At 46.5% G+C, this 142,898-nt stretch overlaps 10 protein-coding genes, 1 long non-coding RNA gene and 5 pseudogenes across 15 annotated transcripts; 12 read left to right on the forward strand and 4 right to left on the reverse strand.

Moving 5' to 3' along the window:
* Nucleotides 1-14,175: 14,175 nt before the first annotated feature.
* Nucleotides 14,176-18,996, reverse strand: LOC147989841 (uncharacterized; annotated as a pseudogene).
* Nucleotides 18,997-44,523: 25,527 nt separating this feature from the next.
* Nucleotides 44,524-45,836, forward strand: LOC125549743 (uncharacterized). Its single transcript, XM_048712985.2, has 2 exons — nucleotides 44,524-45,290; nucleotides 45,399-45,836. Exons 1-2 carry the CDS (start codon nucleotides 44,541-44,543, stop codon nucleotides 45,465-45,467), a joined length of 819 nt encoding a protein of 272 aa, XP_048568942.2. The 5' UTR covers nucleotides 44,524-44,540; the 3' UTR covers nucleotides 45,468-45,836.
* Nucleotides 45,837-49,684: 3,848 nt separating this feature from the next.
* LOC147989842 (uncharacterized) lies at nucleotides 49,685-50,661 on the forward strand. The gene has a single exon (XM_087536314.1). It carries the CDS (start codon nucleotides 49,726-49,728, stop codon nucleotides 50,659-50,661), a length of 936 nt encoding a protein of 311 aa, XP_087392440.1. The 5' UTR covers nucleotides 49,685-49,725.
* A 2,412-nt stretch (nucleotides 50,662-53,073) lies between these two features.
* Nucleotides 53,074-56,420, forward strand: LOC147989843 (uncharacterized). Its single transcript, XM_087536316.1, has 5 exons — nucleotides 53,074-53,827; nucleotides 53,948-54,189; nucleotides 54,314-55,558; nucleotides 55,698-55,790; nucleotides 55,893-56,420. Exons 1-5 carry the CDS (start codon nucleotides 53,074-53,076, stop codon nucleotides 56,418-56,420), a joined length of 2,862 nt encoding a protein of 953 aa, XP_087392442.1.
* A 3,862-nt stretch (nucleotides 56,421-60,282) lies between these two features.
* On the forward strand, nucleotides 60,283-67,914 carry LOC125549903 (ubiquitin-activating enzyme E1 3-like; annotated as a pseudogene).
* Nucleotides 67,915-73,215: 5,301 nt separating this feature from the next.
* On the forward strand, nucleotides 73,216-74,805 carry LOC147989844 (putative F-box protein At4g17565). Its single transcript, XM_087546089.1, has one exon. The coding sequence runs from the start codon at nucleotides 73,319-73,321 to the stop codon at nucleotides 74,636-74,638; it is 1,320 nt and encodes a 439-aa protein (XP_087402215.1). The 5' UTR covers nucleotides 73,216-73,318; the 3' UTR covers nucleotides 74,639-74,805.
* LOC147989845 (ubiquitin-activating enzyme E1 3-like) lies at nucleotides 74,385-79,750 on the forward strand. Of its 2 annotated transcripts, none has more exons than XM_087546105.1 (3): nucleotides 74,385-74,637; nucleotides 76,851-77,688; nucleotides 79,113-79,750. In XM_087546105.1, exons 2-3 carry the CDS (start codon nucleotides 76,938-76,940, stop codon nucleotides 79,289-79,291), a joined length of 930 nt encoding a protein of 309 aa, XP_087402231.1. In that variant the 5' UTR covers nucleotides 74,385-74,637; nucleotides 76,851-76,937; the 3' UTR covers nucleotides 79,292-79,750. The 2 variants fall into 2 exon arrangements, with proteins under 2 accessions (XP_087402231.1, XP_087402223.1); XM_087546097.1 differs by having other exon boundaries at nucleotides 77,907-79,256.
* A 303-nt stretch (nucleotides 79,751-80,053) lies between these two features.
* LOC147989846 (uncharacterized) lies at nucleotides 80,054-81,359 on the forward strand. 2 transcript variants are annotated; one of them, XM_087516406.1, is made up of 2 exons: nucleotides 80,054-80,832; nucleotides 80,942-81,359. In XM_087516406.1, exons 1-2 carry the CDS (start codon nucleotides 80,083-80,085, stop codon nucleotides 81,008-81,010), a joined length of 819 nt encoding a protein of 272 aa, XP_087372532.1. In that variant the 5' UTR covers nucleotides 80,054-80,082; the 3' UTR covers nucleotides 81,011-81,359. The 2 variants fall into 2 exon arrangements, with proteins under 2 accessions (XP_087372532.1, XP_087372559.1); XM_087516433.1 differs by having other exon boundaries at nucleotides 80,972-81,359.
* Nucleotides 81,360-82,958: 1,599 nt separating this feature from the next.
* Nucleotides 82,959-94,956, forward strand: LOC147989847 (putative F-box protein At4g17565). Of its 3 annotated transcripts, none has more exons than XM_087546123.1 (2): nucleotides 82,959-84,381; nucleotides 94,417-94,956. In XM_087546123.1, coding segments are annotated over exons 1-2 (1,320 nt in total). In that variant the 5' UTR covers nucleotides 82,959-83,062; the 3' UTR covers nucleotides 94,418-94,956. The 3 variants fall into 3 exon arrangements, with proteins under 3 accessions (XP_087402249.1, XP_087402241.1, XP_087402236.1); XM_087546115.1 differs by lacking the exon at nucleotides 94,417-94,956 and adding an exon at nucleotides 86,595-86,888; XM_087546110.1 differs by lacking the exon at nucleotides 94,417-94,956 and having other exon boundaries at nucleotides 82,959-84,549.
* LOC147989848 (uncharacterized) lies at nucleotides 87,850-89,304 on the forward strand. The gene is made up of 2 exons (XM_087546128.1): nucleotides 87,850-88,822; nucleotides 89,149-89,304. The coding sequence occupies exons 1-2, from the start codon at nucleotides 87,865-87,867 to the stop codon at nucleotides 89,190-89,192; spliced, it is 1,002 nt and encodes a 333-aa protein (XP_087402254.1). The 5' UTR covers nucleotides 87,850-87,864; the 3' UTR covers nucleotides 89,193-89,304.
* Nucleotides 92,884-93,964, forward strand: LOC147989849 (ubiquitin-activating enzyme E1 3-like; annotated as a pseudogene).
* A 462-nt stretch (nucleotides 94,957-95,418) lies between the features above and the next one.
* Nucleotides 95,419-96,727, forward strand: LOC147989850 (uncharacterized). The gene is made up of 2 exons (XM_087516480.1): nucleotides 95,419-96,195; nucleotides 96,305-96,727. Exons 1-2 carry the CDS (start codon nucleotides 95,581-95,583, stop codon nucleotides 96,371-96,373), a joined length of 684 nt encoding a protein of 227 aa, XP_087372606.1. The 5' UTR covers nucleotides 95,419-95,580; the 3' UTR covers nucleotides 96,374-96,727.
* A 5,213-nt stretch (nucleotides 96,728-101,940) lies between these two features.
* Nucleotides 101,941-103,095, reverse strand: LOC147989851 (protein SENSITIVITY TO RED LIGHT REDUCED 1-like). Its single transcript, XM_087546137.1, has one exon. It carries the CDS (start codon nucleotides 103,022-103,024, stop codon nucleotides 102,143-102,145), a length of 882 nt encoding a protein of 293 aa, XP_087402263.1. The 5' UTR covers nucleotides 103,025-103,095; the 3' UTR covers nucleotides 101,941-102,142.
* Nucleotides 103,096-104,117: 1,022 nt separating this feature from the next.
* LOC147989852 (uncharacterized) lies at nucleotides 104,118-104,712 on the forward strand (annotated as a pseudogene).
* A 12,781-nt stretch (nucleotides 104,713-117,493) lies between these two features.
* Nucleotides 117,494-122,314, reverse strand: LOC147989853 (uncharacterized; annotated as a pseudogene).
* Nucleotides 122,315-135,998: 13,684 nt separating this feature from the next.
* Nucleotides 135,999-137,281, reverse strand: LOC147989854 (uncharacterized). Its single transcript, XR_015599590.1, has 2 exons — nucleotides 136,531-137,281; nucleotides 135,999-136,421 (listed from the first exon to the last, which is right to left on the reverse strand). It is a non-coding gene; the product is annotated as an uncharacterized LOC147989854 (long non-coding RNA).
* Nucleotides 137,282-142,898: the final 5,617 nt, after the last annotated feature.

The raw sequence follows: 142,898 nt of genomic DNA on the forward strand, positions 1-142,898 counted from the left end.
GTAACCCAATAATTGGCAATATCAAAAGTTGTCAAAAATTGATAATTTCTTGCATGGTTGGCAAGTAAATAAGGGTCAGTTTTTTTGGGCGGCTTAAAGCATAAGCTGCCTCTTCCCAGTTTAAAAAATAAGTCGCTTCTTAAATTTGTTGAGACTTCTAAATTAGTTATCTCATAACTAGTTTAGAAGCCCCAACGAATAAGAGAGGCGGCTTATGAGATAAGCTGGAGAGGAGATGGCTTATTTTTTAAGCCACCAAAATAACTGGCGCTAACTAACCAAGAGTTAACCAATATTTAACATTTGCCAAATGTTGACATACCAATTTCTGATATCAAACCAATCAACCTTCTTTAACCCATCAGGGTTCAAGTCTTAAACCTGACATTGGCTTGCCTCACTCGGAGCGAGCAAGCCCACCCACGTTCGAGTCCCGGAGGTGACGTGTGGTGCTTAAAGATTTCCTTTTATAAAAATATACCTCCAAAGGCTGGTCCTGAATGGTCTTGTTTTTTTACATTGGTTCTCATATTATTCCTGAATTTATTTCAGGCTTCCGGCAATGTTCGTTCAGTGGGAGAGACGCTCATGTCGACTGCGAGGCGTCTGTGATGACTTCATAAAATGTTAAGATAATATGTCGGCTAAGTCTATCAGAGGTGCTCATAGGAATATGATGTGCGTGTGTGCATTCATAGGGATGAGTCTATGCTTGTGTATGTGAGCGACTTCGATTGTAATGTTCATAGATGACCAATCTCAAACGTGCATGAAGAACCTCGTGCCGGAGATTGGCACCATGCCAATGAGGATTTTGCCGTCAGCACGCCCGAGCCGTGTTCCGTGGTTCCTCGCGACACTCTTGTTGGTGGCGGCGGTTGGCTCGCTGCTGCTGGAAGGGGGCGCGCCGGGATCCTCGGAAATAAGCTCGATGTTTCCCCTAGTATGCAAGAATCCCCTTCGCTTGCTTTCGCCGACGGCAGTCACCATGGTGGCGGTCAATTTGATAGGGACTGGTATGAAGACGGTTCTTGCGACCGGTTCCCAGAGCAAATCATCGATGGTGCTTGAGCTTGGGCGCTCTAGGCGGTCAGCCGGCTTGCAGCGCGGCCGTGCCACCGAATCCTCTGGCTGAAGGGCGGCCAAACCTCTTCCTCCTAGCCTTGAAGCTACATGGGAGGCAGTGCTACTCTAGCTCGATGTTTATGAATTGCTACGGTGAAGAACTCATCGGACCAAGTGGTGATGTCCCCAGCGCCGGTGAGTTTGAAGTCGATCAGGAGTGGCTTGGACCTGACTGCGTTCCTCTTTAGATCTTTGGGGTCCTTTCTGCATATTTTAGGGGCTGCTTTGGAATTTTTAGTTTGTTGTGTATCCTATTGCTCTGGCTTTAAATAAAGTTTGGGGTCCTTTTGGACTCTGCCCTTGTTCAAATTTTTTTAAATGAAGAGCATTGCTCATTCTTCTTAACCAATTTGACCTAGTCTTCTTGTCCATTCTTCTTGCGCTCCATCAAGTGGGCACAGTGGCCCAGGTCAAATGATTCAGGCATTATTCATGCTCTGTTCTACCCCAAACCCCCTCTATTTTTTTCTTCGAAAAAGCATTTCCCCCCGCTTTTTGTATACAAAGCAACCAACCGAACCATACAGAAATAGGTGCTGGGTCGGAAGCAGCACGGTCACTCCCAAAAAAATGATAGAGAAAAAGCAAAAGAAACAAATGCCGACAACAGCGGATCAACAAAAACGAAGAAGCCTCGCGATTCCTGCGCCCACCGGGATCTTCCACTAGGCTCCAAGACTCCGAAGCGCCGGCACCTATCAACACCTCCAAGAAGGATCGCGACGATGACGACGCTGCTGCCAAGGGTTTCCCCCGGTACACGACGAGGCGAGAGGAAGGGTAGCCCCTGACACCCTCCCGGAAGGTCAGGTGGCACCCACAGGCGCCATCGCACTGGAGTCGGCCATGCCGACAGGGGTTTCCCCCGATCCCAATCCGCACCTCGGGCGCGCCGGAGCCTGCCACCAAACCAACCACCACCCTGCGTCAACGCGGTCTTGAGGCCCCCACGCCGTCTCACCACGGCACCACGAAGTGAGGACAACACGTCGAAGAATCAAAGCCGGGACTAGGGCAACAACACCGTCGGCACGCGGGAGGGGCCCCACCTCCACTGTCAGCGACGGTAGCCATCCGGATGCAATAGCAGGAGCACACCAGGCCCGACCGAGCCCTCGTAGGCCAGTAAAGCTCCCGCCCTCGCGCTGCTGCCGGCACGCTGTCGGTGCCGCCGCCCCACATCCGAGCCGCACCTCCTCCTCACCACGCCGCAAACAACAAGGCCACACGCTACCTCTTGAGAACTTGCGTTGGTTTTCCCTTGAAGAGGAAAGGGTGATGCAGCAAAGTAGCGTAAGTATTTCCCTCAGTTTTTGAGAACCAAGGTATCAATCTAGTAGGAGACCACGCACGAGTCCCTCGCACCTACACAAACAAATAAATCCTCGCAACCAACGCGCTAAGGGGTTGTCAATCCCTACACGGTCACTTACGAGAGTGAGATCTGATAGATATGATAAGATAATATTTTTGGTATTTTTATGATAAAGATGCAAAGTAAAATAAAAGGCAAAGGAAATAAATAACTATTGGAAGATTAATATGATAGAAGATAGACCCGGGGGCCATAGGTTTCACTAGTGGCTTCTCTCCAGAGCATAAGTATTCACGGTGGGTAGACAAATTACTGTTGAGCAATTGACAGAATTGAGCATAGTTGTGAGAATATCTAGGTATTATCATGTATATAGGCATCACGTCCAACACAAGTAGACCGACTCCTGCCTGCATCTACTACTATTACTCCACACATCGACCGCTATCCAGCATGCATCTAGAGTATTAACTTCAAGAGAACAGAGTAACGCTTTAAGCAAGATGACATGATGTAGAGGGATAAACTCATGCAATATGATGAAAACCCCATAGCCTCTCCAATCACCATACACCAACACCAACCCACAATTGATCATAAACACCATAGCCTCATCATAAACCCCATCTTGTTATAGGAGCCCTCCGTGATCGATGCCCCCTCCGTGATAAACTCATGCAATTGTGGATTTATGATCAAGGGATAAACTCATGTAAACTACTCACACTTCATCGGAGAGGCTATGGTGTTGGTGTAGGAGCCCTCCGTGATCGATGCCCCCTCCGGCGGAGCTCCGAAAAAGGCCCCAAGATGGGATCTCACAGGTACAGAAAGTTACGGCGGTGGAATTAGGGTTTTGGCTCCGCATCTAGTAGTTTGGGGGTACGTAGGTATATATAGGAGGAAGAAGTACGTCGGTGGAGCAACGTGGGCCCCACGAGAGTGGAGGGTGCTTGGGGGGGGGGAGGCGCGCCCCCTACCTCGTGCCCTCCTGGTTGATGTCTTGACGTAGGGTCCAAGTCCTCTGGATCATGTTCGTTCCGAAAATCACGTTCCCAAAGGTTTCATTCCATTTGGACTCCGTTTGATATTCTTTTTTTGCGAAACCCTAAAATAGGCAAAAAAACAGCAATTCTGGGCTGGGCCTCCGGTTAGTAGGTTAGTCCACAAAATAATATAAAAGTGTATAATAAAGCCCAATAATGTCCAAAACAGAATATAATATAGCATGGAACAATAAAAAATTATAGATACGTTGGAGACGTATCAAGCATCCCCAAGCTTAATTCCTGCTCGTCCTCGAGTAGGTAAATGATAAAAACAGAATTTTTGATGTGGAATGCTACTTGGCATATTTTCAATGCAATTCTTCTTAATTGTGGTATGAATATTCAGATCTGAAAGATTCAAGATAAAAGTTCAATATTGACATAAAAATAATAATACTTCAAGCATACTAACTAAGCAATTATGTCCTCTTAAAATAACATGGCCAAAGAAAGTTCATCCCTACAAAATCATATAGTTTAGTCATGCTTCATTTCCGTCACACAAGAATGCTCTCATCATGCACAACCCCGATGACAAGCCAAGCAATTGTTTCATACTTTAGTAATCTCAAACTTTTTCAACCTTCACGCAATATATGAGCGTGAGCCATGGATATAGCACTATGGGTGGAATAGAATAATGATGGGGGTTATGTGGAGAAGATAAAAAGGGAGAAAGTCTCACATCAACGAGGCTAATCAATGAGCTATGGAGATGCCCATCAATTGATGTTAATGCGAGGAGTAGGGATTGCCATGCAACGGATGCACTAGAGCTATAAATATATGAAAGCTCAGCAAAAGAAACTAAGTGGGTGTGCATCTGACTTGCTTGCTCACGAAGACCTAGGGCATTTGAGGAAGCCCATTGTTGGAATATACAAGCCAAGTTCTATAATGAAAAGTTCCCACTAGTATATGAAAGTGACAAAACAAAAGACTCTCTATCATGAAGATTATGGTGCTACTTTGAAGCACAAGTGTGGTAAAAACGATAGTAACATTGTTCCTTCTCTCTTTTTCTCTCATTTTTTGGGCCTTCTCTTTTTTATGGCCTTTCTCTTTTTTCCTCATTTGGGACAATGCTCTAGAAAATGATGATCATCACACTTCTATTAATTTACAACTCAATGATTACAACTCGATACTAGAACAAAGTATGACTCTATATGAATGCCTCCGGCGGTGTACCGGGATATGCAATGAACCAAGAGTGACATGTATGAAAGGATTGTGAATGGTGGATTTGCCACAAATACTATGTCAACTACATGATCATGCAAAGCAATATGACAATGATGAACGTGTCATGATAAACAGAACGGTGGAAAGTTACATGGCAATATATCTCGGAATGGCTATGGAAATGCCATAATAGGTAGGTATGGTGGCTGTTTTGAGGAAGATATAAGGAGGTTTATGTGTGAAAGAGTGTATCATATCACGGGGTTTGGATGCATCGGCGAAGTTTGCACCAACTCTAAATGTGAGAAAGGGCAATGCACGGTACCAAAGAGGCTAACAATGATGGAAGGGTGAGAGTGCGTATAATCCATGGACTCAACATTAGTGATAAAGAACTCACATACTTATTGCAAAAATCTACAAGTCATCAAAAACCAAGCACTACACGCATGCTCCTAGAGGGATAGATTGGTAGGAAAAGACCATCGCTCGTCCCCGACCGCCACTCATAAGGAGGACACTCAAAGAACACCTCATGTTTCAAATTTGTTACATAACGTTTACCATACGTGCATGCTACGAGACTTGCAAAATTCAACACAAGTATTTTTCAAGTTCACAACTACTCAACTAGCACAACTTTGATATCACTACCTCCATGTCTCAAAACAATCATCAAGCATCAAACTTCTCTTAGTATTCAATACACTCATAAGAAAGTTTTTACTAGTCTTGAATACCTAGCATATTAGAATTATTTAAGTAAATTACCATGCTATTTAAGACTCTCAAAATAATCTAATTGAAGCATGAGAGAATAATAGTTTCTATAAAACAAAACCACCACTGTGCTCTAAAAGATATAAGTGAAGTACTAGAGCAAAACTATATAACTCAAAAGATATAAGTGAAGCAAATAGAGTATTCTAATAATTTCCGAATCATGTGTGTTTCTCTCAAAATGTGTGTACAGCAAGTATGATTGTGGTAAACTAAAAAGCAAAGACTCAAATCATACAAGATGCTCCAAGCAAAACACATATCATGTGTCGAATAAAAATATAGCTCCAAGTAAAGTTACCGATGGAAGTAGACGAAAGAGGGGATGCCTTCCGGGGCATCCCCAAGCTTTGGCTTTTAGGTGTCCTTAGATTATCTTTGGGGTGCCATGGTCATACCCAATCTTAGGCTCTTGCCACTCCTTGTTCCATAATCCATCAAATCTTTCACCCAAAAACTTGAAAACTTCACAACACAAAACTTAAAGTAGAAAATCTCGTGAGCTCCGTTAGCGAAAGAAAACAAAACACCACCTCAAAGTACTGTAATGAACTAATTCTTTATTTATATTGGTGTTAAACCTACTGTATTCCAACTTCTCTATGGTTTATAAACTATTTTACTATCCATAGATTCATCAAAATAAGCAAACAACACACGAAAAACAGAATCTGTCAAAAACAGAACAGTCTGTAGTAATCTGTAGCTAATGCAAGATATGGAACCCCAAAAATTCTAAAATAAATTGCTGGACGTGAGGAATTTATCTATTAATCATATTCAAAAAGACTTAACTAAATATCACCTTCCAAATAAAAATAGCAGCAATTCTCGTGAGCGCTAAAGTTTCTATTTTTTACAGCAAGATTAAAAAGACTTTCCCCAAGTCTTCTCAACGGTTCTACTTGGCACAAACACTAATTAAACAGAAAAAAACACAACCAAAACAGAGGCTAGATAAATTATTTATTACTAAACAGGAGTAAAAAGCAAGGAATAAAATAAAATTGGGTTGCCTCCCAGCAAGCGCTATCGTTTAACGCCCCTAGCTAGGCATAAAAGCAAGGATAGATCTAGGTATTGCCATCTTTGGTAGGAAATCCATAAGTGGCTCTCATAATAGATTCATAAGGTAACTTAATTTTCTTTCTAGGGAAGTGTTCCATGCCTTTCCTTAACGGAAATTGGAATCTAATATTTCCTTCCTTCATATCAATAATTGCACCAATTGTTCTAAGGAAAGGTCTACCAAGAATAATAGGACATGAAGGATTGCAATCTATGTCAAGAACAATAAAATCTACAGGCACATAATTCCTATTTGCAACAATAAGAACATCATTAATTCTTCCCATAGATTTCATAATAGTGGAATCCGCAAGGTGGAAGTTTAAAGAGCAATCATCAAAATCACAGAAACCTAGCAAATCACACAAAGTCTTTGGAATCGTGAAAACACTAGCACCCAAATCACACAAAGTATAGAATTCATGATTTTTAATTTTAATTTTAATAGTAGGTTCCCACTCATCATAAAGTTTTCTAGGGATAGAAACTTCCAACTCAAGTTTTTCTTCATAAGATTGCATCAAAGCATCAACGATATGTTTAGTAAAAGCTTTATTTTGACTATAAGCATGAGGAGAATTTAGCACGGATTGCAACAAGGAAATACAATCTATCAAAGAGCAATTATCATAATTAAATTCCTTGAAATCCAAAATAGTGGGTTCATTAATATTTAAAGTTTTGACTTCTTCAATCCCACTTCTAACAATTTTACCATCAAGATCTAAAGATTCCGAATTCTTGGAACGCCGTCTAGGTAAAGGTGGATCATATTCAGTCCCATCATTATCAAGACTCATATTGCAAAACAAAGATTTAATAGGGGATACATCAATAACTTTTAGATCTTCATCTTTATTATCATGGAAACTAGAAGAACATGCTTTTATAAAGCAATCTTTCTTAGCACGCATCCTAGCGGTTCTTGCTTTGCACTGATCAATGGAAATTCTCATGGATTTGAGAGACTCATTGATATCATGCTTAGGAGGAATATATCTAAGTTTCAAAGAATCAACATCAAGAGAAATTCTATCAACGTTCCTAGCCAACTCATCAATCTTAAAGCAATTTTTCTTCAATCAAAGCATTGAAATTCTTTTGCGAAGTAATAAATTATTTAATATTAGATTCAAAATCATAGGGCATCTTATTATAATTTCCATAAGAATTGTTGTAGGAATTACCATAATTATTAGAGGAATTACTAGGATATGACCTAGGATTAAAGTTTCCTCTACACGCGTTGTTACCAAAATTATTCCTACCAACAAAATTCACATCCATAGATTCATTATTATTCTCAATCAAAGTAGACAAAGGCATATCATTAGGATCAGAAGAAACACTTTTATTAGCAAATAATTTCATAAGTTCATCCATCTTTCCACTCAAAACATTAATTTCTTCTATCACATGCACTTTATTATTAGTAGATCTATCGGTGTGCCATTGAGAATAATTAACCATAATATTATCTAGGATTTTAGTAGCTTCTCCTAAAGTGATTTCCATAAAAGTGCCTCCCGCGGCTGAATCTAAAAGATTTCTAGAAGCAAAATTCAATCCAGCATAAATTTTTTGTATAATCATCCACAAATTCAAACCATGCGTAGGGCAATTATGTATCATTAATTTCATCCTCTCCCAAGCTTGTGCAACATGTTCATGATCAGGTTGCTTAAAATTGATAATATCGTTCCTAAGAGAGATGATCTTAGTGGGAGGGAAATACTTAGAGATAAAAGCATCTTTGCACTTATTCCACGAATCAATACTATTTTTAGGCAAAGACGAAAACCAAGCTTTAGCACGATCTCTAAGCGAAAAAGGAAATAGCTTCAATTTAACAATATCATTGTCCACATCTTTGTTATTTTGCATATCACACAAATCAACGAAGCTATTTAGATGGGTAGCGGAATCTTCACTAGGAAGGCCGGAAAACGGATCTTTCATGACAAGATTCAGCAAAGCATCATTAATTTCACAAGATTCATCATCGGTAAGAGGAGCAATCGGAGTGCTAATAAAATCATTGTTGTTGGTATTGGTAAAGTCACACAATTTGGTATTATCTTGAGCCATCGTGACAAGCAAGCAATCCGACACACAAGCAAACAAGAAACGGGCAAAAAGAGGCAAATAGAGAGAGGGAGGATAGAGAGAGAGAGGGCGAATAAAACGGCAAGGGTGAAGTGGGGGAGGGGAAAATGAGAGGCAAATGGCAAATAATGTAATGCGGGAGATAAGGGTTTTGTGATGGGTACTTGGTATGTTGACTTTTGCATAGACCTCCCCGGCAACGGCGCTAGAAATCCTTCTTGCTACCTCTTGAGCACTTGCGTTGGTTTTCCCTTGAAGAGGAAAGGGTGATGCAGCAAAGTAGCGTAAGTATTTCCCTAAGTTTTTGAGAACCAAGGTATCAATCCAGTAGGAGGCCACGCACAAGTCCCTCGCACCTACACAAACAAATAAATCCTAGCAACCAACGCGATAAGGGGGTGTCAATCCCTACATGGTCACTTACGTGAGTGAGATCTGATAGATATGATAAGATAATATTTTTGGTATTTTTATGATGAAGATGCAAAGTAAAATAAAAGGCAAAGGAAATAAATAAGTATTGGAAGATTAATATGATAGAAGATAGACCCGGGGGCCATAGGTTTCACTAGTGGCTTCTCTCAAGAGCATAAGTATTCATGGTGGGTAGACAAACTACTGTTGAGCAATTGACAGAATTGAACATAGTTATGAGAATATCTAGGTATGATCATGTATATAGGCATCACGTCCAAGACAAGTAGACCAACTCCTGCCTGCATCTACTACTATTACTCCACACATCGACCACTATCTAGCATGCATCTAGAGTATTATGTTCAAGAGAACAAAGTAACTCTTTAAGCAAGATGACATGATGTAGAGGGATAAACTCATGCAATATGATGAAAACCCCATCTTGTTATCCTCGATGGCAACAATACAATACGTGCCTTGCTGCCCCTACTGTCACTGGGAAAGGACACCGCAAGATTGAACCCAAAGCTAAGCACTTCTCCCATTGCAAGAAAGATCAATATATTAGGCCAAACCAAACTGATAATTCGAAGAGACTTGCAAAGATAACCAATCATACATAAAAGAATTCAGAGAAGATTCAAATATTGTTCATAGATAAACTTGATCATAAACCCACAATTCATCGGTCTCAACAAACACACCGCAAAAGAAGATTACATCGAATAGATCTCCACAAGAGAGGGGGAGAACTTTGTATTGAGATCCAAAAAGAGAGAAGAAGCCATCTAGCTAATAACTATGGACCCGTAGGTCTGAGGTAAACTACTCACACTTCATCGGAGGGGCTATGGTGTTGATGTAGAAGCCCTCCGTGATCGATGCCCCCTCCGGTGGAGCTCCGGAACAGGCCCCAAGATGGGATCTCGTGGATACAGAAAGTTACGTAGGGTTTTGGCTCCGTATCTGGTAGTTTGGGGGTATGTAGATATATATAGGAGGAAGGAGTATGTCGGTGGAGCAACAGGGGGCCCACGAGGGTGGAGGGCGCGCCGGGGGGGGGGGGGGGGGTAGGCGCGCCTCCTACCTGGTTGATGTCTTGACGTAGGGTCCAAGTCCTCTGGATCATGTTCGTTCCGAAAATCATGTTCCCGAAGGTTTCATTACATTTGGACTCCGTTTGATATTCTTTTTCTATGAAATCCTAGAATAGGAAAAAAACAGCAATTCTGGGCTGGGCCTCCAGTTAGTAGGTTAGTCCCAAAAATAATATAAAAGTGTATAATAAAGCCCAATAATGTCCAAAACAGAATATAATATAGCATGGAACAATCAAAAATTATAGATACGTTGGAGACGTATCACCATGCTGGGGGGGGCGGCCCGCTAGGACCCAGATGGGGCCCGCCGGGCACAGATCTAGGCTGGGGGCGCGACGCCGGCCACCCAGCACCACCACGCCGCCCCGCCGCCAAGGAGCGGCGCCGACACCACGCCTGCCGCTGGACCGCAGCCAAACCGGTTTGCACCGCCGCCGCCTCCCTGCCCCAGGAAGGGAGCACGCGCGCGCGGGGACAAGAAGGCCCACCACTACCGGCACCACCCGGGCCAGTTCCGGGGGCGACCGCCAATGGCGGGGAGGGGGGACGGGGGAGGAGGGAGCCCGCAGGAGAGGAGCTCGAGCTCCGCCCCAGGCACCTCCCTGGGAGGCGGCGCGAGGCGGATCTGGACGTGGGAAGGAGGGGGCGGAGGGGGGACGATGGCGGGGGGCTAGGAAGGCGGCAGCGGGAGGGGAGGGGGGAACCCTAGTCACCTCTCAGGGAGGAGGAGCGGGCTCGGTTTTAGAAATTCCCCTCCATTTTCAAGATGGAGTAGAAAAAAACTGACGAATCAATGCAAAACAAGACCAGCAAAGAGCAGTATGCTTCAGGGTTGAACCGACCTGGATTGACGAACTCGCAAGGCCTCACAATAAATCAGTAAAAGACCCAACCCCCCTCTCTCTCAAGAATGATTTGAACTAGGAGTGTGACCCAGACCTCTCTCTCTTCCTCTCGCGAGAAAGAAAGGGAGATTTGAAGTGGGAGTGTGCCGCATGAGCCCTCGGTCCACTCCACAGATGCGAAGGTTAAACCGGTGAAGGGTGTTAGGACAACTCCAGCGCACGATCCCAAACAGACATCCGTTTGGCCTGGATTTTGTCCGTTTGGGGCGGGAAATGGGGTCGTGTCCGGCCTTTTCTGGGATGCAGTGGCCGTGTGCCCAACGCGTGGACGCATCCTTTGGCCGTATCCCGTCCGCCTCCTTTTTCAAACACAAATATTCGAATAACCAAGGCCCACAGTTCATGCCAACGGTCCTAGTTCACACCGGCAACACAGCCAGCTTACACGACCTCGCCGGCAATACAGCCAGCGGCCGACAACACAGCCAGCCTCTAAAATGAATAGTTTTGTCGCCAGCAACACATCTAGCGGCCGGCAACACAGCCAACCTCCAAAATGAATAGGTTTGTCGCCGGCACACATCCGGCGGCCGACACCCATGCCAGCCTCCAAAAAGAACGACCACGGACGAACATACCACCTAGTTCAGGCCGTCGGCGTCAAACATCTCCTTCTGCCAGGCCTCGAACCAGCTCCTCGTCTTCTCGCTCATCTTGCTCAAGTCGGCGCTCATGATCGCTAGCGCCACCTCCTTTGCTTTGGTTGCGGCATTGGCGGCGGCCTCGATGTCGAGCTGCCTCTATCGGGACGCCTCCTCCATGTCGATCTTCCTCTTCTTGGCCGCCTCCTCCAACTCAAGCTTCTTAGTTTGAAGCTCCAGGTATTGCTTCATTTTCTCCTCCTTGCCTTGTCGCCTTTTCTTGTCCCTCACTTCCTTTTGAGACATTATGTCGTGCAAAGTCTCATGCAAGGCAAAGGATGCCGCATCATGCTTGTCGTCCATCTTGGAGTTGGCCTTGCCCCTCGGCCTCTTCAACGCTTCACCATCTCCACCTCCGGCTAACGCGGCCGTCTTCTTGCCTCTATTCCTTTGAAGTTTGCAGTATTGATCTTTGAACTTAGGGAAATTGTTGATGATCGCCCAACAATGCGTAAGAGTGAATGGCTTGTCATTGTGCCGAGCCTTGAATGCTTTCAAAGATTGAAATGCCTACACGATCAACAACAATTGGACATGCAAACATATAGAAGGCCGAAGTCATGGCCGTAGCAACGAAATATAAGAGACCATACCATGTCTCCAATGCCAAGACCACTCACGGGACGTGCTTTAACGCTCTCAAGTGCGGCACAATACTTGTTGCATTCTTGTTGGATGAACAACCACCTTTTTTGAATCGAGGTGATGCCACATTCGCTCATAAATTGGTAGGGCGCAAACAACTTTCTTTCATGGAATGTGTTTGTGAACTCTTGTCCAAAAAACAAGTCCCTTTTGTTGCGCACCAATCCTCGGATCTTGGCCAACCTCCATCCAACTTTCACAAATCAACTTGTCCTCATCTTGAGAGTATGATCCCGTACGGATGCTCTTCTTCCTCTTTTGTGCTTCCGCTCTTTGGGTGAGCTCGTCGATGAACAATGGCTCGCCCACAATATCAATGCCTTCCTATTCTTCTTCACCTTCACCTTCGCAATAGATGTCATCATCTTCAAGCCACGAGTCACCATGGTCGGTGGCCTCAAAGTCTCCATTGGCAACATACTGGCCATGACCATCCTGACTCTGGGTCTCCTCGGGATCGAAGGCATCGCCATGCTCACCCATCTGGAAGGCCTCGCCATAGCCCTCGTAGATGACATTCTCCATGAACTGGTTGTAGAAGGGGTCCTCGACCGTTGGTGTTGGTGTTGGCATTTCGCCGAACAGGACGCGGGGTGCCGGCATGGTGGCCGCAGATGGCGGCTGTGCTTGCTTTCTTTGCATCTCAACGGATGGGCGGCCGCCGCTGCCGGACCCTAGCGTGACTTTGAGGTCGATGACGGCCGAGGGGCGTGGGGTGGACGACACGATCACGCCAACGTCCGATGACCCCGAGAAATGGGTCTGGCCTTTGTACCTTGGAGGAGGAAAAACCGGGCAACAATGGCGTGGTCCACGACGTCGGCGAGGGGCACTGCGGAGGCCGGGCGACCGACGAGCCTGTGCTCGCCGGGCCGACGGGAGGTGCCAAGAAACTCGTTGGACGGCACATCCCAAGCATGAGGAGGGCGTGTGCTTTGTTGACGATGGCCTCCTTCTCGTCGGCGTCAGCCTTGTGCCGCGTGGCCTCCAATGCAGCACGCTAGGCGGCGAACATGGGGGTGGCGTTCTTGCCCTTGGCCGCCGCCCGCTGGTTCCTCCTCTTGGTCGATTCCGCGTCCAGCTTTGCGAGCCCCGCCGGCGTGAGTTCCGACCGCGACTTCTTCGGACACTTGGCCGCCTTCTTCTTCACCTTTCGGGGCGGGGTCGACGGCCTGGCAGCCGAAATTCGGCGGGGCATCGGCCATGGCGGGAGGGTGGTGGGTGGAGGGGAGGTCGGGACGTGAGAGGGTTCTGGAGGGAAATGGCGCAAAACGGGGCGTCGGGCGGGTGCTTTGTGCCACTGACGGGCGGTCCAGGGGAGGACAAACGCGCGCATCCCGCCCGTCCGCACGCTGTCCGTTTCACCTTAAGGGTGTATTTGGTTGAGGAACCAACTGTCACGTAATGGAATGGTTCCATTCCAGAGGAACGGGTCGGTTCCGTTCCTGTGTTTGGTAGGTGCAAAAAAGTAGAACGGGTTGGTTCCGTTCCAGTGTTTGGTTTGGAAGAATAGAATGAAAAATAGAATAACAAAAAATTCAAAATTTCGGCAACATTTCATTTGTATTTTCAAGAAAAACAACATAACAATATATATTGACATAGAATTCAATTTTCAGCAATGAAGTAGCAAGTTCATTTGGCACATCCAGAAGCAATCAGCCAAAGCAAAGTGCACTACAGCCATACACCATTACATGTCTTTAACATAAAAATAACCATAGCAAAGTGCACTACAGCCATACAGGTTCACATACCCAATACCCAAAAGCAACCCAATGGCACTATAGCCATACATGTCAAGTTCACATACTTGAGAACCATACAACCATATCGAATTTAGAAGTTTTTCTTCACATACCTACTCACCCAAACAGATTTGTTGGTTTCAGAGAGTTTCATGAAGGCTCTTGCAGTCTTGGGGTTGTAAACAAGATGAGCATAGTATTGGGCAAGGTGCTCTTCATCAAATTCTTTCAAATTGGAGACTACATCCCAAAGATCATCGGCTATATCATCATCATCTCCACCAGATTTCACAAGAGTTTCAGCAACAAGTTTAAACCCATCTTTGAGAATGGCACCTAGTGGACCCTCTAGAACTTTCACCGCCTTGGCCTTCTTTTTTGGTGGTCCTTTGGGGTGAGCAGACTCACCAACTTGTGGTGACGTGTTGATCTTACCATTCACCTCATCATCAATATCAATAGAGAGGAGATCATTCCCAGACCTTGCATTCATCCCCTTAGCCCCGGTTGTTCCAAAAATGGTTGCCATGGCATGGTAGTGCTCAATTGGTTATTCAAGAAGGGAGCATCAGGTTTGTGGGTCTACAAAAAATTCACAAGTCATTAGCATAATTGTCGTGGATATGGGACACGGGTATCCTCATGGAGGTAGGCCGCGGCCCATCACGGGAGGTGGCCCAGCAGGCCGACTTAAACAGTTTGAATAAAACCTGGATTGCTATCTGTCTTGTAATAGAAAAGAGACTAGTCCTAATCCAACTAGGACTAGTCATGTAACCCGCCCCTCCAACATATATAAGGAGGGGCATGGCTCCCCATAAGAGGACAAGATTCACAAGTTCCACAAGTTGAACAAGTTAGGTTTAGACAATAGCTCTCGAGATAAAGCACTCTTGTAACCGTGATCATCATCATCAATATCAATGAAGCAGGATGTAGGCTTTTACCTTCACCGTGAGGGGCCGAACCTGGGTAAAACATCGCGTCTCTCGTCCCGCTCAACCCCTCTCAAGCTACCACATAGATGCGCTGGCCTCGCGACTAAGTCCTGATACTAAGGACATCTGCCGTGACAATTCCACGACAGTTGGCATCCACCGTGGGGCTAGCACACGGTGGTGTCGAGTTCTTAAAGGGATTTCACCCAGGGATCGAGGATCCCGCGATCATCCGGTGAAAAAGAGTCATCAATGCAAGTTTAAGTTTGAGAGGTTAGGGTTTCGTACGTGCAGCCGCACACGACCCGGAAGGCAGATATATTGTTTGGTGCGCCGCCGTCAAGTCATATGTTTTCAAGCCATCCGGAAAACAATAGGATTCACCACGACGGCTGCAGATGTTTGTCCGCCGAAGCCATCAAGTTGCACACATTTCTGCAGTTAGAGTTGCCGAGTTGTTGTTTCTGATTAAATCAAAGAGTGCAGACACGCGCATTGTTTACATCGCATTAAGCATCACCCTGGTGTTTTCAAGTACTAGTACGCCACTAGAAGACAAGGAGAGAGGCTACGAGGAGATTAATTCCAGAATTGAGAAAAAGTTGCCAAGTTGGACTGGTGTTTGAGGCAACCTGCAGCGTCCCTGTCAGAAACCACCGTTGACCCGTTTGGAGGCTCATGCGTCTGCAGCCCCGTCTCGCTGAATCGCCTCGCCGGGGCACCTCCACCGCCGCGAGCCGGCCTCGCTGCCGTTCTGGCCATAGCCAGCCTCATCGAGCTTCCTTCCTCACGGCCTTGCTTCCGCCTCTGAGCCGCCGTCACCGTTAGACCAAGTCCGCCTTCTGCTGTGGCTGGATTATGAGTCCGCCTCCGAGTCGCCCTCGCCGGTGTGCCGAGCTGCGGCTATGGTCGGCCCGCTTCAAGTCTGTGAGCCGCCCGGCCTTGAGGAGCCTCTGCTCCTACCCCGTGGGTTTCGCTGCTGCTGCCGGATTACCCATGATTCAACGACCTTGGCCTCGACACCGAGTCCGCTTCGGCCTTCAAGTCGCCAAGCCCCTCGCTGGCTCCGGCTCCTGTACGCCGCCGTATGTGACCTTCAACTTGGGAACCGCTGCCTATCCGAGTGTGTCTCGCCTCCTTCTACTGGATTCTGACATGGCAAACCGCCAGCGTATCGGTCCGCCGCGAGGCGTCGAGTGAGCGGCCTTGGCAACTGCTGCGAGCCACCGGGCGCTGACCCGCCGTTCGCCCCGCTTCGTCAACCCACCCACGGCAAGTCGCCGCATCCGCACTCAACCCAGTTGCTTCGCGCGTGCATCGGCTGGGTTCTGTCTCTGCCTCAAGCTGGCATCACTGAGCCACCACAAACATCAACTGGACAACGACGCTCGTCACGCTGCGGCCAACAGCGTTGGCTTATTTCTTCGTTGGTGTGAAGAACCATGCCTTGTCTGTTGTGAAAAAAAGGTTGACTTTCCAAGCTGGGCAATCGAGATGGAAAAGTTCTGCAGATCTGCTGCTGAATTGCTATTGTTTTCCTCCATAGAAAAAAGAGAAGCGGAGATGCGGCAACGTCTGGGAAGGCCAGACCGCCAGGACAGATCGAAGCACAAAGCTACAGCAATAGCAGTACATGGATGTGGCAGTGCCGCGTACGGTATTGGTGCTAGTATCAAGTACTATAACAAGGCTTCAATTAGTATAAAGTATGGATGTGACAGAGCCGCCGTTATGGCCGTTTCGTTCTGCTTCCCCGGGGCTTCCTCAAGCTGTTCCCCAGGAGAGGCTTGCTACATTCACCACGCGGCACCGTTGTGACCCGCTATCACCGGGCTAGCCTCACATCACCAACTGCGGGCCGCCGCTGCCGCCTCTGTGTCATGCAAGCTGCCCCAGCATTTGAGCAAATTGAAAAAGGGAATCATACGGAGTCAGGCCTCGAAGAAAACCTCAAAAGGACTTGACCCTTAAACAAAGGATAAGTTGCGTTCAACATGATGAGTACTGGAGATCTGAAGTTGATATTATTGAGAAGGTCCATTACCTTGACTGAAGGTGCAATTAAGAGCAGAAAGCATGAGCCCGGGAAAACTCCATTGATGTTCACGGCTTGTCGTGAATCGCCACGCCATCTAGGCCCGTCTCCATCGAGTTGCCTTCGCCAGCCTGCCATTTCCACTGCCTCGTCGACCCCAACGGTCCGCTGGCTTATGCCACATCATAAAAACAAGCTAAGTCACTTTGATATTTAAATTTCATTTTTTCCAGTCAATTATATATATCCGGCACCTTTGAGTTAATCTCGGGGGCTATAATTTCTTCTCATAAAGTTGAGTCATAAGGTTACCAAAGAGGACTATTTGCCACGATGCACAGTTCAAATATGGGTGCCTTACATATCAGCAAAATAATTTTATGTTCGTTCTTTACTAAGTCAGATGCAACTCGTAACCGACCAAGTAGTGGGTATGGTATTGTCAATCGACTCTGATGCCTATCATGGACTTTGTCGACCCTGAACATATCATATTCCATGAAAAAAGTCCACGCGAAAGCCTACTTAGTCGAGTCGAACGATTAACAACTTGAACACAAGTTGACAAATTCATCGAAATTATTATTTAATTTTGTTTTATACATCACGAACGATGTAATGCATTCATGTGTTTTATTTTAGGAACAAAGAGCCTCAAGACGACTCCTCGTGTCGCCTCGAGCCTCGGGGGCTATCAAGCCAGAATTTATGAAAAAATGGACTTTGTTCGTTACCAAAACACAAGTTCACAGACCACCGGATTGTTAAAGGCCTAAACAAACCCGGCGCTCGGGGGCTACAGATGATATACATACTATGGGAGTTGGAAAAAATTCGGAAAGACCTGGCTAGGGAAGACCCAGCTTGGAGACAGAATCCAGCCTCGGAGGACAACCCGACAATATCAACGTCAACGCTTCATGACCCGGCAATCTCTTCATCCACATTTCGGCATCCATTACGTCAACGACCCGGAAAAAAGCTCCACGTTCAAGGAAGACAAAAGCATCAACAAAATCAAGACCTTCCGCCCGACTCTTCGAGTCACCCGAAAGCTCGGGGGCTACTGTCGTGTATATGGGACACGAGTATCCTCATGGAGGTAGGCCACGGCCCATCACGGGAGGTGGCCCAGCAGGCCGACTTAAATAGTTTGAATAAGACCTGGATTGCTATCCGTCTTGTAATAGAAAAGAGACTAGTCCTAATCCAACTAGGACTAGTCATGTAACCCGCCCCTCCAACATATATAAGAAGGGGCAGGGCTCCCCAAAAGGGGACAAGATTCACAAGTTCCACAAGTTGGACAAGTTAGGTTTAGACAATAACTCTCGAGATAGAGCACTCTTGTAACCGTGATCATCATCATCAATATCAATGAAGCAGGATGTAGGCTTTTACCTTCACCATGAGGGGCCGAACCTGGGTAAAACATCGTGTCTCTCGTCCCGCTCAACCCCTCTCAAGCTACCACATAGATGTGTTGGCCTCGCGACTAAGTCCTGATACTAAGGACATCTGCCGTGACAATTCCACGACAACAATGAAGGCATAAAATGGGTTGATATTGTTCATAATATAAGAAGCTCACCATGCAATGACCTGCATAGTGTTCTTCGCTGAGCCTAATTGTACAAGTATCTTCATCCCATAGAGCTCCACTTAAATTCTTCAAATTGACAACCCTGACCCAAATCTTCCTCCACTTCTTGAGATGGTTTCTAACTTGATCAGAGGTGATAGCTAGCTTGAATTGCTCGTTCAAAACAGCAGTACATTGTTTGAGATGTGTCTCCCTGAATCCACTAGAAGTTCTCTTCCCTTTAGCAACAAGGTCAGCCAAAAAACCTAGCCTAGTGTTGGTCATGGAAGATGTCCATACAATGACCCCACTTTTTCCGGTGTTCCCACTTGCAGCGGTAACTTCAACATTGTCCATTTCTGTCCAGTCATAAAAAATTTGCAAAAAAATGGATTAAAACATCTAAATTTATAAGTTACAATCTTCCCAGCCATGAAAATGTTGCAAAAACTAGGATGAAATCAGCACAAACACATGATTTAAAACATATAAAAGTCACAATCTGCCCAGCCATCAAAATGTTGCAATAAAAAGGATGAAATCAGCACAAACACATGATTTAAACATATAGAAGATACAATCTGCCCAGCCATCAAAATGTTGCAATAAAAGGGATGAAATCATCACAAATATATGGTTTTACATAATAAATACCACAATATGTCCGGCCATCAAATAAATGCAAAGGTAGTTGCATAAACATTACAAATACATAGTGCGGCGCACTCATAAATTTGCATACATGAGTTGCCTATCTTCCCACATTTGGGCAGCAATTTGTAGCCTATGGTCTACCAAGGCCCTATTATCACTTAATTGTTGCCTTGATGTTCGAATTGGTTGGGTGGTCCATGTCACTTCCGGTATAATGAATTCATCGATCCCTTGTGATAGTGCATAATTATGAAGAACACAACACGCTATAACAATGTCGATTTGGACTGGGAAAGTGAAGAATGGTTTGGCATCATCTAAAATTTTGAAACGCCTCTTGAGAGATCCAAAATCCCTCTCTACCGTCACCCGTAGAGTTGAGTGCCTAAGGTTGAATAGCTCCTTATCATTTTGGACCGGATTGTTGCCCCACTCATTCAAATGATACCTCACGCCACGAAAAGGTGGTAGTACTTTCCTAAAAAAGTAAAAACAAATATTCGTTACAAGGGTTTCTTAAGGCAGTAACATATGGACAAATTCTATCTAGGTCAACTTCTTACCAGGTGGTACTTGTAAGCCTCTCTCACGAGTTAATGCATCAGCTAAAACGGTCGCGTCGTGGGCGGACCCTTCCCAACCAGCCAACACATATGTGAACCGGAGGTCAAAGTCTACTGCTGCCATCACATTTTGAGTGGTAAAGGCCTTCCTACCACGAAAAGAAGGTTCCACATCTTTGGTAACACGTGCTCGCACATGTGTACCATCGATAGCTCCAATACAATCCTATATAGTGACCAGTATTAAATGGCATATCATATAGCCTAGATAGATAAGAAATAGTTTTTGAAATTACCTTAAAATATGGGTCAAATTGATGATTTCATGCAATTTTTTCAGGGGTTTCCAATGATGGCGGCCTTATATAATCATTACGAAGCTTGCCTATGGCATGAAGAACCTTTCTAAAATAGATGCTGGTTGTGTCATATGATCTAGCAAAATTGGTTGAAATACCCCTATTTCGAAGGTTATGCCCAATTGTATGCAAAAACATTACCAATTGTTGCTCCACACTAAGATGTGGACTGTCTTCTAGCAATTTGCGATCCCTCAATATGCCGCACAAGCGAAAGAATGCAGCTCTTTCAAACCTTAGCATGTTTTTGCATAACACATCGCTTTGCCAAATTTTTTGGTTTAGATAATCAAATCTGATTCGATCTCTTTCATGCATTGGGCCATAGGTAATACGTGGTCTCGTCTTCCTTATTATAGCCCGAACAATGACTGCCATTGCAGCTAGTGCAACAAAAACAGCGGCTCCCCTAGCCATCCTTTTTCTTTTGTTCATCTTGCTTACCATCTACAAGTAATGCATAGTATCAAAAATATGGCTAGCAATGACTTGTAAACATGGATCTGCTTGTACGAAGCAGCACATATTGAAATAAAAATTAGGTAACCATGGAACTGCATACTACACAGAAGCACATATATATGAAACAAATTGAGGAGGAACATGGCACACAGGAAATAAAATCTGCCCAAACATGAACATATACAGAGATGTGCGAAGGGGTAGTGGAAACTGCACCTTGCCTCCGCTGCTAGGTGCTGATTCAGACCTTCTGCAGCACCTCCGGTCGCCCCTACGTGGTAGCCGCCCCTCTGCTTCATCGCTGCTCCTAGGATCTGGACCGTGGCCGATCTGCTTCGTCGTTGCTGCTTGCTAGGTCGCCGCCATGGTGCAGATGCGCGCCATCACAGAGGAGACGGCGGGGGGAAGGTGAAGCCGGGCCGGGGAGGGATGGACAAGGCAGATCGAGAGGGGGGAGAAGTGGGAGGGTGGCGGCGCTAGTCCAGGAGCAGCGACAGAGGGGGAGATGCGGGAGCAGCGAGAGGAAAGCGATAGGGCTACGGGTGCGGGGCGAGGGGCTCGTTCCCTGTCGTCCGGCCGATTTCGAGGTATGCCTCGGTTCGGCATAATGAGCGAATATTCCCTTTCCTAGGACGAGTGGGTTCTGAATCGTTCGACTAACTAAACGCGGGAATGGGCCGTAGGAATGGGTCGGACCCATGATGTTCTACCCGGTGACAACAACCAAACACACCCTAAAGGCATATTAAATTTGGGCCGGAGATGAGTCAAAAGGAGATAAAAACGAGCAAAAGTCGTTTGCGCCCGCGCGCTAGGCCGTCTGGTATCTTCATTTTGCACCAAACGGTCGCACCCGGACAGGACGGAGTCGTGTTCTGGAGTTGGCCTTAAGATTGTGATTCCTCGGTCCGCTCCTTTTCTCACGCTCGGGCACTCGGCCCCAGTGGAGGAGGAATTAGGAGCGCACCATCCGGTCCCGCTTTTCAGTGACGGGTGTGGGCGTGGGCACATGTGCTGGTACGTCAAACACTGGGTGTTTCGAACAGACGAAGCGCGGAAGGTACGGGATTTTGAAATTTTAGGGACGTGCAGATTATAGTCCTAAGCCCTATTGACATGGCTAAACGGGCTGGTGCATGTTGAATATATTGATTATTAGAAAAAGATAAGATAGATTAGAATTTGTTCTAACTTGTCTTGTATTTTAAATTGATTATTATACTTCTATATATATGCCTACGAGGCTCGAGCAATACAATAAAATATTTCACGAATTCTCTCTTTCCTTTATGACATGGTATCAGTCTAACCGATCCAATCCTAGTCGTCGCCCACTGCTTTCGCCCCGCGCCGCCCTCGGGGCGGTCGGCCTCCATGATCATCGTCGGGGGCCGCGCCGCTCGTACCTAGGGTTCGTCCGCCGGTTGTGTTGATCTGCTGCCCTAGAGAGTCTTTTTCCCGAGCCCTTGCTCCGGATTTTTTCACTCTCTCGCCGGTCGTTTTGATCGGCGTTTTTCTTTTTGGTTTTCCGATTTATGCTTGATCGGTTTGCATCGTCCGCTGCCGCCGTCGACCACCGTGCGCCTCCACTCCGACACCGGTGCAACTGGCCGGCCTCTTCACCGACCCGGCGGCCTCGCGTGTGTGACGCCCTCGATTCAATCGTACACTAATGATGCACGCAAATGTGTACGATCAAGATCAAGGACTCACGGGAAGATATCACAACACAACTCTAGACACAAATTAAAATAATACAAACTTTATATTACAAGCCAGGGGCCTCGAGGGCTCGAATACATAAGCTCGAAGACACAAGAGTCAACGGAAGCAACAATATCTGAGTACAGACATAAGTTAGACAAGATTGCCTTAAGAAGGCTAGCACACAAGTAACAATGATCGAAAAGGCAAGGCCTCCTGCCTGGGAGCCTCCTAACTACTCTTAGTCGTCTGCGGTTTTCACGTAGTAGTAGGCATCCTCCGGGTAGTAGTAGTCATCAGTGACGTCGTCTGACTCCTGGGATCCGTCATCTGGTCGTAACAAACGGGTATGGGGGAAAAAGAGGTAGCAAAGCAACCGTGAGTACTCATCCAAAGTACTCGCAAGACTTACATCAGATCTAAACTAAGTATGCATCTGTATCAAAGGAATGGGTTGTATCTGTGGACTAAACTGCAGAATGCCAGAATAGAGGAAAGGCTTAGTCCTATCGATGACTAGCATCTTCTGGAAACCACCATCTTGCAGCAACAGGAGGGAGTAGAGTAGCATAAAGTAAAGTAGCAGTAGTGTTAGCAACCTCGGCCAGAGATCCTTTCTCGACTCCCTGCGAGAAAGCAATCCCAGAGCCATACTATCCATTTCTCATCACAAACCAATTCTCATCACAAGTATCCAGTTCTAGTTGTATCGATCGGGATACAACTCCAAGTGTCCGTTACCGTAGGACATGCTATCGATAGATGTTTTCTTCCCTGCAGGGGTGCACCAACTTACCCACCACGCTCGATTAACTCCGGCCGGACACACTTTCCTGGGTCATGCCCGGCCTCGGCCAAACAATACGCCGCAACCCGATCTAGGCTTAATAGAGAGGCCAGCACACCGGACTAAACCTATGCCCCCAGGGGTCATGGGCCATCTCCCCGAGAACTCCTGCATGTTGTGTACGCGGCCGGTGAGCAGACCTAGCTACCTCCTTCAACAAGGCAGGAGCTTACGCAGTCCAACCCGGCGCGCGCCGCTCAGTCGCTGACGTCTATTAAGCTTCGGCTGATGCATACGACGCAGAACGCCCATACTATGCCCACGTGATGGTTAGTGCTATCAGGTCAGAGGTCCCTCGGATCAAATATCCAAATCATAGTGGATTAGGAACGCGCGGTAACGAGTAGAGACTCACGATCGATGTGACCCCATCGCTCCGTCTCGAGTACTTGCGGCAAGGGCTAAGAATGCCCGGCCACGCCTCGTAAGTATCTCGCGGGCACCTTCCAGGTCAACCCGACTCCACATCACTCGCTAATAAGCTCGTGCGGGTACCCCTCAGGGTCGACCCGTCTTTAGTAACATGGTTCAGTGTAAAGTTATAGTAACCATAGTAACTGTGTGTCTAACACCAAAGGGAAAACCCAAGGAATCACCCCCAGTGAATTCCACTCGCTGTTATCATCAAGGTGAACGTAAGAGGATCCACCCTCGAGGTTCACGTTTGATGGGTTGCACGACAGAGCCGTAACGGAAGTGGTTAAGGAGGAAATCACCCTCGATGACCTCGACCGTATAGCTACACTACGGAGATCTCATCAGGAGTGATGTAAGAGGTTCCACCCTCGGCACTCGATGGTAACTCTGCAGAGTCATACAACTAGGGGGGGTGATGTGCGGTGTCGGGGCCTGGACGTCGATCACGTTGATCGAGTCATCGCACATAAAGCCAGGCAACTGGGACAAGGTGGGGTCACTGATGGATCGCTAACCAACCTATACTAAGCAGTTTAGGATAAGCAGGTAAGGTATGAAAGCAGGTAACAACAACAGGCTATGCATCAGAGTAGGATCATGCAGAAAGCAGTAGCAGTTCTAATGCAAGTATGAGAGGGAAAGAAATGGGCGATATCAGAATGCTCAAGGGGGGGGGGGTTGCTTGCCTGGTTGCTCTGGCAAGGAGGGGGGTCATCGTCGACGTAGTCGATCACAAGGGCAGCATCGGTCTCGGGGTCTACCGGAGAGAAGAGGGGGAAGGAACAGTAAATATAAAGCAAATATAGCACCACAAAGCATAACATGGCAATAAGATGTGCCGGGTGTGACATAACGCGGTAGGAGGTGATACCGGCGAAGTGGAAAAACATCCAGAAAAGAATCCCCGGTGTTTCGGGTTTTCGGACAGATGAACCGGAGGGGGAAAGTGGCGTGTTCGCTATGCTAGGGATGCCTGGCGGACGAATGGGTTGCGTATTCGGATTCGTCTCGTCGTTCTGAGCAACTTTCATGTACAAAATTTTTCCATCCGATCTACGATTTATTTTATATTAATTTTAAAAGATTTAAATCATTTTTAGGATTTATTTAATTATTTAAAACCATCATTATCCAGAACAGTGCATGCTGACGTCAGCACGACGTGAGCATGACACCAGCAGTTGACCATTGACCTGGTCAACCTGACGTGTGGGCCCTGTGGGACCCACCTGTCATTCTTTGTTTAGGTTAATTAGGGTTAGGTTAATTAATTACTATTTGATTAAACTAACAGGTTAATTAGATTAATTAAATAGGATTCATTAATTTAATTAATTAATTATTTTAATTATTATTTATTTATTTTTAATTTTACTTTAAATAAACGCTCCAGGGGCTGGGCCCCACATGTCATAGGGCCTAGGGGCCAATTGGGCGCCGCTCGCGGGCGTGGGCGCCCGCCCGAACACACGGGCGAGGCCGTGGCCGGCGATGGCCACCAGGGCGCGACGGGGCGCCGGTAGCCGGCGAGGTCGGGGGGGGGGGGGGGCAGCACCGGCGAGCGGTGGGGGCCGGGCCGGCCACAGGGAAGGGGCCCGGGCGCGGCCATGGCCAGGCAAGCCTGGCGGGAAGGAGGCGAACAGGCGCGGCCTGGGCGTCGCGGGCGGAGCAGTGGGGGGGGGGGGGGGGGGGGGGCGACGGCAGTGGGGGCTACAGGTGCGGGCGCCCGTGAAGGGGCTAACCCGGGCGCGGGGGAGGCCATGGCCTCGACGAGGCAGCAGGGGCACCGGCGCGGCGCGGCCTAGTGCCTGGCGCGCGCGGCCAGCCGCGGGAGCTGCGGCAGGTGAGCGGGGCGCGTGGGCGCGCACAGCGACAGGCACAGCGAAGGCAGGGCGGCAAGCACGGGGGGGTGGCCGCGGGCGTGTGCGTGCGCGAGCAGGGCCCCAGCAGGGCACGAACGACGCGGCCAGGGGGCGAGCGCGGCAGCGGACAGGTGTAGACCGGCGCGGGCTTGTCGGGCGACGGGGAAAAGGGGAAAAGGGGAGGGGCGCTCACGAGGGGAACGTAGGGCACATGGCCGTGGGTTCGGGGAAGTTCGGGGTGACCGGCGATGGAGAGACGAGAAGGCGAGGCGACGCGGAGCGGCTCCGGCGAGCGGCGTCCGATGACGAGGTTGGGGCGGGGAGGCCCTTCCGGATCCAGGAACGGGGAGGAGGATGGGGCCGCAAGAATGACGATGACGACGGGGCAGCGCCAGGCGGCATCGGCGAGGTAGCGCCGGCGTGGTGGCGCCGGGAAGGGCAGCGGCGGGGTTGCGGGATCGAGCGATTTCCTCGATCCCGATCGGGAGGAACAGAGGAGGGGTGGGGAGTGGGGGATCGAGGGGAGTGGGGAGGGAGTTGTCCAGATATTTTAGTGCGTGGGAGGATAAGGGAGAGGGAGAGGTGGGCCTGGTGGGCCGACCAGCTGGGTGGGCCGGTAGGCTGAGGCCCAGGTGGGCAAAGGGGGGGGGGGGGTTGTGGCCCCTCTTCTTTTGCTTTTGCAATTTCTTTTATTCTTTCAGTTTTTTATTGTTAATTATTTATTTTAGGCTAACAAATGAACTTTGTTAAATGTGCCATTTATCAAATAAATACTAGACAGTATTATAAGGCAGCACACGGAGTTTTAGTTTATTTTGAAAAGGTTAGATATTTATTTAAATCGAAACGGTCGATTTAATTGTTGCTAACCAAAAATTAATTCCATGGGCATTTTGGGAATTCAGAAGAGGTTGGCTCCAACATGACAAATATCCAGGGATTATTTGCCACACCTTGAACATTTTTATTTGCATGTTTGACAAATTTAAAATTAGGCTTAAATTTGAATTTGAATTTGACTTATGCCTCGGATCATATGAGGATTAGTAACAGTAAGAGTAATGACCTGGCATCATTAGCATGATATTACTGTAGCTTAATTATCCGGACGTCATAGTGTGACAGGCGGCCCCTAACGACCGTCTCGTCCGTGCGTCTGCCAACCCGTCGCCCCGACCCGGCGGTCTCACGCGATAGGCAGCCCCTCACGGCCGTCGTCCGCGCGTCGGCCTGCTCGTCGACCTACGTCGGTCGTCACTGCCCTATCCCCGAGTTCAGCGCACCCGTACACCGATCGAGCAACGGGCTGCCGCTGTGTCGCCCCATCGGACCGCAGCGCCGCCGCCCCATGGTTCTCCCCGTGGCTGCACTGATCTACGTCGCCGCTGCGTCGCCCCTTTGGGTCGTAGCGCCGTGGCACGAGGTCCCCGCCGCCGTCCTAAGGCCATTCCCGTGGGTGCACCACCTCGCGCGCTGCCGCTGCGTCGTCCCTTCGGGCCGTAGTGTCGTGGCCCGCGGTCAACCGCCGCACCAAGGCCGTCCATTCCAGGTCATCCCTGAGGCTGCATCGACCCTTGCGTTGCCGCTGTGTCGCCCCGTCGGGCCGTATCGAGCGTGGCACGCGATCCCTGCAACCGCCCTGAGGTCTTCCCCGTCGTCGCCCCGACCTGCCCGCCGCCGTTGCGTCGCCCCGACCTGCCCGCCGCCGTTGCGTCGCCCCTTCGGGCCGTAATGCTGCGGTCCGCGGTCCACCTCCGTCCACGCGCGTTGACTTCCACGTGATATGCGCCGTGCCGCCTTCCTTGGTGCGGGAACATCACCGTCCGCGCTGGTCTTCGTCACGCTGTCAGGTTCATTATCACCTACTTCAAGCACCGCCACCGTTGCTCTTCTTCCGCGGCTCCACGACTACTACTTCGACACCGGCGACCCCCGACTCGACACCGACTTGTCGCAAAAGGTTTTCGGCAAGTTCAAGGGATTGACTACGATGAGACCTTCTCACCCGTAGCGATGCTTAAGTCTGTCCGAATCATGTTAGCAATTGCCGCATTTTATGATTATGAAATTTGGCAGATGGATGTCAAAACTGCATTCCTGAATGGATTTCTGGAAGAAGAGTTGTATATGATGCAACTAGAAGGTTTTGTCGATCCAAAGGGTGCTAACAAAGTGTGCAAGCTCCAGTGATCCATTTATGGACTGTTGCAAGCCTCTCGGAGTTGGAATAAACGTTTTGATAGTGTGATCAAAGCATTTGGTTTTTTACAGACTTTTGGAGAAGCCTGTATTTACAAGAAAGTGAGTGGGAGCTCTATGGCATTTCTGATATTATATGTGGATGACATATTACTAATTGGAAATGATGTAGAATTTCTGGATAGCATAAAGGGATACTTGAATAAGAGTTTTTCAATGAAAGACCTCGGTGAAACTGCTTACATATTAGGCATTAAAATCTATAGAGATAGATCAAGACGCTTAATTGGACTTTCACAAACCACATACCTTGACAAAATTTTGAAGAAGTTCAAAATGGATCAAGCAAAGAAAGGGTTCTTGCCTGTGTTACAAGGTGTGAAGTTGAGTAAGACTCAATGCCCGACCACTGCAGAAGATAGAGAGAATATGAAAGATGTTCCCTATGCTTCAGCCATAGGCTCTATCATCTATGCAATGCTGTGTACCAGACCTGATGTGTGCCTTGCTATAAGTCTAGCAGGGAGGTACCAAAGTAATCCAGGAGTGGATCACTGGACAGCGGTCAAGAACATCCTGCAATACCTGAAAAGGACTAAGGATATGTTTCTCATATATGGAGGTGACAAAGAGCTCATCGTAAAAGGTTACGTTGATGCAAGCTTTGACACTGATTCGGACGATTCTAAATTGCAAACCGGATACGTGTTTACATTAAATGGTGGAGCTGTCAGTTGGTGCAGTTCTAAACAAAGCGTAGTAGCGGGATCTACATGTGAAGCGGAGTACATAGCTGCTTCGGAAGCAGCAAATGAAGGAGTCTGGATGAAGGAGTTCATATCCGATCTAGGTGTCATACCTAGTGCATCGGGTCCAATGAAAATCTTTTGTGACAATACTGGTGCAATTGCCTTGGCCATTCCAATATATCAATCTTTATGCCTCGACCATTTCGAGACTCCTCGTCATGTCCGTGATCACATCTGGGACTCCGAACAAACTTCGGTACATCAAAATGCATAAACTCATAATATAACTTTCATCATAACCTTAAGCGTGCGGACCCTACGGGTTCGAGAACTATGTAGACATGACCAAGACACCTCTCTGGTCAATAACTTATAGCGGGACCTGGATGCCCATATTGGCTCCTACATATTCTATGAAGATCTTTATCAGTCAGACTGCATAACAACATACGTTGTTCCCTTTGTCATCGGTATGTTACTTGCCCGAGATTCGATCGTCGGTATCTCAATACCTAGTTCAATCTCGTTACCGGCAAGTCTCTTTACTCGTTTCGTAATACATCATCCTGCAACTAACTCATTAGTTGCAATGCTTGCAAGGCTTAAGTGATGTGCATTACCGAGAGGGCCCAGAGATACCTCTCCGACAATCGGAGTGACAAATCCTAATCTCGAAATACGCCAACCCAACAAGTACCTTCGGAGACACCTGTAGAGCATCTTTATAATCACCCAGTTACGTTGTGACATTTGGTAGCACACAAAGTGTTCCTCCGGTAAACGGGAGTTGCATAATCTCATAGTCATAGGAACATGTATAAGTCATGAAGAAAGCAATAGCAACAAACTAAACGATCAAGCGCTAAGCTAACGGAATGGGTCAAGTCAATCACATCATTCTCCTAATGATGTGACCCCGTTAATCAAATGACAACTCATGTCTATGGTTAGGAAACAAAACCATATTTGATCAATGAGCTAGTCAAGTAGAGGCATACTAGTGACATACTGTTTGTCTATGTATTCACACATGTATTATGTTTCCGGTTAATACAATTCTTGTTGGAAATATGCCCTAGAGGCAATAATAAAATGGTTATTATTATATTTCTTTGTTCATGATAATTGTCTATTGTTCATGCTATAATTGTCTTATCCGGAAATCGCAATACATGTGTGAATACATAGACCACAACACATCCCTAGTGAGCCTCTAGTTGACTAGCTCGTTGATCAAAAGATAGTCATGGTTTCCTGACTATGGACATTGGATGTTGATAATGGGATCACATCATTAGGAGAATGATGTGATGGACAAGACCCAATCCTAAGTATAGCTCAAAGATCGTGTAGTTCGTTTGCTATAGCTTTTCCGAATGTCAAGTATCATTTCCTTAGACCATGAGATTGTGCAACTCCCGGATACGGTAGGAGTGCTTTGGGTGTGCCAAATGTCAGAACGTAACTGGGTGACTATAAAGGTACACTACAGGTATCTCCGAAAGTGTCTGTTGGGTTGGCACGAATCGAGACTAGGATTTGTCACTCCGTATGACGGAGAGGTATCTCTGGGCCCACTCGGTAATGCATCATCATAATGAGCTAAATGTGACCAAGTGGTTGATCACGGGATCATGCATTACGGTACGAGTAAAGTGACTTGCCAGTAACGAGATTGAACAAGGTATTGGGATACTGACGATCGAGTCTCGGGCAAGTAACGTACCGATTGACAAAGGGAATTGTATACGGGATTGATTGAATCCTCGACATCGTGGTTCATATGATGAGATCATCGAGGAGCATGTGGGAGCCAACATGGGTATCCAGATCCTGCTGTTGGTTATTGACCGGAGAGTCGTCTCGGTCATGTCTACGTGTCTCCCGAACCCGTAGGGTCTACACACTTAAGGTTTGGTGATGCTAGGGTTGTTGAGATATTAGTATACGGTAACCCGAAAGTTGTTCGTAGTCCCGGATGAGATCCCGGACATCACGAGGAGTTCCGGAATGGTCCGGAGGTGAAGATTTATATATATGAAGTTAAGTTTCGGCCATCGGGAAAGTTTGGGGGGTAATCGGTATTGTACCGGGACCACCGGAAGGGTCCCGGGGGTCCACCGGGTGGGGCCACCTATCTCGGAGGGCCCCATGGGCTGAAGTGGGAGGGGAACCAGCCCCTAGTGGGCTGGTGCGCCCCCCCCCATGGGCCTCCCCTGCGCCTAGGGTTGGAAACCCTAGGGGTGGGGGCGCCCCACTTGGCTTGGGGGGCACTCCGCCCCCCTTGGCCGCTGCCCCCCCTTGGATATTGCATCTCCTAGGGCCGCCGCCCCCCCCCCCTAGGGGTCCTATATATAGTGGGGGGAGGGAGGGCGGCCGCACCCTAGCCCCTGGCGCCTCCCTCTCCCTCCCGTGACACTCCTCCCTCTCCCTGAGCTTGGCGAAACCCTGCCGAGATCACCGTTGCTTCCACCACCACACCGTCGTGCTGCTGGATCTTCATCAACTTCTCCTTCCCCCTTGCTGGATCAAGTTGGAGGAGACGTCTTCCCAACCGTACGTGTGTTGAACGCGGAGGTGTCGTCCATTCGGCACTAGGTCATTGGTGATCTGGATCACGACGAGTACGACTCCATCAACCCCGTTCTCTTGAACGCTTCCGCGCGCGATCTACAAGGGTATGTAGATGCACTCCCCTCTCCCTCGTTGCTAGATGACAACATAGATTGATCTTGGTGATGCGTAGAAAATTTTAAAATTCTGCTACGTTCCCCAACAGTGGCATCATGAGCTAGGTCTATGCGTAGTTTCTATGCACGAGTAGAACACAAAGCAGTTGTGGGCGTGGATATTGTCAATTTGCTTGCCGTTACTAGTCTTATGTAACACCCTCGATGCGACTATATCTCCCACGTGTCGGGGCACGACTTAGAGGCATAATCGCATTGAAGGCATATGTCGCAAGTAAGGCAATCTTCACAACATCCCATGTAATATAGTTAATAACAGGGGAGATAACATAGTTGGCTTACACTCGCCATGTCAATCAAGTACATAAATAACATTACATCATCCAAACACTCATGGCCCGACTACGGCGCAAAAATAAAAGATAACCCAACATGCGACACGGTCCCAATCAACCCCAACTGGGAACCACTACTGATCATCAGGAAAGGAAACATAGTAACATTGAGAGTCCTCGTCGAACTCCCACTTGAGCTCGAGCGCGTCACCTGGAGCGGAATCATCAGGCCCTGCATCTGGTGTAATAGTAATCTGTGAGCCACAGGGACTCAGCAATCTCGCACCCTCGCGATCAAGACTATTTAAGCTTATAGGTAAGGCAAGGTAAAAATATATGTGGAGCTGCAACAAGCGACTAGCATATATGGTGTCTATCCTGTTCGCAAAAGAGAGCGAGAAGAGAAGGCGAAGCGCGAGCGAGAAGCTAGAGAACAACCTGCGCAAACATTACTCCAACACCGTGTCCGCTTCCCGGACTCCGCCGAGAAGAGGCCATCACGGCAACACACTCAGTTGATTCATTTTAGTTAAGTTAAGGTTCAAGTTATCTACAACCGGACATTAACAAATTCCCATCTGCCCATAACCGCGGGCACGGCTTTCGAAAGTTCAAATCCCTGCAGGGGAGTCCCAACTTAGCCCATAACAAGCTCTCACGGTCAACGAAGGAATAGACCTCCTCCCAAGACGTTCCGATCAGACTTGGTATCTCGGTTCTTCAAGACACTTCGACAGGTTAAAACAAGACCAGCAACACCGCCCGAATGTGCCGACAAATCCCGATAGGAGCTACACATATCTCGTTCTCAGGGCACACTCAAATGAGACTAGCTACGAGTAAAACCAACCCTCAAGTTTCCCCGAGGTGGCCCCGCAGGCAGCTTAGTTCGGACCAACACTCAGAGGAGCACTGGCCCGGGGGGTTTAAATAAGATGACCCTCGGGCTCCGGAAACCCAAGGGAAAAAGAGGCTAGGTGGCAAATGGTAAAACCAAGGTTGGGCATTGTTGGAAAAGCTTTAATCAAGGCGAACTATCGAGGGGTTCCCATTATAACCCAACCGCGTAAGGAACGCAAAATCCGGGAACATAACACCGATATGACGGAAACTAGGGCGGCAAGAGTGGAACAAAACACTAGGCGAGAGGCCGAGCCTTCCACCCTTTACCAAGTATATAGATGCATTAAGATAACAACATAATATAATGATACCCAGCAAGTAAATAAATGTTCCAACAAGGAACGGCCTCCAATCTTCACCTGCAACTAGCAACGCTATAAGAGGGGCTGAGCAAAGCGGTAACATAGCCAATCAACGGTTTGCTAGGACATGGTAGGTTAGAGGTTTGACATGGCAATTTGGGAGGCTTGAAAGCAAGTGGTAGGCATCGTAGCATTGGCATAGCAAAAGAGCGAGCAATCTAGCATAGCAAAGATAGTAGTGATTTCGAGGGTATGATCATCTTGCCTGCACAGTTGTCAGAGTTGACTGGATCCTCGACAGCAAACTCAACGGGCTCCTCGTTAGTGAACTCGTCTCCCGGATCTACCCAAACAAGACAAACAAGCAACAAGGACACAATCAACCACGTGCAAGACTCAAACAATATGATGCAAAGATGGTATGCTATGCGGGATGCGATGCGGGATGCATATGCAAGATTTGACAAGGGATGCATGAACCTGGCCTCAACTTGGGAATCCAAGTGTGCCAATGGAAAGATGAGATGAAATCGCTTGAAAACTATATAAAGAACGCCGGAATCGGAGTTACGGTTTGGAAATGGCAAGCGATTCAAATATGACACCGGTCTGCGATTTACAGCAAGTAGCCATCTAAATGCAATGAAATGAACATGTTACGGCACCCAAACATGACAACAAAATACATGGCAGGGATGCATTCAAGATTCTTAACAAAAGTCTAGCACTGAGCTACGGCCAATTCATCCATTAACAGGTTCAAACAAGCATGGCAAAAATGCATATGACAAACAGATTTCAGACTTAGTGAAATTAACGCTTGTCTGAAATTTCAGATCAGGTAGCACTCTTCGGAGCAACAAAACTACATGCTACAGGACTTTAACATGGCAAGGTAAAGCATGGCATGGAGATACTCAAAGAGCTTAACAAAAGTCCCTTAGTGACCTTGAGCCAAAAGGGATCAGAAAATACAATTGCAAGCATGTGAACATGGCAAAAACATAATCAGTTCTCAGACTTAGTGAAAACTGGCACATGCTGAAAACAGATATCAAGTAGGCATGTTTACGAGCTCGATGCACTCACCACAGAGAAAGTCATGAAAATCTAAGCATACACCCATCAAGAATACACAAAATTCAAGCTATACATGGCAAGATCAATAACATAGCATGCACGGATCAACTACAACATCATCGGCAAAATTGCAAACAAGTTGACAATCTGCCCAGATTCACAAAGTAGCAAAAGTAGAGCTCGATTGACTCAAGCTAGGTTGCTCCATAATTGCAAAAAAAGACATGGATGGATAGAGCACTACAATATTAACAAAACATCCTTACTGATCATCCTCAAAAGAGGCACGGATCTCTAGGAAACAATATGAACATAAGGCCATATGAGATAAACAGCTCAAGGACTTGGTGGGAATGCTAAGTCCCTGAAATCAGCACTAACAAGTGCCTCACTTTGCAAGCTTGTGCTAGTCACCACACACATCACAAAATTACATGGATTGCACCTCTGGAAATATGGCAAAACCCTTAGCAAAACACATGTAGAACTCATGGGCATATCATGCACACAATAATCATGGCAAAAATGACAAATATCTAAATGGAGCAGCAGATCTACAAATATCTCAAGTAGCCCTCTTCTAACAGCATTTCGGGCATCAAGATGAACTCAAATGAAAATGATGCAATGGAATGAAATGATGTACTCTCTGAGATGAACATTTTGATATGCCATATGCATGAATCGGAGCTATGGATGCAAAGTTACGGCACGATGAACATGGGCACTTGAAACTGGAAAAAATCGGGGACTTAGTAGAATTCGACCTCCGGATCTAGGGTTTGACCGCGGCATGGATTTCAAAGATGGCCGGAATCTTCGCCGGAATCACTATAGACGATCGGATCCGGCGACGTGGGACTTGCCGGTGACCGGACTTGGCGAGGACGGCGATGGCCGCGACACCGCCGGGCGGTGAGGCGCGGTGGCCTCGGGGCGGCGCGAAAGCCGAGGCGAGGCGGGGCGGAGTGGCGGCTGGAGATGACGGCGGTGCGCGGCGAGGCTACGACCGGCGATGGCGGTGGCGAGGCGGCGCAGCGAGGCGCGGGCGGCGGGGAGCGAAGGAGGCGGGCAGCGGCTTCGGGGCCTCGGGGGCCGGAGCTGGGCCTGGCGGGCCCGCGCGGGTGGCGGCGCGGCGATGTGGGCACGCTGCCACATGGTGGTGCGGGATTGGCCCGGGTGGGGCGGCGGACGTGTCCGGCCGGGGACGGACATGTCTGGCCGGCGCGAGGTGGATTTTTCTAGGGTTTCGGGGAGGGGATCCGAGATTTTCGGGGAGGAGGCTATATTTATAGGTAGAGGGAGCTAGGAGAGTCCAAATGAGGTGCGGTTTTCGGCCACGCGATCGTGATCGAACGCTCTAGATGATGGAGAAGGCTTAGGTGGGTTTTGGGCCAATTTGGAGGGGTGTTGGGCTGCAACACACGCGAGGCCTTATCGGTCCCTCGGTTAACCGTTGGAGCATCAAACGAAGTCCAAATGGTACGAAACTTGACAGGCGGTCTACCGGTAGTAAACCAAGGCCGCTTGGCAAGTCTCGGTCCAATCCGGAAATGTTTAATCCCCACACACGAAAGAAAGGTAGAAATGACCACCGCAGGAGAACGAAGCGCCGGAAAGCAAAACGGACAACGGGGAAAATGCTCGAATGCATGAGATGAACACGTATGCAAATGCAATGCACATGATGACATGATATGAGATGCATAACAACGACCACAACACACGGAGGCAAAAACCCGAACCCGAGAAAATAAAATAACTTAACGCCGGAAACGGCAAGAGTTGGAGTACAAATTGGGAAAGTTACATCCGGGGTGTTACATCTTATCTTGATTCGGCGGCATCGTGGGATGAAGCGGCCCAGACCGACCTTACACGTACGCTTACGTGAGACTGGTTCCACCGATTGACATGCACTAGTTGCATAAGGTGGCTAGCGGGTGTCTATCTCTCCCACTTTAGTCGGATCGGATTCGATGAAAAGGGTCCCTATGAAGGGTAAATAGAAATTGGCATATCACGTTGTGGTTTTGGCGTAGGTAAGAAACGTTCTTGCTAGAAACCTATAGCAGCCACGTAAAAACTTGCAACAACAATTAGAGGACGTCTAACTTGTTTTTGCAGCATGTGACGTGTGATGTGATATGGCCAAAAGGATGTGATGAATGATATATGTGATGTATGAGATTGATCATGTTCTTGTAATAGGAATCACGACTTGCATGTCGATGAGTATGACAACCGGCAGGAGCCATACGAGTTGTCTTAATTTATTTATGACCTGCGTGTCAACATAAACGTCATGTAATTACTTTACTTTATTGCTAAAGCGTTAGCCATAGTAGTAGAAGTAATAGATGACGAGACAACTTCAAGAAGACACGATGATGGAGATCATGATGATGGAGATCATGGTGTCATGTCGGTGACAACGATGATCATGAAGCCCCGAAGATGGAGATCAAAAGGAGCAAATGATATTGGCCATATCATGTCACTATTTGATTGCATGTGATGTTTATCATGTTTTGCATCTTATTTGCTTAGAACGACGGTAGCTTAAATAAGATGATCCCTCATAATAATTTCAAGAAAGTGTTCCCCCTAACTGTGCACCGTTGCGAAGGTTCGTTGTTTCGAAGCACCACGTGATGATCGGGTGTGATAGATTCTAACGTTCGAATACAACGGGTGTAAGCCAGATTTACACACACAATACACTTAGGTTGACTTGACGAGCCTAGCATGTACAGACATGGCCTCGGAACACGGAAGACCGAAAGGTCGAGCATGAGTCGTATAGAAGATACGATCAACATGAAGATGTTCACCGATGTTGACTAGTCCGTCTCACATGATGATCAAACACGGCCTAGTTGACTCGGATCATGTTTCACTTAGATGACTAGAGGGATGTCTATCTGAGTGGGAGTTCATTGAATAATTTGATTAGATGAACTTAATTATCATGAACTTAGACTAAAATCTTTACACTATGTCTTGTAGATCAAATGGCCCACGCTAATGTTGCCCTCAACTTCAATGCGTTCCTAGAGAAAACCAAGCTGAAAGATGATGGCAGCAACTATACGGACTGGGTCCGGAACCTGAGGATCATCCTCATAGCTGCCAAGAAAGATTATGTCCTAGAAGCACCGCTAGGTGACGCACCCATCACAGAGAACCAAGACGTTATGAACGCTTGGCAGTCACGTGCTGATGATTACTCCCTCGTTCAGTGCGGCATGCTTTACAGCTTAGAACCGGGGCTCCAAAAGTGTTTTGAGCGACACGGAGCATATGAGATGTTCGAAGAGCTAAAAATGGTTTTCCAAGCTCATGCCCGGGTCGAGAGATATGAAGTCTCCGACAAGTTCTTCAGTTGTAAGATGGAGGAAAATAGTTCTGTCAGTGAGCACATACTCAAAATGTCTGGGTTGCATAACCGCTTGACTCAGCTGGGAGTTAATCTCCTGGATGACGCGGTCATTGACAGAATCCTTCAGTCGCTTGCACCAAGCTACAAGAGCTTTGTGATGAACTTCAATATGCAGGGGATGGAAAAGACCATTCCTGAGGTATATTCAATGCTGAAATCAGCGGAGGTGGAAATCAAAAAGGAACATCAAGTGTTGATGGTGAATAAAACCACTAAGTTCAAGAAAGGCAAGGGTAAAAAGAACTTCAAGAAGGACGGCAAGGGAGTTGCCGCGCCCGGTAAGCAAGCTGCTGGGAAGAAGTCAAAGAATGGACCCAATCCTGAGACTGAGTGTTTTTATTGCAAGGGAAGTGGTCACTGGAAGCGGAACTGCCCCAAATACTTAGCGGACAAGAAGGCCGGCAACACTAAAGGTATATGTGATATACATGTAATTAATGTGTACCTTACCAGTACTCGTAGTAGCTCCTGGGTATTTGATACCGGTGCGGTTGCTCACATTTGTAACTCAAAGCAGGAGCTGCGGAATAAGCGAAGACTGGCGAAGGACGAGGTGACGATGCGCGTCGGGAATGGTTCCAAGGTCGATGTGATCGCCGTCGGCACACTACCTCTACATTTACCTACAGGATTAGTTTTAAACCTCAATAATTGTTATTTAGTGCTAGCTTTGAGCATGAACATTGTATCAGGATCTCGTTTAATTCGAGATAGCTACTCATTTAAATCCGAGAATAATGGTTGTTCTATTTATATGAGAGATATGTTTTATGGTCATGCTCCGCTGGTGAATGGTTTATTATTAATGAATCTTGAGCGTAATGTTACACATATTCATAGTGTGAATACCAAAATATGTAAGGTTGATAATGATAGTCCCACATACTTGTGGCATTGCCGCCTTGGTCACATAGGTGTCAAACGCATGAAGAAGCTCCATGCAGATGGACTTTTGGAGTCTCTTGATTATGAATCATTTGACACGTGCGAACCATGCCTCATGGGTAAAATGACCAAGACTCCATTCTTAGGAACAATGGAGCGAGCAACCAACTTATTGGAAATCATACATACTGATGTGTGCGGTCCAATGAGTGTTGAGGCTCGCGGTGGCTATCGTTACATTCTCACCCTCACTGATGACTTGAGTAGATATGGGTATGTCTACTTAATGAAACACAAGTCTGAGACCTTTGAAAAGTTCAAGGAATTTTAGAGTGAGGTTGAGAATCAACGTGACAAGAAAATCAAGTTCTTGCGATCAGATCGTGGGGGAGAATACTTGAGTCACGAATTTGGCACACACTTAAGGAAATATGGAATAGTTTCACAACTCACGCCGCCTGGAACACCTCAGCGTAATGGTGTGTTCGAACGTCGTAATCGCACTCTATTGGATATGGTGCGATCTATGATGTCTCTTACCGATTTACCGCTGTCATTTTGGGGCTATGCTTTAGAGACTGCCGCATTCACTTTAAATAGGGCTCCGTCGAAATCCGTTGAGACGACACCGTATGAATTATGGTTTGGGAAGAAACCTAAGCTGTCGTTTCTAAAAGTTTGGGGATGCGATGCTTATGTCAAGAAACTTCAACCTGAAAAGCTCGAACCCAAGTCGGAAAAATGCGTCTTCATAGGATACCCTAAAGAAACTATTGGGTATACCTTCTACCTCAGATCCGAAGGCAAGATCTTTGTTGACAAGAATGGATATTTTCTAGAGAAAGAGTTTCTCTCGAAAGAAATAAGTGGGAGGAAAGTAGAACTCGATGAAGTATTACCTCTTGAACCGGTAAGTGGCGCAGCTCAAGAAAATGTTCCTGAGGTGCCTGCACCGACTAGAGAGGAAGTTAATGATGATGATCATGAAACTTCAGATCAAGTTGCTACTGAACTTCGTAGGTCCACAAGGACACGTTCCGCACCAGAGTGGTACGGCAACCCTGTCTTGGAAGTCATGTTGTTAGACAACGGTGAACCTTCGAACTATGAAGAAGCGATGGCGGGCCCAGATTCTGACAAATGGCTGGAAGCCATGAAATCCGAGATAGGATCCATGTATGAAAACGAAGTATGGACTTTGACTGACTTGCCCGATGATCAGCGAGCCATAGAAAATAAATGGATCTTTAAGAAGAAGACAGGCGCGGATGGTAATGTAACCATCTATAAAGCTCGGCTTGTCGCTAAGGGTTATCGACAAGTTCAAGGGGTTGACTACAATGAGACTTTCTCACCCGTAGTGAAGCTGAAGTCCGTCCAAATCATGTTAGCAATTGCCGCGTTCTATGATTATGAGATATGGCAAATGGACGTCAAAACAGTATTCCTTAATGGTTTCCTTAAGGAAGAATTGTATATGATACAGCCGGAAGGTTTTGTCGATCCTAAGAATGCTGACAAGGTGTGCAAGCTCCAACGCTCGATTTATGGGCTGGTGCAAGCATCTCGGAGTTGGAACATTCGTTTTGATGAGATGATCAAAGCATTTGGGTTTACGCAGACTTATGGAGAAGCCTGCATTTACAAGAAAGTGAGTGGGAGCTCTGTAGCATTTCTCATATTGTATGTGGATGACATACTGTTGATGTGAAATGATATAGAATTCTTGGAAAGCATAAAGGCCTACTTGAACAAGTGTTTTTCAATGAAGGATCTTGGAGAAGCTGCTTATATATTAGGCATCAAGATCTATAGAGATAGATCGAGACGCCTCATTGGTCTTTCACAGAGTACGTACCTTGACAAGATATTGAAGTTCAAAATGGATCAGTCAAAGAAGGGGTTCTTGCCTGTATTGCAAGGTACGATATTGAGCACAGCTCAATGCCCGACCACGGCAGAAGATAGAGAAAAGATGAGTGTCGTCCCCTATGCCTCGGCCATAGGGTCTATCATGTATGCTATGCTATGTACCAGACCTGATGTAAACCTTGTCGTAAGTTTGGTAGGAAGGTACCAAAGTAATCCCGGCATGGAACACTGGACAGCGGTCAAGAATATCCTAAAGTACCTGAAGAGGACTAAGGATATGTTTCTCGTTTATGGAAGTGACGAAGAGCTCGTCGTAAAGGGTTACGTCGATGCTAGCTTCGACACAGATCTGGATGACTCTAAGTCACAAACCGGATACATTTATATTTTGAATGGTGGGGCAGTAAGCTGGTGCAGTTGCAAGCAAAGCGTTGTGGCGGGATCTACATGTGAAGCGGAGTACATGGCAGCCTCGGAGGCAGCACAAGAGGCAATCTGGGTGAAGGAGTTCATTACCGACCTAGGAGTCATACCCAATGCGTCGGGCCCGATGACTCTCTTCTGTGACAACACTGGAGCTATTGCCCTTGCCAAGGAGCCCAGGTTTCACAGGAAGACCAGGCATATCAAGCGTCGCTTCAACTCCATTCGTGAAAGTGTTCAAAACGGAGACATAGATATTTGTAAAGTACATACAGACCTGAATGTGGCAGATCTGTTGACTAAACCTCTCCCTAGAGCAAAACATGATCAACACCAGAACTGCATGGGTGTTCGATTCATCACAATGTAACTAGACTATTGACTCTAGTGCAAGTGGGAGACTGCTGGAAATATGCCCTAGAGGCAATAATAAAATGGTTATTATTATATTTCTTTTTTCATGATAATTGTCTATTATTCATGCTATAATTGTGTTATCCAGAAATCGTAATACATGTGTGAATACATAGACCACAACACGTTCCTAGTGAGCCTCTAGTTGACTAGCTCGTTGATCAAAAGATAGTCATGGTTTCCTGACTATGGACATTGGATGTCATTGATAACGGGATCACATCATTAGGAGAATGATGTGATGGACAAGGCCCAATCCTAAGAATAGCTCAAAGATCGTGTAGTTCGTTTGCTATAGCTTTTCCGAATGTCAAGTATCATTTCCTTAGACCATGAGATTGTGCAACTCCCGGATACCGTAGGAGTGCTTTGGGTGTGCCAAACGTCACAACGTAACTGGGTGACTATAAAGGTACACTACAGGTATCTCCGAAAGTGTCTGTTGGGTTGGCACGAATCGAGACTAGGATTTGTCACTCCGTATGACGAAGAGGTATCTCTGGGCCCACTCGGTAATGCATCATCATAATGAGCTCAATGTGACCAAGTGGTTGATCACGGGATCATGCATTACGGTACGAGTAAAGTGACTTGCCGGTAACGAGATTGAACGAGGTATTGGGATACCGACGATCGAGTCTCGGGCAAGTAACGTACCGATTGACAAAGGGAATTGTATACGGGATTGATTGAATCCTCGGCATCGTGGTTCATCCGATGAGATCATCGAGGAGCATGTGGGAGCCAACATGGGTATCCAGATCCCGCTGTTGGTTATTGACTGGAGAGTCATCTCGGTCATGTCTGCGTGTCTCCCGAACCCATAGGGTCTACACACTTAAGGTTCGGTGACGCTAGGGTTGTTGAGATATTAGTATACGGTAACCCGAAAGTTGTTCAGCGTCCCGGATGAGATCCCGGACGTCACGAGGAGTCCTGGAATGGTTCGGAGGTGAAGATTTATATATAGGAAGTTAAGTTTCGGCCATCGGGGAAGTTTCGGGGGTAATCGGTATTGTACCGGGACCACCGGAAGGGTCCCAGGGGTCCACCGGGTGGGGCCACCTATCCCGGAGGGCCCCATGGGCTGAAGTGGGAGGGGAACCAGCCCCTAGTGGGCTGATGCGACCCCCCCCCCATGGGCCTCCCCTGCGCCTACGGTTGGAAACCCTAGGGGTGGGGGCGCCCCACTTGGCTTGGGGGGCACTCCACCCCCCTTGGCCACCGCCCCCCCTTGGAGATTGCATCTCCTAGGGCCGGCGCCCCCCCTAGGGGTCCTATATATAGTGGGGGGAGGGAGGGCAGCCGCACCCTAGCCCCTGGCACCTCCCTCTCCCTCCCGTGACACTCCTCCCTCTCCGTGAGCTTGGCGAAGCCCTGCCGAGATCACCGTTGCTTCCACCACCACGTCGTCGTGCTGCTGAATCTTCATCAACTTCTCCTTCCCCCTTGCTGGATCAAGTTGGAGGAGACGTCTTCCCAACCGTACGTGTGTTGAACGCGGAGGTGTCGTCCGTTCGGCACTAGGTCATCGGTGATTTGGATCACGACAAGTACAACTCCATCAACCCCGTTCTCTTGAACGCTTCCGCGCGCGATCTACAAGGGTATGTAGATGCACTCCCCTCTCCCTCGTTGCTAGATGACTCCATAGATTGATCTTGGTGATGCATAGAAAATTTTAAAATTCTGCTACGTTCCCCAACAATTCTAGCATGAATAATAAACATTTATCATGATATAAGGAAATAAATAATAAATTTATTATTGCCTCTAGGGCATATTTCCTTCAAAGGCGAAGTTCATTGCAGGAAGAATCATTCCAGCTATTGCAACTACAATGGCCATGGCCACATGCCTTGTGTGCCTTGAGCTTTACAAGGTTCTGGCAGGTGATCACGCAGTTGAAGACTATCGCAATACATTTGCAAGCTTGGGACTACCAATGTTCTCCATGGCTGAACCTGTTCCGCCCAAGGTGGTGAAGCATCAAGACTTGAGATGGACAATGTGGGACCGATGTCTATCAAGGACAACATTACTGTCGCCAGAACTACCTAAGCGGTTAAGCGGCAAGGTCCTGACTACTTACAGTGTCTCTTGTGGCACATCCTTGCTATACCAACACCATGGTCCCGATGCACAGGGATCTAGATAGATGTTCTAGCATACAGGAAGCATTTTGATTTTGTTGTGGCTTGTGAGGATGATAAGGGGAACGACATTTATCTCTCCCTTATCTCCATTTACATCCGATAGGCAGGCGTTGTCACTCTATTGTGAGGATAGACGATTGTGCAAAGAATTCATGTGGAGAGATGTTTGAAACATTCCTACTCTTCTTGGTCGGTTTGGTTTCTTTTTGCATTGGTAGCCTAGATAGATATCCATGACGTTTTGTGTGGGTCCTTCCGCTCTGTTGTTGCATGCCAAGTATTTGCATGTGTGCGATGTTGTCTGATATTTTGATGAATGAACCATAGCCTATCCACTGGGTAGCATGGGATTGATATTTTGGGGTTGCTTGAAGATGTGTTCATCGAGTCATTACAATTTTTACCTCACATACATCAGTACCTCACTGCAACCATCACTTTATTCTTCTTTATCCCTGGAGTTAAGCTATGAACATACTGTTGTTGTGGTTAAGCAAAACTGTATCTAGCAGTTTTGCAAAAAAATCAACTTGGCTGATCCCTTTTCATTGCTTTGACATAATGGAAATACAAGAGCTAGCCAATTTGTAGCCAGCAAGTTCAAAGCGAGGTTCAGGAAGCAGGAAATGGAAAAGAGTTGAGTTTCTACATGTGCCAATCCAAACACATGCTATGGAGCCAAAACTTAATGGCAACAAATGCTCCCCTCGGCCGACACCACCCCTCGGGAGGCGGCAGACCCATGTGGCGGGGAGGTGCGACGGTGTTGGTGGTGGCTGGGTCCGGACGGAATCGGTCGGATTCAGTGCGGCAGCGGCGGCGACAGGATTTGGCTACAGGGGGCTGTGGTAAAGAGGCGGTTGGGCAGCGAGGGGTTGATTGGCATTTTTGGGCAGCAACCTTGCATATATGTAGCCGGTTGTGCCCTGTTTTTTGGGCTATGCTACGCAAAAACGTTTTTGACCATGTTGGAGTTTTTGGGCAGCTATTAGAGAGGTTTTTTGGCCTCCAGAAGCCTAAAAGGGCAGGGTTGCCCTATTGTTGGATATGCTCTTATGAGCATGGTTACTATATACCGTTTTGTATGGCATATGCACGGTTTTAGGTTGTCAATTTGACTACTGAAACACGTCTTGCACGTCATTAAAAAATATATCCTTAGATTCGTTGTAGAATGAAGCTTTAAAGTGTTCTTTTAATAGGATCATTCCAACATGAAGGTAAATGTGTAGATCAGCATTGCATTGTATGCAATTTTTTCCCTACGCAGGAAGGTACATTGCAAGATTAGTTTTAAAAACGGTGATCCATACAATGGTCTAGAGGGAGAAATTCATAGAGAAATGGAGTGTACACACATGACTTTCTCCCGAAAAAAAAGAAAGTAAACATAAAATGGCAAAAACACACTGTTCCATAAATAAATCCCCAAAAAAGACATAAAGCATAGGGGGAAACCTCATTGTACCCCCCCCCTGAATTCACGCGTACACACGCTCTCACGCGTACACACGCTCCCCCCCCCCCCCCCGGTTACTTATCAATGACACATCCATCTATTTCCCCTTTAGCCCATGCTTTAAATGCCGCAAGCAAACCCACCCTCGTCCTCTCCGTATCTTAGATCTCGTCCTCACCACACCCTTCTCATTGTCGCCGCAGCCAGATCTAGATCGGCTGCAAAAGCGGCGATCGTGGGCACGACATCGCCCCCGGCCATGGTGAACTCGGTGGAGCCGTCGCCTGCGGCTTTCCCATCAGATCTCACCAAGGAAGGTGGGGCTAGGGGGGCAGGTGACGGAGCCGCAGAGGTAGATCCAACACCGTCGAGTGCCCACCGAGGGAGGCTGGTGTCACTGCCATCAATGCTCAAGCCATGGGGGAGTCAACGGCGGCTGCGGTGCGTTCCCGTCAACCGCCATGGCAAAATTATTGCCTCGGACACGGGATCCTCCTCGAATCAGCAATATGATGTCAACGAGAGGCTACAGCTTGGCCTTGGCAAGGTGGCAGAGCCATCGGGCACCGGCAACCCCGTAGTCGACAAGTACCCTGAGGTCACCGAGGCGGTTTCTCCACAGCCGTTGAAGGCACGCCCTGGTCGCCCACGTCGACTTGCGATGCCATCCCTCGTGGCCACGACCGCTGCGAGCGCGTCACAGCAGGCGTTTGAGCGCGAGCGGCGGTCGGTCCGCGCAGATGCGCTCAAGAGGCCGCAGTTCTCCGTATCACTCTCCGTGAAAGAGATTGAGGAAGACATCTACGGCCTCACCGGTGCACTCCCGTGTAGCCGCCCTCGCGGTCGGCCCCGCAAAGTGCAAAAGCAGATCGATGTGAGTTCCCGTGCCTCCTCTGCTCCCTCCCCTGACCCCCTTACATTCCAGCCCCTGCTGCTCCTCCCTAGGAACCCATTTTAATTCCATAAACGCTCTTGTCCCCAGCTGCTATTTCCTGGCGCGCGGTTATCGCAGATCAACGTGGAGTCCTACCGGGTGCCGGACAATCGCTGACCCTGTCAACTCAACAAGCGCCTCGACCCAACAGTAAGCAAGCAAAGTGGATTCGCAGATCACAATTCACCTTCAATTGGGTGCTGCCATTGTTAGCTACATAATCCATCGATTAATTGTTCAGATAGAGTCAGAGTTGGTATGTATGGATCCCACCAGGAAACTAGTTGTAAGCAGCAAGTGATGACTTGTTAGTGATTTCTAATTTTGAGTTGTACTCTTTGATATTCATTTCCATAATAGCACTAGTGGTGGTTCGTTACTTTGGTATCATCAGCAATTGGAAGGACGTAATGTGGTGTACTAGTAATTGCATTTCTCTTGATGCTCGAGTTAGTATGTTCGTTGATGATAGTACATTCATTCATATACATCCCTATTGCAATCTCAATGCTAGTACCAGCTTCAGTGCATACAATTTCTTGCTATTTTTTCTCTAGAAGATGATTTTGCTAGCTAACTGCTATGGCAAGTGCCGGTACTGCTTGGTCGCATTGTAGCTGGTTGACATGTGGGGCCGGGACCAAAAAGTTTCGAAAACCCTGGCACCGCGTGGCCTTGCCAATGGGTGATGCGTAGTTCGTCACTTGTTTCCTGATTCCTCATGGGGTTGGCGTGTCTGGGAGACCCGAGTGAGGTAATTGAATGACATACATGTATCCAAACCCTTGGTGGTCCCTATCATCGTCCTGGAGCGTCCCAGGGTTCGATGACGCCGCATGGTTCATGCGCTTTCTGGGTGTGAGTGGGGCTGATGGATGGGCACAGTTCGTGCACGCGTTTTTGATGGGATCAAGGGGGGTTATTTCTTTGTTTTACCAAAGCGACTATTCCTACAGTTTTCATGTCTTTTGTGACAATGCTATGTTTTGCACTTCCAAACCTATCAGATTCATTTGTTATTCATATTCCTAGTACCTTTGATTCATCTCAAGTCATTTATTGTCTATTTGAAATTATGTATTTCATAATACATTCCCATGCAACTCGACCCAAAAGATTCGTATCATATCTCCAACCCAAAATAGGCGGCATAAACTTCAAACGATTTAACCAAAGCTCGCAAATGAATCAAACTTCTAATCTTGCCCCTCTAAATTGTGGTAGAGAGTAATTATAGGCAATCTATGTGAGGAGGCGATTAATGATCTAGCTTTTACATCCGATGTGTTCTCTCTCCTCACATCTCACACTGATCCCTCTCTCAGCCATCAATGGCCTGCTTTTCCTCAATTTTGGCAAGATTTCACGGCCGCAATTAAGACCTAGTGGGAGCATCTCAATCAAAAATCGGTCTTTCTGCTGCCCACTATCTTCATAAAAAATGCGCCAAATATTGTGGGTGGTGGGAGTATAAGTTGTTGATGTAATCCCCTACTCATTTGGGATATGAAATCTAAGGCATGTTCAGATAGCACAAACTTGTGCACGACTCCACCATATGATGGTGCGCTACACCTAGGGTGGCTCGTCGGATGGCAAGCTGGATGTTGGGCTGGCCCTAGGGGCCAGCGGGCCGTAACAATTCAGAAGGCCTCCGACTAACGCAAGGAACCCTCGCCAAGAAAGTCTAGTACCTTGGCAGGCACGCAAAGGACTCCACCGAGCATGGCTTTAGGTCAGTAGGATTCTTGTAACCCTAGGCCTCGTCCACCTTTATAAGGCGAGGACAGTGGATAGGTCAGGGAAGTCAACGTTTTGGTAGATAGTACCTCCATCCGGGTTTATTAGCCCCCCTTGTATTTTGGATCCAACTTTGACTTTCTATTTGACTAAAAACTACAAATTATATAACATGCGCTACACCTTGGGTGGCCCGTCAGATGGCAAACTGGATGCTGGGCTGTCCCTAGGGGCCAGCGGGCCGTGACAATTTAGAAGGCCTGCAACTAATGCAAGGAGCCCTGTGCAAGAAATCTAGTACCTTGGTAGGCACACCAAGGACTCCCCTACCGAGCATGGCTTAGGTTGGTAGGATTCTTGTGACCCTAGGCCTTGCCCCCCTTTATAAGGCGAGAAGATAGGTCAGGGCATCAACTTCATAGTCATTGTCTTGTAGATACTACCTCCATCCGGGTTTATTAACCCCTCTTGTATTTTGGATTCAACTTTGACTTTCTTATGACTAAAAAAATACAAATTATATTTTATAAAAAGCATATTGTTAGATTTGTATTTGAAAGAGATTTTTCATGGTATATTTTGTGTGACATATAAGTTAAATTTTATTAGTTAAAACTCATGTCAAACTTTGACCAAAAATAAAAGGGAGCCTAATAAACCCCGGACAGAGAGAGTACAATGGTGGCTTGCCTTCGCCAATCCATGGGAGGTGGATAAAGGTGAGTTTGAATCCATGAGATAAGAGAAATGGCATTTTATTAATATTTGAAGAAATGTTGAATGTCATTTTACTAATATTTAACGGATTTAATGACACCATAATTGTGATGATTCCGAAGGTAAACTCACTGGAGTTACTGTCACAATTCCGACCTATAAGCTTGTGTAATGTATTGTATAAAATTGCGGCGAAGGCACTGCCCAACCGCCTCAAAGTGGCGCTGACTTTTATGATCTTGGAGGAGCAAAGTGCCTTCGTTCCCGAAAGGTTGATAACGGACAATGTTTTGGTGGCATATGAATGTGTGCACGCCATTAGGACACACAAGAGGAGGAAACCATTATATGTTGTAAAGCTAGATATGATGAAGGCGTATGACAGGGTAGAACGGGATTTCCTTAATAAAATGTTGATGAAGTTTGGCTTCTCTAGTCACTGGACGGAGATGGTCATGAGGTGTGTTAAAACAGCAAAATTCTCTGTAAAGATGAATGGATGACTCTCCAACAGTTTTGTCCCTTCAAGAGGGCCTCGGCAGGGAGACCCCCTATCCCCATATCTTTTTCTTTTTGGTGTGGAGGGGTTTTCGGCGCTGCTAAGGAATGCACAAAGGGAAAGGGAAATAAAGAGAGTATCGTTTGGGAGCAACAGCCACTGTTACTCATCTTCTCTTTGTAGATGATAGTGTGGTGTTTCTAGAGGGAACTCAACAAAACTTTGCTTCACTCCGAGCCATTCTGCAGGACTATGAGGTTGCCTCAGGTCACAAAGTTAACTTGCAGAAGTCATCAATATTTTTTGGTAAGGGGAGCACGGAGGAGAGTAAAGAGGACCTCAAACGGGTGATTGGGATAGCTTCCGAGGCCTTAAGTGAGAGATACTTGGGGCTCCCTACGGTGGTAGGGAGATCCAAGGACGGGACTTTCAAATATGTCAGTGAGAGTGCACGTGAGAAGGTGGCAGGATGGAAGGGCCAAGGGCTCTTCAAGACAGCAAGGGAGGTACTTGTCAAGTATGGGCTCCAATCTACGCCGACTTTTACTATGAGCTGCTTTCAACTCACCAAAAGAATGTGCGGGAACCTTTCTTCTATCTCTTCGAACTTCTGGTGAGCCGTTTTTTTTCTTTCACGCGAGTCACGGTTTTGCTTCCGCGAAAGGCATAGTTGTGCTTTCGCGAGAAGCATGGCTGTGCCTCTTCAGAAACGAAAAAAACGCGTTTTCTCTTTTTTTTTCCTTCCACGCGAGTCACGGTTTTGTTTCCGTGAGAGGCACGGTTATGATTTCGTGAAAGGTACAGGCATGCCTCTTTCAGAAAGGAAAAAAAACCCGTGTTTCTGGTTCGGTTTTTTCGTCTGTTTTTTTTCATGAAAAAAAATTTCGTTAAAACTTATCAACATGGGATCTAGTTTTGAAAATCTTGACATGAGGAATCCAACGATGAAAGAGATTCGAAGACGCACGGTTTAAAAGATAAAACGTTTTGAATAAACGGATCTATAAAAAAAGAAAAAACTTTCAGGTTATGACAAATGGCGCACATGCAGCGCGCCACTTGTCACAATCTGGAAAGGTTGAAATGATCTTTACAATGAGTACTCCTCGACTAGTGATTTCGGCTAATATTGCTAGCGGGTCCTTAAGCGTGGAACAGGAGCTCCGCGTGGCTCCTGTTGTTTTCTTTTTTGAGGGGTTGGCTCATGTTGGCTGATGTTGCCTAACGCGAAAAATAGTCTCATCCCTTTTTGTAGCATCTTTTCTAATTGGATGCGCCTGTAGGCCTTGTTTATGTGTCAACGGCCCAAATTCTAAAAGAAAAAGTGTCAAGGGCCCAAGCACAACAAGTAGATCCACAAAGGAAACCCCTAAAAAAACCAGACGCCGAGGAAACCCTCGCGCGCCTCCGCCGCCGACCATGGCGGGCGCTCTCGCAATCGCCGCCGCCGCTGGTTCTTACGATCGCGATTGGGCGGGGCTGCCGGAGGAAATACTCCTGATGTTCATGCAGGAGCTGGAGATCCCCGACCTCGTCCGCTCAGGTGCTGTCTGCGCCTCGTGGCATGCTGCTTACCTAGACGTCCGCCGCCATCGCTTCCCCCTTCCGATCCCCCGGAATCAGCTGCCCTGCCTGCTCTACGCATGCCGCGATTCCGCCGCAGACGGCGCCGTCGTATGCTGCCCCTTCACCGGCGATTCCGTCCGAGTCCCCCTGCCGCAGCCCCCGCTCACCCGCCACTCCACCATCGGCTCCGCGCACGGTTGGCTCGTCACCGCTGACGAGGCCTCCAACCTCCACGTCCTCAATCCAATCACGGGCGCCCACGCCGCGCTCCCGCCCATCACCACCCTCCACCATGTCGAGAGCTGTACCGACGCCGAAGGCCGCCTCATGTACAATGTCTTTGAGGGCGGTGATCCGGAGCCGATCCCCTTTGACACGCGCGAGGCCAGGGATTGCATGTACCACCGTGTTACCCTCTCCTGCAGCCCGGCGGCTGGGAGCGCTTGCATCGTGCTGCTGGTGCACATGCCAGACGGCGAGCTCTCTTACGCCCGGCTCGGTGACGAGCGGTGGACGTTGATCTCGCCCGACGACCACCAGCTCATGGGCATAAGTTGGGGCTTCATGGACTCTTTCTACAATCAGGATGATGGTTTGTTCTATGTGCTTCGTAGCCACAGATCGGTTTTCACCCTAAATTTCAATGGCCCATTCCTTGTTGTTAAAAAGATCATGCGCAGAGATAGGAAGGGAAATGATCCTTCTAGCATGTACATCCTGCAAGCTCGAGTAAATAGCATAAAACTACTACTTTACAGGCTAGGGTTCCAAAAAACTACCGAATTTTAATTTTTCTCAGATAACTACCAACTCAGGGGTTGGCTGTTTCAGAAAACTCAAATCACCGAGTCTTTAGTAGTTGATCACGATTATGACAGTTGGGGCCCACAATTTTGTTTGACCGTTTACTTTGACCATTAGCTTACAAAGGGGGCCCACCTGTGAGTTTTCAATCAGGTCCCTAAAGGTTTTTGCAAAAAGCAATCGGGTCTCCAGAGGAGATGCGCCTGCTGCAGCCTGCTCGATCCCGAGCTGCCTGCACCGGCCGGCGAGCCACACGCGTAGTGCCTCTCCTGCCGCCATGCTGTGCGCGTAGTGCCTCTCCTGCCGCCGTGCAGCCATGTCGTGCCTCGCCTGCCGGCATGCCGTGCCGTGACTCGACTGCCGCCGCGCCGTGCCTCGCCTGCGGCCGCGCCGTGCCTCGCCTGCGGCCTCCGTTATCCCCTGCCGCGAGCTCCTCAAGCTCGACGTGGTCGTCGCCGGCTTGGGAGGGGAGGCGGCGGCCAGCACACAAACGCCCCCCCATGGCGCATGCGGTGACCACGGGCAGAGCCCCATGGCGCGCGGCGACAACCACGGGCGAAGCCCTATGGCGCGAGTTGACCGCGGGCGGAACCCCATGGCGGCGGCGCGCGGTGGCGACCACCCATGGTGGCATGCAGCGGCGACCACGGGCGGAGCCCCATGGAGGCGCAACAGCGACCACGGGCAGAGCCCTTTGTAGGCGCGGCGGCGACGGTCCAAGGACCCGATTGCTTTTTTAAATGATTCCAAGGACCTGATTGCTTTTTTAAAATATTATAGGGACTAATCCGTAAAAATCTGTGGATGAGGTGCTGACATGTGGCCCCCACAAGTCAGTTAACAGTCAAACAAATGGTCAACCAAACGGTGCGTTTAGTGGCGGGCCCGACCTGTCATAAACATGTTTAATTTTTTTAATAAAGAGGATTTGGGGTTTTTTGAAACAGCCAACCCCTGACTTGGTAGTTATCTGAGAAAAATTAAAATTCGGTAGTTTTTTGAAACCCTAGCCTGTAAAGTAGTAGTTTTATGCTATTTACTCTGCAAGCTCCATGGGGTGATATTTTGCAAATATGGAGGTGGAGGAGCTACGTCGATTCATCAACACCCGTGGAGCTTCCTGGAGATCTGCTAGGTCACAACGAAGATGACATAGACCGGTATATTGAGCTGAGAACAACTGAAATAGAGATCTATAAGGTTGACCTTGAGAACCAGACACTTGTGAAGATGACAAGCTTAGCAGGTCATGCACTATTCCTTGGTTATAATAGCACCATGTGTTTTGCCACTAAAGATTTTCCAACATTGAAGCCAAACTGTGTCTATATCACGGATGACTCTTATGAGTATGTCAACATCGGTAAGCATAACTGGGCGAGAAATCAGAGTTTGGGATATAGAAAACAAGAGTCTGCAGACTTTTGATAGTGATTTGCTTACTAATTCCTGGATGAACTGGCCTTCTCCGGTTTGGGTAACACCCTCCCTTTTCTAGTAAGTGACTTTTTATTTAGTGATGTGTCAGGACCCAACTGAAGAATCAACAGCAGTCCGGCTAAGTTTAAATTCCCTGCCGTTGGCGCGAAGCTTCCCGGGCCGTCCATCGCCCATCGGACGCTCTTCTTTCGCTCGTACCGCTTCGCGTAAGGAGAAGCTCTGGATCGCGTCGAAGTGGCATCGGACGGCTAGCCGCAAGGCTCGGGTCGCTGTTCACTTTCCGGCAAGGACTTACAGCGTCCCACTGCTTTTCGTTTTACTTTCTTACTTTTTCTCCAATTTGTAAGGCTATAAAGCCAAGGATTCCTGCTCGTTCAAGGGCATGAAATTGTTAGGGTTTCCCCTTTCCGCCGCGAGTGTTCCTGGCCGGCCATAGATTCCTCTTGGCTTGTACTAAAACTCTCTGAATTAAGCCAGTAAATTGAGCTAGTTTGAGTGGAATCCTCCCCCTTTTCTCTGAATATTATTCTTCAGACTCCTCTGGGTCTGACAAGTGGTAATCAGAGCAAGGTTTCTCCTTGGCTGCGCGAGATCCGGTGCCGAAGTGGAGTTGGAGGCGCCATAAAATCCTCCACTTCTCACCGGCGACGTTGGGCGGCGGTGGTTCTCCGGTGGCGATTGGCGGCGGTGAGAAATTCGATACAGGTTTGGGCGCGGGAAGAGGTTGCAGAAACACACCGTCTCTGTGGTAAAATCCCTCCCTCCCTCCCAGATCCGGTGTACTTCTGGAGACGCGGCGTTGGCGGCGGTGCTGGCGGCGGCAAGATCGAAGGCCAAGGTCGGCTTGCAGCTCCGGCTGTGGTAAAATTCCTCCCTTCGCCGGCTGATCACACACAGCGAGGTTACTCGGCACTCTGCCAGTTCTAAAAACCCTCCCTGTGTTCTATTGGTGCAAGCATGACGGGCCCTACGGATTCCTCCTCTACTGCAAACCTGGAGCTCCAATCCTTGCAACTAGATGTCAAAACCTTGCAGCAGAACAGAGAAACAGACAGACAAGACTTTGAGGATTTCAGAGACCACGTTGCTACAAATTTTCACTCACTGCAGAAAACCTTGAGTGAATTGCAGGGCTCTCTGAACAGCTTCATTGCGGGCTTTCCCAAACCCAGGGAAAATCCTCCAAGCCCTCAACAGATAGCACGAGGTAGTGGCCAACAACAGCAAACACCACAAGGCCCAACTCATGCACCAGCGGCTGTCCTTCAAACTCCCCCAACTATTGGTTCTGCAACCTTAGTGGACAAAAACACTGGCAAAGAGCTGAACTTGGATGGAAGCAACAAGGCCCCTTACAGTCATCCACACTTTGCTGCTAGTAAACAACCTGTTCCTGAAACCAGAGCACCCACTATTGTAAATCAAACTCTGAATGCTCAGCAGATAGTGCAGCTGGACCTGGAGCAAGTTGAACAAGTCCCACAAGAAACCAGAGGTGGAATAGGGCAGAGAGACCAAGGATTGGAAAACAGAAGACCTCTACCAATAGTCAAACCAGCAAAATACAACATTCCTGAATTTGATGGCACTGGTACTGATTCCTGGATACAGACTATTGAGTTGTACTTTGAGGCTGTTAGAACCCCACTGGAGCAGAAAACAGAAATTGCAGTAACATACCTTAAAGGCCCTGCAATAGAATGGTGGAGAGGTACTGGAATTGTACCTAACACCCTGCCTTGGTATAGGTTCTGTAGGTTCCTGGGTGACAGGTTTGCAGAAACCTCTGTTTGTGTCAATGTGAAATCCTTTCATGCACTCACCCAAACAGGATCTGTAAATGACTACATCCTCAAATTTGAGCAGGCCATGAACTTGATGAGAAGAGATAATCCTGCTCTGCCCCAGGATTACTACAAAACTAGTTTTATCTCTGGACTACATGACAATATACAACACCATGTCCAGTGTCATGAACCTGCTGACTTACAAAAAGCAATCTGGCTTGCGAGAAGAATGGAACAAGCACAGCCACAGAAGAAAACTCTTATACCTAACAACAGTTTGCCTCAGGTGAGAAGGCAGTTGCAATTTGATCTAGGAAAACCTGGACCGACCAACACAACTACAATCATTCAACAAGCTAGAATGAAGGGCATATGCTACAAGTGTAAAGAACCTTCCTGGTCATAAAAAGGTCTGCAAACTGGCAAATCAAGTTCAGATTCAAGCACTACAAGCTGCTTGCCCTGATGATGTTGAACTGGTCTACTATACTGAAGTTCTGGATGAAACTGACATCCCTCCCCTTGTGGAAAGTGATGATACCCCCCTCCAAATCTCTATGCATGCTCTTATGGGTATCAAATCAACTAAGAAGCTCAGTTTTACAGTCACAGTCATGCTTGGAAACACTCTAGCTACTGCCCTCATTGATAGTGGCAGTACTGCTACATTCATCACTCCTAAGATTGCCCACCTAGCTAATTGTGCTCTCACTCCCACCAGAAAAAGGAAAGTGGTGGTAGCTAATGGAGAAACTCTCTGGTCAGAATTTACTGCACTGCAATGCCCATTCTCACTACAAGGAACACAATTCTCCACTGATCTCAGAGTACTACAACTTCAGGGTTATGATGTAATCCTGGGGGCAGATTGGATGGCTTCCTTCAGCCCAGTAGAGTTGGATTTTGATGAAATGCATGTGAAGATCACTCTGAAAAATGGTGAAAAGAAAATTTTCAAAGATGAGAGCCTACCTTCTGTAGCTGTGCAGGAAGAAGAAACTATAGAGGATTTCTCTGAAGAGCCTGTTTGTGGAGCTGTCTTACTCTTGAACAGAATTGTTGTTCAAGAACCAGTAGACACTGTAATTCCTGCTTCGGTCCAGCTGCTTTTGGACAAATACTCACCAGTTTTTAGCACTCCAACTGATCTCCCTCCAAAAAGAACTATGGATCATGCCATACCTTTCACTCCTGAGGCCAAAATAATCAACCAGAGACCTTACAGACTTCCACACCACCAGAAAGATGCTATGGAAACTATAATCAAGGACATGATCAAGACCAAAGTAATCAGGGATAGTTCTAGCCCTTACTCTTCCCCTGCTCTCCTTGTTAAAAAGAAGGACATGACTTGGATATTGGTCAATGATTTCAGAAAAATTAACCAACAAACAGTAAAGAACAAATATCCAATCCCTATCATAGAAGATCTCTTGGATGAGTTGAAAGGTGCCACTGTATTTACTAAACTGGACCTAAAAAGTGGATATCATCAAATCAGAATGCAGGAAGAGGATATTGGAAAAACTGCTTTCAGCACCCATTGTGGCCACTATGAGTATTTAGTTATGCCCTTTGGACTTACTAATGCTCCAGCAACCTTTCAGCTGCTAATGAACACAATCCTGGCACCTTATCTGAGGAAATTTGTGTTGGTTTTCTTTGATGATATCCTGATATATATACAGCAGAAATATGAAAGAGCACTTGCTCCATCTACAACAAGTCCTTAAAGTTTTGCAATCCAACCAACTATATGCAAAAATGAGCAAATGCACATTTGCACAACCACAGGTGGAGTACTTGGGCCATATTATAAGGGGAGATGGAGTAGCAACTGATCCTTCCAAGATTGAAGCAATCAGCCAGTGGCCCACTCCTGAAAATGTAACTCAGCTGAGAAGTTTCCTTGGCCTCACTGGTTATTACAGGAGATTCATCCAAAACTATGGATTTATCTGCAAACCCCTGTTTTAATCTTTAAAAAAGGACAACTTCGGATGGGAGAAGGAGCAACAGGAAGCTTTCAACGTACTGAAGCATAAAATGACCCAAGCCCCTGTCCTGGCCTTACCTAATTTTTCTCAACCTTTCATCCTGGAAACAGATGCTTGTGCTTATGGAATTGGGGCTGTGCTCATGCAAGAGGGCAGACCAATCTCCTACTTCAGCAAAACCATTGGCCCTAAGGCTGCTGCCCTTTCAACTTATGATAAAGAGGCCATGGCCATCATTGAAGCATTGAAACATTGGAAACATTACTTTGTTGCTTCTTCATTGATTATAAGAACTGATCAGCGGAGTTTGAAATACATACAAGAACAAAAGCTAACTGAGGGCATTCAACACAAGTTACTGGTCAAGCTATTGGGTTACAATTTCAAAATTGAATACAAACAAGGCAAGAATAATAAAGTTGCTGATGCTCTTTCTAGAGTGAAATACAGGTTACAATCACTGGTTGCTACTCAAGTGAAACCTGCCTGGATAACTGAAGTTATCTCAAGTTATACCTAGGATCAAAGGTGCAAGGACCTTATGGCACAACTTGCAACTTCTGCCACTGCTGTTCCTAATTATGCTCTTCAGCAGGGAATTCTGAGATACAAAAACAGAACAGTCATTGGCCAAAATTCCAACCTCAGAAATCAGTTGGTGTCTGCTCTACACAATTCTGAACTGGGGGGGCACTCTGGCCACAGAGCAACATATCAGAGAGTTAAACTCCTCTTTCACTGGCCTGGCATGAAGCAATTCATTGTGGATTATATTAAACAATGCCCCACATGCCAAATCAACAAACCAGAGCACTGCAAGTATCCTGGACTGCTTCAACCTCTCCCGGTCCCAGACTTTGCTTGGTGTCACATTAGTATGGATTTTGTTGAAGGCCTCCCCACCTCTCAAAACAAAAATATGATTCTAGTTGTGGTGGACAGGTTCACCAAATATGGGCATTTTATTCCAATGCAACACCCCATCACTGTCAGTACTGTGGCCAAAGCATTCACTGATAACATCTTCAAGTTACATGGACTACCTTCAGTTATAGTCACTGACAGAGATACCATCTTCACTAGCAATCTTTGGCAGGCACTGTTTAAAAAGCTGGGCATAAAACTGCACATGAGCACTTCCTACCATCCTCAATCAGATGGCCAAACTGAGAGGGTCAATCAATGCTTGGAAAACTATTTAAGATGCATGGCTTTCCTGCAACCTAAGAAATGGATGAACTGGCTCTCCTTAGCTGAATGGTGGTACAACACTAGTTATCATACTGCTCTACAGATCACTCCATTCCAAGCACTATATAACAGGCCTCCCAACATGATCTCTGAAGCAGCTCTCTACCCAACTGAGCAGGTCCAAGAATTTTCCTCTGTCCTCACTGCTGAACAAACAGCAGCTCAGATCAAGGCTAATCTGCTGAAGGCCCAAACCATAATGAAGCATTATGCAGACAAAAAGAGATCTGAACGAACTTTAGAAGTGGGTGACATGGTGTACCTTAAACTTCAACCCTACAGACACACTACATTGAGTGTCCATCGCTGTCTCAAGCTTCACTCTAAATATTATGGCCCCTTCAGAATAACAGAGAAAGTTGGCCCAGTGGCTTATTAACTACTGCTACCTGACGATTGCAAACTGCATCCTACATTCCATGTCAGCCAATTGAAAAAGCACCTGGGGCCACAAGCAATTCCAAACCCCAGACTGCCACTCATCAATACTGATGGTACCATTCTCCTGGAACCGTAAAAGCTCTTGGAAAGGAAACTTATTCCCAGAACTCAAGGAGATATCCAAATACCAGTAGTGCGCTGGCTTATCAAATGGTGTAACATGGACGAGAAAGATGCTACTTGGGAGGATGCAACGTTCATACAAAAGGTTTTTCCTGGATTTCAGCCCTGAGGACTGGTCTGAAGTCGTTCGGGGGGAGTTGTCAGGACCCAACTGAAGAATCAACAGCAGTCCGGCTAAGTTTAAATTCCCTGTCGTTGGCGCAAAGCTTCCCGGGCCGTCCATCGCCCATCAGACGCTCATCTTTCGCTCGTACCGCTTCGCGTAAGGAGAAGCTCTGGATTGCGTCGAAGTGGCATCGGACGGCTAGCAGCAAGGCTCGGGTTGTTGTTCACTTTCCGGCAAGGACTTACAGCGTCCCACTGCTTTTCATTTTACTTTCTTACTTTTTCTCCAATTTGTAAGGCTATAAAGCCAAGGATTCCTGCTCGTTCAAGGGCATGAAATTGTTAGGGTTTCCCCCTTCCGCCGCCAGTGTTCCTAGCTGGCCATAGGTTCCTCTTGGCTTGTACTAAAACTCTCTGAATTAAGCCAGTAAATCGAGCTAGTTTGAGTGGAATCCTCCCCTTTTTCTCTGAATATTATTCTTCAGACTCCTCTGGGTCTGACATGATGCCACTGTAGACATTGCATACTTGTTCTTGGCTTTGATTATTGTCAATTTATTTGTTCTATTAAAGCTTAATAATTTGAGTTTTTGTCCCATGATTATATCAATCCTCTCTATATATTAAGTTATGAACTTTTCCCTATGTATCGCTGGATAATTTTTGGCTTGATTATTGTCATTTTTTTGTTGTACTATAGATTGATATTTTGAGTCCTCCCCCCCCCCCCCCTCCAAAAAAAATCAAATCAATTGTTTGTATATATTAGTTCCTATTTATTAGTGGATAACAATTTTGGGTTCTCTTAACGCCATTCCATTAATCTCTTGTTAGAGCCACGTAGTTTATGTAAAGACCAGTCTAATTCGCGTTTGGCACCAGAGTGAATGACAATAACTTCTATTCGTTTTGGCACCAAAGTGAAGGACAGTAATGACAACTTTTCATGTGATTTAAGTTTAACAGAACGCCACTAACATAAGGTTTACACACTTGTATTAAGAGCTCAAATCTTGTATGCAGTGTTATGTAGGAAATAACCCGTTTTTCAACGGTAATATTCTTACTATTTGAACTAGTCATCAACCCGTGCAGATGGATGTGTTAAAATTTTCAGCAATACATTAACTGTAAAGGAGGTTTATTTTAACACAAGGACGTGCTTTAAAAAATTATTACAGCTAAAAACTAGTACGGCCACTTCCTATTATGTCCAAGTTGTGGTCCTTGTCAATTTCTTCGCACCAAGTAAATCGATCTGTTATACATGCTAAGCTTGTGGGGCTAGAATTGCATAACTGATCCCTACATATAATTGCATAGAAAATCCATCACAATAGATGTGAAAGCAATACAGAGACTAACATTATTTGTTATTACTGCTGGGGAGTGGGGATAGTACTCATCTTTCTCCGCTGGATGCACCATCCGAGTAAAAATAGACACCATTACATTTTCTCTACACATTATGCAATGGAACAGGGGTAATAGAAGAAAGGGTCCCGTCAAAACCTTATTAAATTATTAAGTCTAGCATGTTTCTCTCTGTTTTAACACACCATGGAACACATGAATCAATTTATCTTGGGAGAAGGGAGCACTCCTGCAAGGCATAGTATGTATGTATATAAAGAAAACACAGTAAAATTCAAATTGAAGTAGCACCCAGACCTTTTTAGCATTTTACATTTAGGGCAAAGCTAGCGTGAATATCGTACAGCTAATATTTGGAATCACATCAACGCAATAAGCTACATAAATAAACATGGATATTTATATCTTTATTGATTAACCTCGAAAATCTGTATGGCATTCAGTGTTTACTAAATAGAACAAAATCTTAAAATGAATTGTACAGTTAGTGATTATCATCTGTAGAAGTCCTGCAAAATTGTTGTAAAAGGCAATCTCACTAAATATAACAGCATCTTCTGTGTATAAACCTCATGCTCTTAACGGCTTGAACTTTTGCATGATAAAGCACAAATGCTCCAGAAAGATTGGCCAATTAGATCTCACTGGTCATTTAGAATCATATATCTAGTCTCTCACTTGCTTGAGTCATGTGGAACACCATGGCTCTCCCTGTTCTCAAACATTAGATCATCGTAATGAAGCAATGATAACATACCTGAAACAAAAGATGATGGCCTAGGAACAATCAAATAAGGTTCCCCACACAGTTTAACATCCATACCTATTATACTGAACTTCCTTGATCATTGTGGAAAGCGGTGATCAATGATCTCAAGTACCAATTAATTAATCATATGAATCAATGTTCACACACCTGAAACAAAAGGCAAAAATTAGATATTAGCTTGTAATCCGTGGGCGCTCCTATTGGCAGAAAACATGAAGTGCTCCACCTCAAAGCTGACCTCCCATTTCATTTCAGGTACTCAACTAGCAGAAAAAGGCGCACAAAATTCTAATCACAATTGAATTTTTTTCAGCTCAATTAAACAACAATCTAGAGCTGAAGTATGTATGCATTGGACCCTAAAGACTTGAAGCCATTGAATAGCTGCTGCGATGCTCAGATTTCTGTTTTTGGTTCTAAGCTTCAGAAGAAGATGCGAGACTCTAATATTTTTGTTGTGGGATCTGGTGCTCTTGGATGTGAATTCTTGAAGAACTTTGCTTTAATGGGGGTTTCTTGTGGCCGTAAAGGGAAGCTAACTATAACAGATGATTATGTCATTGAAAAAAGCAACTTGAGCCGGCAATTCCTGTTTCGTGATTGGAACATTGGACAGGCAAAATCTACAGTATCTGCTACAGCTGCTAGTGCTATCAACTCCAGCCTCCATATTGATGCTCTGCAGAATCGTGCCTGTCCAGAGACTGAACATGTTTTCAATGATGCATTCTGGGAGGGCCTTGATGCTGTCATCAATGCACTTGATGATGTCAATGCTAGGATCTACGTACGTGGACATGGGATGCCTGTACTTCCAGAAACCACTCTTGGAATCTGGAACGCTGGGTCCGAAATGAAATACACAGATGGTGATTCCTCACCTTACTAAAAACTATGGAGCTTCACGAGATAGATCCTCCGGAGAAACAGGCACCAATGTGCACAGTTCATTCTTTTCCGCGCAATATTGACCATTGTCTAATTTGGGCTCGCTCAGAGTTTGAGCTGATAGAGAAAACTCCAAATGAAGTGAACTCATTTATGTCTAACCCTGCTGAATGTGCTGCTGCTATGAGAAAGGCAGGTGATGCTCAAGCCAGGTAATTATTGGAGCCTGTACGTGAATGCCTTGACAAGGAGCGATGTGATAAATTTGAAGACTGCATAGCCTGGGCAAGATTGAAGTACGATTTATCTCTCTACTACATTCCCCTTTGAATTCAACAATTTGTTATTGGCTTTGTTCTGCTTTCTTTTTTAAGTTAAAATGGTTTCACTTTGATTATATTGCCAACAAATATGACAGTATCTTTTGTGCTCCAGATGCCATGTAATAACATCTGTTTTCTTTTGCCAGGTTTGATCGTGTGAAGCAGCTAACATTCACATTTCCTCAAGATGCTGCCACTAGCACTGGTGCTCCTTTCTTGTCTGCCCCTAAGTGTTTCCCTCCCCCGGTGCAATTCTCAGCTGTTGATCCATCTCACATTCAATTTATACTGGCTGCTTCCATATTGAGAGCGGCGTCTTTTGGGATCCCCATACCGGACTGGGTAAATAACATGGGTAATTTGGTCGATATAGTAAGTAAGGTTGCAGTGCCTGAATTTGAGTCAAAGAGTGGGGTTAAGATTGAAACAGATGACAAGGCTACTAACCAGTGCCTCAGTTGACGATGCTGCTGTTATCTAAGACCTTTTAACCAAGCTGGGAGCATGTGCCAAGAAACTACCTTCAGGATTCCAAACGAAGCCTATTCAGTTTGAGAAGGTTGGCCTCTTTTTAACTACTTCTGATGTGTTAGAATAGGACTTTTTTTCTTTGCCCTGTCTGTTTACAAAAATCCTTGCTCGTTTCACACTAGAAAGCAAACATACATAACTAATGCATAGGTGCATATTTGGTAAGAAAAAGCATCAACAGGGACTATGTGATTCAGTCACATTTCTTTCTGCTATGCATTGAGTTTGAGTTATAGAACTTAGTTGCTAGTACGGAAAGTCACAGGAGCGCTCGTCCTCGTTTGGTCTCGGTATCGTGAGTTGTTGGACATCTTCGAGATCTGACACGGTTTCGATTGTGTGACAGTGCTGCTTTTAATACGTTAACGGGTGGATAACTTAGCGCTGTAACATCGTTTGGATGGTCGTTCGATTTTGACGGAGAGCTGCGTCTTGTACCCGCGGCCCAGTTTGACGCGGATCACACGACTGCGCACAGTGAAAATTTCCTTTTCGAAATCCCTTGCCCAGAAGGCCGTTGTTCCGTACGTCGCTCGCCGTGTTGAGAATGCTGGCCAGCGTTTCTACAAGTGCAGGAACGTAAAATCCTCTAAAGTCTAAACCTTGCAGATCTCGTCTTCTTCTTTTTTTTTAAACGAAGGCAAAAGATTTGTCTCTTCAATTAAATAAGGGAGAGAATAGTTTAGAGTTTTTTTACAACGCACTCACAAATGCGGCATGGCAATTACTTGGACACTATGATGTTCTCTAGTTTTTTTGCGCCGGCGGTCATCCAAAGTTTTGCATCTTCTAAAATGTTGATAAGAAGAATCGTCGGCGGTGCGCTTTTGTGACGGAAAACGCGGGCGTTTCTCTCGTTCCAAATTACCCAAGAAACGAGCATGGTGAAGGAGGCCATCTCATCTTCTTTTCATCCCATCCAGTTAGTTAATTACGTGTGCTTCCCCATCGACCGGCCAGCAGGAAGTGGATGCGATCTATTCAGGTAGCAGCAGTCATACGCCGGTCATCCGGTGGCGGCCCCTATCCAGCAACAGTCACAGGCAGATATGTTGCAGGCGCAGGAAGACACGTTTCATGCTTTGTGTAGATGCAAATGAACAATGGCTCAGTATGTCAGATTGTTGGTCTCTTCCGGATATAAGGCTACGGTGCACACCGGACCAGAGTGGATTTTGCATGCGATAGGTAATATGGCAGACCGTTCATGTTGCTGTGGAGGATCTGGCACACGAGAAAAGATTGTAGTTCATCACAAGCCTGCACCTCCAATTCGTGCTTCTAAACGCTTCCTACATAGCCATGTTCAGTCTATTTTAGCACTCGAACAGTCCCCGAATAAGACCCTATTAAAGGTAAGGTTGTTGTTTTTGAGAGTGCCCCGTGCCTGATAGCACCAACAATTATACCTGTTATACACACGGCTACATGGGAGAAACCAGATGATCATTTTTTTTTAGAAAAGAGATGATCATTGGCTGAAGTTAAACACTAATGGATCGTTCGTAGCGGCAGATGGTACAACATGAAGTGGTATGATTCTGCGTGATCACTTGGGAGATATTATTTTCAGCTTCTGTCTTCATCTATTACACTACCAAGACGCTCTTAAGGCTGAATTGTGTGCTATTTGGGAGGGCTTTTTGCTAGCATTACAGTAGAGTAATCAACATATTATCATTGAGTCTTGACGGTTTGGAGGTCATTGAAAAAATCAATGAATACACTATGCTCCTTAATTTTTGAGGCTTCATAGTCAATTTATGTTTTTCAATTTAAAATTAGTCATCCGTTGACCGGGCCAACGACATTCCTTTACTTAAGAAGCTCTTCATTTGATTGAGATATTCAGTTTCGGATTTGGCTCACGATTTTGACCAGGTGAATAAATTTTAAAAATCACTCAACAACAACCGGGCCATAAAAATATATCAGTGCCGCGATACTCTCATCACCTAGAAAAAAGAAATGACAATATATTGTGTTGTGGCACCAGTAATTCTTTTGATTCACTATGCTTTCTAATTTTAGAGCTCTCCTGTTCGAATGAGCTATTTAATTTTGGATTTGGTTCACCATTTTGATAGTGTGAACGAATTTTCAAATCAATTAATAGCAACCGGCCATTAAAAAGATATCAGCCCCGCGCATCCTCTTGCCATCGAGAAAAAAAATTCAATGGACTCTGCTAAATACCAGACGTTACGCTAGTAAGGAACAGATCTGAACGATTTCTAAATTTCTTCGATCACCCTCGCTCGCGAGCTTTCCTTTCTATTATACGTGGGTATGTAGACGAAGAAAGAGCGCATCGCTGCATGCTTATGCCTCAAAAATGCATGCATGCATGTAAGATAAATTTGCTAGACGTGGTGCGCTCCGTCTAGTGTCCGAACACCGTGGTGAAGGCGCATCCTCTTCATTTGCCCACCAGTTAGTGGTGAACGCATGGGCCACGTTTGACGCAATGAGGCGGAGCCGCACACTCCGGTGTTGGTGCGAGTGAATGGCAACCCTTGGCGTAACTGCGTCATGATGTGTTAGGTTTCGACCACAACGGACCATCGTCGATTTGATATCGACGGGCAAAGTTGAGGGCACGGGTTCCGACAAGGAATAGTAGGGCATGAGAGACGACGGCACTACAAGTCTCGTGAGCCAGTTCATGTCCCATGTCCTCGTCTACTTAGCTGGAGGCCGTACCTCCACTCCGAGGGACTCAACCGGCGCCGGACATGGACACGATCGGAACAACAAGAACAGTCGCCCGCGATTAGGCTTGCATTGCATGTAATTGTATGAATTTAATTATTTAAAAATAAGATATCTAGTTATGGAAATGATTTTTTATATGTTGACCGGTCATTGTCTATGGACGCGTCCAAAAATGTGGGCAGGCGTTTAAGGCGAATCTTATGAGTTGTGGTTGTAGATGCTCTAAGGGAATCTACAGCCGCGATGGACAAATATGGCCCCACAAACGCCCGCGGAAACGCCGGGCGCGTCACTGACCGGACACTTCTCAAATCGCGTCGTCCATATTTGTGTATCTCATATCCAAACCCCTATGTCCATACTAAACCATCCAACGTTGATCAAACTAAATAGATCAGCTGACTGGACATAGAACAGCACAATAGTTCACCAAAAGATCATGAACGAATGTTCAAAGGACCACCAAAGTTCACAGAAACAACAGACAACTTTAAACTACATCTAAAACTTGAAACTAAATTGAACTTCACCACTTTCGGGCCGCTCCTTTCCCCTTCCGGTCGCGGCGCAGCTGTAGCTGTCGGCGGCTGGTGGAGGATCATCGGATTCGTCGGACAAGGAGCCGTGGTCATCCGACGAGGAGGAGGAGGAGACGATGATGAGGCCCTTGAGGCGCTGGACGCCCCGGTCCTGCTGGCGCCTGAGCTTCGCCAACCGAGCAGCCTCCGTCGCCTTATCCTTGGCCTCCCGCTCAGACTGCTCGATGGCAAGCCGGAGAGCCTTCGCGTTCTTCCGGCGGAGCCGCCGAGCGCCCGTCTCCGCCATCGTAAGCGATCAACAGTAGACTCATGCGAGCCGCTCGTCCTTGTCGGGCTCCACCTGTAACCCGCGATGGCGGCGGACAAAGCTCTCCGATGCGTGCCTTTCCCTTGCACACCGACTCTCGCGCGGGCGGCAGGCGCCACCGACTCCGGCATGCGCGTCCGGGCCAGCGGGGCTGGCCGGATTGGGGATATATGTGGGACAAAGTGGGGTCGGGATGGGCTGGAGTGATGTGGCGGAAGTGCCCGGACTCATCATATCCGCCCCATATTTTGGGCTGGATATGAGGGTTGCTGGATAGCCCGAGTTTTTGATGTCCGTTTAAGACGTCCGGACGGGCCGTCCGGGCATTTAAGACCGGTTTAAAACGTCCGATTGTAGATGCTCTAATAACTCAAATCCATTCGTCATTCCCAGGTATTTCTAAAAGAAGGAAACACCATTCTCCTCCATGCCCGCGTCCTTCGGAGCATGTCTCCGTTGGTAGGGACACGCACACCCAACGTGTCGCACTCCATTTTTTATGGGATCGCAGGCCGCCAGTTTCGGACGAGACTTGCCTGCTCCCCCGTTGTGTGCCCATCCGTGCTCCCGTCTACGTGGCTTGATTTGATTGGAGCAAAATAAGGCCTGGCCCCACCCCCTTAAAATCAGGGGAAAAGATAATTAGATTAGAAAGAAAAAAGGAAAAAAGACAGCCGTAGGATTAAGTGGGAGCACGGATGGGAGCACGGGAAGGGAGCAGGCAAGCCGGATCCGCCAGTTTCCTACCTTTTTTTTGTTACCGCGAATCACAGCCGTGACATTCGTTTCTCTCGGTGTCGATCCCGTAGCGGCACATCCGCCATGACTCCGTCATGTACCATTGGTCCACTTTCTCGCCGTCACAGGACCCACACACAGTGTTGCCTGTTGCGACAGCGCTCGACCTGTACCTGCGTGACACATAGCGTGAGCACGCGTGCCTGTCCGCTAAATCGCCGCACTCCTTTCTCCCTTGTTGCTAGTAGTAATCTACTCTCCACTTCTGCCCAGATACATTGAGGATAAGTAACTTCACAGTTCTTCGAGAACGAGTTTTTTTTTTATGCTCCCCTCCACCTATCCTTCCATGTTGGTGTATATCTATTTGTGTGTGTTTCTGTTTTTTCTGCTGGCACCGTAAAGATGTTTTCATATGTGATTGCCTGTGTCAAATAGCTGTTGTTGACTTTGTTATATATTATATGAGGCATAAGGAATGCAATTCTAGATTATGGGAATCTGTTAATTTCAGTTCTCAAAATATCTTCTGGCAAACCACTGTAAAAGGACAGAAATAATCAAATATTTATAGCTGATCCTCTTTCTTCACTAATTCTGGTTACATGACATTTTTCTTTTGTAGGATGATGATACAAATCTCCACATGGACTTGATTGCTGGTCTTGCTAATATGCGTGTGAGAAACTATGGTATTCAAGAGGTCGACAAGCTGAAGGCGAAGTTCATTGCAGGAAGAATCATTCCAGCTATTGCAACTATGACGGCCATGGCCACATGCCTTGTGTGCCTTGAGCTTTACAAGGTTCTGGCTGGTGATCACCCAGTTGAAGATTACCGCAAATACGTTTGCCAACCTGGCACTACCAATGTTTTTCATGGCTCAACCTGTTCCACCCAAGGTGGTGAAGGATCAAGACATGAGATGGACAGTGTGGGACCGATGGTCTATCAAGAGCAACATTACTCTCGCCAGAACTACCTAAGTGGTTAAGCGACAAGGGCCTGACTGCTTACAGTGTCTCTTGTGGCACATCCTTGCTGTACCAACACCATGTTCCCAACGCACAGGGATCTAGGTAGATGTTCCAGCATACAGGAAGCATTTTGATTTCGCTGTGGCTTGCAAGGATGACAACGGGAACGACATTTATCTCTTATCTCCATTTACATCCGATAGGTAGGCGCTGTCACTGTATTGTGAGGATAGATGACTAGTGTGCAAAGAATTCCTGTGGAGAGATGTTTGAAACATTCCTACTCTTGGTCGGTTCGGTTTCTTTTTGCATTGGTAGCAATCCATAGCGTTTTGTGTGGGTCCTTCCGCTCTGTTGTTGCATGCCAAGTATTTGCAGGTGTGCGATGCTGTCTGATATTTTGATGAATGAACCATAGCCTGTTATCCACTGGGTAGCATTGGATTGATATTTTGGGGTTGCTTGAAGATGTGTTCGTCGAGTCATTACAATTGTTATCTCATACATCAGTACCTCACTGCAACCATCACTTTATTCTTCTTTGCAACTCTTTATCACTGGAGTTGAGCTATGAACATATTGTTGTTGTGGTTAAGCAAAATTGTATCTAGCAGTTTTGAAGAAAAAAAATCAACTTGGCTGATCCCTTTTCATTGCTTCGACATAACGGAAATACAATTCGTAGCCAGCCAGTTCAAAGCGACGTTCAGGAAGCAGGAAAGGGAAAAGAGCTGAGTTGCTACATGTGCCAATCGAAACACATGCTATGGAGCGAAAACTTAATGGCAACAAATGCTCCCCTTGGCCAACACCACCCCTCGGGAGGTGGCAGACCAAGGCGGTGGGGAGGTGCGGCAGTGTTGGTGGTGGCTGGATGCGGCAGCGGCGGTGACGTGATTTGGCTACGGGGGGCTGTGGGAAGAAAGCGGTTGGGCGGCGAGGGGTGGATTGGCGTTTTTGGGCAGCAACCTTCCAATATATGCAGCTGGTTGTGCCCTGTTTTTGGGCTACCCAAAAACGTTTTTGACCATGCTGAAGTTTTTGGGCAGCTATTGGAGAGGTTTTTTGGCCTCCAAAAGCCGCAAAAGGCAGTGTTGCCCTATTGTTGGAGACGCTCTTATGAGCATGGTTACTATATCCAGTTTTTGCATGGCATGCACAATTTTAGATTGTCAATTTGACTACTGAAACATGTCTTACACGCCATTAAAAATATATCCTTAGACTCGCTGCCGAATGAAGCTTTAAAGTATTTTGTTTTTGTTTTTATAGGATCATTCGACATGAAGGTAAATGTGTAGATCAACATTGCATCGTATGCACTTCTTTTCCTACGCAGAAAGGTACACTGAAACATTAGTTACAAAAACGGTGATCCATACAATGGTCTAGAGGGAGAAATTCATAAAGAAATGGAATGTATACACACGAAAGTCCATATAAAACGGCAAAAACACACCGTTTCGTAAATAAATCCCCAAAAAAGACAAAGCAGAGGGGGAAACCTCATCGTAACCCCCCGCTCCCTCCCCCCCCCCCCCCCCGGGCATAACGACGCATCTATCTATTTCCCCTTTAGCCCACGGTTTTAACGCCGCATGCAAATCCACCCTCGTCCTCGTCGTATCTCAGATCTCATCCTCACCACATCAAGACATACCCCTCTCATTGCCGCTGCAGCCAGATCTGGAGCGGCTGCAAAGGCGATTGTGGGCGTGATATCGCCCCCGGCTGTAGGATCGAAAGTATGTCTAGAGGGGGGTGATTAGACTACTTGACCAAATAAAAACTTAACCTTTTCCCAATTTTAGTTTTTGGCAGATTTTAGCTATTGTAGGACAAGTCAAGCAATCATCACACAATTCAAGCAAGCATGCAAAGAGTATATTGGCAGCGGAAAGTAAAGCATACAACTTGCAAGAATGTAAAGGAAAGGGTTTGGAGAATTCAAACGCAATTGGAGACATGGATGTTTTTCCCGTGGTTCGGATAGGTGGTGCTATCCTACATCCACGTTGATGGAGACTTCAACCCACGAAGGGTAACGGTTGCGCGAGTCCACGGAGGGCTCCACCCACGAAGGGTAATGGTTGCGCGAGTCCACGGAGGGCTCCACCCACGAAGGGTCCACGAAGAAGCAACCACCCACGAAGGGTCCACGAAGAAGCAACCTTGTCTATCCCACCATGGCCATCGCCCACGAAGGACTTGCCTCACTAGCGGTAGATCTTCACGAAGTAGGTGATCTCCTTGCCCTTACAAACTCCTTGGTTCAACTCCACAATCTTGTCGGAGGCTCCCAAGTGACACCTAGCCAATCTAGGAGACACCACTCTCCAAGAAGTAACAAATGGTGTGTTGATGATGAACTCCTTGCTCTTGTGCTTCAAATGATAGTCTCCCCAACACTCAACTCTCTCTCATAGGATTTGGATTTTGTGGAAAGAATATTTGAGTGGAAAGCAACTTGGGGAAGGCTAGAGATCAAGATTCATATGGTAGGAATGGAATATCTTGGTCTCAACACATGAGTAGGTGGTTCTCTCTCAGAACATATGAGTTGGAATTGTGTATGTGTTCTGATGGCTCTCTCCACGAATGAAGAGGAGGTGGAGGGGTATATATAGCCTCCACACAAAATCCAACCGTTACACACAGTTTTCCAATCTCGGTGGGACCGAATCAACAAACTCGGTCGGACCGAAAAGGTAAACCTAGTGACCGTTAGAGATTTTCGGTGGGACTGACATGCAACTCGGTAGGACCGATATGGTTAGGGTTTGGGCATAACGTAATCTCAGTGAGACCGATTACACAAACTCAGTGAGACCGATTTTGGTAATTAGCTAACCAGAGAGTTGGTCAGGCAAACTCGGTGGGACCGATTTGCTCTTTCGGTGAGACCGAAAAGTTACAAAAAGGAAACACTGAATTTACATTGCAATCTCGGTGGAACCGATCCGCTCTTTCGGTGAGACCGAAAAGTTACGAAAGGGAAACAGAGAGTTTGCAATCCCATCTCGGTGAGACCGAGATCCCTATCGGTAGAACCGATTTGCTTAGGGTTTGGCAATGGCTATGACAAGTGAAACTCGGTGGCGCCGGATAGAAAGAATCGGTATGACCGAGTTTGGCTTAGGGTTTAGGTCATTTGTGGATATGGGAAAGTAGTTGAGGGTTTTGGAGCATATCACTAAGCACATGAAGCAAGAGGCTCATTAAGCAACACCTCATCCCTCCTTGATAGTATTGGCTTTTCCTAAAGACTCAATGTGATCTTGGATCACTAAAATATAAAATGAAGAGTCTTGAGCTTTTGAGCTTGAGCCAATCCTTTGTCTTTAGCATTTTGAGGGTTCCACTTTCACATCCATGCCATGCCAATCATTGAGCTTTCCTGAAATAGTCATCTTGGAATAGCATTAGCTCAATGAGCTATATGTTGTTATGAATTACCAAAACCACCTAGGGATAGTTGCACTTTCACCGGCCATGGTGAACTCGGCGGAGCCGTCGCCCGCGGCTTTCCCTTCGGATCTCACCAAGGAAGACGGTGCTACGGAGGCGGGGGGGCAGGGCCGCGGAGATAGTTACAATGTCGTTGAGTGCCCACCGCGGGAGGCTGATGTTGCTACCATCAATGCTCAAGCCCTGGGGAAGCCAACGGCTGCTGCGGTGTGTTCCCGTGAACCGCCATGGCGAACCCATCGCCTCGGACACGGGGTCCTCCTCGGATCAGCAATATGAGGTCAGCGAGAGGCTACAGCTTGGCGTCGGCAAAGTGGAAGAGGCGCCGGGCACTGGCAACCCCAAAGTCGACAAGTACCCTGAGGTCACCGAGGAGGTTTCTCAATAGCTATTGAAGGCACGCCCTGCCGCCGCCGCCACCTTGCTATGCCATCCCACGCGGCCACGCCCGTCGTGAGTGCATCGTCGCAGGCATTCGAGCGCGAGCGGAGGTCGGTCCGCGCTGATGCGCTCAACAGGCCACGATTCTCCATATCACTCTCCGCGGAGGAGATTGAGGAAGACATCTACGGCCTCATCGGCGCACTCCCATGTAGTCGCCCTCGCCGTCGGCCCCGCAAAGTGCAAAAGCAGCTCGATGTGAGTTCCCGTGCCTCCTCTAATCCCTCCCTTGACCCCCTTACGTTCCAGCCCCTGCCCCTCCTCCATACGGACCCGTTTTTAATTCCATAAACGCTCCTGTCCCCAGCTGCTATTTCCTGGCGCGGGGTTATCGCAGATCAACGTGGAGTCCTACCGGGTGTCGGACAATCGCTGACCCTGTCAACTCAACAAGCGCCTCGACCCAACAATAAGCAAGCAAAGTGGATTCGCAGATCACAATTCACCTTCAATTGGGTGCTGCCATTGTTAGCTACATAATCCATCGATTAATTGTTCAGATAGAGTCAGAGTTGGTATGTATGGATCCCACCAGGAAACTAGTTGTAAGCAGCAAGTGATGACTTGTTAGTGATTTCTAATTTTGAGTTGTACTCCGTGATATTCATTTCCGTAATAGCACTAGTGGTGGTTCGTTACTTTGGTATCATCAGCAATTGGAAGGGCGTAATGTGGTGTACTAGTAATTGCATTGCTCTTGATGCTCAGTATGTTCATTGATGCTAGTACATTCGTTCACATACATCCCTATTGCAATCTCAATGCTAGTACCAGCTTCAGTGCATACAATTTCTTGCTATTTTTTTCTCTAGAAGATGTTTTTGCTAGCTAACCGCAGTGGCGAGTGCCAGTACTGCTTGGTCGCGTTGTAGCTGGTTGACATGTGGGGCCGGGACCAAAAGGTTTTGAAAACCCTGGCACCGTGTGGTCTTACCAGAGGGTGCTGCGTAGTTCGTCACTTGTTTCCTGATTCCTCGTGGGGTTGGCGTGTCTGGGAGACCCGAGTGAGGTAACTGAATGGCATACATGTATCCAAACCCTTGTGGTCCCTATCGTCGTCCTGGAGCGTCCCAGGGTTCGCTGACGCCGCATGGTCCATACGCTTTCTGGGTGTGAGTGGGGCTAATGGATGGGCACAATTCGTGCACACGTTTTTTACGGGATCAAGTCGGGTTATTTCTTTGTTCTACTAGAGAGACTATTCCTACAGTTTTCATGTCTTTTGTGACAATGCTATGTTTTGCACTTCCAAACCTATCAGATTCATTTCTTATTCGTATTCCTAATACCTTTGATTCGTCTCAAGTCATTTATTGTCTATTTGAAATGATGTATTTCATAATAAATTTCCATGCAACTCGACCAAAAGATTCGTAGCATATCTCCAACCCAAAATAGGTGGCATAAATTTCAAACGATTTACCCAAAGCAATTGTTTTTTATGGCTGATGCTTATAGCTGTTGAGGAGGAACTATCGTTACAATGTCGTGCCGCAAGTGTCGTCCGTAAAGCAATTTCACTCGAACTTTTTCGTGTCATCTAAGCCATTTCCACTCGATCGTTACGAGGCATCTTTTCTAATCGGATGCAGCTGTAGGCCTTGCTCATATGTCAATGGTCCAAGGACACAAGTAAATCAGGGAGACTTTTATGAGATCCCACATTTAGGTGAGATCGTGAGATCAACCTAAAAAAGGAAATCATATTTAGATTAAAAAATTCTGAATTATTTGACAACATCCACGTGGGGTATGTTTACATCTCCAAAAAATCAGATCTAAACTCAGTGTACAAAATTGCTACTATTCACATTCAAATTTGTCCTTTTTTTCTATTAATGTAAGTTGAATTTGAAGCTGAATTTTTTTAAGGTTGTACATCAAACATTGTTGTGTGTTTAAAAAGTTGAAAATATTCGAAGATTTTTTTTAATGGATCTCATAGAAATCATGTAATAGATATCACAAGTATAAATGGCCATCCTTTTGGCCGGGTCTAACCAAGCCCGAGGAAGAAAACCTAGACCCGGGCCTGGCCTAGCCGTCAGGCCTACGTTTCAAGCCGAAGCCTAGCCCGTTAGAAGAAAATCCCCCCGGGCCTCGGGCCGAGCCTCTTCCCTAAACAAAATACCCAGGACCAGACCCGGCCCAATGTGTGCTTCAGGCTCAAAACTTAGGCCCATGCCCAGCCCTCGGGCAAGCCCAGGCTAAGTTGGGTCGAGCTTTTTTGGGCCGGGTCGGGTCGGGCCGGACGGGCCGGGTATCCGGTGAGCAGGTATACTCACAAGTCTCCTAAGTAGATCGGCAGTTCGGCACATGATCCCTAGAAAAAAAAGTAGATCGGCACACGAGATGCCGAGCCGCCGAGGAAACCCCCTAAAAAAAAAAAAGACACTGAGGAAACCCTCGCGCATCTCCGCCGCCGACCATGGCGGGCGCTCCCGCAATCGTCGCCGCCGCCGATTCTTACGACCGCGATTGGGCGGGGCTGCCGGAGGAAATACTCCTGATGTTCATGCGGGAGCTGGAGATCCCCGACCTCGTCCGCTCAGGTGCTGTCTGCGCCTCGTGGCATGCTGCTTACCTAGCCGTCCGCCGCCATCGCTTCCCCCTTCCGATCCCCCGGAATCAGCTCCCCTGCCTGGTCTACGCATGCCGCAATTCCGCCGCAGACGGCGCCGTCGTCTGCTGCCCCTTCACCGGCGACTCCGTCCGAGTCCCCCTGCCGCAGCCCCCGCTCACCCGCCACTCCACGGTCGGCTCCGCGCACGGCTGGCTCGTCACCGCCGACGAGGCCTCCAACCTCCACCTCCTCAATCCTATCACGGGCGCCCACGTCGCGCTCCCGCCCATCGCCACTCTCCACCACGTCGAGAGCTGCACCGACGCCCAAGGCCGCCTCATGTACAACGTCTTCGACAGGGGCGATCCCGAGCCGACCCCCTTTGACGCGCGCGAGGCCAGGGACTGCATGTACCACCGTGTCACCCTCTCCTGCAGCCCGGCGGCTGGGAGCGCCTGCATCGTGCTGCTGGTGCACATGCCGATCGGCGAGCTCTCCTACGCCCGGCTCGGCGACGAGCGGTGGACCTGGATCTCGCCCGACGACCACCAGCTCATGGCCATCAGCTGGGGCTTCATGGACTCTTTCTACAATGAGGATGATGGTTTGTTCTATGTGCTTCGCAGCCACAGATCGGTTTTCACCCTCAATTTCAATGGGCCATCTCTTGTTGTCAAAAAGATCATGAGCAGAGTTAGGAAGGGGGATGATCCTTCTAGCATGTACATCATGCAAGCTCCATGGGGTGATATTTTGCAAATATGGAGGTGGAGGAGCTACGTCGATTCATCAACACCCGTGGAGCTTCCTAGAGATCTGCTGGGTCACAACGAAGATGACATAGACCGGTATATTGAGCTCAGAACAACTGAAATAGAGGTCTATAAGGTGGACCTTGAGAACCAGGCACTTGTGAAGATGACAAGCTTAGCGGATCATGCACTATTCCTTGGTTATAATAGCTCCATGTGCTTTGCCACTAAAGATTTTCCAACACTGAAGCCGAACTGTGTCTATATCACGGATGACTCTGTTGAGTATGTCAACATGTGTAAGCATAACTGGCGAGAAACCGGAGTTTGGGATATAGAAAACAAGAGTCTGCAGACTTTTGATAGTGTTTTGCTTACTAATTCCTGGATGAACTGGCCTTCTCCGGTTTGGATAACACCCTCCCTTTTCTAGTAAGTGACTTTTTATTTAGTGATGCCATTGTAGACATTGCAGACTTGTTTTGGCTTTCATTATTGTCAAATTTTTCGTTGTATTACAGCTTAACAATTTGAGTTTTGTCCCACAACTATATCAATTCTCTCTCTATATATATTAAGTTATGAACTTTTCCCTATGTATCACTGGATAATTTTTGGCTTGATTATTGTCATTTTTTTGTTGTATTATAGATTAGTAATTTGATTTTCCCCCCACAATTAAATCAATTTTCTCTATATATTAGTTCCTATGTATTAGTGGATAACAATTTTGGGTTCTGTTAACACCATTCCACTAATCTCTTGTTAGAGCCATGTAGTTTATGTAAAGACCAGTCTAATTCGCTTTTGGGACCAGAGTGAATGACAATAACTTTCTATTCATGTTTGGCACCAAAGTGAAGGATAGTAATGACAACTTTTCATGTGATTTAACAGAACTCCACTAACATTAGGTTTTTACACACCAGTATTAAGAGCTCAAAACTTGTACTAGGAAATAACCCGTTTTTCAACTGAAATATTCTTACTATTTGAACTAGTCATCAACCAGTGCAGATGGATGTGCTAAAATTTTCAGTAATACATTAACTGTAAAGGAGGTTTACTTTAACACAAGGACATGCTTTTAAAAATTATTACATCTAAAAACTATTACCGCCACTTCCTACTATGTCCAAGTTCCGGTCCTTCCCGATTTCTTCGCACCAAGTAAATCGATCTGTTATACACTTTGGTCCTCAGCAGTAAATGGAGTTTCTTCCTTGCCACAAATGGTGTGGTTTGCAATCCAAAAAATGAACCAAAAATCCACCTGAATAGCTTATTATGGAAGAATACAGATCTTGGTATTTTCATTAAAGTAATACCAAAATGGCAGCAAAGGTCAGCATCATGGTGTCGAAAGTTTTTCTTTATAAAGGATACGTACAACAGAAGAATCCAGAGGAGATGACACCCAGCATGCTCCTCTTTCTGAAGCAAACTTCTTGTCTATGTACACAATGGTAGCATGGAATGGGCACTGGTAGTGCAATGATTCCAAGGCCTTCTACTGAGCCAGATATTTATGCAGTATGTACAAACCAAAGTATATAATACACGCTAAGCTGGTGGGGCTAAAATTGCATAACTGATCACTACATATAATTGCATAGAAAGTCCATCACAATAGATGTGAAAGCGATACAGGATAGTACTCATCTTTCTCCGCTGGATGCACCATCCGAGTAAAAATAGACACCATTACATTTTCTCTACACATTATGCAATGGAACAGGGGTAATAGAAGGAAGGGTCCCATCAAAACCTTATTAAATTATTGAGTCTAGCATGTTTCTCTCTGTTTTAACACACCATGGAACACATGAATCAATTTATCTTGGGAGAAGGGAGCACTCCTGCAAGGCATAGTATGTATGTATATAAAGAAAACACAGTAAAATTCCAATTGAAGTAGCACCCAGACCTTTTTAGTATTTTACATTTAGGGCAAAATATGGTACAGCTAATATTTGGAATCACATCAACGCAATAAGCTACATAAATAAACATGGATATTTATATCTTTATTGATTAACCTCAAAAATCTGTATGGCATTCAGTGTTTACTAAATAGAACAAAATCTTAAAATGATTTGTACAGTTAGTGATTATCCTCTGTAGAAGTTCTGCAAAATTGTTGTAAAAGGCAATCTCACTAAATATAGCAGTATCTTCTGTGTATAAACCTCATGCTCTTAACGGCTTGAACTTTTGCATGATAAAGCACAAATGCTCCCGAAAGATTCACCAATTAGATCTCACTGATCATTTAGAATCATATATCTAATCTCTCACTTTGCTTGAGTCATGTGGAACACCATGGCTCTCTCTGTTCTCAAACATTAGATCATCGTAATGAAGCAATGGTAACATGCCTGAAACAAAAGATGATGGCCTAGGAACAATCAAATAAGGTTCCCCACACAGTTTAACATCCATACCTATTATACTGAACTTCCTTGATCATTGTGGAAAGCGGTGACCAATGATCTCAAGTACCAATTAATTAATCATATGAATCAATGATCACACACCTGAAACAAAAGGCAAAAATTAGATATTAGCTTGTAATCCGTGAGCGCTCCTATTGGCAGAAAACATGAAGTGCTCCACCTCAAAGCTGACCTTCCATTTCATTTCAGGTACTCAACTAGCAGAGAAAGGCGCACAAAATTCTAATTACAAATGGATTTTTTCAGCTCAATTAAACAACAATCTAGAGCTGAAGTATGTATGCATTGGACCCTAAAGACTTGAAGCCATTGAATAGCTGCTGCGATGCTCAGATTTCTGTTTTTGGTTCTAAGCTTCATAAGAAGATGCGAGACTCTAATATTTTTGTTGTGGGATCTGGTGCTCTTGGATGTGAATTCTTGAAGAACTTTGCTTTAATGGGGCTTTCTTGTGGCCGTAAAGGGAAGCTAACTATAACAGATGATTATGTCATTGAAAAAAGCAACTTGAGCCGGCAATTCCTGTTTCGTGATTGGAACATTGGACAGGCAAAATCTACAGTATCCGCTACAGCTGCTAGTGCTATCAACTCCAGCCTCCATATTGATGCTCTGCAGAATCGTGCCTGTCCAGAGACTGAACTTGTTCTCAATGATGCATTCTTGGAGGGCCTTGATGCTGTGATCAATGCACTTGATAATGTCAATGCTAGGATCTACGTGGACATGGGATGCATGTACTTCCAGAAACCATTCTTGGAATCTGGAACGCTGGGTCCCAAATGTAATACACAGATGGTGATTCCTCACCTTACTGAAAACTATGGAGCTTCACGAGATCCTCCTGAGAAACAGGCACCAATGTGCATAGTTCATTATTTTCCGCACAATATTGACCATTGTCTAACATGGGCTCGCTCAAAATTTGAGGGTCTGCTAGAGAAAACTCCAAATGAAGTGAACTCATTTATATCTAATCCTGCTGAATATGCTGCTGCTATGAGAAAGGCAGGTGATGCTCAACCAGGTAATTGTTGGAGCGTGTACGTGAATGCCTGACTGAAGTGCTACATTCCCCTTTGAATTCAACAATTTGTTATTGGCTTTCTTCCTCTTTCTTTTCATCTTAGCTATTTGAAGTTAAAATGGTTTCACTTTGGTTATATATTGCCAACAAATAGGACAGTATCTTTTGTGCTCCAGATGCCATGTAATAACATCTGTTTTCTTTTGCTACGTTTGAAGATTACTTCTCTAATCGTGTGAAGCAGCTAACATTCGCATTTCCTGAGGATGCTGCTACTAGCACTGGTGCTTCTTACTGGTCTGCCCCTAAGCGTTTCCCTCACCCGGTGCAATTCTCAGCTGTTGATTCATCTCACATTCAATTTATACTGGCTTCTTCCATATTGAGAGCGGTGTCTTTTGGGATCCCCATACCGGACTGGGTGAATAACATACCGGACTGGGTGTCTTTTGGGATCCCCGTACCGGACTGGCCGATATAGTAAGTAAGGTTGCAGTGCCTGAATTTGAGCCAAAGAGTGGGGTTAAGATTGAAACAGATGAGAAGGCTACTAACCTCTCCAGTGCCTCAGTTGACGATACTGCTGTTATCTAAGACCTTTTAACCAAGCTGGAAGCATGTGCCAAGAAACTACCTTCAGGATTCCAAATGAAGCCTCTTTTTAACTGCTTCTGATGTGTTAGAGTATTCAAGAGGTTGACAAGCTGAAGGCGAAGTTCATTGCAGGAAGAATCATTCCAGCTATTGCAACTACGACGGCCTTGACTATTGTATTTTTTTAGTTTGAAAAATATTCTGTAAAAAAAGATGAAATGGTCACAGGCTTTGTGTGCCTTGAGCTTTAAAAGGTTCTGGCACACAGTTGAAGACTACCGCAATACGTTTCACAGGAAGCATTTTGATGTTGTGGCTTGTGAGGATGACAACGGGAACGACATTTATATATCTCTTATCTCCATTTACTTCCAATAGGCAAGCGCCGTCACTATTGTGAGGATAGATGATGAGTGTGCAAAGAATTCCTGTGGAGAGCTGTTTGAAGCACGCCTGGTGATCGCTTATGGTGTTAGCGCCCATCTCCATCGCGTTTTCTGTGGATCCTTCCGCTCTGTTGTTGAATGCCAACTATTTGCAGGTGTGCGATGCTGTCTGATGTTTTGATGAATGAACCATAGCATGTTATCCACTGGGTAGCATTGGATTGATATTTTTGGGGTTGCTGGATGATGTGTTCATTGAGTCATTGCAATTGTCGTTTACCTAGTACCTCACTGCAACCATCACATTATTCTTCCTCGCAACTCTTTATCCCTGGAGTTGATCTATGAACATATTGTTGTTGTGGTTAAGCAAAACTGTATCTAGCAGTTTTGCATTTGTTTTTCAACTTGGCTGATCCCCTTTTCATTGCTTTGACATAACAGAAATACAAGAGCTAGCCAGTTCCAAGCGAGGTTCAGGAAGCAGGAAAGGGGAAAGAGCTGAGTTCAGCGCACCGCTGGGAAGCCTACTACATGTGCTAATCGAAACACATGCTATGGAGCGAAAACTTAAAGGCGACAAATGCTCCCGTTGGCCGGCACCACCCCTCGGGAGGCGGTAGACCCAGGCGGCGGGAAGGTGCGGTGGTGTTGGTGGTGGCTGGATCCGGACGGAATCGGTTGGATTCAGTGCGGCAGCGGCGGCAACAGGATTTGGCAGCGGGGGGCTGTGGTAAGGAGGCGGTTGGGCGGCGAGGGGTGGATTGGCGTTTTTGGGCAGCAACCTTCCAATATATGCATCCGGTTGTGCCCTGTTTTTGGGCTACCCAAAAATGTTTTTGACCATGTTGAAGTTTTTGGGCAGCTATTGGAGAGGTTTTTTGGCCTCCAAAAGCCGCAAAAGGCAGTGTTGCCCTATTGTTGGAGACGCTCTTATGAGCATGGTTACTATATCCAGTTTTGCATGGCATGCACAATTTTAGATTGTCAATTTGACTACTGAAACATGTCTTACACGCCATTAAAAATATATCCTTAGACTCGCTGCCGAATGAAGCTTTAAAGTATTTTGTTTTCGTTTTTATAGGATCATTCGACATGAAGGTAAATGTGTAGATCAGCATTGCATCGTATGCACTTTTTTTCCTACGCAGAAAGGTACACTGAAACATTAGTTACAAAAACGGTGATCCATACAATGGTCTAGAGGGAGAAATTCATAAAGAAATGAAATGTATACACACGAAAGTCCATATAAAACGGCAAAAACACACCGTTTCATAAATAAATCCCCAAAAAAGACAAAGCAGAGGGGGAAACCTCATCGTAACCCCCCGCTCCCTCCCCCCCCCCCCCCCCCCGGCACAACGACGCATCCATCTATTTCCCCTTTAGCCCACGGTTTTAACGCCGCATGCAAATCCACCCTCGTCCTCGTCGTATCTCAGATCTCATCCTCACCACATCAAGACATACCCCTCTCATTGCCGCTGCAGCCAGATCTGGAGTGGTTGCAAAGGCGATTGTGGGCGTGATATCGCCCCCGGCCATGGTGAACTCGGCGGAGCCGTCGCCCGCGGCTTTCCCTTCGGATCTCACCAAGGAAGGCGGTGCTACGGAGGCGGGGGGCAGGGCCGCGGAGATAGTTACAACGTCGTCGAGTGCCCACCGCGGGAGGCTGATGTCGCTACCATCAATGCTCAAGCCCTGGGGAAGCCAACGGCTGCTGCGGTGTGTTCCCGTGAACCACCATGGCGAACCCATCGCCCCGGACACGGGATCCTCCTCGGATCAGCAATATGAGGTCAGCGAGAGGCTACAGCTTGGCATCGGCAAAGTGGAAGAGGCGCCGGGCACTGGCAACCCCACAGTCGACAAGTACCCTGAGGTCACCGAGGAGATTTCTCCACAGCTATTGAAGGCACGCCCTGGCCGCCGCCGCCACCTTGCTATGCCATCCCACGCGGCCACGCCCGTCGTGAGTGCATCGTCGCAGGCATTCGAGCGCGAGCGGAGGTCGGTCCGCGCCGATGCGCTCAACAGGCCACGATTCTCCATATCACTCTCCGCGAAGGAGATTGAGGAAGACATCTACGGCCTCACCGGCGCACTCCCATGTAGTCGCCCTCGCCGTCGGCCCCGCAAAGTGCAAAAGCAGTTCGATGTGAGTTCCCGTGCCTCCTCTAATCCCTCCCTTGACCCCCTTACGTTCCAGCCCCTGCCCCTCCTCCATACGGACCCGTTTTTAATTCCATAAACGCTCCTGTCCCCAGCTGCTATTTCCTGGCGCGCGGTTATCGCAGATCAACGTGGAGTCCTACCGGGTGCCGGACAATCACTGACCCTGTCAACTCAACAAGCGCCTCGACCCAACAGTAAGCAAGCAAAGTGGATTCGCAGATCACAATTCACCTTCAATTGGGTGCTGCCATTGTTAGCTACATAATCCATCGATTAATTGTTCAGATAGAGTCAGAGTTGGTATGTATGGATCCCACCAGGAAACTAGTTGTAAGCAGCAAGTGATGACTTGTTAGTGATTTCTAATTTTGAGTTGTACTCCGTGATATTCATTTCCGTAATAGCACTAGTGGTGGTTCGTTACTTTGGTATCATCAGCAATTGGAAGGGCGTAATGTGGTGTACTAGTAATTGCATTGCTCTTGATGCTCAGTATGTTCATTGATGCTAGTACATTCGTTCACATACAACCCTATTGCAATCTCAATGCTAGTACCAGCTTCAGTGCATACAATTTCTTGCTATTTTTTTCTCTAGAAGATGTTTTTGCTAGCTAACCGCAGTGGCGAGTGCCAGTACTGCTTGGTCGCGTTGTAGCTGGTTGACATGTGGGGCCGGGACCAAAAGGTTTTGAAAACCCTGGCACCGTGTGGTCTTACCAGAGGGTGCTGCGTAGTTCGTCACTTGTTTCCTGATTCCTCGTGGGGTTGGCGTGTCTGGGAGACCCGAGTGAGGTAACTGAATGGCATACATGTATCCAAACCCTTGTGGTCCCTATCGTCGTCCTGGAGCGTCCCAGGGTTCGCTGACGCCGCATGGTCCATACGCTTTCTGGGTGTGAGTGGGGCTAATGGATGGGCACAATTCGTGCACACGTTTTTTACGGGATCAAGTCGGGTTATTTCTTTGTTCTACTAGAGAGACTATTCCTACAGTTTTCATGTCTTTTGTGACAATGCTATGTTTTGCACTTCCAAACCTATCAGATTCATTTCTTATTCGTATTCCTAATACCTTTGATTCATCTCAAGTCATTTATTGTCTATTTGAAATGATGTATTTCATAATAAATTTCCATGCAACTCGACCAAAAGATTCGTAGCATATCTCCAACCCAAAATAGGTGGCATAAATTTCAAACGATTTACCCAAAGCAATTGTTTTTTATGGCTGATGCTTATAGCTGTTGAGGAGGAACTATCGTTACAATGTCGTGCCGCAAGTGTCGTCCGTAAAGCAATTTCACTCGAACTTTTTCGTGTCATCTAAGCCATTTCCACTCGATCGTTACGAGGCATCTTTTCTAATCGGATGCAGCTGTAGGCCTTGCTCATATGTCAATGGTCCAAGGACACAAGTAAATCAGGGAGACTTTTATGAGATCCCACATTTAGGTGAGATCGTGAGATCAACCTAAAAAAGGAAATCATATTTAGATTAAAAAATTCTGAATTATTTGACAACATCCACGTGGGGTATGTTTACATCTCCAAAAAATCAGATCTAAACTCAGTGTACAAAATTGCTACTATTCACATTCAAATTTGTCCTTTTTTTCTATTAATGTAAGTTGAATTTGAAGCTGAATTTTTTTAAGGTTGTACATCAAACATTGTTGTGTGTTTAAAAAGTTGAAAATATTCGAAGATTTTTTTTAATGGATCTCATAGAAATCATGTAATAGATATCACAAGTATAAATGGCCATCCTTTTGGCCGGGTCTAACCAAGCCCGAGGAAGAAAACCTAGACCCGGGCCTGGCCTAGCCGTCAGGCCTACGTTTCAAGCCGAAGCCTAGCCCGTTAGAAGAAAATCCCCCCGGGCCTCGGGCCGAGCCTCTTCCCTAAACAAAATACCCAGGACCAGACCCGGCCCAATGTGTGCTTCAGGCTCAAAACTTAGGCCCATGCCCAGCCCTCGGGCAAGCCCAGGCTAAGTTGGGTCGAGCTTTTTTGGGCCGGGTCGGGTCGGGCCGGACGGGCCGGGTATCCGGTGAGCAGGTATACTCACAAGTCTCCTAAGTAGATCGGCAGTTCGGCACATGATCCCTAGAAAAAAAAGTAGATCGGCACACGAGATGCCGAGCCGCCGAGGAAACCCCCTAAAAAAAAAAAAGACACTGAGGAAACCCTCGCGCATCTCCGCCGCCGACCATGGCGGGCGCTCCCGCAATCGTCGCCGCCGCCGATTCTTACGACCGCGATTGGGCGGGGCTGCCGGAGGAAATACTCCTGATGTTCATGCGGGAGCTGGAGATCCCCGACCTCGTCCGCTCAGGTGCTGTCTGCGCCTCGTGGCATGCTGCTTACCTAGCCGTCCGCCGCCATCGCTTCCCCCTTCCGATCCCCCGGAATCAGCTCCCCTGCCTGGTCTACGCATGCCGCAATTCCGCCGCAGACGGCGCCGTCGTCTGCTGCCCCTTCACCGGCGACTCCGTCCGAGTCCCCCTGCCGCAGCCCCCGCTCACCCGCCACTCCACGGTCGGCTCCGCGCACGGCTGGCTCGTCACCGCCGACGAGGCCTCCAACCTCCACCTCCTCAATCCTATCACGGGCGCCCACGTCGCGCTCCCGCCCATCGCCACTCTCCACCACGTCGAGAGCTGCACCGACGCCCAAGGCCGCCTCATGTACAACGTCTTCGACAGGGGCGATCCCGAGCCGACCCCCTTTGACGCGCGCGAGGCCAGGGACTGCATGTACCACCGTGTCACCCTCTCCTGCAGCCCGGCGGCTGGGAGCGCCTGCATCGTGCTGCTGGTGCACATGCCGATCGGCGAGCTCTCCTACGCCCGGCTCGGCGACGAGCGGTGGACCTGGATCTCGCCCGACGACCACCAGCTCATGGCCATCAGCTGGGGCTTCATGGACTCTTTCTACAATGAGGATGATGGTTTGTTCTATGTGCTTCGCAGCCACAGATCGGTTTTCACCCTCAATTTCAATGGGCCATCTCTTGTTGTCAAAAAGATCATGAGCAGAGTTAGGAAGGGGGATGATCCTTCTAGCATGTACATCATGCAAGCTCCATGGGGTGATATTTTGCAAATATGGAGGTGGAGGAGCTACGTCGATTCATCAACACCCGTGGAGCTTCCTAGAGATCTGCTGGGTCACAACGAAGATGACATAGACCGGTATATTGAGCTCAGAACAACTGAAATAGAGGTCTATAAGGTGGACCTTGAGAACCAGGCACTTGTGAAGATGACAAGCTTAGCGGATCATGCACTATTCCTTGGTTATAATAGCTCCATGTGCTTTGCCACTAAAGATTTTCCAACACTGAAGCCGAACTGTGTCTATATCACGGATGACTCTGTTGAGTATGTCAACATGTGTAAGCATAACTGGCGAGAAACCGGAGTTTGGGATATAGAAAACAAGAGTCTGCAGACTTTTGATAGTGTTTTGCTTACTAATTCCTGGATGAACTGGCCTTCTCCGGTTTGGATAACACCCTCCCTTTTCTAGTAAGTGACTTTTTATTTAGTGATGCCATTGTAGACATTGCAGACTTGTTTTGGCTTTCATTATTGTCAAATTTTTCGTTGTATTACAGCTTAACAATTTGAGTTTTGTCCCACAACTATATCAATTCTCTCTCTATATATATTAAGTTATGAACTTTTCCCTATGTATCACTGGATAATTTTTGGCTTGATTATTGTCATTTTTTTGTTGTATTATAGATTAGTAATTTGATTTTCCCCCCACAATTAAATCAATTTTCTCTATATATTAGTTCCTATGTATTAGTGGATAACAATTTTGGGTTCTGTTAACACCATTCCACTAATCTCTTGTTAGAGCCATGTAGTTTATGTAAAGACCAGTCTAATTCGCTTTTGGGACCAGAGTGAATGACAATAACTTTCTATTCATGTTTGGCACCAAAGTGAAGGATAGTAATGACAACTTTTCATGTGATTTAACAGAACTCCACTAACATTAGGTTTTTACACACCAGTATTAAGAGCTCAAAACTTGTACTAGGAAATAACCCGTTTTTCAACTGAAATATTCTTACTATTTGAACTAGTCATCAACCAGTGCAGATGGATGTGCTAAAATTTTCAGTAATACATTAACTGTAAAGGAGGTTTACTTTAACACAAGGACATGCTTTTAAAAATTATTACATCTAAAAACTATTACCGCCACTTCCTACTATGTCCAAGTTCCGGTCCTTCCCGATTTCTTCGCACCAAGTAAATCGATCTGTTATACACTTTGGTCCTCAGCAGTAAATGGAGTTTCTTCCTTGCCACAAATGGTGTGGTTTGCAATCCAAAAAATGAACCAAAAATCCACCTGAATAGCTTATTATGGAAGAATACAGATCTTGGTATTTTCATTAAAGTAATACCAAAATGGCAGCAAAGGTCAGCATCATGGTGTCGAAAGTTTTTCTTTATAAAGGATACGTACAACAGAAGAATCCAGAGGAGATGACACCCAGCATGCTCCTCTTTCTGAAGCAAACTTCTTGTCTATGTACACAATGGTAGCATGGAATGGGCACTGGTAGTGCAATGATTCCAAGGCCTTCTACTGAGCCAGATATTTATGCAGTATGTACAAACCAAAGTATATAATACACACTAAGCTGGTGGGGCTAAAATTGCATAACTGATCACTACATATAATTGCATAGAAAGTCCATCACAATAGATGTGAAAGCGATACAGGATAGTACTCATCTTTCTCCGCTGGATGCACCATCCGAGTAAAAATAGACACCATTACATTTTCTCTACACATTATGCAATGGAACAGGGGTAATAGAAGGAAGGGTCCCATCAAAACCTTATTAAATTATTGAGTCTAGCATGTTTCTCTCTGTTTTAACACACCATGGAACACATGAATCAATTTATCTTGGGAGAAGGGAGCACTCCTGCAAGGCATAGTATGTATGTATATAAAGAAAACACAGTAAAATTCCAATTGAAGTAGCACCCAGACCTTTTTAGTATTTTACATTTAGGGCAAAATATGGTACAGCTAATATTTGGAATCACATCAACGCAATAAGCTACATAAATAAACATGGATATTTATATCTTTATTGATTAACCTCAAAAATCTGTATGGCATTCAGTGTTTACTAAATAGAACAAAATCTTAAAATGATTTGTATAGTTAGTGATTATCCTCTGTAGAAGTTCTGCAAAATTGTTGTAAATGGCAATCTCACTAAATATAGCAGTATCTTCTGTGTATAAACCTCATGCTCTTAACGGCTTGAACTTTTGCATGATAAAGCACAAATGCTCCAGAAAGATTCACCAATTAGATCTCACTGATCATTTAGAATCATATATCTAGTCTCTCACTTTGCTTGAGTCATGTGGAACACCATGGCTCTCTCTGTTCTCAAACATTAGATCATCGTAATGAAGCAATGGTAACATGCCTGAAACAAAAGATGATGGCCTAGGAACAATCAAATAAGGTTCCCCACACAGTTTAACATCCATACCTATTATACTGAACTTCCTTGATCATTGTGGAAAGCGGTGACCAATGATCTCAAGTACCAATTAATTAATCATATGAATCAATGATCACACACCTGAAACAAAAGGCAAAAATTAGATATTAGCTTGTAATCCGTGAGCGCTCCTATTGGCAGAAAACATGAAGTGCTCCACCTCAAAGCTGACCTTCCATTTCATTTCAGGTACTCAACTAGCAGAGAAAGGTGCACAAAATTCTAATTACAAATGGATTTTTTCAGCTCAATTAAACAACAATCTAGAGCTGAAGTATGTATGCATTGGACCCTAAAGACTTGAAGCCATTGAATAGCTGCTGCGATGCTCAGATTTCTGTTTTTGGTTCTAAGCTTCATAAGAAGATGCGAGACTCTAATATTTTTGTTGTGGGATCTGGTGCTCTTGGATGTGAATTCTTGAAGAACTTTGCTTTAATGGGGCTTTCTTGTGGCCGTAAAGGGAAGCTAACTGTTGAACCGGTATGGGCCCTAGCCCATCAAGATCTGTCTCTTGGGCCCAAGCCCATGAGAGGTGCTGACCTAGAAGAGGAGCCCCTCTTCCCTTCTCCCGTGTGAGCCGCCACATCTGAGACACACACTCACGCAGGAAACAAGACATGAAGCGAGGCTGCTGTCTGAAGGTACCCATCTCCCGATTCGACATGGTATCAGAGCCAGACGATGACGGTGACGGCGTAGTCCCTCGCCGGAGAGGCGGCGGTGGGGCCCAGTGGGGTCAGGCGAGAAAGGAGGCTGCGTGCGTGCGCGAGGCGGTGGGTCTGCTGTGGTGCATGCGGCGGCGGCGTGGCTGGGCTCGAGGAGCTGCGACGCGGCCGGGAAGGTGCTGCTTCCTCTTGTCCTGCTTCGCGTCCCTGGGGTGGCTAGCTGCAAAGGGGGCGGTCGAGGAGGGCTGCTGCGGGCTATGCAGGCGGCTGCGGCAAGAAGAGGAGGAGGAAGAAGGCAGCGGCGGATTTGGGCTGTGTGCGAGTCACGCTGCGGCGGGGAGCTGCTGCTGTTGGTGCTGCTGAACAGAAGAGGAACTGCAGCTGTTGCTGCTGCCTTGTGTTGTTCCTGGAAGCTTGCTGAGCTGCTGGTGCTTGTGCGGCTGGTTCTTGGTGCTGCGGCAGAGGAAGAAAGAAGTGCAGCCTGCTGGACTGCTCGTTCTGGAATAGGAAGAGGCTGGGCTGGACCGCTTGTGTGCTTTACAGAGATTTTTTTTCTCTGTGGACTTGCTGTTGTGAGCTTGGTGTTGTTGTGGTGGTGGTGCTGCTGCTTGGGAAAGAAGACTCTCTGAGGCTGAGTTTTGTTGTTGCTGCTTATCCTGTCAAACGATGGCTGAACCAACTGGTCTTGCCGAGGCTTTGGAGAAGCTCGCTAAGATCCTCGCGGAGTCCAACTCTAGGGCCATCGCTCCTCGACAGGAAGTGGCTCAAAAGCTTGAAATGTCGCCTTGGACATGAAGCTAGAGGGGGCAACAAATTATTTGAGCTGGTCCAGGAGGGCTTTGTGGGCTGTGGAGCAGAAGGAGCTTGATGGATATTTGTTGGGCACCGTTGTAGAACCAGGGGACAAGCGTAGTGCAGAGGGCAAGAGGTGGAAGGTCATCCACTCTGTACTTATGGTGTGGTTGTTGAACTCTGTGATGCCCTCCATTGGACGCTCTGTGGAGGGGCTATCCTCACCTGCTGAGATATGGAAGATTCTGTCCACTCAATACTCTGGCAAGGGCAATGTCATGCTCATTGCTCAGATTGAGGACAAGATTAGGTTGCTGCGCCAAGATGATGGCATGTCAGTGATGACATACGTGGCAGAACTGCAGGCTCTGTGGGCTGACCAGGATAACTGTGATCCCCTGGAACTCTATGACGCGGCTTCAATCGAGTCAGGGCATAAGTGGATGGCACGCAGGCGTGTGCTGAAATTTTTGGCTGGCCTCAAAGGTTGCTTTGATGGCAGGAAGGCTTCCTTGTTGCACCAACCTAGTCTGCCTACCATTCCCGAGGCTATTGCAGCGATGACTCAAGAGGAGGTGCGCCTATCCCTTGAGCATGCAGACGTGAAGGTTGTGCCAGCTTCGACATTTGCAGTCACTGAGCGCATGGAGTGGGGAGATCCCACCAAATGTCATATCTGTGGGGAGGTAGGTCACTGGAAGAGAGAATGTCCAACTCGTGGCAGAGGCAGGGGATATAACAGAGGGGGAACAGGCAGAGGTAGAAGTGCTAGAGGCAGAGGTGGATACTCAGAGACCTCATGGGGCCAGGCTTCTAGAGGCAGAGGTGGCTACTCAGGACACTCAGGGGGTCAGAGGGCTCACATGGCCGTTGCAGGAGACACTGGGACGTCCAAAGGCAAAGATGTAGATGATGTTGTCTATGGAGACTTTGCTCACTGGGCCTCCACTGATGAAGGTAATCTGGAAAGAGCATCTCTTGCTACTAATGAGAGTGCTCCAGAGTGGGTTCTTGACTCTGGAGCATCTAAGCATGTTGCTAGTAACTCCTGTGTGTTCGAGTCTTACACTAAGCATCCTCCCTCTCACACGAGCACTATACAAACGGCTGATGGCACAAAACAACCAGTCATAGGGGTTGGTACAGTCAAGTGTACTCCGACCATTTCCCTATCGTCAGTTTTACATGTGCCAGCCTTTCCTGTCAATTTGGTCTCTTTCAGTGCACTCATTGATCAAATGGACTGTTGTGTGATCCTTGACAAGTTTGGTTGCTTGATTCAGGTGCGACAGACGAGCCAGACGGTTGGGACTGGCACCAGGCGTAGGGGGCTCTGGTACATGGACCAGGAGGTGCAGCCGGACTTGGTGTGTGCTGCAACCATGGAGGATAAGGAGAAGCAGGCGATGATCCATCACTATAGGATGGGGCATGTATCTTTTGATAAGATGAGTAGAATATTTCCGGATGTTATGTGTGGAATAGGCAAAGGCAAGCTGACATGTGATGCTTGTGAATATGCAAAACACACACGGGCCTCATATGTGAGTAAGGGGCTCAGGAGCATATCTCCTTTTATGCTTATTCATTCGGATGTATGGACTAGCCCAGTGGTGTCAATGAATGGGAAGAAGTATTTTGCTACCTTTATTGACTGCTATTCTCGCATGACTTGGATTTACTTGATGCGTCACAAGGATGAGGTGTTTAGCTGTTTTCAGCACTTCCATGCTCTTGTAAAGAACCAGTTTCAGGTACAGGTCAAGGTGCTCAGGACGGACAATGGAACGGAGTATGTGAACAACATTTTTGGGGCTTTCATGGCTGACCATGGGATTCTTCATCAAACTTCATGTCCGGACACCCCCCCTCAGAATGGAGTAGCCGAACGAAAGAATCGTCATGTTCTTGAGGTAGCTCGGTCGTTGATGTTTACCATGAATGTGCCTAAGTTCTTGTGGGATGATGCAGTTATGACAGCCACATACTTGATCAACCGGACACCTTCCAGGATACTTGGCATGAAATCTCCGTCTGAGTTGCTCGTTGGAGATAATAAGTTTGTTGTTCCGCCAAAGTTGTTTGGTAGTACCTGCTTTGTTTGTGATCACCGACCATCTGTTGGCAAGCTTGATCCTCGGGCAATGAAGTGTGTCTTTTTGGGATACTCGTCTAGTCAGCAGGGGTATAAATGTTGGTGTCCCTCTGAAAAACGCAGGTTTGTAAGTATGGACGTTACGTTCAGGGAGTCTGAGCCATTCTATGGTGAGCCGTCTGATCTCAGTCTGCTGTTTGCAGAGCTTGACCACCTACACCCTGTGCATGATGGTCAAGAGGGGGAGAAGGATGTGTCTCATACTCACGGGGATTATGTGGACATTAACGCTGATAATGATGTGCAGGCTCAAGTTCAACCAATAGTGGGTACAATTCCGGTTAGTACCATCACTGATGATGATGTGCAGGCTCATGTCGAGCCAACTGTCGATACACTTAAGATTGGTGCTCTCCAGGTTCCTGTTCGGGATCGATGGCAGACGAATACCCTAGTGTACTCTCGACGGCAACCACAAGTGCAGGGGGAGTAGCAAGGCAGGGAGGCAAGAGTGCAGGGGGAGCATCAAGGCAGTGAGGCAAGAGTGCAGGGGGAGCAGCAAGGCAGTGAGGCAAGCTCATCTGACACAGTGGAGCTGCCCATTGTGTTGCGAAAACCTACACGTGAAGCGGCAAGGAAGGGTGAGGTAGCAAGGAAGGCTCTGCCAAAGGATGATGCTTGTGATGACCTTGATATTGGCAATTTTGTGTCTTACAAGGCTTTGTCACCTTCATATAAGGCGTTTGTTGCCTCTCTGCAAACTGTGTCTATCCCTAAGGATTGGAAGGCTGCAAAGCAAGATCCGAAGTGGCGTGAATCGATGATAGAGGAGTTAGAAGCATTGAAAAAAAACAAGACATGGGTGCTAACCACATTGCCGGCAGGAAAGAAAGCAGTGAGTTGCAAGTGGATTTTTACTGTGAAGCAGAATCCTGAGGGCAAGGTGGAACGGTATAAGGCTAGATTGGTCGCCAGAGGATATAGTCAAACTTATGGAATTGACTATGATGAGACATTTGCTCCAGTTGAAAAGATGAACACAGTACGGGTATTGGTCTCGTGTGTTGCAAACTTTGGGTGGAAATTGCACCAGTTAGATGTCAAGAATGCCTTCTTACATGGTGACTTGAAAGAAGAGGTATACATGGAGATACCACCTGGTTTTGGCACAGAACAGACTATGGGGAAGGTATGCAGGCTGAAGAAATCCTTGTATGGTCTGAAGCAATCGCCGAGGGCATGGTTTGATAGGTTCAGACGAGCTGTTTGGAATATGGGGTATGGCCAATGTAATGGTGATCACACGGTGTTTTATAGACACATTGATAAGAAGATCACCATTGTTGCAGTGTATGTTGATGATATCATCATCACCGGAGATGATGAGGAGGAAATAAAGAGAGTGAAGGGGTGTCTGAGCAAGGAGTTTGAGGTAAAAGACTTGGGAAATCTAAAGTACTTCCTTGGCATAGAAGTGGCTCGGACAGAGAAGGGAATATCTTTGTGCCAACGAAAATACACCTTGGATCTTTTGAGTGACATGGGCATGATGGGATGTCGTGCATCCCCTACTCCGATTGAACAAAATCATCAAATAACAGCACAATCAGGTGAGCTAGTGAATAAGGAAGATTATCAGAAGCTGGTTGGAAGGTTATTGTACTTGTGTCATACCAGGCCTGACATTACGTATGTCGTGGGGGTGGTGAGCAGATACATGCATGAACCAAGGAGTGGGCATCTTAATATTGTTCACAGAATCCTGAGATACTTGAAGGGGACTCCGGGTAAAGGGTTGTGGTTTGCGAAGAGTGGACATCTTGAGGTGGATGGCTATAGTGACTCTGATTGGGCTAGCTGTCAAGATGATAGACGATCAACTTCAGGCTACTGTGTGTTTGTGGGAGGAAATTTGGTGTCATGGAGAAGCAAGAAACAGACTGTTGTGTTATCTCAAGGGTTGTGTGATATGCTCTGGGTGAAGCACCTACTATGCGAGTTAAAACTTTTGAGGAAGGGACCCTTAAGAGTGTGGTGTGACAATCAGTCAGCTATAGCCATTGCTAATAACCCAGTTCAACATGATAGGACGAAGCATGTGGAAATTGATCGCTTCTTCATTAAAGAGAAACTAGATGCTGGGATCATCAGCCTTACTCATGTCAGCTCTGGGCAGCAGTTTGCAGATTGCTTGACAAAGGGACTGGGAACAAAGGACTGTAACTTGGCGTGTGACAAGATGGGGATGATAGATATCTACCACCCATCTTGAGGGGGAGTGTTGAACCGGTATGGGCCCTAGCCCATCAAGATCTGTCTCTTGGGCCCAAGCCCATGAGAGGTGCTGACCTAGAAGAGGAGCCCCTCTTCCCTTCTCCCGTGTGAGCCGCCACATCTGAGACACACACTCACGCAGGAAACAAGACAGGAAGCGAGGCTGCTGTCTGAAGGTACCCATCTCCCGATTCGACACTAACTATAACAGATGATTTTGTCATTGAAAAAAGCAACTTGAGCCGGCAATTCCTGTTTCGTGATTGGAACATTGGACAGGCAAAATCTACAGTATCCGCTACAACTGCTAGTGCTATCAACTCCAGCCTCCATATTGATGCTCTGCAGAATCGTGCCTGTCTAGAGACTGAACTTGTTCTCAATGATGCATTCTTGGAGGGCCTTGATGCTGTGATCAATGCACTTGATAATGTCAATGCTAGGATCTACGTGGACATGGGATGCCTGTACTTCCAGAAACCATTCTTGGAATCTGGAACGCTGGGTCCCAAATGTAATACATAGATGGTGATTCCTCACCTTACTGAAAACTATGGAGCTTCACGAGATCCTCCTGAGAAACAGGCACCAATGTGCACAGTTCATTATTTTCCGCACAATATTGACCATTGTCTAACATGGGCTCGCTCAAAATTTGAGGGTCTGCTAGAGAAAACTCCAAATGAAGTGAACTCATTTATATCTAATCCTACTGAATATGCTGCTGCTATGAGAAAGGCAGGTGATGCTCAAGCCAGGTAATTTTTGGAGCGTGTACGTGAATGCCTGACTGAAGTACTACATTCCCCTTTGAATTCAACAATTTGTTATTGGCTTTCTTCCTCTTTCTTTTCATCTTAGCTATTTGAAGTTAAAATGGTTTCACTTTGATTATATATTGCCAACAAATAGGACAATATCTTTTGTGCTCCAGATGCCATGTAATAACATATGTTTTCTTTTGCCACGTTTGAAGATTACTTCTCTAATCGTGTGAAGCAGCTAACATTCGCATTTCCTGAGGATGCTGCTACTAGCACTGGTGCTTCTTACTGGTCTGCCCCTAAGCGTTTCCCTCACCCGGTGCAATTCTCAGCTGTTGATTCATCTCACATTCAATTTATACTGGCTTCTTCCATACTGAGAGCGGTGTCTTTTGGGATCCCCATACCGGACTGGGTGAATAACATACCGGACTGGGTGTCTTTTGGGATCCCCGTACCGGACTGGCCGATATAGTAAGTAAGGTTGCAGTGCCTGAATTTGAGCCAAAGAGTGGGGTTAAGATTGAAACAGATGAGAAGGCTACTAACCTCTCCAGTGCCTCAGTTGACGATACTGCTGTTATCTAAGACCTTTTAACCAAGCTGGAAGCATGTGCCAAGAAACTACCTTCAGGATTCCAAATGAAGCCTCTTTTTAACTGCTTCTGATGTGTTAGAGTATTCAAGAGGTTGACAAGCTGAAGGCGAAGTTCATTGCAGGAAGAATCATTCCAGCTATTGCAACTACGACGGCCTTGACTATTGTATTTTTTTAGTTTGAAAAATATTCTGTAAAAAAAGATGAAATGGTCACAGGCTTTGTGTGCCTTGAGCTTTAAAAGGTTCTGGCACACAGTTGAAGACTACCGCAATACGTTTCACAGGAAGCATTTTGATGTTGTGGCTTGCGAGGATGACAACGGGAACGACATTTATATATCTCTTATCTCCATTTACTTCCAATAGGCAAGCACCGTCACTATTGTGAGGATAGATGATGAGTGTGCAAAGAATTCCTGTGGAGAGCTGTTTGAAGCACGCCTGGTGATCGCTTATGGTGTTAGCGCCCATCTCCATCGCGTTTTCTGTGGGTCCTTCCGCTCTGTTGTTGAATGCCAACTATTTGCAGGTGTGCGATGCTGTCTGATGTTTTGATGAATGAACCATAGCATGTTATCCACTGGGTAGCATTGGATTGATATTTTTGGGGTTGCTGGATGATGTGTTCATTGAGTCATTGCAATTGTCGTTTACCTAGTACCTCACTGCAACCATCACATTATTCTTCCTCGCAACTCTTTATCCCTGGAGTTGATCTATGAACATATTGTTGTTGTGGTTAAGCAAAACTGTATCTAGCAGTTTTGCATTTGTTTTTCAACTTGGCTGATCCCCTTTTCATTGCTTTGACATAACAGAAATACAAGAGCTAGCCAGTTCCAAGCGAGGTTCAGGAAGCAGGAAAGGGGAAAGAGCTGAGTTCAGCGCACCGCTGGGAAGCCTACTACATGTGCTAATCGAAACACATGCTATGGAGCGAAAACTTAAAGGCGACAAATGCTCCCGTTGGCCGGCACCACCCCTCGGGAGGCGGTAGACCCAGGCGGCGGGGAGGTGCGGCGGTGTTGGTGGTGGCTGGATCCGGACGGAATCGGTTGGATTCAGTGCGGCAGCGGCGGCGACAGGATTTGGCAGCGGGGGGCTGTGGTAAGGAGGCGGTTGGGCGGCGAGGGGTGGATTGGCGTTTTTGGGCAGCAACCTTCCAATATATGCATCCGGTTGTGCCCTGTTTTTGGGCTACCCAAAAATGTTTTTGACCATGTTGAAGTTTTTGGGCAGCTATTGGAGAGGTTTTTTGGCCTCCAAAAGCCGCAAAAGGCAGTGTTGCCCTATTGTTGGAGACGCTCTTATGAGCATGGTTACTATATCCAGTTTTGTATGGCATGCACAATTTTAGATTGTCAATTTGACTATCGAAACACGTCTTGCACGCCATTAAAAATATATCCTTAGACTCGCTGCCGAATGAAGCTTTAAAGTATTTTGTTTTTGTTTTTATAGGATCATTCGACATGAAGGTAAATATGTAGATCAGCATTGCATCGTATGCACTTTTTTTTTCCTACACAGAAAGGTACACTGAAACATTAGTTTTAAAAACGTTGATCCATGCAATGGTCTAGAGGGAGAAATTCATAGAGAAATGGAGTGTACACACACGACTTTCTCCTGCAAAAAAGAAAGGAAGAAAGTAAACAGAAAACAGAAAAAACACACCGTTTTATAAAAAAATCCAAAAAATGACATAAAGCATAGGGGGAAACCTCATTGTACGCCCCCCCCCCCCCCTAATAAACGCGTACACACGGTCCCCCTCCCCCCGTTACTTATTCACCAATGACACATCCATCTATTTCCCTTTTAGCCCATGCTTTAAATGCCGCAAGCAAACCCACCCTCGTCCTCGTCGTATCTCAGATCTCGTCCTCACCACATCATATCGTACCCCTCTCGCTGCCGCCGCAGCCAGATCTAGAGCGGCTGCAAAAGCGGCGATCGTGGGTGCGACATCCCCCCTGACCATGGTGAACCCGGCGGAGCCGTCGCCTGCGGCTTTCCCATCAGATCTCACCAAGGAAGGTGGCGCTAGGGAGGCGGGTGGCGGGGCCGTGGAGGTAGATCCAACGCCGTCGAGCGCCCATCGAGGGAGGCTGATGTTGCTGCCATCAATGCTCAAGCCCTGGGGGAGCCAACGACGGCTGCGGTGCGTTCCCGTCAACCGCCATGGCGAAACCATCGCCCCGGACACGGGATCCTCCTCGAATCAGCAATATGAGGTCAGCGAGAGGCTACAGCTTGACCTTGGCAAGGTGGCAAAGGCATCGGGCACCGGCAACCCCGTAGTCAACAAGTACCCTGAGGTCACCGAGGCGGTTTCTCCACAACCGTTGAAGGCACGCCCTGGCCGCCCGCGTCGCCTTGCTATGCCATCCCTCGTGGCCACGATCGCCGCGAGTGCGCCGCCACAGGCGTTCGAGCGCAAGCGGCGGTCGATCCGCGCGGATGCGCTCAAGAGGCCACAATTCTCTGTATCACTCTCCGCGGAGGAGATTGAGGAAGACATCTACGGCCTCACCGGTGCACTCCCGCGTAGCCGCCCTCGCGGTCGGCCCCGCAAAGTGCAAAAGCAGATCGACGTGAGTTCCCGTGCCTCCTCTGCTCCCTTCCCCGACCCCCTTACATTCCAGCCCCTGCCGCTCCTCCCTAGGTACCCGTTTTTAATTCCATAAACGCTCCTGTCCCCAGCTGCTATTTCCCGGCGCGCGGTTATCGCAGATCAACATGGAGTCCTACCTGGTGCCGGACAATCGCTGACCCTGTCAACTCAACAAACGCCTCCACCCAACAGTAAGCAAGCAAAGTGAATTCGCAGATCACAATTCACATTCAATTCAGTGCTACCATTGTTAGCTACATAATCCATCGACTGATTGTTCAGATAGAGTCAGAGTTGGTATGTATGGATCCCACCAGGAAACTAGTTGTAAGCATCAAGTGATGACCTGTTAGTGATTTTTAATTTTGAGTTGTACTCAGTGATAGTCATTTCCGTAATTGCACTATTGGTGGTTCGTTACTTTGGTACCATCAGCAATTGAAAGGACGTAATGTGGTGTACTAGTATTTCACTGTCCTCGATGCTCCAGTTAGTATGTTCGTTGATGTCTATCCCCTATTGCAATCTTAATGCTAGTATCCATTCTATTGCAATCTCAGTGCTAGTACCAGCTTCAGTGCAGTTTCTTGCTATTCTTTCTCTAGAAGACGCGACGAGTGCCCAGTACTACTTGGCCGCGTTATAGCTGGTTGGTGCGTGGGCCCGGGATCAAAAGGTTTCAAAAACACTGGCACCGCGTGGCCTTGGCTGTGGGTGTTGCGTAATTTATCGTATGTTTCCTGATTTCTCGTGGGAATGGCGTGCCAGGGAGACCCGAGTGAGATAGTTAAATGACATACATATATTTGAACCCTAGGTGGTCCCTATCGTCGTCTTGGAGCGTCCCAGGGTTTGATGATGCTACACTGTTTTCTGGGTGTGAGTGGGGCTGGTGGATGAGCACCGGCGTTTAATCTCTTGCTGGCAGTAGCCAGGAAAAGGTTAGTGCTGAGCCGCTTATTTGTTAGCATATATTAAACGAATTTGGTTCGTATCAATGGAAAAAAATAAACACCATAGTGTGAAATAGATGGTTTGATTGATTCCTTAGTCCATCAATGATCTTGGCCCTTTGCTCTCCTAGCCATCCGATTTTGCAATGGATTGCCAAGATTGATAGATTATACCGATAACCCTAACAGCTCATCTACCTTAGTTATGGGACGCGACATTGACATGCGTGCATATGTAGCTGACACAAGCTTAAGCTACTCTTTATATTTTTTGAGGGTTATTTATGTGATTCTAATTCATATGGTTTCCTTTCCTATGAATGCCATTTGGATCAAAGGAATGGTGCCACCAAAATTCGTTGGATTAGCCTTCTACTCCATTCGTCCGAAAAAGTTTGTCCCTCAAATTGATGTATCTAGCACTAAGCTTGTCCCAGCTTGTCCCTCAAATGGATGTATCTAGCACTAACTTGGTGTGGTGCTAGATACATCTATTTGAGGGACAAGCTTTTTCAAACGGAGGAAGTATATCTTAATTCCATGTGAATTTGAATATTTGCTCCAATCTATTTTTAACCCTCATCAAGGCGGTTTTTTCTTTGTTCTACTCGAGCGACTGTTCCTAGTTACAGTTTCGTGTCTTTTGTGACAATGCTATGTTTTGCACTTCCAATCCTATCAGATCCCTTTGTTATTCGTATTACTAATACCATTGATTCATCTCAAGTCATGTATTGCCTATTTGAAATGATGTATTTCATAACAAATTTCCATGCAACTCGACCCGAAAGATTCATGGCACATCTCCAACCCAAAATAGGGGGCATAAATTTCAACCGATTTACCTAATGCTCGCAAATGAATCAAACTTCTAATCTTGTCCCTCGAAATCATGGTAGAGAGTAAATTATAGACAATCTATGAGAGGAGGCGATTAATGATCTAGCCATTACATCCGATGTCTTCTCTCTCCTCAGATCTCGCAGTGTTCCCTCTCTCAGCCATCAATGGCCTGCTTTTCCTCAAATTTGGCGAGATTTCACGGCCTCAAATAAGACCTTGCGGGGGCATCTCAGTCCAAAATTGGTGTTTCTGCTGCCCACTATCTTCGGTAAAAAAATGTGCCAACTATTCTGGGGTGGTGGGAGTATAAGTTGCTGATGTGATCCCCTGCTCATTGGGAGATGAAATCTAAGGCATGTTCAGACAACCCAAACTTGTGCAAGACTCCACCATATGATGGTGCGCTACACCTTGGGTGGCCCGTCAGATGGCAAGCTGGACCGAGCATGGCTTTAGGTCGGTAGGATTCTTGTAACCCTAGGCCTCACCCCCCTTTATAAGGTGAGGACAGTGGATAGGTCAAGGAATCAACTTCATAGTCATTGTCTTGGTAGATACTACCTTCATCTGGGTTTATTAGCCCCCTTATATTTTGGATCCAACTTTGACTTTCTATTTGACTAAAAATACAAAGCATATTTTATAAAAAGTATATTGTTAGATTTGTATTTGGAAGAGATTTTTCATGGTATATTTTGTGTGGCATATAAGTTAAACTTTATTAGTTAAAATTCATGTTCAAACTTTGACCCAAAATAAAAGGGAGCCTAATAAACCCGGACAGAGAGAGTACAATGGTTTGCTTGACTGCTCCAATCCATGAGAGGTGGATGAAGGTGAGTTTGACTACATGGGGCGCAAAAGAACTCTCTCCAAGGAAATTGGCAAAATAGTTGCGACAGGTTTGACAAAGGAGGAGCAGACGACATAACCTTGTGCATTTTTGAAGTAGGAGAGAAAAGAAGAGAAATGTCATTTTCCTAATATTCGATGAAATGTTGAATGTCATTTTACTAATGGTCGAATGAGAATGAATGTGAAAATAGGCATTTCTAGTGGTTTTGTCCCGCTTGCAAAAATAACCTTAATACTGCCTATCCTACGTCTATAAACATTTTCTTCCAGGAACCAATGCAAGAGTTGCACCTCTGAGCACATTGAACTCACGCAATGTCAACCCCTCCAGATTTCAGTGCAAAAAAAGCAAATAGAACCTTGACGGGATTCAGAGAAATCAACGGGATTCATGTACCGTCGTACAGGAGGCGCTGGCTTTTGCATTAGAAATTTATAACCATCGTCACCCATTGTACCTGGGATAGCTGCAGCGGCCATTCCGGCCTGGTGCTGAAGCTTCCAAGCAAAGGTAGAAATCTTTTGAGCAACTGGAGGCTTCAACATTAAATCCCAGCTTGGAGCAGACCTATCTGGACTCAAACTAGGACCCCCGACTCCCTGATCAAAGAAGTTGAAATTCAGTGCTAACTTGTAGGCACCACGGACTGAAGAGAACACCAGAATTTTTATCAGGTGACAGGCGAGGAAGTTTTCATCGTGTGTCGAGCGGAAGGCCGAATTTTCATTTTCGCCTCCACATTTGCAGGTACGAAGTACTGCTGCAGCAGGTTGCGCCGGCAAACTCCCATCAGAAGCCACCGGCACCAGCGCCAGCAAAGTCTTCTGGTATCCAATTGTCACTCCAGAGTCCAGACCTGCCTCAAAAAAAATTGTCACTCGAGACCAGCACTTTAGTTCCCGAACCTATCTGTCAGATCAAACCCTTATTTAAAAATTCCAAGCCATATTCAATAGCATGCCATGTCAATGATGCATTGCCAGAGAAAACCATGTCGGAGATGATGACATCGTGGCGTACCTTGCCTTCAGAACCTGCAAGCATAAACTGTCCGGACGTTGTATTAGTTGCCAGGCTTGCCGTGACAAGAGGGCTTTGGTTAAATACCAAGCACCATTCTTGGCAAGATAATCTGTTTTAAAGCGGGGATGTACATAGAGCAGCAGAAGATGCACCACATGTCTTCAGCCCGCTGTGATTCTATTCAGCATCTATTGTTTTAGTAGCCCATTTCGACATTATATGGAGTTATTTGAGGCTCTTCTAAGTTTATACATTTGCTCCTTGTTCTCTCACACAATTGAGTTTGTTGTGGAGTCCTCAACAGGTTAGGTGTTTATGCCACCGCTTGCAAAATCAGCCGATGGCCCAATTCATGTGATCTGTACTTGATTTTCCATTGGAGTTCTCCAACTGGGATCTGGAAGGCTGGCGATGGTGATCATCAAAGGCCTTTGTTTGATGGGTACGTGAAGATCAGATCTGATCTTCAGTCACAGGAACCGAATGTGCTCGGGAGATATGAAGGTAAATCAGTGGAGAATTCAAGAACATTATGATGCTACAGTTATCAGAAACAGGAAAAAATCTGGGGGTTCTTAGGGATTCTTTTCCTTATTGAGGGGCAAACCAATCAGCTTCCACCTTTCCGGATGTATATGATAGCATTATAGCGCTATGTTTCTCCTTGCATTTTTTGGCAAGTGGTTTGTAATTAACCTTCATGATTGCCTTAATGAAATCAGTGGGCACGGCAGAAAAATGTCCTACAGAAGAATATTCAAGGCACTGCCGTACAGGTAACGTTCTGAGGGTATATAGAGCACGCAAGTTATAGTGGAGCACCCATGAAAAGAAACAGTTAACCTCATGAGACACCGAAGCTTCCTGAAAATGATAGATGCAACGCCACATTGAGAGTTTACTTCTCAATTCATCGGTTCGCTGCCAGCGATTGGGGAATCACTCGGTGTCTGAATTCCTATGAGTGAGACGAGGATAAGACAACAGACGTGGCTTCATTCTTCTTCATCGGGAATCAAGATGAAATAAGCACCATATTTTGCTAAGATATCAACTTTGAACCTTTGAATGCATCATCCTTGCAATGTGCGCAATGATCTCCAACTAGGATCTGGAGGGCTGCAGATGGTGGTCTCCGAGGGTTTTGACCAATGGAAGGGGCGGGCTCCCGTTATGTAAAGATCACAGCTAATTTTCAGTCACATGTATAGAATGAGGTCAGGAGAGATAAATTCAGAATAGAATGAGGTTAGGTAAATCAGTTGAGAATTCAGAATATTATGATGCTATCACTCCTGGAAATAAAAAGATAAATAGATCCTGGGGGTTCTTTAGCGATTTCTTTTCGTTACGTGAGGGGCAAATCAATCTGCCTTTACCTTTCTGAATGTTATAGGATAACAGGCTGCTCAGTGTTCACCTTAAATCATGTGTTATATTTCTCCTTGCATTCTGAGCAAGTGGTTCATACTCATTGTTAAAAAAGGCGCGCCTAGGCTCTAGGCGATAGCAAAACGCCTAGCGCATAACTGCGCTTAATCTGCACATAATTGCGCATAAGCATGCGCTTTGATCAGAAAAACGCAAGGCGGTGGCAAAACGCACAATTAACGCCTAGCGCTTTGTTGAACTATGTTCATACTGAACCTTAATGGTTCCCTTTTAATGAAATAATGTCTACAAAAGAAGCAGCCTTACAGGTTATGTTCTAAGGCAGAGTACCCGTTTCCCATATCAGAACAATCAACCGATAAACCTCGCGGGACACTGGAAATTGGGTCACAGCCAGTAAGTAATGTGGGGACTCAATGTCTAAATTCAGAAAGACAAATGCACAGCTTCCATTCTTGTTCAATGCAAATCAAGATGAAGTAAACACCAAATTTGTTAAGATGCCAACTCTGAATCTTTGCATGCATCTCTAACCAAGTAATATAATCATAGAATTACAGTGTTAAATGCCAACTCTGAATCTTTGAATTTGTTTCCAATCAAGTACTAGTATATAATAAAAGAATTACAGTGATGAGTTTAATTAAGATGCCAACTCTGAATCTTTGAATATATCTCCAATCAAGTAATGCAATCATAGAATTACAGTGATAAATGATGCTCAGATGCTAACTCTCAATGTGTGAATTCATCTCCAATCAAATACTAGTATACAACCACAGAATTGCAGTGATAAATTTTGTGAAGATGCCAACCCTGAATCTCCAAATGCATCTTGAATCAAGTACTAATACATTGGGTTACAGTGATAATTTCTTGAAGGACAAAGCTTGCGAACTTATCTCCGTCCTCTGGTCGACGTCTTGGTCCACCTCGAAGAAATGCCAGCTCGTCTCGTTGAACGCACGGGCGAACCAGTCCTCGTCGTCCACATCCCCGGCCTCGTCGATCCGCTGCTCCCACGCGAACCGCCCTGCCTTGAGAACAAGATTGGCCTTGGCGGCGGGTCCCGAGCGGTTCTCTTCCGCCTGCACAGCGTACCGCCGGAAGCTATTGCCGAGCACGCAGACTCGGCGGAGCTGAGCGCGGGGCTCCCAGTTGGCCACGAGGAGCGCGTCGTAGAGCGACGCCTCGCAGTGGGGCATGTAGAAGAGGGTGGGCTCCTCCACGCGGCGGCCGCACCCGTCGTCGAGGTTCGGGACGGCGAAGCCGAGGGCGACGGCGACGGCGCACTCGACGGAGGAGAGGACGGGGTCGAAGAGGTCGGCCGTGGCGGAGGCGCCCGGGAGGAGGTCGCGGCGGAGGAGTGCCGCGAGCGCGAGCTGGAGGCGCGCGGCCGGGGAGGACTCGAAGCTGCCGACGCCGAGGAGGGAGAGGCGGGCGGGGGCGAGCGAGGCGAGGCGGCGGCAGAGCGGGGAGTCGGGGAGGAGGAGGCGGCGGTATAAGCGGGAGGCCTCGACGCGGGAGATCGCGGCCCGGGCGCGGTCGAGGAGGCGGGAGACGCGGGCTGGGTCGAGGGACGGGTCGGAGGGCGCCCACGGGATCGGGGTCAACGGGAGTGGCGGCGGGGCGTCAAGGTGGGAGGTGGTGACCGGGACGTCACCTCGGCGGCGGCCGCCACGCCGGCGGACGACGGTCCAGTCGGCGCCAGTGGCGACCGCGACCGCGGCGGCGGCGGCCATGGGTTGGGGGGTTGGGTAGACTCGGTTGTGGGTTGGGGGTTGAGAAGAAGACGGTGGATGGAGGCCGTCTAATGGCAAGACTGGACGGTCCAGATATTCAAATACGAGACGGGCCGATTAGTTTTTTTTTTCTTAAGAGACGGGCCGATTACTAGTGCTACAACATTCCTGTGGGTTTTTTTAGAAAACATTCAGTGGTTGGATGGTTAAGAAGATAGTAGTAGAAGATAATTGCATTTTTTAAGGATAGACGATAATTGGTTTGATGCCAATATTTGGCATTGTCAATACTTGGTAACCCAATAATTGGCAATATCAAAAGTTGTCAAAAATTGATAATTTCTTGCATGGTTGGCAAGTAAATAAGGGTCAGTTTTTTTGGGCGGCTTAAAGCATAAGCTGCCTCTTCCCAGTTTAAAAAATAAGTCGCTTCTTAAATTTGTTGAGACTTCTAAATTAGTTATCTCATAACTAGTTTAGAAGCCCCAACGAATAAGAGAGGCGGCTTATGAGATAAGCTGGAGAGGAGATGGCTTATTTTTTAAGCCACCAAAATAACTGGCGCTAACTAACCAAGAGTTAACCAATATTTAACATTTGCCAAATGTTGACATACCAATTTCTGATATCAAACCAATCAACCTTCTTTAACCCATCAGGGTTCAAGTCTTAAACCTGACATTGGCTTGCCTCACTCGGAGCGAGCAAGCCCACCCACGTTCGAGTCCCGGAGGTGACGTGTGGTGCTTAAAGATTTCCTTTTATAAAAATATACCTCCAAAGGCTGGTCCTGAATGGTCTTGTTTTTTTACATTGGTTCTCATATTATTCCTGAATTTATTTCAGGCTTCCGGCAATGTTCGTTCAGTGGGAGAGACGCTCATGTCGACTGCGAGGCGTCTGTGATGACTTCATAAAATGTTAAGATAATATGTCGGCTAAGTCTATCAGAGGTGCTCATAGGAATATGATGTGCGTGTGTGCATTCATAGGGATGAGTCTATGCTTGTGTATGTGAGCGACTTCGATTGTAATGTTCATAGATGACCAATCTCAAACGTGCATGAAGAACCTCGTGCCGGAGATTGGCACCATGCCAATGAGGATTTTGCCGTCAGCACGCCCGAGCCGTGTTCCGTGGTTCCTCGCGACACTCTTGTTGGTGGCGGCGGTTGGCTCGCTGCTGCTGGAAGGGGGCGCGCCGGGATCCTCGGAAATAAGCTCGATGTTTCCCCTAGTATGCAAGAATCCCCTTCGCTTGCTTTCGCCGACGGCAGTCACCATGGTGGCGGTCAATTTGATAGGGACTGGTATGAAGACGGTTCTTGCGACCGGTTCCCAGAGCAAATCATCGATGGTGCTTGAGCTTGGGCGCTCTAGGCGGTCAGCCGGCTTGCAGCGCGGCCGTGCCACCGAATCCTCTGGCTGAAGGGCGGCCAAACCTCTTCCTCCTAGCCTTGAAGCTACATGGGAGGCAGTGCTACTCTAGCTCGATGTTTATGAATTGCTACGGTGAAGAACTCATCGGACCAAGTGGTGATGTCCCCAGCGCCGGTGAGTTTGAAGTCGATCAGGAGTGGCTTGGACCTGACTGCGTTCCTCTTTAGATCTTTGGGGTCCTTTCTGCATATTTTAGGGGCTGCTTTGGAATTTTTAGTTTGTTGTGTATCCTATTGCTCTGGCTTTAAATAAAGTTTGGGGTCCTTTTGGACTCTGCCCTTGTTCAAATTTTTTTAAATGAAGAGCATTGCTCATTCTTCTTAACCAATTTGACCTAGTCTTCTTGTCCATTCTTCTTGCGCTCCATCAAGTGGGCACAGTGGCCCAGGTCAAATGATTCAGGCATTATTCATGCTCTGTTCTACCCCAAACCCCCTCTATTTTTTTCTTCGAAAAAGCATTTCCCCCCGCTTTTTGTATACAAAGCAACCAACCGAACCATACAGAAATAGGTGCTGGGTCGGAAGCAGCACGGTCACTCCCAAAAAAATGATAGAGAAAAAGCAAAAGAAACAAATGCCGACAACAGCGGATCAACAAAAACGAAGAAGCCTCGCGATTCCTGCGCCCACCGGGATCTTCCACTAGGCTCCAAGACTCCGAAGCGCCGGCACCTATCAACACCTCCAAGAAGGATCGCGACGATGACGACGCTGCTGCCAAGGGTTTCCCCCGGTACACGACGAGGCGAGAGGAAGGGTAGCCCCTGACACCCTCCCGGAAGGTCAGGTGGCACCCACAGGCGCCATCGCACTGGAGTCGGCCATGCCGACAGGGGTTTCCCCCGATCCCAATCCGCACCTCGGGCGCGCCGGAGCCTGCCACCAAACCAACCACCACCCTGCGTCAACGCGGTCTTGAGGCCCCCACGCCGTCTCACCACGGCACCACGAAGTGAGGACAACACGTCGAAGAATCAAAGCCGGGACTAGGGCAACAACACCGTCGGCACGCGGGAGGGGCCCCACCTCCACTGTCAGCGACGGTAGCCATCCGGATGCAATAGCAGGAGCACACCAGGCCCGACCGAGCCCTCGTAGGCCAGTAAAGCTCCCGCCCTCGCGCTGCTGCCGGCACGCTGTCGGTGCCGCCGCCCCACATCCGAGCCGCACCTCCTCCTCACCACGCCGCAAACAACAAGGCCACACGCTACCTCTTGAGAACTTGCGTTGGTTTTCCCTTGAAGAGGAAAGGGTGATGCAGCAAAGTAGCGTAAGTATTTCCCTCAGTTTTTGAGAACCAAGGTATCAATCTAGTAGGAGACCACGCACGAGTCCCTCGCACCTACACAAACAAATAAATCCTCGCAACCAACGCGCTAAGGGGTTGTCAATCCCTACACGGTCACTTACGAGAGTGAGATCTGATAGATATGATAAGATAATATTTTTGGTATTTTTATGATAAAGATGCAAAGTAAAATAAAAGGCAAAGGAAATAAATAACTATTGGAAGATTAATATGATAGAAGATAGACCCGGGGGCCATAGGTTTCACTAGTGGCTTCTCTCCAGAGCATAAGTATTCACGGTGGGTAGACAAATTACTGTTGAGCAATTGACAGAATTGAGCATAGTTGTGAGAATATCTAGGTATTATCATGTATATAGGCATCACGTCCAACACAAGTAGACCGACTCCTGCCTGCATCTACTACTATTACTCCACACATCGACCGCTATCCAGCATGCATCTAGAGTATTAACTTCAAGAGAACAGAGTAACGCTTTAAGCAAGATGACATGATGTAGAGGGATAAACTCATGCAATATGATGAAAACCCCATAGCCTCTCCAATCACCATACACCAACACCAACCCACAATTGATCATAAACACCATAGCCTCATCATAAACCCCATCTTGTTATAGGAGCCCTCCGTGATCGATGCCCCCTCCGTGATAAACTCATGCAATTGTGGATTTATGATCAAGGGATAAACTCATGTAAACTACTCACACTTCATCGGAGAGGCTATGGTGTTGGTGTAGGAGCCCTCCGTGATCGATGCCCCCTCCGGCGGAGCTCCGAAAAAGGCCCCAAGATGGGATCTCACAGGTACAGAAAGTTACGGCGGTGGAATTAGGGTTTTGGCTCCGCATCTAGTAGTTTGGGGGTACGTAGGTATATATAGGAGGAAGAAGTACGTCGGTGGAGCAACGTGGGCCCCACGAGAGTGGAGGGTGCTTGGGGGGGGGGAGGCGCGCCCCCTACCTCGTGCCCTCCTGGTTGATGTCTTGACGTAGGGTCCAAGTCCTCTGGATCATGTTCGTTCCGAAAATCACGTTCCCAAAGGTTTCATTCCATTTGGACTCCGTTTGATATTCTTTTTTTGCGAAACCCTAAAATAGGCAAAAAAACAGCAATTCTGGGCTGGGCCTCCGGTTAGTAGGTTAGTCCACAAAATAATATAAAAGTGTATAATAAAGCCCAATAATGTCCAAAACAGAATATAATATAGCATGGAACAATAAAAAATTATAGATACGTTGGAGACGTATCAAGCATCCCCAAGCTTAATTCCTGCTCGTCCTCGAGTAGGTAAATGATAAAAACAGAATTTTTGATGTGGAATGCTACTTGGCATATTTTCAATGCAATTCTTCTTAATTGTGGTATGAATATTCAGATCTGAAAGATTCAAGATAAAAGTTCAATATTGACATAAAAATAATAATACTTCAAGCATACTAACTAAGCAATTATGTCCTCTTAAAATAACATGGCCAAAGAAAGTTCATCCCTACAAAATCATATAGTTTAGTCATGCTTCATTTCCGTCACACAAGAATGCTCTCATCATGCACAACCCCGATGACAAGCCAAGCAATTGTTTCATACTTTAGTAATCTCAAACTTTTTCAACCTTCACGCAATATATGAGCGTGAGCCATGGATATAGCACTATGGGTGGAATAGAATAATGATGGGGGTTATGTGGAGAAGATAAAAAGGGAGAAAGTCTCACATCAACGAGGCTAATCAATGAGCTATGGAGATGCCCATCAATTGATGTTAATGCGAGGAGTAGGGATTGCCATGCAACGGATGCACTAGAGCTATAAATATATGAAAGCTCAGCAAAAGAAACTAAGTGGGTGTGCATCTGACTTGCTTGCTCACGAAGACCTAGGGCATTTGAGGAAGCCCATTGTTGGAATATACAAGCCAAGTTCTATAATGAAAAGTTCCCACTAGTATATGAAAGTGACAAAACAAAAGACTCTCTATCATGAAGATTATGGTGCTACTTTGAAGCACAAGTGTGGTAAAAACGATAGTAACATTGTTCCTTCTCTCTTTTTCTCTCATTTTTTGGGCCTTCTCTTTTTTATGGCCTTTCTCTTTTTTCCTCATTTGGGACAATGCTCTAGAAAATGATGATCATCACACTTCTATTAATTTACAACTCAATGATTACAACTCGATACTAGAACAAAGTATGACTCTATATGAATGCCTCCGGCGGTGTACCGGGATATGCAATGAACCAAGAGTGACATGTATGAAAGGATTGTGAATGGTGGATTTGCCACAAATACTATGTCAACTACATGATCATGCAAAGCAATATGACAATGATGAACGTGTCATGATAAACAGAACGGTGGAAAGTTACATGGCAATATATCTCGGAATGGCTATGGAAATGCCATAATAGGTAGGTATGGTGGCTGTTTTGAGGAAGATATAAGGAGGTTTATGTGTGAAAGAGTGTATCATATCACGGGGTTTGGATGCATCGGCGAAGTTTGCACCAACTCTAAATGTGAGAAAGGGCAATGCACGGTACCAAAGAGGCTAACAATGATGGAAGGGTGAGAGTGCGTATAATCCATGGACTCAACATTAGTGATAAAGAACTCACATACTTATTGCAAAAATCTACAAGTCATCAAAAACCAAGCACTACACGCATGCTCCTAGAGGGATAGATTGGTAGGAAAAGACCATCGCTCGTCCCCGACCGCCACTCATAAGGAGGACACTCAAAGAACACCTCATGTTTCAAATTTGTTACATAACGTTTACCATACGTGCATGCTACGAGACTTGCAAAATTCAACACAAGTATTTTTCAAGTTCACAACTACTCAACTAGCACAACTTTGATATCACTACCTCCATGTCTCAAAACAATCATCAAGCATCAAACTTCTCTTAGTATTCAATACACTCATAAGAAAGTTTTTACTAGTCTTGAATACCTAGCATATTAGAATTATTTAAGTAAATTACCATGCTATTTAAGACTCTCAAAATAATCTAATTGAAGCATGAGAGAATAATAGTTTCTATAAAACAAAACCACCACTGTGCTCTAAAAGATATAAGTGAAGTACTAGAGCAAAACTATATAACTCAAAAGATATAAGTGAAGCAAATAGAGTATTCTAATAATTTCCGAATCATGTGTGTTTCTCTCAAAATGTGTGTACAGCAAGTATGATTGTGGTAAACTAAAAAGCAAAGACTCAAATCATACAAGATGCTCCAAGCAAAACACATATCATGTGTCGAATAAAAATATAGCTCCAAGTAAAGTTACCGATGGAAGTAGACGAAAGAGGGGATGCCTTCCGGGGCATCCCCAAGCTTTGGCTTTTAGGTGTCCTTAGATTATCTTTGGGGTGCCATGGTCATACCCAATCTTAGGCTCTTGCCACTCCTTGTTCCATAATCCATCAAATCTTTCACCCAAAAACTTGAAAACTTCACAACACAAAACTTAAAGTAGAAAATCTCGTGAGCTCCGTTAGCGAAAGAAAACAAAACACCACCTCAAAGTACTGTAATGAACTAATTCTTTATTTATATTGGTGTTAAACCTACTGTATTCCAACTTCTCTATGGTTTATAAACTATTTTACTATCCATAGATTCATCAAAATAAGCAAACAACACACGAAAAACAGAATCTGTCAAAAACAGAACAGTCTGTAGTAATCTGTAGCTAATGCAAGATATGGAACCCCAAAAATTCTAAAATAAATTGCTGGACGTGAGGAATTTATCTATTAATCATATTCAAAAAGACTTAACTAAATATCACCTTCCAAATAAAAATAGCAGCAATTCTCGTGAGCGCTAAAGTTTCTATTTTTTACAGCAAGATTAAAAAGACTTTCCCCAAGTCTTCTCAACGGTTCTACTTGGCACAAACACTAATTAAACAGAAAAAAACACAACCAAAACAGAGGCTAGATAAATTATTTATTACTAAACAGGAGTAAAAAGCAAGGAATAAAATAAAATTGGGTTGCCTCCCAGCAAGCGCTATCGTTTAACGCCCCTAGCTAGGCATAAAAGCAAGGATAGATCTAGGTATTGCCATCTTTGGTAGGAAATCCATAAGTGGCTCTCATAATAGATTCATAAGGTAACTTAATTTTCTTTCTAGGGAAGTGTTCCATGCCTTTCCTTAACGGAAATTGGAATCTAATATTTCCTTCCTTCATATCAATAATTGCACCAATTGTTCTAAGGAAAGGTCTACCAAGAATAATAGGACATGAAGGATTGCAATCTATGTCAAGAACAATAAAATCTACAGGCACATAATTCCTATTTGCAACAATAAGAACATCATTAATTCTTCCCATAGATTTCATAATAGTGGAATCCGCAAGGTGGAAGTTTAAAGAGCAATCATCAAAATCACAGAAACCTAGCAAATCACACAAAGTCTTTGGAATCGTGAAAACACTAGCACCCAAATCACACAAAGTATAGAATTCATGATTTTTAATTTTAATTTTAATAGTAGGTTCCCACTCATCATAAAGTTTTCTAGGGATAGAAACTTCCAACTCAAGTTTTTCTTCATAAGATTGCATCAAAGCATCAACGATATGTTTAGTAAAAGCTTTATTTTGACTATAAGCATGAGGAGAATTTAGCACGGATTGCAACAAGGAAATACAATCTATCAAAGAGCAATTATCATAATTAAATTCCTTGAAATCCAAAATAGTGGGTTCATTAATATTTAAAGTTTTGACTTCTTCAATCCCACTTCTAACAATTTTACCATCAAGATCTAAAGATTCCGAATTCTTGGAACGCCGTCTAGGTAAAGGTGGATCATATTCAGTCCCATCATTATCAAGACTCATATTGCAAAACAAAGATTTAATAGGGGATACATCAATAACTTTTAGATCTTCATCTTTATTATCATGGAAACTAGAAGAACATGCTTTTATAAAGCAATCTTTCTTAGCACGCATCCTAGCGGTTCTTGCTTTGCACTGATCAATGGAAATTCTCATGGATTTGAGAGACTCATTGATATCATGCTTAGGAGGAATATATCTAAGTTTCAAAGAATCAACATCAAGAGAAATTCTATCAACGTTCCTAGCCAACTCATCAATCTTAAAGCAATTTTTCTTCAATCAAAGCATTGAAATTCTTTTGCGAAGTAATAAATTATTTAATATTAGATTCAAAATCATAGGGCATCTTATTATAATTTCCATAAGAATTGTTGTAGGAATTACCATAATTATTAGAGGAATTACTAGGATATGACCTAGGATTAAAGTTTCCTCTACACGCGTTGTTACCAAAATTATTCCTACCAACAAAATTCACATCCATAGATTCATTATTATTCTCAATCAAAGTAGACAAAGGCATATCATTAGGATCAGAAGAAACACTTTTATTAGCAAATAATTTCATAAGTTCATCCATCTTTCCACTCAAAACATTAATTTCTTCTATCACATGCACTTTATTATTAGTAGATCTATCGGTGTGCCATTGAGAATAATTAACCATAATATTATCTAGGATTTTAGTAGCTTCTCCTAAAGTGATTTCCATAAAAGTGCCTCCCGCGGCTGAATCTAAAAGATTTCTAGAAGCAAAATTCAATCCAGCATAAATTTTTTGTATAATCATCCACAAATTCAAACCATGCGTAGGGCAATTATGTATCATTAATTTCATCCTCTCCCAAGCTTGTGCAACATGTTCATGATCAGGTTGCTTAAAATTGATAATATCGTTCCTAAGAGAGATGATCTTAGTGGGAGGGAAATACTTAGAGATAAAAGCATCTTTGCACTTATTCCACGAATCAATACTATTTTTAGGCAAAGACGAAAACCAAGCTTTAGCACGATCTCTAAGCGAAAAAGGAAATAGCTTCAATTTAACAATATCATTGTCCACATCTTTGTTATTTTGCATATCACACAAATCAACGAAGCTATTTAGATGGGTAGCGGAATCTTCACTAGGAAGGCCGGAAAACGGATCTTTCATGACAAGATTCAGCAAAGCATCATTAATTTCACAAGATTCATCATCGGTAAGAGGAGCAATCGGAGTGCTAATAAAATCATTGTTGTTGGTATTGGTAAAGTCACACAATTTGGTATTATCTTGAGCCATCGTGACAAGCAAGCAATCCGACACACAAGCAAACAAGAAACGGGCAAAAAGAGGCAAATAGAGAGAGGGAGGATAGAGAGAGAGAGGGCGAATAAAACGGCAAGGGTGAAGTGGGGGAGGGGAAAATGAGAGGCAAATGGCAAATAATGTAATGCGGGAGATAAGGGTTTTGTGATGGGTACTTGGTATGTTGACTTTTGCATAGACCTCCCCGGCAACGGCGCTAGAAATCCTTCTTGCTACCTCTTGAGCACTTGCGTTGGTTTTCCCTTGAAGAGGAAAGGGTGATGCAGCAAAGTAGCGTAAGTATTTCCCTAAGTTTTTGAGAACCAAGGTATCAATCCAGTAGGAGGCCACGCACAAGTCCCTCGCACCTACACAAACAAATAAATCCTAGCAACCAACGCGATAAGGGGGTGTCAATCCCTACATGGTCACTTACGTGAGTGAGATCTGATAGATATGATAAGATAATATTTTTGGTATTTTTATGATGAAGATGCAAAGTAAAATAAAAGGCAAAGGAAATAAATAAGTATTGGAAGATTAATATGATAGAAGATAGACCCGGGGGCCATAGGTTTCACTAGTGGCTTCTCTCAAGAGCATAAGTATTCATGGTGGGTAGACAAACTACTGTTGAGCAATTGACAGAATTGAACATAGTTATGAGAATATCTAGGTATGATCATGTATATAGGCATCACGTCCAAGACAAGTAGACCAACTCCTGCCTGCATCTACTACTATTACTCCACACATCGACCACTATCTAGCATGCATCTAGAGTATTATGTTCAAGAGAACAAAGTAACTCTTTAAGCAAGATGACATGATGTAGAGGGATAAACTCATGCAATATGATGAAAACCCCATCTTGTTATCCTCGATGGCAACAATACAATACGTGCCTTGCTGCCCCTACTGTCACTGGGAAAGGACACCGCAAGATTGAACCCAAAGCTAAGCACTTCTCCCATTGCAAGAAAGATCAATATATTAGGCCAAACCAAACTGATAATTCGAAGAGACTTGCAAAGATAACCAATCATACATAAAAGAATTCAGAGAAGATTCAAATATTGTTCATAGATAAACTTGATCATAAACCCACAATTCATCGGTCTCAACAAACACACCGCAAAAGAAGATTACATCGAATAGATCTCCACAAGAGAGGGGGAGAACTTTGTATTGAGATCCAAAAAGAGAGAAGAAGCCATCTAGCTAATAACTATGGACCCGTAGGTCTGAGGTAAACTACTCACACTTCATCGGAGGGGCTATGGTGTTGATGTAGAAGCCCTCCGTGATCGATGCCCCCTCCGGTGGAGCTCCGGAACAGGCCCCAAGATGGGATCTCGTGGATACAGAAAGTTACGTAGGGTTTTGGCTCCGTATCTGGTAGTTTGGGGGTATGTAGATATATATAGGAGGAAGGAGTATGTCGGTGGAGCAACAGGGGGCCCACGAGGGTGGAGGGCGCGCCGGGGGGGGGGGGGGGGGTAGGCGCGCCTCCTACCTGGTTGATGTCTTGACGTAGGGTCCAAGTCCTCTGGATCATGTTCGTTCCGAAAATCATGTTCCCGAAGGTTTCATTACATTTGGACTCCGTTTGATATTCTTTTTCTATGAAATCCTAGAATAGGAAAAAAACAGCAATTCTGGGCTGGGCCTCCAGTTAGTAGGTTAGTCCCAAAAATAATATAAAAGTGTATAATAAAGCCCAATAATGTCCAAAACAGAATATAATATAGCATGGAACAATCAAAAATTATAGATACGTTGGAGACGTATCACCATGCTGGGGGGGGCGGCCCGCTAGGACCCAGATGGGGCCCGCCGGGCACAGATCTAGGCTGGGGGCGCGACGCCGGCCACCCAGCACCACCACGCCGCCCCGCCGCCAAGGAGCGGCGCCGACACCACGCCTGCCGCTGGACCGCAGCCAAACCGGTTTGCACCGCCGCCGCCTCCCTGCCCCAGGAAGGGAGCACGCGCGCGCGGGGACAAGAAGGCCCACCACTACCGGCACCACCCGGGCCAGTTCCGGGGGCGACCGCCAATGGCGGGGAGGGGGGACGGGGGAGGAGGGAGCCCGCAGGAGAGGAGCTCGAGCTCCGCCCCAGGCACCTCCCTGGGAGGCGGCGCGAGGCGGATCTGGACGTGGGAAGGAGGGGGCGGAGGGGGGACGATGGCGGGGGGCTAGGAAGGCGGCAGCGGGAGGGGAGGGGGGAACCCTAGTCACCTCTCAGGGAGGAGGAGCGGGCTCGGTTTTAGAAATTCCCCTCCATTTTCAAGATGGAGTAGAAAAAAACTGACGAATCAATGCAAAACAAGACCAGCAAAGAGCAGTATGCTTCAGGGTTGAACCGACCTGGATTGACGAACTCGCAAGGCCTCACAATAAATCAGTAAAAGACCCAACCCCCCTCTCTCTCAAGAATGATTTGAACTAGGAGTGTGACCCAGACCTCTCTCTCTTCCTCTCGCGAGAAAGAAAGGGAGATTTGAAGTGGGAGTGTGCCGCATGAGCCCTCGGTCCACTCCACAGATGCGAAGGTTAAACCGGTGAAGGGTGTTAGGACAACTCCAGCGCACGATCCCAAACAGACATCCGTTTGGCCTGGATTTTGTCCGTTTGGGGCGGGAAATGGGGTCGTGTCCGGCCTTTTCTGGGATGCAGTGGCCGTGTGCCCAACGCGTGGACGCATCCTTTGGCCGTATCCCGTCCGCCTCCTTTTTCAAACACAAATATTCGAATAACCAAGGCCCACAGTTCATGCCAACGGTCCTAGTTCACACCGGCAACACAGCCAGCTTACACGACCTCGCCGGCAATACAGCCAGCGGCCGACAACACAGCCAGCCTCTAAAATGAATAGTTTTGTCGCCAGCAACACATCTAGCGGCCGGCAACACAGCCAACCTCCAAAATGAATAGGTTTGTCGCCGGCACACATCCGGCGGCCGACACCCATGCCAGCCTCCAAAAAGAACGACCACGGACGAACATACCACCTAGTTCAGGCCGTCGGCGTCAAACATCTCCTTCTGCCAGGCCTCGAACCAGCTCCTCGTCTTCTCGCTCATCTTGCTCAAGTCGGCGCTCATGATCGCTAGCGCCACCTCCTTTGCTTTGGTTGCGGCATTGGCGGCGGCCTCGATGTCGAGCTGCCTCTATCGGGACGCCTCCTCCATGTCGATCTTCCTCTTCTTGGCCGCCTCCTCCAACTCAAGCTTCTTAGTTTGAAGCTCCAGGTATTGCTTCATTTTCTCCTCCTTGCCTTGTCGCCTTTTCTTGTCCCTCACTTCCTTTTGAGACATTATGTCGTGCAAAGTCTCATGCAAGGCAAAGGATGCCGCATCATGCTTGTCGTCCATCTTGGAGTTGGCCTTGCCCCTCGGCCTCTTCAACGCTTCACCATCTCCACCTCCGGCTAACGCGGCCGTCTTCTTGCCTCTATTCCTTTGAAGTTTGCAGTATTGATCTTTGAACTTAGGGAAATTGTTGATGATCGCCCAACAATGCGTAAGAGTGAATGGCTTGTCATTGTGCCGAGCCTTGAATGCTTTCAAAGATTGAAATGCCTACACGATCAACAACAATTGGACATGCAAACATATAGAAGGCCGAAGTCATGGCCGTAGCAACGAAATATAAGAGACCATACCATGTCTCCAATGCCAAGACCACTCACGGGACGTGCTTTAACGCTCTCAAGTGCGGCACAATACTTGTTGCATTCTTGTTGGATGAACAACCACCTTTTTTGAATCGAGGTGATGCCACATTCGCTCATAAATTGGTAGGGCGCAAACAACTTTCTTTCATGGAATGTGTTTGTGAACTCTTGTCCAAAAAACAAGTCCCTTTTGTTGCGCACCAATCCTCGGATCTTGGCCAACCTCCATCCAACTTTCACAAATCAACTTGTCCTCATCTTGAGAGTATGATCCCGTACGGATGCTCTTCTTCCTCTTTTGTGCTTCCGCTCTTTGGGTGAGCTCGTCGATGAACAATGGCTCGCCCACAATATCAATGCCTTCCTATTCTTCTTCACCTTCACCTTCGCAATAGATGTCATCATCTTCAAGCCACGAGTCACCATGGTCGGTGGCCTCAAAGTCTCCATTGGCAACATACTGGCCATGACCATCCTGACTCTGGGTCTCCTCGGGATCGAAGGCATCGCCATGCTCACCCATCTGGAAGGCCTCGCCATAGCCCTCGTAGATGACATTCTCCATGAACTGGTTGTAGAAGGGGTCCTCGACCGTTGGTGTTGGTGTTGGCATTTCGCCGAACAGGACGCGGGGTGCCGGCATGGTGGCCGCAGATGGCGGCTGTGCTTGCTTTCTTTGCATCTCAACGGATGGGCGGCCGCCGCTGCCGGACCCTAGCGTGACTTTGAGGTCGATGACGGCCGAGGGGCGTGGGGTGGACGACACGATCACGCCAACGTCCGATGACCCCGAGAAATGGGTCTGGCCTTTGTACCTTGGAGGAGGAAAAACCGGGCAACAATGGCGTGGTCCACGACGTCGGCGAGGGGCACTGCGGAGGCCGGGCGACCGACGAGCCTGTGCTCGCCGGGCCGACGGGAGGTGCCAAGAAACTCGTTGGACGGCACATCCCAAGCATGAGGAGGGCGTGTGCTTTGTTGACGATGGCCTCCTTCTCGTCGGCGTCAGCCTTGTGCCGCGTGGCCTCCAATGCAGCACGCTAGGCGGCGAACATGGGGGTGGCGTTCTTGCCCTTGGCCGCCGCCCGCTGGTTCCTCCTCTTGGTCGATTCCGCGTCCAGCTTTGCGAGCCCCGCCGGCGTGAGTTCCGACCGCGACTTCTTCGGACACTTGGCCGCCTTCTTCTTCACCTTTCGGGGCGGGGTCGACGGCCTGGCAGCCGAAATTCGGCGGGGCATCGGCCATGGCGGGAGGGTGGTGGGTGGAGGGGAGGTCGGGACGTGAGAGGGTTCTGGAGGGAAATGGCGCAAAACGGGGCGTCGGGCGGGTGCTTTGTGCCACTGACGGGCGGTCCAGGGGAGGACAAACGCGCGCATCCCGCCCGTCCGCACGCTGTCCGTTTCACCTTAAGGGTGTATTTGGTTGAGGAACCAACTGTCACGTAATGGAATGGTTCCATTCCAGAGGAACGGGTCGGTTCCGTTCCTGTGTTTGGTAGGTGCAAAAAAGTAGAACGGGTTGGTTCCGTTCCAGTGTTTGGTTTGGAAGAATAGAATGAAAAATAGAATAACAAAAAATTCAAAATTTCGGCAACATTTCATTTGTATTTTCAAGAAAAACAACATAACAATATATATTGACATAGAATTCAATTTTCAGCAATGAAGTAGCAAGTTCATTTGGCACATCCAGAAGCAATCAGCCAAAGCAAAGTGCACTACAGCCATACACCATTACATGTCTTTAACATAAAAATAACCATAGCAAAGTGCACTACAGCCATACAGGTTCACATACCCAATACCCAAAAGCAACCCAATGGCACTATAGCCATACATGTCAAGTTCACATACTTGAGAACCATACAACCATATCGAATTTAGAAGTTTTTCTTCACATACCTACTCACCCAAACAGATTTGTTGGTTTCAGAGAGTTTCATGAAGGCTCTTGCAGTCTTGGGGTTGTAAACAAGATGAGCATAGTATTGGGCAAGGTGCTCTTCATCAAATTCTTTCAAATTGGAGACTACATCCCAAAGATCATCGGCTATATCATCATCATCTCCACCAGATTTCACAAGAGTTTCAGCAACAAGTTTAAACCCATCTTTGAGAATGGCACCTAGTGGACCCTCTAGAACTTTCACCGCCTTGGCCTTCTTTTTTGGTGGTCCTTTGGGGTGAGCAGACTCACCAACTTGTGGTGACGTGTTGATCTTACCATTCACCTCATCATCAATATCAATAGAGAGGAGATCATTCCCAGACCTTGCATTCATCCCCTTAGCCCCGGTTGTTCCAAAAATGGTTGCCATGGCATGGTAGTGCTCAATTGGTTATTCAAGAAGGGAGCATCAGGTTTGTGGGTCTACAAAAAATTCACAAGTCATTAGCATAATTGTCGTGGATATGGGACACGGGTATCCTCATGGAGGTAGGCCGCGGCCCATCACGGGAGGTGGCCCAGCAGGCCGACTTAAACAGTTTGAATAAAACCTGGATTGCTATCTGTCTTGTAATAGAAAAGAGACTAGTCCTAATCCAACTAGGACTAGTCATGTAACCCGCCCCTCCAACATATATAAGGAGGGGCATGGCTCCCCATAAGAGGACAAGATTCACAAGTTCCACAAGTTGAACAAGTTAGGTTTAGACAATAGCTCTCGAGATAAAGCACTCTTGTAACCGTGATCATCATCATCAATATCAATGAAGCAGGATGTAGGCTTTTACCTTCACCGTGAGGGGCCGAACCTGGGTAAAACATCGCGTCTCTCGTCCCGCTCAACCCCTCTCAAGCTACCACATAGATGCGCTGGCCTCGCGACTAAGTCCTGATACTAAGGACATCTGCCGTGACAATTCCACGACAGTTGGCATCCACCGTGGGGCTAGCACACGGTGGTGTCGAGTTCTTAAAGGGATTTCACCCAGGGATCGAGGATCCCGCGATCATCCGGTGAAAAAGAGTCATCAATGCAAGTTTAAGTTTGAGAGGTTAGGGTTTCGTACGTGCAGCCGCACACGACCCGGAAGGCAGATATATTGTTTGGTGCGCCGCCGTCAAGTCATATGTTTTCAAGCCATCCGGAAAACAATAGGATTCACCACGACGGCTGCAGATGTTTGTCCGCCGAAGCCATCAAGTTGCACACATTTCTGCAGTTAGAGTTGCCGAGTTGTTGTTTCTGATTAAATCAAAGAGTGCAGACACGCGCATTGTTTACATCGCATTAAGCATCACCCTGGTGTTTTCAAGTACTAGTACGCCACTAGAAGACAAGGAGAGAGGCTACGAGGAGATTAATTCCAGAATTGAGAAAAAGTTGCCAAGTTGGACTGGTGTTTGAGGCAACCTGCAGCGTCCCTGTCAGAAACCACCGTTGACCCGTTTGGAGGCTCATGCGTCTGCAGCCCCGTCTCGCTGAATCGCCTCGCCGGGGCACCTCCACCGCCGCGAGCCGGCCTCGCTGCCGTTCTGGCCATAGCCAGCCTCATCGAGCTTCCTTCCTCACGGCCTTGCTTCCGCCTCTGAGCCGCCGTCACCGTTAGACCAAGTCCGCCTTCTGCTGTGGCTGGATTATGAGTCCGCCTCCGAGTCGCCCTCGCCGGTGTGCCGAGCTGCGGCTATGGTCGGCCCGCTTCAAGTCTGTGAGCCGCCCGGCCTTGAGGAGCCTCTGCTCCTACCCCGTGGGTTTCGCTGCTGCTGCCGGATTACCCATGATTCAACGACCTTGGCCTCGACACCGAGTCCGCTTCGGCCTTCAAGTCGCCAAGCCCCTCGCTGGCTCCGGCTCCTGTACGCCGCCGTATGTGACCTTCAACTTGGGAACCGCTGCCTATCCGAGTGTGTCTCGCCTCCTTCTACTGGATTCTGACATGGCAAACCGCCAGCGTATCGGTCCGCCGCGAGGCGTCGAGTGAGCGGCCTTGGCAACTGCTGCGAGCCACCGGGCGCTGACCCGCCGTTCGCCCCGCTTCGTCAACCCACCCACGGCAAGTCGCCGCATCCGCACTCAACCCAGTTGCTTCGCGCGTGCATCGGCTGGGTTCTGTCTCTGCCTCAAGCTGGCATCACTGAGCCACCACAAACATCAACTGGACAACGACGCTCGTCACGCTGCGGCCAACAGCGTTGGCTTATTTCTTCGTTGGTGTGAAGAACCATGCCTTGTCTGTTGTGAAAAAAAGGTTGACTTTCCAAGCTGGGCAATCGAGATGGAAAAGTTCTGCAGATCTGCTGCTGAATTGCTATTGTTTTCCTCCATAGAAAAAAGAGAAGCGGAGATGCGGCAACGTCTGGGAAGGCCAGACCGCCAGGACAGATCGAAGCACAAAGCTACAGCAATAGCAGTACATGGATGTGGCAGTGCCGCGTACGGTATTGGTGCTAGTATCAAGTACTATAACAAGGCTTCAATTAGTATAAAGTATGGATGTGACAGAGCCGCCGTTATGGCCGTTTCGTTCTGCTTCCCCGGGGCTTCCTCAAGCTGTTCCCCAGGAGAGGCTTGCTACATTCACCACGCGGCACCGTTGTGACCCGCTATCACCGGGCTAGCCTCACATCACCAACTGCGGGCCGCCGCTGCCGCCTCTGTGTCATGCAAGCTGCCCCAGCATTTGAGCAAATTGAAAAAGGGAATCATACGGAGTCAGGCCTCGAAGAAAACCTCAAAAGGACTTGACCCTTAAACAAAGGATAAGTTGCGTTCAACATGATGAGTACTGGAGATCTGAAGTTGATATTATTGAGAAGGTCCATTACCTTGACTGAAGGTGCAATTAAGAGCAGAAAGCATGAGCCCGGGAAAACTCCATTGATGTTCACGGCTTGTCGTGAATCGCCACGCCATCTAGGCCCGTCTCCATCGAGTTGCCTTCGCCAGCCTGCCATTTCCACTGCCTCGTCGACCCCAACGGTCCGCTGGCTTATGCCACATCATAAAAACAAGCTAAGTCACTTTGATATTTAAATTTCATTTTTTCCAGTCAATTATATATATCCGGCACCTTTGAGTTAATCTCGGGGGCTATAATTTCTTCTCATAAAGTTGAGTCATAAGGTTACCAAAGAGGACTATTTGCCACGATGCACAGTTCAAATATGGGTGCCTTACATATCAGCAAAATAATTTTATGTTCGTTCTTTACTAAGTCAGATGCAACTCGTAACCGACCAAGTAGTGGGTATGGTATTGTCAATCGACTCTGATGCCTATCATGGACTTTGTCGACCCTGAACATATCATATTCCATGAAAAAAGTCCACGCGAAAGCCTACTTAGTCGAGTCGAACGATTAACAACTTGAACACAAGTTGACAAATTCATCGAAATTATTATTTAATTTTGTTTTATACATCACGAACGATGTAATGCATTCATGTGTTTTATTTTAGGAACAAAGAGCCTCAAGACGACTCCTCGTGTCGCCTCGAGCCTCGGGGGCTATCAAGCCAGAATTTATGAAAAAATGGACTTTGTTCGTTACCAAAACACAAGTTCACAGACCACCGGATTGTTAAAGGCCTAAACAAACCCGGCGCTCGGGGGCTACAGATGATATACATACTATGGGAGTTGGAAAAAATTCGGAAAGACCTGGCTAGGGAAGACCCAGCTTGGAGACAGAATCCAGCCTCGGAGGACAACCCGACAATATCAACGTCAACGCTTCATGACCCGGCAATCTCTTCATCCACATTTCGGCATCCATTACGTCAACGACCCGGAAAAAAGCTCCACGTTCAAGGAAGACAAAAGCATCAACAAAATCAAGACCTTCCGCCCGACTCTTCGAGTCACCCGAAAGCTCGGGGGCTACTGTCGTGTATATGGGACACGAGTATCCTCATGGAGGTAGGCCACGGCCCATCACGGGAGGTGGCCCAGCAGGCCGACTTAAATAGTTTGAATAAGACCTGGATTGCTATCCGTCTTGTAATAGAAAAGAGACTAGTCCTAATCCAACTAGGACTAGTCATGTAACCCGCCCCTCCAACATATATAAGAAGGGGCAGGGCTCCCCAAAAGGGGACAAGATTCACAAGTTCCACAAGTTGGACAAGTTAGGTTTAGACAATAACTCTCGAGATAGAGCACTCTTGTAACCGTGATCATCATCATCAATATCAATGAAGCAGGATGTAGGCTTTTACCTTCACCATGAGGGGCCGAACCTGGGTAAAACATCGTGTCTCTCGTCCCGCTCAACCCCTCTCAAGCTACCACATAGATGTGTTGGCCTCGCGACTAAGTCCTGATACTAAGGACATCTGCCGTGACAATTCCACGACAACAATGAAGGCATAAAATGGGTTGATATTGTTCATAATATAAGAAGCTCACCATGCAATGACCTGCATAGTGTTCTTCGCTGAGCCTAATTGTACAAGTATCTTCATCCCATAGAGCTCCACTTAAATTCTTCAAATTGACAACCCTGACCCAAATCTTCCTCCACTTCTTGAGATGGTTTCTAACTTGATCAGAGGTGATAGCTAGCTTGAATTGCTCGTTCAAAACAGCAGTACATTGTTTGAGATGTGTCTCCCTGAATCCACTAGAAGTTCTCTTCCCTTTAGCAACAAGGTCAGCCAAAAAACCTAGCCTAGTGTTGGTCATGGAAGATGTCCATACAATGACCCCACTTTTTCCGGTGTTCCCACTTGCAGCGGTAACTTCAACATTGTCCATTTCTGTCCAGTCATAAAAAATTTGCAAAAAAATGGATTAAAACATCTAAATTTATAAGTTACAATCTTCCCAGCCATGAAAATGTTGCAAAAACTAGGATGAAATCAGCACAAACACATGATTTAAAACATATAAAAGTCACAATCTGCCCAGCCATCAAAATGTTGCAATAAAAAGGATGAAATCAGCACAAACACATGATTTAAACATATAGAAGATACAATCTGCCCAGCCATCAAAATGTTGCAATAAAAGGGATGAAATCATCACAAATATATGGTTTTACATAATAAATACCACAATATGTCCGGCCATCAAATAAATGCAAAGGTAGTTGCATAAACATTACAAATACATAGTGCGGCGCACTCATAAATTTGCATACATGAGTTGCCTATCTTCCCACATTTGGGCAGCAATTTGTAGCCTATGGTCTACCAAGGCCCTATTATCACTTAATTGTTGCCTTGATGTTCGAATTGGTTGGGTGGTCCATGTCACTTCCGGTATAATGAATTCATCGATCCCTTGTGATAGTGCATAATTATGAAGAACACAACACGCTATAACAATGTCGATTTGGACTGGGAAAGTGAAGAATGGTTTGGCATCATCTAAAATTTTGAAACGCCTCTTGAGAGATCCAAAATCCCTCTCTACCGTCACCCGTAGAGTTGAGTGCCTAAGGTTGAATAGCTCCTTATCATTTTGGACCGGATTGTTGCCCCACTCATTCAAATGATACCTCACGCCACGAAAAGGTGGTAGTACTTTCCTAAAAAAGTAAAAACAAATATTCGTTACAAGGGTTTCTTAAGGCAGTAACATATGGACAAATTCTATCTAGGTCAACTTCTTACCAGGTGGTACTTGTAAGCCTCTCTCACGAGTTAATGCATCAGCTAAAACGGTCGCGTCGTGGGCGGACCCTTCCCAACCAGCCAACACATATGTGAACCGGAGGTCAAAGTCTACTGCTGCCATCACATTTTGAGTGGTAAAGGCCTTCCTACCACGAAAAGAAGGTTCCACATCTTTGGTAACACGTGCTCGCACATGTGTACCATCGATAGCTCCAATACAATCCTATATAGTGACCAGTATTAAATGGCATATCATATAGCCTAGATAGATAAGAAATAGTTTTTGAAATTACCTTAAAATATGGGTCAAATTGATGATTTCATGCAATTTTTTCAGGGGTTTCCAATGATGGCGGCCTTATATAATCATTACGAAGCTTGCCTATGGCATGAAGAACCTTTCTAAAATAGATGCTGGTTGTGTCATATGATCTAGCAAAATTGGTTGAAATACCCCTATTTCGAAGGTTATGCCCAATTGTATGCAAAAACATTACCAATTGTTGCTCCACACTAAGATGTGGACTGTCTTCTAGCAATTTGCGATCCCTCAATATGCCGCACAAGCGAAAGAATGCAGCTCTTTCAAACCTTAGCATGTTTTTGCATAACACATCGCTTTGCCAAATTTTTTGGTTTAGATAATCAAATCTGATTCGATCTCTTTCATGCATTGGGCCATAGGTAATACGTGGTCTCGTCTTCCTTATTATAGCCCGAACAATGACTGCCATTGCAGCTAGTGCAACAAAAACAGCGGCTCCCCTAGCCATCCTTTTTCTTTTGTTCATCTTGCTTACCATCTACAAGTAATGCATAGTATCAAAAATATGGCTAGCAATGACTTGTAAACATGGATCTGCTTGTACGAAGCAGCACATATTGAAATAAAAATTAGGTAACCATGGAACTGCATACTACACAGAAGCACATATATATGAAACAAATTGAGGAGGAACATGGCACACAGGAAATAAAATCTGCCCAAACATGAACATATACAGAGATGTGCGAAGGGGTAGTGGAAACTGCACCTTGCCTCCGCTGCTAGGTGCTGATTCAGACCTTCTGCAGCACCTCCGGTCGCCCCTACGTGGTAGCCGCCCCTCTGCTTCATCGCTGCTCCTAGGATCTGGACCGTGGCCGATCTGCTTCGTCGTTGCTGCTTGCTAGGTCGCCGCCATGGTGCAGATGCGCGCCATCACAGAGGAGACGGCGGGGGGAAGGTGAAGCCGGGCCGGGGAGGGATGGACAAGGCAGATCGAGAGGGGGGAGAAGTGGGAGGGTGGCGGCGCTAGTCCAGGAGCAGCGACAGAGGGGGAGATGCGGGAGCAGCGAGAGGAAAGCGATAGGGCTACGGGTGCGGGGCGAGGGGCTCGTTCCCTGTCGTCCGGCCGATTTCGAGGTATGCCTCGGTTCGGCATAATGAGCGAATATTCCCTTTCCTAGGACGAGTGGGTTCTGAATCGTTCGACTAACTAAACGCGGGAATGGGCCGTAGGAATGGGTCGGACCCATGATGTTCTACCCGGTGACAACAACCAAACACACCCTAAAGGCATATTAAATTTGGGCCGGAGATGAGTCAAAAGGAGATAAAAACGAGCAAAAGTCGTTTGCGCCCGCGCGCTAGGCCGTCTGGTATCTTCATTTTGCACCAAACGGTCGCACCCGGACAGGACGGAGTCGTGTTCTGGAGTTGGCCTTAAGATTGTGATTCCTCGGTCCGCTCCTTTTCTCACGCTCGGGCACTCGGCCCCAGTGGAGGAGGAATTAGGAGCGCACCATCCGGTCCCGCTTTTCAGTGACGGGTGTGGGCGTGGGCACATGTGCTGGTACGTCAAACACTGGGTGTTTCGAACAGACGAAGCGCGGAAGGTACGGGATTTTGAAATTTTAGGGACGTGCAGATTATAGTCCTAAGCCCTATTGACATGGCTAAACGGGCTGGTGCATGTTGAATATATTGATTATTAGAAAAAGATAAGATAGATTAGAATTTGTTCTAACTTGTCTTGTATTTTAAATTGATTATTATACTTCTATATATATGCCTACGAGGCTCGAGCAATACAATAAAATATTTCACGAATTCTCTCTTTCCTTTATGACATGGTATCAGTCTAACCGATCCAATCCTAGTCGTCGCCCACTGCTTTCGCCCCGCGCCGCCCTCGGGGCGGTCGGCCTCCATGATCATCGTCGGGGGCCGCGCCGCTCGTACCTAGGGTTCGTCCGCCGGTTGTGTTGATCTGCTGCCCTAGAGAGTCTTTTTCCCGAGCCCTTGCTCCGGATTTTTTCACTCTCTCGCCGGTCGTTTTGATCGGCGTTTTTCTTTTTGGTTTTCCGATTTATGCTTGATCGGTTTGCATCGTCCGCTGCCGCCGTCGACCACCGTGCGCCTCCACTCCGACACCGGTGCAACTGGCCGGCCTCTTCACCGACCCGGCGGCCTCGCGTGTGTGACGCCCTCGATTCAATCGTACACTAATGATGCACGCAAATGTGTACGATCAAGATCAAGGACTCACGGGAAGATATCACAACACAACTCTAGACACAAATTAAAATAATACAAACTTTATATTACAAGCCAGGGGCCTCGAGGGCTCGAATACATAAGCTCGAAGACACAAGAGTCAACGGAAGCAACAATATCTGAGTACAGACATAAGTTAGACAAGATTGCCTTAAGAAGGCTAGCACACAAGTAACAATGATCGAAAAGGCAAGGCCTCCTGCCTGGGAGCCTCCTAACTACTCTTAGTCGTCTGCGGTTTTCACGTAGTAGTAGGCATCCTCCGGGTAGTAGTAGTCATCAGTGACGTCGTCTGACTCCTGGGATCCGTCATCTGGTCGTAACAAACGGGTATGGGGGAAAAAGAGGTAGCAAAGCAACCGTGAGTACTCATCCAAAGTACTCGCAAGACTTACATCAGATCTAAACTAAGTATGCATCTGTATCAAAGGAATGGGTTGTATCTGTGGACTAAACTGCAGAATGCCAGAATAGAGGAAAGGCTTAGTCCTATCGATGACTAGCATCTTCTGGAAACCACCATCTTGCAGCAACAGGAGGGAGTAGAGTAGCATAAAGTAAAGTAGCAGTAGTGTTAGCAACCTCGGCCAGAGATCCTTTCTCGACTCCCTGCGAGAAAGCAATCCCAGAGCCATACTATCCATTTCTCATCACAAACCAATTCTCATCACAAGTATCCAGTTCTAGTTGTATCGATCGGGATACAACTCCAAGTGTCCGTTACCGTAGGACATGCTATCGATAGATGTTTTCTTCCCTGCAGGGGTGCACCAACTTACCCACCACGCTCGATTAACTCCGGCCGGACACACTTTCCTGGGTCATGCCCGGCCTCGGCCAAACAATACGCCGCAACCCGATCTAGGCTTAATAGAGAGGCCAGCACACCGGACTAAACCTATGCCCCCAGGGGTCATGGGCCATCTCCCCGAGAACTCCTGCATGTTGTGTACGCGGCCGGTGAGCAGACCTAGCTACCTCCTTCAACAAGGCAGGAGCTTACGCAGTCCAACCCGGCGCGCGCCGCTCAGTCGCTGACGTCTATTAAGCTTCGGCTGATGCATACGACGCAGAACGCCCATACTATGCCCACGTGATGGTTAGTGCTATCAGGTCAGAGGTCCCTCGGATCAAATATCCAAATCATAGTGGATTAGGAACGCGCGGTAACGAGTAGAGACTCACGATCGATGTGACCCCATCGCTCCGTCTCGAGTACTTGCGGCAAGGGCTAAGAATGCCCGGCCACGCCTCGTAAGTATCTCGCGGGCACCTTCCAGGTCAACCCGACTCCACATCACTCGCTAATAAGCTCGTGCGGGTACCCCTCAGGGTCGACCCGTCTTTAGTAACATGGTTCAGTGTAAAGTTATAGTAACCATAGTAACTGTGTGTCTAACACCAAAGGGAAAACCCAAGGAATCACCCCCAGTGAATTCCACTCGCTGTTATCATCAAGGTGAACGTAAGAGGATCCACCCTCGAGGTTCACGTTTGATGGGTTGCACGACAGAGCCGTAACGGAAGTGGTTAAGGAGGAAATCACCCTCGATGACCTCGACCGTATAGCTACACTACGGAGATCTCATCAGGAGTGATGTAAGAGGTTCCACCCTCGGCACTCGATGGTAACTCTGCAGAGTCATACAACTAGGGGGGGTGATGTGCGGTGTCGGGGCCTGGACGTCGATCACGTTGATCGAGTCATCGCACATAAAGCCAGGCAACTGGGACAAGGTGGGGTCACTGATGGATCGCTAACCAACCTATACTAAGCAGTTTAGGATAAGCAGGTAAGGTATGAAAGCAGGTAACAACAACAGGCTATGCATCAGAGTAGGATCATGCAGAAAGCAGTAGCAGTTCTAATGCAAGTATGAGAGGGAAAGAAATGGGCGATATCAGAATGCTCAAGGGGGGGGGGGTTGCTTGCCTGGTTGCTCTGGCAAGGAGGGGGGTCATCGTCGACGTAGTCGATCACAAGGGCAGCATCGGTCTCGGGGTCTACCGGAGAGAAGAGGGGGAAGGAACAGTAAATATAAAGCAAATATAGCACCACAAAGCATAACATGGCAATAAGATGTGCCGGGTGTGACATAACGCGGTAGGAGGTGATACCGGCGAAGTGGAAAAACATCCAGAAAAGAATCCCCGGTGTTTCGGGTTTTCGGACAGATGAACCGGAGGGGGAAAGTGGCGTGTTCGCTATGCTAGGGATGCCTGGCGGACGAATGGGTTGCGTATTCGGATTCGTCTCGTCGTTCTGAGCAACTTTCATGTACAAAATTTTTCCATCCGATCTACGATTTATTTTATATTAATTTTAAAAGATTTAAATCATTTTTAGGATTTATTTAATTATTTAAAACCATCATTATCCAGAACAGTGCATGCTGACGTCAGCACGACGTGAGCATGACACCAGCAGTTGACCATTGACCTGGTCAACCTGACGTGTGGGCCCTGTGGGACCCACCTGTCATTCTTTGTTTAGGTTAATTAGGGTTAGGTTAATTAATTACTATTTGATTAAACTAACAGGTTAATTAGATTAATTAAATAGGATTCATTAATTTAATTAATTAATTATTTTAATTATTATTTATTTATTTTTAATTTTACTTTAAATAAACGCTCCAGGGGCTGGGCCCCACATGTCATAGGGCCTAGGGGCCAATTGGGCGCCGCTCGCGGGCGTGGGCGCCCGCCCGAACACACGGGCGAGGCCGTGGCCGGCGATGGCCACCAGGGCGCGACGGGGCGCCGGTAGCCGGCGAGGTCGGGGGGGGGGGGGGGCAGCACCGGCGAGCGGTGGGGGCCGGGCCGGCCACAGGGAAGGGGCCCGGGCGCGGCCATGGCCAGGCAAGCCTGGCGGGAAGGAGGCGAACAGGCGCGGCCTGGGCGTCGCGGGCGGAGCAGTGGGGGGGGGGGGGGGGGGGGGGCGACGGCAGTGGGGGCTACAGGTGCGGGCGCCCGTGAAGGGGCTAACCCGGGCGCGGGGGAGGCCATGGCCTCGACGAGGCAGCAGGGGCACCGGCGCGGCGCGGCCTAGTGCCTGGCGCGCGCGGCCAGCCGCGGGAGCTGCGGCAGGTGAGCGGGGCGCGTGGGCGCGCACAGCGACAGGCACAGCGAAGGCAGGGCGGCAAGCACGGGGGGGTGGCCGCGGGCGTGTGCGTGCGCGAGCAGGGCCCCAGCAGGGCACGAACGACGCGGCCAGGGGGCGAGCGCGGCAGCGGACAGGTGTAGACCGGCGCGGGCTTGTCGGGCGACGGGGAAAAGGGGAAAAGGGGAGGGGCGCTCACGAGGGGAACGTAGGGCACATGGCCGTGGGTTCGGGGAAGTTCGGGGTGACCGGCGATGGAGAGACGAGAAGGCGAGGCGACGCGGAGCGGCTCCGGCGAGCGGCGTCCGATGACGAGGTTGGGGCGGGGAGGCCCTTCCGGATCCAGGAACGGGGAGGAGGATGGGGCCGCAAGAATGACGATGACGACGGGGCAGCGCCAGGCGGCATCGGCGAGGTAGCGCCGGCGTGGTGGCGCCGGGAAGGGCAGCGGCGGGGTTGCGGGATCGAGCGATTTCCTCGATCCCGATCGGGAGGAACAGAGGAGGGGTGGGGAGTGGGGGATCGAGGGGAGTGGGGAGGGAGTTGTCCAGATATTTTAGTGCGTGGGAGGATAAGGGAGAGGGAGAGGTGGGCCTGGTGGGCCGACCAGCTGGGTGGGCCGGTAGGCTGAGGCCCAGGTGGGCAAAGGGGGGGGGGGGGTTGTGGCCCCTCTTCTTTTGCTTTTGCAATTTCTTTTATTCTTTCAGTTTTTTATTGTTAATTATTTATTTTAGGCTAACAAATGAACTTTGTTAAATGTGCCATTTATCAAATAAATACTAGACAGTATTATAAGGCAGCACACGGAGTTTTAGTTTATTTTGAAAAGGTTAGATATTTATTTAAATCGAAACGGTCGATTTAATTGTTGCTAACCAAAAATTAATTCCATGGGCATTTTGGGAATTCAGAAGAGGTTGGCTCCAACATGACAAATATCCAGGGATTATTTGCCACACCTTGAACATTTTTATTTGCATGTTTGACAAATTTAAAATTAGGCTTAAATTTGAATTTGAATTTGACTTATGCCTCGGATCATATGAGGATTAGTAACAGTAAGAGTAATGACCTGGCATCATTAGCATGATATTACTGTAGCTTAATTATCCGGACGTCATAGTGTGACAGGCGGCCCCTAACGACCGTCTCGTCCGTGCGTCTGCCAACCCGTCGCCCCGACCCGGCGGTCTCACGCGATAGGCAGCCCCTCACGGCCGTCGTCCGCGCGTCGGCCTGCTCGTCGACCTACGTCGGTCGTCACTGCCCTATCCCCGAGTTCAGCGCACCCGTACACCGATCGAGCAACGGGCTGCCGCTGTGTCGCCCCATCGGACCGCAGCGCCGCCGCCCCATGGTTCTCCCCGTGGCTGCACTGATCTACGTCGCCGCTGCGTCGCCCCTTTGGGTCGTAGCGCCGTGGCACGAGGTCCCCGCCGCCGTCCTAAGGCCATTCCCGTGGGTGCACCACCTCGCGCGCTGCCGCTGCGTCGTCCCTTCGGGCCGTAGTGTCGTGGCCCGCGGTCAACCGCCGCACCAAGGCCGTCCATTCCAGGTCATCCCTGAGGCTGCATCGACCCTTGCGTTGCCGCTGTGTCGCCCCGTCGGGCCGTATCGAGCGTGGCACGCGATCCCTGCAACCGCCCTGAGGTCTTCCCCGTCGTCGCCCCGACCTGCCCGCCGCCGTTGCGTCGCCCCGACCTGCCCGCCGCCGTTGCGTCGCCCCTTCGGGCCGTAATGCTGCGGTCCGCGGTCCACCTCCGTCCACGCGCGTTGACTTCCACGTGATATGCGCCGTGCCGCCTTCCTTGGTGCGGGAACATCACCGTCCGCGCTGGTCTTCGTCACGCTGTCAGGTTCATTATCACCTACTTCAAGCACCGCCACCGTTGCTCTTCTTCCGCGGCTCCACGACTACTACTTCGACACCGGCGACCCCCGACTCGACACCGACTTGTCGCAAAAGGTTTTCGGCAAGTTCAAGGGATTGACTACGATGAGACCTTCTCACCCGTAGCGATGCTTAAGTCTGTCCGAATCATGTTAGCAATTGCCGCATTTTATGATTATGAAATTTGGCAGATGGATGTCAAAACTGCATTCCTGAATGGATTTCTGGAAGAAGAGTTGTATATGATGCAACTAGAAGGTTTTGTCGATCCAAAGGGTGCTAACAAAGTGTGCAAGCTCCAGTGATCCATTTATGGACTGTTGCAAGCCTCTCGGATAGACTAGAATTTGTTTTGGCTTGTCTTGTATTTTAAGTTGATCATTGTACTCATATATATATATATATATATATATATATATATATTTATATATAGTGTTACTATTCATCACCCAGGGTGTAGAATAAGTTATTCTTCACCCGAGGTAATCTTACGATCATTTTATAATTGAATTACGTTTTGAATTCAAATAGTTACATTCCTATTGATTCACTACGTAAAATTTGACATCAGAAAATAAAAATATAGGTCATAAGACAAGAAAATTTACAGTTTATGTGTATTTTAGACTCTATTTTTACGTTTGTAATTTTACATAACATAAAATATTTTTTACGGCGATTATATATTTTCTTACGGTCCCTTTCTGTGTCGGAAATAAGACAAAACTTACGTAACGTAAAATTATGATGCATTAATGGTAAAATAGAAGGGGGTGAAGAATAACTATTCCTCACCCAGGGTGACGAATATATATATATATATATATATATATATATATATATATATATATATATATATATGATGACCATTTGGGACACCTAGGTGCCTGGGCACCTTACCTATAAATCGTTGGATTACGCTGAGATATGTGCACTTGTACTCGTACTAGAGCGTTTCATTAGGAAAGAATTATTTGCTAATTATTGCTTGATTTGAGGCACTTAATTCCCACATTAGATGGAAACCAAGAATAAATAATTAATGGTCATATGCATGGCTTTTTTTTGCAGGAATATGCATGGCATTGGTACATGGACTTTTCTACAGAGAACAAGAATTCGTATTGTATTGATGTTTTATACCTTTTTGGAGAAACGTATGTCACATGACACCATATTCATGTTATATTCTTGGAGAAAATAGTTTGTCCGTAAAATATCTTTGGTACATATACATACCCAAAAAAAAGTATATCATTATTAGGTATGTCCTCATTAAAACTATATTATTTTTGGATATGTCTTCAAGGCATATACATGTACTAGATAATGAGTTTGTGTGTACAATATCTTAGGTATATATACATACCCTATATATTAGGTATATCTAAATTATACAATTTTGGGGTATATCTCGAGCATCAGTTACAACTATGTCTCAACATAATATATGTGTAATAAAAAATAGTGTTCGGGTATGTAGCGTCCAAAGTCTATCAATTTTGTTTATATCTACAAAGCATGCGTATAATAAAAATGGGTATGCCGGCATTATGTCTTAGGTCGACATAGACATGGGGAAAATTATGTGTGGGTATTGGCACGAAATATGCATTCCTAAAACTAAAAAGAATCATGTGCGGGTATTTGTGCGCATGAAACAAATCATCTGTGGGTATCAGCATGCATCATATTTTCCTAAAGGTAAAATAATAATTTGGGTCACATTATATTATATGGTTATCTTAATTTGTATAGAAATATTAGGCGTTAAAAAGTGTGACCCGGCCGTATATTATTTTGTCGTATCTGATACCTCAAAAATCAGAGCGTACATACATACCCTTTTTGTTTGGAAAGAAATCATTGCTAGGAAACAATAGTATATTTGTTTTTTGGAAAGCAATCAATGAGGGCTGATGGTTGTAGTGCATGCAAATAAATTTGGAAAGTCATTTTGTTGTGTATTATATACCATGCACTATAAACGTAGTTGCCATATAATGGGTCTAGGTGCCCGGCCCCAGACAAATTACCTATATATATATATATGTATGTATGTATATATGCCCACAAGGCTCAATCAATACAACGAACTATTCCACCAATCCTCTCTTTCCGTTCTGACAGTACCTTTGCTTGGAGGCTACAACACCAGGGCGGAATGGCCGCTGCAGCTATCCCAGCTACAATGGGTGACGATGGTTATAAATTTCTAATGCAAAAGCCAGCGCATCCTGTAAAACGGTACGTGAATCCCGTCGATTTCTCTGATATTTCTCTGAATCCCGTCATGATTCGCTTTGCTTTTTTGTACTGAAATCTGGAGGGGTTAACATTGAGTGAGTTCAGTGTGCATCTCTTGCATTGGATCCTGGAAGAAAATGTTTATAGACATAGGACAGGAAGTATGCAGGTTATTTTTGCAAGCGGGACAAAACCACTAGAAATGCCTATTTTCACATTCACTCTCATTCGACCATTAGTAAAAGACATTCAACATTTCGTCAATATATTAGTAAAATGCACAAGGTTATGTCGTATGCTCCACCTTTGTCAAACCTGCCGTCACCCCCTTTTGTTTGCTGTTGTGGGTGGGTGGGTAGGGGTGGTGGTGGTGGTGGTGGTGGTGGGGGTGGGGGGGGGGGGTACGGGGTTACTTCCTCCATTCCACAATGTAGTGCTTCCTCTATCTACGTGCTTCAACTTTGATCGTAAATTTAACTATCAAGACCGATTGCGGCGGGGAGCAAAAATTATATCAGTGAATTCGTATTTGAAAGAAGTTTTCAATTATATAATTTTTTTCTCCCACCGTAGTTGGTCTCGTTGGTTAAATTTATGGTCAAAGTTGGACCACGGAAAGCGCGGACGCACTATATTTTGGAATGGAGGGAGTATTTTGCCAATTTCCTTGGAGGGAGTTCTTTTGCACCCCATGTAGTCAAACTCACCTTCATCCATCTCTCATGGATTGGTGCAAGCAAGTGACCATTGTACTCTCTCTGTCCACGTTTATTAGTCTCTCTTTTATTTTGGGTCAAAGTTTGACCATGAATATATCACAAAAATATACCACGAAAAATCTCTTTCAAATACAAATCTAACAGTATACTTTTTATAAAATATAATTTGTATTTTTAGTCAAATAGAAAGTCAAAGTTGGATCCAAAATACAAGGGAGGCTAATAAACCCGGATGGAGGTACTATCTACCAAAACATTGACTTCCCTGACCTATCCACTATCTTCGCCTTATAAAGGGGGACGAGGCCTAGGGTTACAAGAATCCTATCGACCTAAAGCCATGCTTGGTGGAGGAGTCCTTGGCGTGCCTGCCAAGGTACTAGACTTTCTTGGAGAGGGCTCCTTGCGTTAGTCGAAGGCCTTCTGAATTGTCACGGCCTGCTGGCCCCTAGGGCCAGCCCAACATCCAGCTTGCCATCCGACGAGCCACCTCAGGTGTAGCACACCGGCATATGGTGGATTCGTGCACAAGTTTGGGCTGTCTGAACATGCCTTAGATTTCATCTCCCAAATGAGTAGGGGATCACATCAACAACTTATACTCCCACCACCCCTCAATATTTGGCACATTTTTTATGAAGATTGTGGGCAGCAGAAAGACCGATTTTGGATTGAGATGCCCCCACTAGGTCTTAATTGCGGCCGTGAAATCTTGCCAAATTTGAGGAAAAGCAGACCATTGATGGCTGAGATAGGGAACAGTGGGAGATGCGAGGAGAGAGAACGCATCGGATGTAAAAGCTACTCCCTTCGTTCCAACTCGTCACAGAAATAGATGTATCTAGAACTAAAATACATCTAGATACATTCATACCTGCGACAAGTAATTCGGAACGGAGGGAGTAGATCATTAATGGCCTCCTCACATAGATTGCATATAATTACTCTCTACCATGGTTTAGAGGGGCAAGATGAGAAGTTGGATTCATTTGTGAGCCTTGGGTAAATTGTTTGAAATTTATGCCGCCTATTTTGGGTTGGAGATATGCTACGAATCTTTCGGGCCGAGTTGCATGGAAATTTATTATGAAATACATAATTTCAAATAGACAATAAATGACTTGAGATGAATCAAAGGTATTAGGAATACGAATAACAAATGAATCTGATAGGTTTGGAAGTGCAAAACATAGCACTATCACAAAAGACATGAAAATATTAGGAATAGTGGCTCTGGTAGAACAAAGAAAAAACCGGCCTTGATCTCATGTTGATGAGGGTTAAAAATAGATTCGAGCAAATATTCAAATACACATGGAACTAAGATATAGGAGGCTAATCCAACGAATTTTGGTGGCACCATTCCTTTGATCCAAATGGTGTTTAAAGGGAAGGAAACCATAAGGATCAATCACATAAATAACCCCCAAACAATATAAAGAGTAGCTTAAGCCTGTTTTAGCTACATATGCATGCATGTCAATGTTGTGTCCCGTAAGGTAGATGCACTGTTAGGGTTATCGGTACGATCTACCGATCTCGGCAATCCGTTGCAAAATCGGACGGCTAGGAGAGCAAAGGGCCGTGATCATTGATGGAATAAGGAATCAATCAAACCATTACTCCCTTCGTTTATAAATATAAGTCTTTTTAGTGATTTCAGTATAAACTACATATGGATGTATATAGACCTATTTTAGAGTGTAGATTCACTCATTTTGCTTCATATGTAGTCTATATTGGAATCTCTAAAATGACTTATCTTTAAGAACGGAAGGAGAATTTCACGGTATGGTGTTTTTTTCCCATTGATATGAACCAAATTCGTTTAATATATGCTAACAAATAAGCGGCTCAGCAGTAACCGTTTCCTAGCCACTGCCAACAAAAAATTAAACGTGTGCATGAACTGTGCCCATCCACCAGCCCCACTCACACCTAGAAAGCGTATGAACCGTGCGGCGTCATGGAACCCTCGGATGCTCCAGGACAATGATAGGGACCACCAAGGGTTTGGATACATGTATGTCATTCAACTACCTCACTCCGGCCTCCTAGACACGCCAACCCCACGAGGAATCAGGAAACAAGTGACGAACTACGCAGCACCCACTGGCAAGGCCACGCGGTGCCAGGGTTTTCGAAACCTTTTGGTCCTGGGCCCACATGCCAACCAGCTACAACGCAACCAAGCAGTGATGGCACTCACCACAACAATTAGCTAGCAAAAACATCTTCTAGAGAAAAAAAGCAAGAAATTGTATGCACTGAAGCTAGTACTAGCATTGAGATTGCAATAGGGATGTTTGTGAACGAATGTACTAGCATCAACGAACATACTAACTCGAGTATCAAGAGTAATGCAATTACTAGTACACCACATTACATCCTTCCAATTGCTGATGATACCATAGTAACGAAGCACCACTAGTGCTATTACGGAAATGAATATCACGGAGTACAACTCAAAATTAGAAATCACTAAGAAGTCATCACTTGCTGCTTACAACTAGTTTCCTGGTGGGATCCATACATACCAACTCTGACTCTATCTGACCAATTAATCGATGGATTATGTAGCTAACAATGGTAGCACCGAATTGAATGTGAACTGTGATTCGCAAATTCACTTTGCTTGCTTACTGTTGGGTGGAGGCGCTTGTTGAGTTGACAGGGTCAGCGATTGTCCTGCACCTGGTAGGACTCCATGTTGATCTGCGATAACCGCGCGCCGGGAAATAGCAGCTGGGGACAGGAGCGTTTATGGAATTAAAAACGGGTCCCTAGGGAGGAGCGGCAGGGGTTGGAATGTAAGGGGGTCGGGGGAGGGAGCAAAGGAGGCACATGAACTCACATCGATCTGCTTTTGCACTTTGCGGGGCCGACCGCGAGGGCGGTTACGCAGGAGTGCGCCGGTGAGGCCGTAGATGTCTTCCTCAATCTCCTCTGCGGAGAGTGATATGGAGAATTGCGGCTTCTTTATCGCATCTGCATGGACCGACCGCCGCTCGCGCTCGAAAGTCTGCGGCGACGCACTCGCCGCGGTCGTGGCCACGAGGGATGGCATAGCAAGGCGACGCTGGCGGCCAGGGTGGGCATTCAACAACTATGGAGAAACCGCCTCGGTGACCTCAGGGTACTTGTCGACTGTGGGGTTGCCGGTGCCCGATGCCTCTGCCACCTTGCCAAGGCGAAGCTGTAGCCTCTCCCTGACCTCATATTGCTGATTCGATGAGGATCCCATGTCCGGGGCAATGGTTTTGCCATGACGGTTGATGGGAACGCACCGCAGCTGCCGTTGGCTACCCCAGGGCTTGAGCATTGATGGCAGCGACATCAGCCTTCCTCGTTCGGCACTCGACGGTGTTGGATCTACCTCCACGGCCCCACCACCCGCCTCCCTAGGACCACCTTCCTTGGTGAGATCCGATGGGAAAGTCGCAGGCGGCGGCTCCGCCGAGTTCACCATGACTGGGGGCGATGTCGCGCCCACAATCGCCGCTTTTGCAGCTGCTCTAGATCTGGTTGCGGCGGCAATGAGAGGGGTATGGTGTGATGTGGTGAGGACGAGATCTGAGATACGACGAGGACGAGGTTGGGTTTGCTTGCGGCATTTAAAGCATGGGCTAAATGGAAAATAGATGGATGTGTCATTGATGAATAAGTAACGGGGGGAGGGGGGGGGCGTCTGTACGCTTGAATTTAGGAGAGGGTACAATGAGGTTTCCCCCTATGCTTTATGTCTTTTTTGGGATTTATTTATGAAATGGTGTTTTTTCCTGTTTTATGTGGGCTTTCATGTGTGTACACTCCATTTCTCTATGAATATCTCCCTCTAGACCATTGTATGGGTCATCATTTTTAAACTAATAATGTTTCAGTGTACCTTTCTGTTTAGGGAAAAAAGTGCATACAATGCAATGCTGATCTACACATTCACCTTCATGTTGAATGATCCTATAAAAACATAAAAATTACTTTAAAGCTTCATCCGACAACAAATCTAAGGATATATTTTTAATGACGTGTAAGACATGTTTTGGTAGTCAAATTGCCGACCTAAAACCATGCATGTCATACAAAACTGGATATAGTAATCATGCTCATAAGAGCATCTCCAACAAAAGGGCAACACCGCCTTTTTGGGCTTTTGGATGCCATAAAACGTCTCCAATAGCTGCCCAAAAACTCCAACATGGTCAAAAACGTTTTTGGGTAGCCCAAAAACAACTGGGTGCATATATGTGGCACAAAGGTTGCTGCCCAAAAATTCCAATCCACCCCTCGCCGCCCAACCGCATCCTTCCCATAGCTCCCCACAGCCAAATCTATTGCCGCTGCTACCGCACTGACACTACTGCAGGATGCTGCTAACGCGACACTACAATCAGAGACCCTTCGACGAAACTGTGCGTGATGCATTAATCGCAAACGGAGATGTAAAAAACCGTTAAAAAGATGCAAAACGTTTGCGATGGCGGATACATTGAACACGGTTTAGATTTTAGTTGCGCGTGGGCACGGATAAACGGTTTGTGATGAGGCGAAATAGTAGAAACGGACAGCCAGATGAAGGTGTATGTGCGATATACGACATACAGTTCATTGGGATGAACTGTTTGTGATTAGGCAACACAAGAGACACGGTCAGCCAGATCAAGGTGTGTGCGATATATGACATATGGTTCACTCCGATGAACTGTTTTCGATTAGGCAACGCAACAGGAATGGTTCAGCCAGATCAAGGTGTGTACAATGGAGGGCATACAGTTCATTTCAATAAACTGTTTGTGTTGAGCCAAGAGAACAGAACCGTTTCGTGTAAACAAGATGTGTGTGATACGCGTCAAACATCCAATTACATAGGTGGCTAGTACACATGACATTTCCACACACCAAAGTAAACTATTACATGCATAATTAACTAGGATAAATGATCATCCGATCATCATCTACTTCATGTGATGCTTGCCGCCACTGCTCTACTAGGATAAACGGAACAATATTGTTTACTGTGAATAGTGTGCTCTGTTGGGCACACAAGTATATGGATCATAGCCTTGGGCGAGCAATGTGCCCGCACACGTCGTGCTAGCTCGATATTCCTTCTATGCTAAGTTCCCATTAATTGATGTAGTTTTATGAACACGCCACCGTTTCCCGTCATTTCCTCACCGGTTTCCCACTGCCACCCAGTGATATTGCGCATAAAACTAGGCGGCATGTGCTACCTCTTGAGCACTGCGTTGGTTTTCCCTTGAAGAGGAAAGAATAATGCAGCAAAGTAGCGTAAGTATTTCCCTTAGTTTTTGAGAACCAAGGTATCAATCTAGTAGGAGACTACACGCAAGTCCCTCGTACCTACGCAAACAAATAAGAACCTCGCAACCAACGCGATAAAGGGGTTGTCAATCCCTTCACGGTTACTTACGAGAGTGAGATCTGATAGAGATAATAACGATAAGATAAATATTTTTGGTATTTTTATAATATAGATTGAAAGTAAAGATTGAAAAATAAACGGTAATAGAAATAGCTTGTTGATGGAAGATTAATATAAAGGAGAATAGACCCGGGGGCCATAGGTTTCACTAGTGGCATCTCTCAAGATAGCATAAGTATTACGGTGGGTGAACAAATTACTATCGAGCAATTGATAGAAAAGCGAATAATTATGAGAATATCTAGGCATGATCATGTATATAGGCATCACGTCTGTGACACGTAGACCGACTCCTGCCTGCATCTACTACTATTACTCCACACATCGAGCGCTATCCAACATGCATCTAGAGTATTAAGTTCATAAGAACAGAGTAACGCATTAGGTAAGATGACATGATGTAGAGGGATAAACTCAAGCAATATGATATAAACCCCATCCTTTTATCCTCGATGGCAACAATACAATACGTATCGTTTCCCTTTCTGTTACTGGGATCGAGTACCACAAGATTGAACCCAAAGCTAAGCACTTCTCCCATTGCAAGAAAGATCAATCTAGTAGGCCAAACCAAACTGATAATTCGAAGAGACTTGCAAAGATAACCAATCATGCATAAAAGATTTCAGAGAAGAATCAAATATTGTTCATAGATAGACTTGATCATAAATCCTAAACCCACAATTCATTGGATCTCGACAAACACACCGCAAAAAGAGTTACATCGAATAGATCTTCAAGAAGATCGAGGAGAACTTTGTATTGAGATCCAAAGAGAGAGAAGAAGCCATCTAGCTAATAACTATGGACCCGAAGGTCTGAAGTAAATTAATCACACATCATCGGAGAGGCCATGGAGTTGATGTAGAGGCCCTCCGTGATCGATGCCCCCTCCGGCAGAGCTCTGGAAAAGGCCCCAAGATGGGATCTCTTGGGTACGGAAGGTTGCGGCGGTGGAAATAGGGTTTCGTGGTGCCCTCGGATGTTTTCGGGGTATATGAATATATATAGGAGGAAGAAGTAGGTCGGTGGAGCCACGAGGGGCCCACGAGGGTGGAGGGCGCGCCTAGGGGGGTAGGCGCGCCCCCTGCCTCGTGGCCTCCTCGTTGGTTGCTTGACGTCCACTCCAAGTCCCCTGGATCACGTTTGTTCCAAAAATAACTCTCCCGAAGGTTTTATTCCGTTTGGATTCCGTCTTATCAAAATAACATAGCCAAAGAAAGCTTATCCCTACAAAATCATATAGTTTGGCCATGCTTCATTTTCATCAAACAAAATGCTCTCATCATGCACAACACCGATGACAAGCCAATCAATTGTTTCATACTTAGCCTTTTCAAACTCTTTCAACTTTTACGCAATATATGAGCGCGAGCCATGGACATAGCACTATGGGTGGAATAGAATATAATGATTGAGGTTGTGTGAGAAGACAAAAAAGGAGAAAGTCTCACATTGACGTGGCTAATCAATGGGCTATGGAGATGCCCACCGATTGATGTCAATGCAAGGAGTAGGGATTGCCATGCAATAGATGCACTAGAGCTATAAATATATATGAAAGCTCATCAAAGAAACTAAGTGGGTGTGCATCCAACTTGCTTGCTCACGAAGACCTAGGGCATTTGAGGAAGCCCATCATTGGAATATACAAGCCAAGTTCTATAATCAAAAATTCCCACTAGTATATGAAAGTGACAAAATAAGAGACTCTCTATCATGAAGATCATGGTGCTACTTTGAAGCACAAGTGTGGAAAAAGGATAGTAACATTGTCCCTTCTCTCTTTTTCTCTCTTTTTTTATTTTTATTTTTTATTTGGGTCTTCTCTTTTTTTTCTTGGCTTTTTTTCTTTTTTTATTCATTCGGAGTCTCATCCCGACTTGTGGGGGAATCATAGTCTCCATCATCCTTTCCTCACATGGGACAATGCTCTAATGATGATCATCACACTTTTATTTACTTACAACTCAAGAATTACAACTCGATACTTAGAACAAAATATGACTCTATGTGAATGCCTCCGGCGGTGTACCGGGATATGCGATGAATCAAGAGTGACATGTATGAAAAATTAAGCATGGTGGCTTTGCCACAAATACGATGTCAACTACATGATCATGCAAGGCAATATGCCAATGATGATGCGTGTCATAATAAACGGAACAGTGGAAAGTTGCATGGCAATATATCTCAGAATGGCTATGGAAATGCCATAATACGTAGGTATGGTGGCTGTTTTGAGGAAGATATAAGGATGCTTATGTGTGATAGAGCGTATCATATCACGGGGTTTGGATGCACCGGCAAAGTTTGCACCAACTCTCAAGGTGAGAAAGGGCAATGCACGGTACCGAAGAGGCTAGCAATGATGGAAGGGTGAGAGTGCGTATAATCCATTGACTCAACATTAGTCATAAAGAACTCGCATACTTATTGCAAAAATCTACAAGTCATCAAAACCAAGCACTACGCGCATGCTCCTAGGGGGATAGATTGGTAGGAAAAGACCATCGCTCGCCCCCGACCGCCACTCATAAGGCAAGCAATCAAAGAACACCTCATGCTTCAATTTTTTCACAAAACGTTTACCATACGTGCATGCTACGAGACTTGCAAACTTTAACACAGGTATTTCTCAATTTCGCAGTTACTCAACTAGCACACCTCTAATATTACCACCTTTATATCTCAAAACAACTATCAAGTATCCAACTTCTCTTAGTATTTAATGCACTTTAAGGTTTTTATCTTGGATGCCTATCATATTAGGACTAATTTTATAACCAAAGAAAGTTACCATGATGTTCTAAAGGACTCTCAAAATAATATAAGTGAAGCATGAGAGATCAATAATTTCTATAAAATAGAACCACCACCATGCTCTAAAAGATATAAGCAAAGCACTAGAGCAAAATTATCTAGCTCAAAAGATATAAGTGAAGCACATAGAGTATTCTAATAAATTTCGATTCATGTGTGTCTCCCCCAAAAGGTGTGTACAGAAAGGATGATTGTGGTAAACTAAAAATCAAAGAATCAAATCATAAAAGACGCTCCAAGCAAAACACATATCATGTGGTGAATAAAAATATAGCTCCAAGTAAAGTTACCGATGGACGAAGACAAAAGAGGGGATGCCTTCCGGGGCATCCCCAAGCTTAGGCTTTTGGTTGTCCTTGAATTTTACCTTGGGGTGCCTTTTGAATCCCCAAGCTTAGGCTCTTGCCACTCCTTGTTCCATAATCCATCAAATCTTTACCCAAAACTTGAAAACTTCACAACACAAAACTTAAACAGAAAATCTCATGAGCCCCGTTAGTGAAAGAAAACAAAATACCACTTCAAGGTAATGTAATGAACTCATTATTTATTTATATTGGTGTTAAACCTACTGTATTCCAACTTTTCTATGGTTCATAAACTCCATTACTAGCCATAGATTCATCGAAATAAGCAAACAACACACGAAAAACAGAATCTGTCAAAAACAGAACAGTCTGTAGTAATATGTAGGTTTCAAATACTTCTGGAACCCCAAAAATTCTAAAATAAATTTCTGGACGTGAGGAATTTGTCTATAAATCATCTGAAAAAATAATTAACTAAATATCACTCTCCAGTAGAACATGGCAGCTAATCTCGTGAGCGCTAAATTTTCTGTTTTTTACAGCAAGATCGCAAAGACTTTCCCCAAGTCTTCCCAAAGGTTCTACTTGGCACAAACACTAATTAAAAGCATAAAACCACATCTAAACAGAGGCTAGATGAATATTTAT

Source organism: Triticum urartu, chromosome 1A (assembly GCF_056163025.1).
Source record: "Triticum urartu cultivar PI428250 chromosome 1A, HENAU_Tu73, whole genome shotgun sequence".
Taxonomy (NCBI): Eukaryota; Viridiplantae; Streptophyta; class Magnoliopsida; order Poales; family Poaceae; genus Triticum; species Triticum urartu.

Bases quoted from the DNA above. Each gene is read 5' to 3' on its own strand.
- LOC147989851 (XM_087546137.1), bottom strand. From the start codon at position 103,024: ATGGCCGCCGCCGCCGCGGTCGCGGTCGCCACTGGCGCCGACTGGACC.
- LOC147989846 (XM_087516406.1), top strand. From the start codon at position 80,083: ATGCAAATCCACCCTCGTCCTCGTCGTATCTCAGATCTCATCCTCACC. The intron at 80,833-80,941 runs GTGAGTTCCCGT...TCCTGTCCCCAG, and splicing joins AAGTGCAAAAGCAGTTCGAT to CTGCTATTTCCTGGCGCGCG.
- LOC147989847 (XM_087546123.1), top strand. From the start codon at position 83,063: ATGGCGGGCGCTCCCGCAATCGTCGCCGCCGCCGATTCTTACGACCGC.
- LOC147989844 (XM_087546089.1), top strand. From the start codon at position 73,319: ATGGCGGGCGCTCCCGCAATCGTCGCCGCCGCCGATTCTTACGACCGC.
- LOC125549743 (XM_048712985.2), top strand. From the start codon at position 44,541: ATGCCGCAAGCAAACCCACCCTCGTCCTCTCCGTATCTTAGATCTCGT. The intron at 45,291-45,398 runs GTGAGTTCCCGT...TCTTGTCCCCAG, and splicing joins AAGTGCAAAAGCAGATCGAT to CTGCTATTTCCTGGCGCGCG.
- LOC147989845 (XM_087546097.1), top strand. From the start codon at position 76,938: ATGTATGCATTGGACCCTAAAGACTTGAAGCCATTGAATAGCTGCTGC. The intron at 77,689-77,906 runs GTAATTGTTGGA...CTACGTTTGAAG, and splicing joins GGCAGGTGATGCTCAACCAG to ATTACTTCTCTAATCGTGTG.
- LOC147989842 (XM_087536314.1), top strand. From the start codon at position 49,726: ATGGCGGGCGCTCTCGCAATCGCCGCCGCCGCTGGTTCTTACGATCGC.
- LOC147989850 (XM_087516480.1), top strand. From the start codon at position 95,581: ATGGTGAACCCGGCGGAGCCGTCGCCTGCGGCTTTCCCATCAGATCTC. The intron at 96,196-96,304 runs GTGAGTTCCCGT...TCCTGTCCCCAG, and splicing joins AAGTGCAAAAGCAGATCGAC to CTGCTATTTCCCGGCGCGCG.
- LOC147989848 (XM_087546128.1), top strand. From the start codon at position 87,865: ATGAAGCTAGAGGGGGCAACAAATTATTTGAGCTGGTCCAGGAGGGCT. The intron at 88,823-89,148 runs GTAATCTGGAAA...TGCTTGATTCAG, and splicing joins CTGGGCCTCCACTGATGAAG to GTGCGACAGACGAGCCAGAC.
- LOC147989843 (XM_087536316.1), top strand. From the start codon at position 53,074: ATGACGGGCCCTACGGATTCCTCCTCTACTGCAAACCTGGAGCTCCAA. The intron at 54,190-54,313 runs GTGAGAAGGCAG...GGTCATAAAAAG, and splicing joins CTAACAACAGTTTGCCTCAG to GTCTGCAAACTGGCAAATCA. The intron at 55,559-55,697 runs GTTTTCTTTGAT...GCACAACCACAG, and splicing joins ATCTGAGGAAATTTGTGTTG to GTGGAGTACTTGGGCCATAT.